Source organism: Mercurialis annua, linkage group LG3, assembly GCF_937616625.2.
Source record: "Mercurialis annua linkage group LG3, ddMerAnnu1.2, whole genome shotgun sequence".
Classification (NCBI taxonomy): Eukaryota; Viridiplantae; Streptophyta; class Magnoliopsida; order Malpighiales; family Euphorbiaceae; genus Mercurialis; species Mercurialis annua.
Genome location: NC_065572.1, coordinates 6,366,032 through 6,482,482, shown reverse-complemented (window position 1 = coordinate 6,482,482; position 116,451 = coordinate 6,366,032). Strand labels below are relative to the sequence as shown.

General features: G+C 32.8%; 10 protein-coding genes and 2 long non-coding RNA genes across 20 annotated transcripts; 4 read left to right on the top strand and 8 right to left on the bottom strand.

Annotated features, from left to right (window-relative positions):
- Nucleotides 1-9,768: 9,768 nt before the first annotated feature.
- On the bottom strand, nt 9,769-11,299 carry LOC126671136 (transcription factor MYB60). Its single transcript, XM_050364854.2, has 3 exons — nt 11,066-11,299; nt 10,840-10,969; nt 9,769-10,755 (listed from the first exon to the last, which is right to left on the bottom strand). The coding sequence occupies exons 1-3, from the start codon at nt 11,196-11,198 to the stop codon at nt 10,077-10,079; spliced, it is 942 nt and encodes a 313-aa protein (XP_050220811.1). The 5' UTR covers nt 11,199-11,299; the 3' UTR covers nt 9,769-10,076.
- Nucleotides 11,300-19,339: 8,040 nt separating this feature from the next.
- Nucleotides 19,340-21,752, bottom strand: LOC126675555 (F-box protein SKIP24). Of its 2 annotated transcripts, none has more exons than XM_050370210.2 (5): nt 21,412-21,752; nt 21,149-21,322; nt 20,688-20,850; nt 20,446-20,583; nt 19,340-19,717 (listed from the first exon to the last, which is right to left on the bottom strand). In XM_050370210.2, exons 1-4 carry the CDS (start codon nt 21,660-21,662, stop codon nt 20,461-20,463), a joined length of 711 nt encoding a protein of 236 aa, XP_050226167.1. In that variant the 5' UTR covers nt 21,663-21,752; the 3' UTR covers nt 19,340-19,717; nt 20,446-20,460. The 2 variants fall into 2 exon arrangements, with proteins under 2 accessions (XP_050226167.1, XP_050226166.1); XM_050370209.2 differs by having other exon boundaries at nt 20,446-20,587; nt 21,412-21,746.
- A 650-nt stretch (nt 21,753-22,402) lies between these two features.
- LOC126674789 (presenilin-like protein At1g08700) lies at nt 22,403-24,613 on the bottom strand. The gene is made up of 2 exons (XM_050369301.2): nt 24,070-24,613; nt 22,403-23,582 (listed from the first exon to the last, which is right to left on the bottom strand). The coding sequence occupies exons 1-2, from the start codon at nt 24,410-24,412 to the stop codon at nt 22,558-22,560; spliced, it is 1,368 nt and encodes a 455-aa protein (XP_050225258.1). The 5' UTR covers nt 24,413-24,613; the 3' UTR covers nt 22,403-22,557.
- A 2,121-nt stretch (nt 24,614-26,734) lies between these two features.
- Nucleotides 26,735-32,472, bottom strand: LOC126673430 (uncharacterized). 3 transcript variants are annotated; one of them, XR_007639305.2, is made up of 3 exons: nt 29,811-32,472; nt 28,089-28,265; nt 26,735-27,116 (listed from the first exon to the last, which is right to left on the bottom strand). XR_007639305.2 is itself a non-coding variant. In XM_050367575.1 (2 exons), the coding sequence occupies exons 1-2, from the start codon at nt 28,140-28,142 to the stop codon at nt 26,736-26,738; spliced, it is 435 nt and encodes a 144-aa protein (XP_050223532.1). In that variant the 5' UTR covers nt 28,143-29,804; the 3' UTR covers nt 26,735. The 3 variants fall into 3 exon arrangements, 1 of the variants encoding a protein (XP_050223532.1); XR_008790314.1 differs by lacking the exon at nt 29,811-32,472 and having other exon boundaries at nt 26,735-27,373; nt 28,089-29,804; XM_050367575.1 differs by lacking the exon at nt 29,811-32,472 and having other exon boundaries at nt 28,089-29,804.
- Nucleotides 32,473-34,446: 1,974 nt separating this feature from the next.
- LOC126675237 (uncharacterized) lies at nt 34,447-40,889 on the bottom strand. Its single transcript, XR_007639707.2, has 2 exons — nt 40,495-40,889; nt 34,447-40,409 (listed from the first exon to the last, which is right to left on the bottom strand). It is a non-coding gene; the product is annotated as an uncharacterized LOC126675237 (long non-coding RNA).
- Nucleotides 40,890-43,765: 2,876 nt separating this feature from the next.
- On the bottom strand, nt 43,766-49,103 carry LOC126673525 (probable ADP-ribosylation factor GTPase-activating protein AGD14). Of its 2 annotated transcripts, none has more exons than XM_050367697.2 (13): nt 48,639-49,103; nt 48,398-48,459; nt 48,226-48,313; nt 48,082-48,143; nt 47,908-48,004; nt 47,124-47,567; nt 45,947-46,654; nt 45,668-45,796; nt 45,466-45,585; nt 45,289-45,375; nt 44,629-44,758; nt 44,447-44,510; nt 43,766-44,115 (listed from the first exon to the last, which is right to left on the bottom strand). In XM_050367697.2, the coding sequence occupies exons 1-13, from the start codon at nt 48,732-48,734 to the stop codon at nt 44,061-44,063; spliced, it is 2,142 nt and encodes a 713-aa protein (XP_050223654.1). In that variant the 5' UTR covers nt 48,735-49,103; the 3' UTR covers nt 43,766-44,060. The 2 variants fall into 2 exon arrangements, with proteins under 2 accessions (XP_050223654.1, XP_050223655.1); XM_050367698.2 differs by having other exon boundaries at nt 44,447-44,492; nt 48,639-49,100.
- A 926-nt stretch (nt 49,104-50,029) lies between these two features.
- On the top strand, nt 50,030-53,551 carry LOC126673620 (uncharacterized). 3 transcript variants are annotated; one of them, XM_056105171.1, is made up of 4 exons: nt 50,030-50,343; nt 52,013-52,555; nt 52,891-53,031; nt 53,155-53,292. In XM_056105171.1, exons 1-3 carry the CDS (start codon nt 50,083-50,085, stop codon nt 52,993-52,995), a joined length of 909 nt encoding a protein of 302 aa, XP_055961146.1. In that variant the 5' UTR covers nt 50,030-50,082; the 3' UTR covers nt 52,996-53,031; nt 53,155-53,292. The 3 variants fall into 3 exon arrangements, with proteins under 3 accessions (XP_055961146.1, XP_050223789.1, XP_050223790.1); XM_050367832.2 differs by lacking the exon at nt 52,891-53,031 and having other exon boundaries at nt 50,032-50,343; nt 53,155-53,551; XM_050367833.2 differs by lacking the exon at nt 52,891-53,031 and having other exon boundaries at nt 50,033-50,343; nt 52,016-52,555; nt 53,155-53,551.
- A 1,592-nt stretch (nt 53,552-55,143) lies between these two features.
- LOC126673622 (uncharacterized) lies at nt 55,144-57,141 on the bottom strand. The gene is made up of 2 exons (XR_007639345.2): nt 56,000-57,141; nt 55,144-55,500 (listed from the first exon to the last, which is right to left on the bottom strand). It is a non-coding gene; the product is annotated as an uncharacterized LOC126673622 (long non-coding RNA).
- Nucleotides 57,142-77,902: 20,761 nt separating this feature from the next.
- On the top strand, nt 77,903-87,094 carry LOC126674319 (protein DETOXIFICATION 21-like). Of its 3 annotated transcripts, none has more exons than XM_050368758.2 (10): nt 77,903-78,067; nt 79,715-79,780; nt 82,080-82,389; nt 82,507-83,048; nt 83,414-83,500; nt 85,374-85,430; nt 85,520-85,758; nt 86,452-86,570; nt 86,744-86,830; nt 86,923-87,094. In XM_050368758.2, the coding sequence occupies exons 3-10, from the start codon at nt 82,129-82,131 to the stop codon at nt 86,992-86,994; spliced, it is 1,464 nt and encodes a 487-aa protein (XP_050224715.1). In that variant the 5' UTR covers nt 77,903-78,067; nt 79,715-79,780; nt 82,080-82,128; the 3' UTR covers nt 86,995-87,094. The 3 variants fall into 3 exon arrangements, with proteins under 3 accessions (XP_050224715.1, XP_050224714.1, XP_050224713.1); XM_050368757.2 differs by having other exon boundaries at nt 79,715-79,806; XM_050368756.1 differs by lacking the exon at nt 79,715-79,780.
- Nucleotides 87,095-99,935: 12,841 nt separating this feature from the next.
- Nucleotides 99,936-102,676, top strand: LOC126671467 (benzyl alcohol O-benzoyltransferase-like). The gene is made up of 2 exons (XM_050365233.2): nt 99,936-100,429; nt 101,634-102,676. The coding sequence occupies exons 1-2, from the start codon at nt 99,983-99,985 to the stop codon at nt 102,525-102,527; spliced, it is 1,341 nt and encodes a 446-aa protein (XP_050221190.1). The 5' UTR covers nt 99,936-99,982; the 3' UTR covers nt 102,528-102,676.
- A 767-nt stretch (nt 102,677-103,443) lies between these two features.
- LOC126674530 (protein DETOXIFICATION 24-like) lies at nt 103,444-109,175 on the top strand. The gene is made up of 8 exons (XM_050368990.2): nt 103,444-103,797; nt 104,218-104,759; nt 105,186-105,272; nt 106,727-106,783; nt 106,923-107,161; nt 107,584-107,702; nt 107,802-107,888; nt 108,858-109,175. The coding sequence occupies exons 1-8, from the start codon at nt 103,552-103,554 to the stop codon at nt 108,945-108,947; spliced, it is 1,467 nt and encodes a 488-aa protein (XP_050224947.1). The 5' UTR covers nt 103,444-103,551; the 3' UTR covers nt 108,948-109,175.
- Nucleotides 109,176-109,283: 108 nt separating this feature from the next.
- LOC126672183 (uncharacterized) lies at nt 109,284-109,826 on the bottom strand. The gene has a single exon (XM_050366129.1). It carries the CDS (start codon nt 109,824-109,826, stop codon nt 109,284-109,286), a length of 543 nt encoding a protein of 180 aa, XP_050222086.1.
- Between the last annotated feature and the right edge of the window lie 6,625 nt (nt 109,827-116,451).

Here is a 116,451-nt window from a genome sequence, read left to right as displayed (position 1 = left end):
TTTATTTATTTGATAAAAGGTCAAAAAAGTTTTTTAAAAATAGTCAATTGAATATAAAAAATTAATATAATGTAAAAAGTTTAATTTTTGTTTTGAACTTTTGCCAAATAGAAAAGATCAATTTTATATTTTAGAGTACAATTGAAATAAAATGAATATAAAATAGAGTAAAATTGACTGATTTTTAACGTTAAAATATGATTGAAAAGATGATGAAAGATCCGAATTTTTTAAAATATTAGGCCAAAAATTATCAGTGATTGACGGCACAGAATATCAGCTACCCACCCGCCCTCTTAGTTCCGCCACTAATTACATGCAAATGCAATGATAGGCTAAATCCTGCAATTTACAGGAAGAAAAACATAAGGAAAATTTCCACCGCAAATAAATTAAAATGAGTGCCACGCCTAAATCTATTACAATTTACAAGTATAGATAGTACATTTAGTTAACCAATAGAAGGCAAGTGGGGTTTTATAAAAACCGAACCAAATAAAAAAACAGAAATAAAAATTAAATTCGGTTTAATATTATAAAAAGTTGATTTAGTTAAATTTTTAATATGAACCAAAATAACCGAACCAAATTAAACAGAAAACCCGACCGAACCGGCTGATTTGTTTTTAAAAAGTTATTTTTTAAAATTTTAGTTTGGTTCGGGTTTAAAAAAAATTAAAATTCCGATTTCATTTGGTTTGGTTGGAACCGAATGAACACCCTTATCGAAAGCTTCGCTTTCTTGATAGTAATAAATTGAATAATTCAAATTCCATTTATACATAAAAATAGTTACAATGAGAAATAATTGGCAAGAGTGTACTCACGACCTCCTTTGATATAAAGAACATTTATAAGTACAAATGTAAACATATTTCGGTTCTAGCTGTTGCCACCTTAATTGGGATCCCTAAAAGAGACTTTTATAAGTCATTTACAAGTACTTGATAAATTATTACTATGCTCTTACCAATACACTTAATTACTTTTTCTAAAATTAATTTATTCACGTTGGTAAAAAAATTAATTTATTCACAAGGGCAGTATATGAGCTTGTGTGTCTTGTTAATCAATTAAACTTCATTAGCACATTTAAATTTGACTAATTTCATTAGAAATTAATATTTCTACATCATATGATATTATTTATTATCATTCCATAAATCTTTTAGTTTTAATATACTTGATAGGAAAATATTATGAGGGAATTAGGTTTTTGGTGGCCGTGGCGTGTAACCAACATACTATTTCAAAATTAAACTGGTCGGTTCAACCAACGATTGGTTTGCTTTGATTTTTTTAATTAGGCTAGCCTCATTGAAACAAAATAATTATAATAATAATAAACAGCAACTGTACCAATTAGACTGTAAAATAATACGATATTTTACTAGTTAAAATATGATCTATTTACTAAATTTTTTAATTCATAAATTTTTTAATTTCATATGTGTCCAACTAGTTAAATTAAAAAAAATATATATAAATGTACATACATACATGCGCGTGTATATATATATATATATATATATATATATATACACACACACACGCATGTATGCATGTATATTTGTATAATTGTTTTTTTTTTATTTAACTAATTGGACTGGTGATTGAATCATGAATCAAAATCCATAGTGTTGGGCTATCTATTCGGTTTTTAAAACATTGCATACATCCATTAGTAATCATAAAATTAAAAGACAGTGAGAGAGAAAGAAAACTGCCCGTCGATGACTGAAAAAATAATAAAATAATTTAGAAAAAGAGGTATATGCCAAAAAGAGACAAAAAGACATAATATGCAAGCAAGCTACATTTCAGCAACATATTAGTTGTATCCTTCAAATTAGCTAGAACATGACATTTAGTGTGTTTTATTATTTTCAAGTCTGTTATTACTTTTGTTGGAGAAAAACAACTATTTTTTATAGCCTATATAAACCGATGACTACTCATTAGCTTGATTAGTTTCGTAATCTATGAAAACTCGATCAATATAGTTTTGTTCTCTATTTCAATTTCTGATAGAGAACGAAACTCAACCGGTGACCAGCGGTCGGGTGCGAGTGGCTATCCAATTGCTAAGTGTGTAAAAGGAATTGGCCTGTAATTAATCCATATGAGACATAGGGTGAGACCTTAACCCATGGCTCATACCCTATACTACACTTGCAAATGCAATGTCACTTGTTGAACCTAAGAAATATTATTGGGGGGGACCAAGAAATAAAAAGAGAAGGAAATAGCTAAGCCATTTTGGTGTATCTTGTGAAAGATTTTGCATGAGATGACCATTTTTTTTCTCACACCGAAAGCTCATTTAAGATCACATGTATTCTACTACTCACTCAAAAAAGGGGCACTCATAGCTACCATTTTTACCTCATTTAGATGCAAGAGTTTCGTGACACTTCCATTTTTTTTTACTTTTATGCCTATTAATTATTCCTCTCACATTTTTTCTCTCTTTAACCTAATTTTCCTTAATTATATCTTTATTTATTGCTTTGCTTCTTCTACTTAGCAATAATCTTTTTCATTTTCATATCTATCGTCTAAGTAAGAGGTTGAGTGGTGCTAAATTTTTTGTTATTAATTTATGCCCTAGCTACATGCTATTCATATTGATTAGGTTATATCTTTTAAGCTTAAGCATTTATTGATTTAATGTGGGAAAATTTAGCATTGAGGTTGTCTACAATCATGTTGATTTTGTTTTTGTTAATCGACTTTAATTGAGATTGAAGCTCGAGAATTCATTTAGAGATCTGGCTTAATAACTTAAAGACGTTAATTGTATTGATCAGGGATTTTGAATGATCATAATGTATGAATTTTATAAAATATATAAGTTTGAACAAAATCTATCATCTGTTATGATAAAAGATTATGAGATTAATGAAAATAATGAGGTCGTGGGTTTAAACCGTATTCATGTATGCAGCCGTTTAAAACTTGGAGTAAGAGCTTTGTCTCCTGTAAGAGATCTACCCGGCTCGAGTGGGAATTAGTCTGAATGTGAAAGGTTTAAAGGTGTCGTTTCATAGTGAAACCAGTTCAGGACACCTCATGGTAAAAAAAAAAGATTATCAGAATTAATGAGAAAAATTGGAAGACCGTCACTCTGAAATTATTTAGTTAAATTCTCACCTTTTAAAAAAAAGGCTTAATGTCTTAAAAATTCCCGACCTTTCATCCCCTTTTTCAGTCCTATCCTGCGTTGAAAATTTATCAATTTTACCATATTTTGCATTTTTTTCATTTCAATTGTATCTTAAAGCATAAAATTGAGCTTTATTTATTTGATAAAAGTTTAAAAAATTTCTTCAAAAATGGTCAATTTAATATATAAAGTTAATTGGCCAAATGTCGTAAAAAGGCCAAACCTTTCATAAAAGTTTCACAAAAGTCCTGACCTTTCAATTTTGTCGATTTTGGGCAAAAACAAATTATTTGGTTTCAATTGTGGCCAACTCTCAATTTGATTTCAATTTGCGTATGTGACGCCTATGTGGCACCTATGTGGCATGCCAAATATTGAAAGGTCAGAACTTTTGTGAAACCAAATAATTCATTTTTGGCCAAAATCGACAAAATTGAAAGGTTAGGACTTTTGTGAAATCAAATAATCAGTTTTTGGCCAAAATCGACAAAATTGAAAGGTCAGAACTTTTATAAAACTTTTGTGAAAGATTTGGCCTTTTTACAACATTTGGCCAAGTTAATTTAATATAAAAAGGGTCAATTTATAGATTTTTTTCAAAATTTTGCCAAATAAAAAAGATCAATTTTATACTACGGGGTACAATTGAAATAAAAAAAATAAAAAATAGGGTAAAATTAATTGATTTTCAACGTTAGAGTAGGACTGAAAAGGGGATGAAAGGTCAGGTTTTTTTAAGACATTAGGCCTACAAAAATTATTATTTTTTGTGTGATAGATTGTATTAAAGTCATATTATTTTAAATTTATCCTTATTAATATATGAATTTTATGTTAATTTTAAATAGTTGCAAAATATATAGTTAGTGTTAAGTATAATTAATATTATGCGCATCATATGATTAGTTTATTAAAGAAATAATAGTAAATTAAATGATGCACTACATTATATATGTCATATTGAAAACTTTCTTCTCAAATTTTAAAACAAAATTCAAAAGTAAACTATATGTCTCTATAAATATAATTGATAGTTAACAAAATTCAAAAGTAAACTATATATGTCACTATAAATATAATCTAATGATAGTTATTAGTTACTGTTTACACTGGCCCAAAAAGAGCTCATATGGGCTAATTCGGGTTTTTGAGCCCAAAAGCCATCAACTATCCTTTTATTCTTATCTTAGTTTAGTAGTTATCTTTTTTAGTCATTATCTTATTTTTAGTCATTATCTTAGTTATTTAGCTTAGTATTTATTTAAATAAGAGATTGTATCATACTAGACTAGGTTTTCTATTTTAGGGTTTGTCCCCTATAAATAGCTAGCTTTAGGTTTGTATTCTCTACAACTCAAATTATCAATCAAACACAAACTTCAAAGCCCTGCGCTTTTCTATCCCCAACCCCCGCGGTTGGTTAATTTAGGAGTAGGAGTAGTTCAAATATTAATCTCGCATGGGTTTCTTAACCTCCAGATTAATGTTTTAATTTAGATAAATCAAACCCTGTTCAACTTTTCGGACCGAACCGGTTAAAGCATCGATCCACACAGTACCCATCTATAAATTCAAAGATTCGAGTTTGGAAATATTTTCACGCGAACATCTTTTGGCGACTCCACTGGGGACGCGTTTATGGTGAGCACAAAAACCGGAACGACGAAGGAAAGTTACAGGTGCACTTGTTAACATAGCCGAGTCCAATCCGAAGTAAGTCGCACATCGTCAGGCGATTCAAACTCAGGCTTGGAGATGATCATGACAAAGGGTGACAAGTCAGGGTTACGGCTGCCTGGGGACCTATGCACCCCCCGCTAGAACAATGACTGTCGAGTTACGGCCGCATGGGGACTTACGCACCCCCCGCTGGGACAAAGACCGTCGACCTCGTAGTCAAGTATCTGAACCAAGTACATGAGGAGGAGACAAATGATTATGTCCGCGACCTACCTCCCACTCGCCCCTCAAGGTCACGCGCCGATTTCATAAGTAATGAGATAGCCCAAAAAATCGGCGGGTACTTGATGGGCGATTAATCAGATGGGTGAGGCCATCAAAACAGTGATGAATGGTCACACGATCATTCAAAGGGAGATAAAGGCGGATCTTGGTAACTTAACAAGTGTTCATGGAATCATTGGCGGAAGTCTTGTCAGGGCGATGTATCGTCAAGACTGCCAATAGAGTGGCTGAGTTGCCCCAAACATCGAATAGATTTGGAGTTCAGGGGGTATCGGCCAAACAAGGGCATCACCTCAACGGGTTCGGCATCCAAAATGGGTCAATGAGTATTTGAATAAACCATATGCCGAATCTTCATATAGGGATGAGTATGTTGGGTACTAGAGGCTTTAATCTGAAGAAGGTTGCGCATCGTCAGGCGATTCAAACTCAGGCTTGGAGGCGATCATGACAAAGGGAGACAAGTCAGGGTTACAGCTGCCTGGGGACCTATGCACCCCCCGCTAGAACAATGACTGTCGAGTTACAGCTGCTTGGGGACTTACGCACCCCCCGCTGGGACAAAGACCGTCGACCTCGTAGTCGAGCATCCAAACCAAGTACATGAGGAAGAAACAAATGACTATATCCGCGACCTACATCCCACTCGCCCCTCAAGGTCACGTGCCGATTTCATAAGTGTGATGAGATAGCCCAAAAATCGGCAGGTACTTGATGGGCGATGAATCAAGTGGGTGAGACCAAATAATGATGGGTGATTACACGGTCATTCAAATGGAGATAAAGGCGAATACTAGTATCTCAATCATTGGTGAAAGTCTTGTCAAGGCAACGTATCATCAAGGATGCCAATACAAGGGCCGAGTTGCCTCAAACATCAAATGGACTCAAGAATCCATGGGATATCAGCTGAGCAAGGGTAACCCAACAAGTTAAACATCCAAAATTGGTTAGTGAATATTTGGATTCGCTCTTATAACGATTTTTCATAGAGGGGCGAGTATAACAGGTACAAGAGGGAGAGTACCAAGTTCTCAATCCCCAAGTCTCCAGGTGCCGAGTTCTTAGCCTTCAAATCCTCAGATGCTGAATACTACACTAATTATTTGGCGTTGGGCGAATCTAAATGTTGAGGGCACGATCAGTCACTATCGACCTTGATGGGTCCTTTCAAGTTGACCACGTCGGCGATCATTCAGAATGAAGTCGATAGAGGGTGAGTATCAGTTGCACCAACAAAGGGCGAGTACCAACTCCTCAAATATTATATCCTCAGGGCGAGTATTGTAGGTGCCAAAGGGTGAGCAACAAGTTCATAGATTTTGAGTACACAAGTGATCCATATAACTTTTGGTGAAGTGGGTGGCACATTGTCAGGTGATCAATATGCCTTTAGGCGAGTCAAGAGCTGGGGCCATGACGAAAGTCTTGTTAGGGTAACATATCGCCGATAGAAGGGCCGAGTTGCCCCAAATACCGAATAGACTCGGAGTCCAAGGGGTATCGGCTAAATGAGGGTAACATCTAAACAAGTTCGGCGTCAAAAGTAAGTCAAAATGCCGGGGGGCATAGCCAATTGTCATTCACTTTGGTGAGTCCTAAATTGATTCTTTGAAATGTGGGCGATCTAGTGGGTGATTACTTTGTATGGCGAGGTGATTGAGCATCTCAATAAAGGAGTTCTTCTACCTTTAGAGGGCGAGTGTTATCAACTCCAGAGGGTAACTTAATAGAGGGAGAGTACCAAGCCCTCGTTCCCTAACAAAATGGGCGAGTCATGAGGTTAAGGTTGTGGCGTTATCCAATTTATTTTTCAATAAAACGGGTGAGAGGGAGATTCTTGTGCCGAACTTCCTAAGATCAAGAAGTGATGGCATCATGGCTATGTAACGTAATTTTTATGTTGGATCTCCTAAGATCAAAAAGTGGTGGCATCATGGCCTCCCAAGATCAAGAAGTAGTGGCATCATGGCAATGTAAGGTGATGGGCGATCATCATCAATTTATTAGAGGGCGAGGTCAAGTGTGAACACTCAACCTTTAAATCCCCAGATGCCGAGTATTACGCAAATCATTCGTCATTGGGTGATTATAGTTGTTGAGATCGCGACCAATTAGCGCATTAAAATTCAGGCGATCTAGTGTGTTCGATCATCCAAAGTGAAAGTAGGTCAATCAAAGGAGCGATTACTTTGCGTGACGAGGTAGTTAAGCATCTCATTTGGGCGATTACACTAATCAGATAATCTTGGGTGAGTCAATATACTAGGGGACATGATCAGCTTCCATCCAAATGCACATGTTGAGGTTGTGGGTGAGATTAAAATATATATTTGAAGCGATTAAAATATTTGAGGGATGACCAAACTGTCAAATGAGATTAATAGCCGATCAAAATGGTACATTTTTTGAAAGTGGCGTGATAATTATGAAATGGTGATGCCCAAATGGGGTCAGCCGATCAATATAGTCCACTTGGCGAAAGGTTCTGGATCGGCAATTGAAATTATGTTGGGGCGATCAAGGAGAAATAACCTGTGAGGCAGTGTCTTGGATGCATATTTGTTGTGGCCGATTATATAGTTGGTCTCATATGATCGGCAAATGACTAATATTATGTTGCGTGGAAATCAAATAATTTACAAGATGTCATATAAAAAATTTGTATTATCAGAGGCTCGCCCAATCAAGTGACACGGAGATTGGAAGAGTAAAAGTCTGCACGTGACCAAGGCAAGGGAGAATTTAAATGGGTGTGTTGGAATTAGTGAGTGCAACATATGATGATTGTTTTAGAAATTTGACACATGGCCGATCATATGCATACAATTTCAACTTCTACTATTAAATCATTACCTGCCATGCAAAGTGAATTTCATAATTCATTAGTTTGGCTAAAATGGACATGCAAAGAATTTTTACATTCGGCATGCACCAGTCTGAAGGGCATTAATTCTGACTTGGTTCACATCGGCATGATGTACTTGGGTTATTTTGGAAATTGATGTTTCTAAAAAGCCAAAGAATTTGCTCATTGATCGCCTGCATTACACCGATCAATTTTGTGTCATAAATTAAGGAGAATTGATCACTCAAAGTAAAAAATCTAATCGCCCAAAATAATGTCAAATATTCTTTTCAATTTTTCGGTCTAAGTGACCAATTACTGAATGATTCATGACATACGATTAAAATACGTCTCTTCACCTTACTTGACATCCAGCTGAAAAGACGTGGGGGGCATTGTTTACACTGGCCCAAAAAGAGCTCATATGGGCTAATTCGGGTTTTTGAGCCCAAAAGCCATCAACTATCCTTTTATTCTTATCTTAGTTTAGTAGTTATCTTTTTTAGTCATTATCTTATTTTTAGTCATTATCTTAGTTATTTAGCTTAGTATTTATTTAAATAAGAGATTGTATCATACTAGACTAGGTTTTCTATTTTAGGGTTTGTCCCCTATAAATAGCTAGCTTTAGGTTTGTATTCTCTACAACTCAAATTATCAATCAAACACAAACTTCAAAGCCCTGCGCTTTTCTATCCCCAACCCCCGCGGTTGGTTAATTTAGGAGTAGGAGTAGTTCAAATATTAATCTCGCATGGGTTTCTTAACCTCCAGATTAATGTTTTAATTTAGATAAATCAAACCCTGTTCAACTTTTCGGACCGAACCGGTTAAAGCATCGATCCACACAGTACCCATCTATAAATTCAAAGATTCGAGTCCGGAATATTTCCAGGCGAACAGTTACATTTAAAATTATCACTTCTACATTAAATTATAATTCTATCACAATGTTTAAAAGTTGTCAATTTCACCCATCGTGTTTTAATATTTTATAAATTATATTACTGTTTAAAAATCTGGTGATCTGTCACGACAATTTATATGCCACGAATACATAATTGATTGTGGCGTTAAGTTGAGTATCAAGCTCAAAATCTAAATTAAGACCACATATCTTTATGAAAAAAAATACAAAATAACAAATTATACTTCAAAATATGAGTACAAAGTATAATCAATTACTTGTGGCATCTAATTTATCGTGCCCTGTCAGTTCTCCGATCACTACACCAGCTATATAAATCGCCAGAATTTTGAAGATTGATATAATTACAAAAAAAATTATAAAAGACAGTGAATGAAATTAACAATTATTAAAAGTTGTGATAGAATTGCAATTTATTGTTAAAATAATAATTTTATATGTAATTAACTCTTATATGTAAATTTGAATCTTTCCTTTTAGGAGCAATTATATAACACGATAAAATTTATTATTTATTTTACAATTTAACCTCCCTTCTACTATAAAAATAAAATAAAAGGAAACTTGGAATGATAAAGAAACTTAGCTATCATTCAATTAAATTCTTATAGCTATGAACTCCAAAGATAAGCATAAGTCAAATGGTGAATATATAAGTGTAAACCCTTCTTTTTCAATAAATTGACATCAATGGACTCTTCTCTTTCCATTTTTCTTTCTATAATTTAATCTTGTCGGTCATGGCACACATCAATTTATACCACTCGGCTTGAAGAACATATGCAAATGAAAAATCATTAATTAGCTGAAAAATTTGGTCATCAGACAAATATTAATTAACCATAAATTAATTAGAAAATATAAAAACAAAAATCTTACTCAATTATTTCAACAAGAACATAATAATTCATAAGTTAATTACACTTGCAAATTAAGAGATCCCAAATTTTCAGAATCTCAGCTAAAATTAATTAAGATTATACCCTAAAAAGCTAGATAATTAATCAGAACACTCTTTTTAGTGCCCATTGATTTATAGCTCAAACTAAAAAAAGTAGTCAGTAACATGAAAATCAGAATATCGGAAACGGTTCTTCAATAACCGCAAAAATATTTAACTCGATCATCATACAGTTCTTCAATAACCGTAAAAATATTTAACTCGATCATCAAAATATCGGAGATAATCCCATTTCTTCTTCAACTTGAGCAGTACCAGCTTCATCCAATAAGAGCCATTTCTCAAGAAATGATAATGGAGGATTGGTTTGAATTTGATCATCACATAATTTCTGCTTCTTATTATTTTCCGTAATATTATTTTTATTCGGAATAATAATATCCTTATTATTTTCTTGATGATCACATGTAGACTTATTATTTTCCCATGCAACATTACTCAAATTCTCAAATGATAATATTGACTCAAATTCTTCGTGAGAAATTAAATCACCACCACCATTTTGATCACCTTTTGGCTTATTATAACACTCAATTACTGAAGTTGTAGCCATTGATGAAGAATTATTTCCACTATTGTTATTAGCTTTTGAAGATGATGATGATGATCTCATCCACCCTTCTAGCAGCCGCGAAATGTTCTCCGTGCTGGAGGCGTAAGGAGCGGCCGTGGCAGAGACTGTGGTGGTGGTGGTGGTGGTGGTGGTGGAGGTGGTGGTGGGATTAGGATACAAATCTAAGCTTGATCTTGATCTTTCAGTGTTGGAGTCTTGTGCAGGATCTAAAGCTGACTGAAATTTCTTGAGTTTTTTCTTGAGATGGGTATTCCAGTAATTCTTTATGTCATTATCTGTTCTTTGTGGTAGATATGAAGCTATTGCTGCCCATCTAATAACAAAAAAAATATAATTCATCACAAATTTTTTTAACAAAAGTTTACCAAAAATATAAATTTAGAGGAAGAATTATTACTTGTTGCCCAATAAAGCTTGCAAATGAATGATCATCCCTTCTTCATGAGGTGTAAAATTACCTCTTTTAATCCCTGGTCTTAGGTAATTAGTCCATCTAAGCCTGCAACTTTTACTGCACCTTAAAAGTCCTTTTTTGCAAACATAAAGTTCATTTTGATCCATAATCAGTACAATTCAAGAAAATTAAAGTACTAAAACTATAAAATTGAAGAAATTATTCATACCAGTATTAGTAGGAACTGATCTCCAATTACCAGGACCATGTTCTTGAATATAAGAGACCAAAATAATGTCTTCTTCAGGGGTCCATGGACCTTTCTTGATTCCAATTTTATCACAGCAAGGAGGTCTTCCCATGGCTGAATTAACTTTCTTGTTTCTCTCTCTAGATCTCACTTGCTTCTCATTCTCTCTCTAAAAATATGGACCTTTTTTCAAATAGTAGTATCATGAGCATGTGAGTGTTTATATATACTTGGTGACTTTTGAAGAGGAGGGAAAATTAGAGCTTTTTTTCCTTTTACATCCCAAAAATTAATGGTAAAATAAATTTTATATTCATAACTATAACCAAATTAATATAAATATTTTTTTTAAATAATTTAATAAACTGATTTGTTAATTTTATAAAACTATTGTCATGATTTACAAAATTGACGATTATAATGTCAAGATTATTTAAAAAAATATTTCTGTCAAATTAATCATAATTATATATCGATAAATAAAATAATTTTAGCAAAATTATTTGGTCTAATGGTACTAAAAAGTCAAACTTGGTTGATTTTCTAAAAATATTAAAATTTTAAAAAATTATAAATTTATCTCAATTTAGCGAATTCGCTAAAAATAATTTATTTTATTTAAATTAAAACGTAAAAAAATGATACCCCTACTCTTGCAAGAACGGACTATTAGGGCCAACTGAAAAGTCTTTTCAATTTTCAAAATCGATATTGATGTTTTTAATATTCATATATCCGAACTATGCGATATTTCAATTCGTAATTCTTTTTTTTTTATCACATATTCAGTTGTCATTATAGGGATATTTAAATCAATTTTGGGAAAATGAATAGAATTTCCAGCGAATTTGTTAAATTTGAATAAATTTATAATTTTTAATAGTTTTGGATAGATTTTCAAAAAGTTAAAAATTTTGACTTTTTTGTATCATTAGACATATATAATATATTAAATAAGGATGTAGTAGAAAACAGTCGATTTGCGACGGATTTTAGCGACGGATTTGAAATCCGTCGCTAAAATCAAAATTTGCGACGGATTCAAAATCCGTCGCTAAATCTTAAAGAAAATTGGCGGGATGAATCCCGCCAATTTGTTTTTCACTTTTAGCGACGGATTTTGTAATCCGTCGCTAAAAGTAATACATTTAGCGACGGAATACCATATCCGTCGCTAAATGCTAACTTTTAGCGACGGATTACTAAATCCGTCGCTAAAAGTATTATTTTTATTAAAAAAATTATAATTAAAAAATATATTTATTAATAAAATTATAATTAAAAAATATATTTATTAAAACAAATATTTATTAATAAAAACAATATTAATTATAAAACAATTTATTAAAAAATTATTTATTGTAATTATTTATTAATAAAATAATTATTTATTATAATTATTTATTTAAAAATATTTAATTATTTATTATAATTATTTATTAATAACAAAATTATTATATTAGAATGTGGGAGTAAAGTGTAATATTAATAACTTGTTGTTTTTATTTAAAATAATTATTAAAAAATAATTTATTTTATTTAAAAATAATTAGTATGAAAAAATAATTATTTTATATAATATGGGAGTAAATTGCGGGAGTATCTTTTTGTTATATTTAAATATAATATACATAGATATAAAACAAGAATTTGAGCTGGATAAGTTGGAGTCACGCGCGGGGGAACTACAAAGTTAAAGAGGAGTGGATGGGAGTAATATGAAGGATGGGTGACTTACTGGGAAGTTGGAAAATTTGCGATATTTGCGGGTCAGTGCGGGTGTGTGTTGTATAGCCAGTGGGTGTGTGACGGTGGTTGACCGTTTAAATAATATTTCATTTTACGATTTTAATTAAAAAATAATTTTTTTTTTATTTTTAAAAATTTGCGACGGATTTAAATCCGTCGCAAAATCCGTCGCAAATTTTTTTAAATCCGTCGCAAAAAAAAAAGTATTCGGTCGCTGCAAAATTGGCGACCAGATATTTAGCGACGGACGTTGTCCGTCGCTAATCCGTCGCTAAACTCGTTTAGCGACGGAATTTAGCCATTTAGCGACGGAAAAATCTGTCGCTAAATGGCTGTTTTTTAGTAGTGATATATATATATATATATATATATATATATATATATATAATACAAATTGTAATTTTTAAAATGTGTCATATCAATAAAGTGAATAACTCTATTGGTGCGGATGAGTATTAGTATTTCAAACTAATGTTATAAAAAAACCAAACCTTTTCGACTTTTGAAAATCTGTCCAAACTTTATAAAAGTTGTATATGTATATTTATCAAAATTTGGAAAATTCGCTAGAAACCTAATCCATTTTTTCAAGTTATGTCTGCGTGATAATGCGCCAAGTTGGCAAATTTATAATTTATATGGACCACATGGCACCTCAATTGGAATTTTTTTTTCGTTTTTTTGTAAATCACATTCAATTTTCACGTAGGCACAATAAAAATAATTTAGATTTTTAACGAATTGATCAAATTAGGATAAATTTATAACTTTTAAATATTTTAGATGGATTCGAGTTTGATAATAAACGGTATTCCCTCTGTTTAGATGGATTCGAGTTTCATTTTTTTCAAGTAAAATTTATGATTCGAGTTTGATAATAAACGGTATTCTCTCTGTTTCAATATGATTGTCTATTTTATCGTGTTTATACAATTAAAAAAACACACAATTAGTATTTAAATTTTTATTATTTATATAATTTCCCACCTAAGAGGTGTAAAAAATTCAAGAATTTAAAAATTTGAATATTTGGATGAACATTAAATCCATGAATTTATAAGAATTTTTTTAATAATAAAAAACAATTTATCATTCTCTAAAAAAAGTCTCAACTAAAAGGGTCGATGTAATGGAGTTTGACTGAAAGGAGAGGGAGGAAGACGAGTTAAAAATACTGTAAGATTTTTATGAGATCAAGCACACCCTACGATCCTATATTGTAAGTGGAAAATCAATTGAGAGATTGAGATCAGAAAACCCAAACTAGGACTCTCTCTAACTAGTGCAAGGAATCCATAAATTTTCAAAAGTATTTTTATCAATACTAAATATTGAATTTTAATGAAATTCATAAATGGTACAAAAATCATGAATTTCGTCCATCTAAAATCTCTCAATTCAAACAACGTGTAAAATTAAGTGTACTCTTTGTGATTGTTCGTCATCCGAACCATTGCTTTTTGTAAGATTGAAATATCTTAATGTGATACATATTTTCCTAATTGTAAATTCAAACCAATTCATCAAATGTTATGCTTGGAAAATTAAAAATTGCATCTAATGCACTTAAATAAGGTTTTAAATATCAAGTCATAATCATGTCCTTATGGTGTGATAATTGGGGACTAATGATAAATATTTATGGACCCCTCTTTCTTACAAATTTCTAAAGGCCATTTATTTGATTGCTCGATTAGGTAAAAATAGCAGAAGCTTAGCAAGTTTGCCCTAAACTCAATCTTCTGCTGCTTTTTCCTTGTTCTTGATCTTACTATTTTTGTTCATTATGGTAAAATGATTATATGCGCTTCTTTTCGGATTACTCCATCCGTCTTAAATTAATAAATAATATTTTCTTTTCTTTTCTTTTATATTATAATAATATTTCTTATTTGAATAATTAATTATCATATATATTCTCATTTATTATAATAAAATTCAATAAAAAAAACCACACAATATAAAAACATGAAAAGTTACTACATTTTTTTTTCGGGGCATTTTTTCCTAAATATAGAATCCATTAATCTATATTTATACTATATATAAAAGCACGGATGGAGGGGGGGTGGGGGGCAGGCAAATTTACTGAATAATCCTTTTCAGTTTACTACTAAATAAAAATTTTATAGCCATTAACTAATTAATAATTTAATTAATCACTATTGTAATTAAAGTCCTAATTAGAATAGATAGCTAAATTATCTACAATTTAGTTTTTAGTATGTAAAAAATAACTAAGTAGTCTCCAAATTAGTAGGAATGTCTATCTTTTAGTTTGATTGAACTACAAAATTAAAATACTGTATTTGGTCAATATAATATTATTTAAATTTCTATCTTATTATTTTTAAAGATATTATTAATAAAATCATATTAATTATTTAATTATGGTTATTATAAAACCAAAAGAAGAATAAATTCAGTATGGAAAAAAATTTAATAACCGAATATATTATATTTACTTTTACAAAAATTCTTAACTAATTTAATATTAATTATAAATAAAAAATTAATATGATTATAATAAATTTACTAATATGTTCATTGACGAGTTACGTTACGAGCCATGTGCATAGCATGTAATGCGAAATTAGTAAAGATAAAATTACAAAAAAAAGTCATATTACAAGAGTAACATATGATGTTTCAATTGTTGATTTAGAAAATACTAACAAACCTAACATACAAGTTAAGTAAATTGAAGGAGCGGCAAATCTAATCATAGATTCCGCATTAAATTTTGACCGAACGAGAAGTAAGGCTTTTGTTGGAAGCGGGACTGGATATGCCCTACACTCCGATAGGCCGGCCATACAAACGACCCGCTTGATCCATTAAAAGTTTGTATTTCCGATCATCCTTGTCAATAGAATTCCTAGAAGTTAGACCGATAGCGCTTTAAATCTTAGATATACAAGAGATTAACTCTAAAGTCCGAATAATTACTAAATTTTTTTTGAATGATCTAAGAAAGAAAATCACAAAAAACCCTACAAACTGTACAGGAAATCTTGTAAGAAAAAAATAGAATCCATACCGGATAAATAGGCTTTATATCAAAGAGATTAAAACTATATATTATTAAATTTTTATGGCGGGAGAAGAGGTGATTTCCAATTAGGATCGGAAACCACCTTCTCCCACCCTTCAAAATATGAAGATAAAGAAGAGTGCTTTTAGAGAGAAGGGAGAACATTTTTTAGAGAGAGGGAGAGAGAGTTACTACTTTATTAAATAATACTATAGTTTTTTATTCAAATATTATCTATTAACCTAGGATGTAAAAGTAAATTATAGGTTCAATTTCGATCTCCACAACCTGTTGGTTCGGTTGGATTTTAAAATATTATCATAAAATTTAGGTCTAATTACTTATAAATCACCCATCTTATAATTTTTTTTTTATTTATAACATGACCTAAAAAAATTTTTAATTGTATTCTATTTTTTATTTTTATGTTTCATCTCTATCCTAATAAGTTGAATTGACCTTTTTTTTTTTTGAAAAAGAGTTTAAATTAACCTTCATTTTTAACCTATATTCTAATAAAACGTTAATGTTAATCATTTATGTATCTTGTTTTTAATATCTTCATCTTTAAATTAATTAAATTATCAAAAATTTTATTTTTGGGGTACAAACGAAACATAAAAATCAAAAATAGGGTATAATTAAAAATTTTCCTAAATTATGGTATAAATGAACAAAAGTTATAAGATGAGTGGTTTTTAAGTAATTAGGCCTAATATCTAACTGAATTAACATGAATCTCCATTGAAAATATCTAACTGAATTAACATGTATCTCCATTGAAAAAAAATAAAAAAATTAAAATAAAAAAATAAATAAAATTATCTAATATTTAATTGATTGGATTCATTAATCTATATAAGAATTTTTCTGTATAGCTTGGCCAGCCAAGCTGAAACGTGGTTATAGACTAGCAAAGCGACGGAGCACCATCAGGAACCTTGACATTGCCAATGTGAAAACTTGAAACTCAAAATAAAAAGTGGGGCCAAATTCCAAAAGGCTCCTTTTATTTTCTAGTGAAGACATAATTCAGACATGATAGCAGTTTGGATTTTTTTTCTTTTGTCTAAACCAGACAAATGATGCTCTCTCACTCATGTTTCAACTATCTTGGAGAAGAGGCTAATAATCACCCATGGCACCTCAACTTTAGGGGTACGGGCGCTAAACCCCCTGAAGTTTAAAAACGGGCGCTAAACCCCCTAAACTTTGTGTCGGCGCTCACTAAACCCCTTTTGGACGAAATATGACCAAAATACCCCCGGCGCCGTTTTTTCAGTCAACTGACATTTTAAAAAAAAAATTCTGACACTGTCATATCATCTGACACGTCAGAATTATACCTTAAAAATTTCAAACACCTAAAATACCCTCAATTTAATTTAGAAAAAGACAAAATAAATAAATCAACCCAATCTAAATTAAAAGATGAACCCAACACCCGATCAGACCATTCCCACCCGACCGGACCACACCCACCCGACCACCCGACCACCCCCGGAAAATTTTCCGGTCATCTTCTCTATTGAAGATGACCGGAAAATTTTTCCGGCCATCTTCCGAATCTGTTCCTCAAGAACAGATCCGTCGCGGATCTGTTCTTGAGGAACAGATCGCCGGATCTGTTCTTGAGGAACAGATCGGCGGATCTGTTCCTCAAGAACAGATCCGGCGCGGATCTGTTCCTCAAGAACAGATCCGGCGCGGATCTGTTCTTGAGGAACAGATCGCCGGATCTGTTCTTGAGGAACAGATCCGCCGATCTGTTCCTCTTGAGGAACAGATCTGCAGATCTGTTCCTCAAGAGGAACAGATCTGCAGATCCGTTTATTTTGGTGACCGGAAAATTTCCCGGTCATCATTCACTCGGAGAAGATGACCGGAAAATTTTCCGGTGGTGGTCGGGCGGCGGCGATGGTTAAATCAGTGATGGGTTGGTTTTGAATGGGTGGTTGGGTTTTGAATGAGTGGTTGGGTTTTTTTTATTTTATCAGATATTATATTTAGGGGTGTTTTGGGCATTTTTATTTTTTTTTGTCTTTTGATGACGTGTCAACTGACACTTGGTGCTGTCAATTTTTTTTTTTCTGTTTTAAAAGACAGCCGCCAAACAAAAGACGGCGCCGGGGGTATTTTCGTCCAAAAGGGGTTTAGTGAGCGCCGACACAAAGTTTAGGGGGTTTAGCGCCCGTTTTTAAACTTCAGGGGGTTTAGCGCCCGTACCCCTAAAGTTGAGGTGCCATGGGTGATTATTAGCCTGGAGAAGACAACAAAAGATTTGTAATTTAACATATGTTCCCATTTTATGGAAAATTTAATTTTCCTGAAGAAGTGATTTTTTTAGCATTATGCTGTGAGCAAATTTAATTTTTAGACACTGAAAGTGGCTGATGATTCATATTGAATATAGTTGTATGTTAATAATTAGAATAGAGAGAAAATAAAATAGACACAATCATATCAAATTATGTAGGACAAATGTACAATTTGGACTTTCATATTAAGCTCGGTTTTTAATTTAGATGTTAATGATTTTTTTTTATGGAACATAATGTTATTAAAAATGACAAAATGGACCCTCTTTTAACATATTTTTTTCTTACCGCTATCTCCGCCTATGTGGACGACATATGACATGCACATGACATTTTACTTAATTAAAACATGAATAATTTATTTCAATCTGAAACTTAATATTATACAAAAATAACAAGTTAGACTCTCTGCCAACGTCACGTGTATGCCACAATCGTCCATGTTAACATGAGTAATGGCAAATTTTTGTTGTTAAAAGAGTAATTTTGTCATTTTTTTTAATAACGTTAAGTTCTACTTTCAAAAAAAGAATTAAAGTCCAAGTTAAAAACCAAGCCAAACTTAAGGATCCAAATTGTACATCAAGCCATGTATTTAAGAAAATTGATCTTCTGAGGTTGGATTTAATTAAATAAATTTATAACATAAGAGAAAAAATGATAGATTTTTAAAATTTAAAAGAGTTATTATTTAATCTAATCTCAAGAGTATGATGGTAATTTTTCTTATGTGTTACTTATGACTCATAAGTAACACATAAGGACTTTTCCTTCTCAGCTGCTGTCTTTAAATCGAACCTAATCTTCTGTGTTCTTATTGGATTTTAGTTGTTTTTCTTTAAAATTATTTTAATTTGGAGGCTAACAATGCCAACCCAACAAATAATTCGATCTGAAAGTCTAAACAATACATTATTGGGGGATCTCAAATATAGTCAGTGTCTTATTCATATGATTTTTTGTAAAATTTTATTTTCATAAGATTGATCCCCAACAATTACTAAAATTTACGCATATTTGATACTCCATCAGACATACCTGTCAGATATTATTTATTATTAGACCCAGTTTTTGATTAATAAAATTTTAGTAATTTTTGAAGCTAGTAAAATTTTCCAATGATGGAAAAAGAACTTCGGAGCAGAAACATAATTTGTGCTCACACAGGATAACATATTTTCCTAATAATTCAACCAGAACTGCATGGACATATTACAAGGCAGGATGTCTACTATAATTGTGAGTAAATTTCTCCTTGATGATTACAGAATTAGTATAATAACATTTGAAAGAAAATTGGGTTTTTCTCTACGATAGCTGATAATTTCTTATCCCACGCATTCTTGACTAACCTGCCCAGGGAACATTTGCTCTGAGTTTGTGAATGACGCGTCAAGACAAGTCCACCAGCGTTTCAGGGAACAAGTCTAGTTGAACGTACCAGAATTAGCGGTTGGGATAGCTAACTAGATTAGTCCAATAAATCTTATCTGATGCCTTCCCGTGATGTTTCACCTTGCATCTCAGGAACTGTACAGAGAGTTAACACAGCAATCAGTACTATCCTTGGAATCAAATCTTGCATTCAATTCTTGTTAAAAGATGGAATTGGTGAATTCATATAACAGTAGCAGTAGTAACAGTATATACATATACATATGATCACATATGCACAAACACACATATATATATATGCCTATGTATTCACCACTATTATCAGCTGTAAAGACGATCAACATCATCTTCTTCTAGCTCACTCTAAATACTTTGATTGAACCCATCATCTAAGATACAAATATTATTCATACTACCATGCCATATAAGGTCATCATATAAAGATCCTGAATCCAATCATACTAATAGGATTTCAATTTATCTATCAGGCTGCCGCACGGAATTACAACAATTAAAAAAAATTGCAAATGTGAGAACAAAGACTGCAAGAAAAACCAATTTTAGTCAGTCCAGTATACTGATCAAATCTTAAATAAGACCCTACTGTTAGCCTTAGCAAAACCACAAGGTATGATGGCTCGAAGCTGGGAATTAAATTCATTACTCAAGTTTCACAGGTCAGAACAAAGACAAACTGATCATGACATTATATAAATTCAAGCGAAACTCAAATTCCGCAACAATAAGATTTAACATGCCTGAGTAGGAAAAAAAATGAAACAAACATGAAATGCTCTATATTATTTTTTCAACAAGTGAATGTATTTATAGAATACAAAAGAACAATTTGTTAGAAACCTTACAGTCAATAGATTTTTTCAACTTCTTTCTCCTTTTGTCATGTTCATGATTTCTACTACTTGTCGCGCCATGATCTTGTAAAGGGTGATATCGCATAGACGCCAATTCTTCCCTTGCCTTCCTAATCCGCTGCTTCTCATCTATCTGATATAAAATTTTGCAAGCATTACAAATAATCATTACAATCAATTTAATTCGAAAAAACTATAAATCTGTTCGGACAAAATCAGATGTCAAAACATACATGGGCCTTAAAGAACCCTGATATTTGTTGCTCGCAAAGCTTAAGCTCCATCTCAAGTGAATGAACTCGAGACTCGACAGAAACAGAACATTGCTCCACCATTTGCTTTTGCTTACCTCTAACCACCTCCGGTTGCCACACATTCAAAGCTACAGAAGCTTGCCTAAGCAAAAACAACCACAGGGTTCCACATTCTTTGAGATATAAATAAAAGGTTCTAAATTTACATCATAATTAAAGAACACCTTTATTTAGTAACAAGGACTCACTCCCCAAGCCGAAGCCTAGTATCGCTATCAAATCATGAAATGTGGCCGCCCGCAAGACCACATACCTAGCAAATCCGGGCTATAATGGCCAGTAGCTCAGTCCTGACCATGGCGCCCATATGGCTGAGGTTTAGACCACTAGACCAAACCCGGTGCGGACCATAATTGAAGAAATTATGCAAATTAATTTACCTGATCTTGTGTAAATTAGACAATTCTTTAGCAGTAACTTTCATTTTTTCACTCTCTTGACATAAACTCTTTTCAATTTCTCTTAATTTCCTTTTCTTCTCATACAATTCACATTCTTTTCTCAGCACTGCTCTCTTGTGCGCCAACACCTTCTTATCTCTCTCTTTCTCAAACCTATAATCAAACTCATCAATTCATAACAAAAAAACAAAAAAAAAATCGAATCCAAAATTAATAAAAAACATTACTTTTCAAAACTTTACTTGATTTGGTAAGTGGATTTTGCGGTGGAAGTGCAATTAATAGAGTTAGGATTAGGGTTAGGGTTTTTTTGTTGTTGCGGTGGCGGGAAGTCGGTGGAGAGAAGGTGGGACCAGAGGGAGTCTTCGCCGGATAATCGGCGGAGACAGCGGCATGAGATTGAGATGCAACATAAATCTTTGTAGCAAAATTTTGAGTTTTTAATTCCGATTTCTAGAATTTGTCTCCACAGTTCATCTGGTAATCCTGACATTTTTTTTCTTCCGTTGATAATTTTCAGTAAAATAATGAACTTTTAATTCTAAAGGCACCCGATCTTTGTTTAGCCGCTTGAGGGTTAATTACAGAAACATTTCTATAATCTATTGTAATGTACGCTTTGAACCTTTTACTTATAGATTTTTTCTAGAATTGCTTTGTTTTCGGCTTATTTTGTTAATTTTACCATCGATAAAAATGCTAATAACTTATCCAACGGTAAAAACTGAACAAAATAAGTTTTATTTAAAAAAAACAAAATAACTGTAGACAACCCTTTATTTTAAGATTGAATTTTAGTCATTTTATGAGTGTTGATGACGAATGATATTCACGTAGTACCGTAATTACAATGTTTTAATATTGAAGCGAAATAGTAATATTTTTTAATAAAAAAAATTATAAGCACAACTTAGCAATTTACTTAAAACTTTTAGCCCAAAATAATTTTCCGTCACTCAAACGATGCCATTTTTAATAATTCTTAATGGAAATGGATGAAAGCCGTCGGATATTAATGTTGGATTGAAAAATGCCAAACTTTTAAAAAATATGATATCGGTTGCAGCATACTTAAATCGCTAAAAATGTGAAATTTGTGCTTTTATTTGCCAATAACCAAAAATAATAGTGTAAAATTTAGGTAAAAGTTTATAAATAAGCACATATATTAACCTAAGGAGTAATTTCTGAACTCTGGAAAGCCACAATCCAGAAGGAACAGTCAAGTTGCACTGAAGTTAATATTGAGGTTGTTGCATTAGCCAATTACAGATCTAATTCACCAAAACATTACAATATCATCTAAATTTTAATTTTGCCTAAAATATTTGTGGTTCTACTTGATGGAGCAAAAGATTTAATTCCCATCTCTTGCAACAAATAGACAGTCAAAACATCATAAGATTTGTTGCTGTTCCGACAATAAAAGGTTCCATCAGTAACCGAGTCAAGAAGTAAAAGATGGTACCTAATGCTATCGAAATAGGGAGTGCAGGTAAAGCTTGGCGGCACACTGATAACAAAATAAGAGTGCAGCCGAGTCCTGAAATAATTGCAAGGTAACATGCGTACACTGTCATAAGATCGTACATTGCAGCTCTACCGACGAGAACGCTGTAGAAAACAAAATCACCTAGGCCGAGCTTAATACCTCTGCTGCCGAGCATGGTGTCTTCAGAAGTTTCCCTCGTTACGTGCTCTCTTTCACTCCCCATTCCCAGTATATCGACAAGTGGCGACCTTTCCTCATCCGCAACAACATCTGAATCCCGATTCCCAACAGCTGTTGAGTACTCGGACAATTCGCTGCTTGATGACTGCCTATCCCTAGTAAAATGGACCAATGGTGACCTTTCTGAATCATCTCTATTTCCTACACCTACATCATTCGCAAAATTCCTAACAGGAACAGCAGTGTACTCAGAGTTCACACGATTTTCACTCTCATTCCGACTCCTATTGGCACTTGATACCGTTTGCATCTCCACTGACCTTGAATCTGAAGCTCCACCCACCAAAAGGTCCAAACTCCTACCTTGACTATTCCCATTCTGTGAAACATTTGGTCGAGCCTCATAAACCAATGCGGGAAGCTCCTCGTCTCGGCTCTGGGCCAACTCCACAAGCAGCTTAAGGGGCCCACCTGGTGCTAAAACCGCCACTAGATCATACACTGCCAATGCCACTAACACACTCCATGTGGTCCACTCCGGTAACTTTGTAAACCAAGCTGCCACAAATATCCCCAATGCCACCATATATCCTTGCCTCAAAAATATGGGTATCCCACTTGAAAACACCGATAGTACACCCACAATCGTAAAGTTAAACAACAAAATAGAGCACGTAATGGAATCAACTGGAATTGAAAAATGCTGAATTAATGACAAGAATATCGAGCCTCCCATCGAACCTAGAAAAGAACACAAAGTTAAACAGCGTAGATGACAAATTAATGGTAAAAGAAACAACAACCTAAAACAATAAAAACTATGACAATGATATAAAAAGCTGGAAAAAAAGTAAGCAAATCTATGCAAATTATTCAAATTAACACAGCCACACTCAAACAACATGTTCCGTTTCGGAAACGTATCAGACACTTGACGTTTCGGACATGAAACTTCATTTTTCACATAGTAATCCTTAAAATAACACTATTTCGCCGTATCCGTGTCCAAGTGTCCCATTCCCCGTGTTCGTGTTCGTGCTACCTAGTCTAACACAATAAAACTTCCAAAATACTGCTAAAATCAGGTACATAAAAAACTTCAATATATTAAAAAAAGTAAAAACTTGGAGCTAATGTCTATATAAAACACAGAATTGAGAAACCCCATTATGAATCATCAAAAACAAAACAAACCCAGAAAAAAAAAATTACTTAGAACACAATGTACCTAAGACAAAGAAGGCAGAGAATCGCATGTAATTCTTCAAGAAGCGGGTACAATTATAGTAATACAAAAGAACAAGAAGAAAAGTGACAACAGCAATGAGAACAACAAACACCAGGGCATTGAGTAACGATCCTTCAAGCTTCTGGGCGGTGGAATCCGATGGGTTTTCGAGGTATACGAGGTTCGCCGCCGTGCGGATCGGCTCGGAGGAAGCAGCGGAAGAGAGAGGGTTAGATGGAGAGAGGGAGTAGACAATTAGAACAACGAGAAGCATACAGATTGAAACGGGTGTCATTACGTCTATGATTTCGACTCCGATTGACTCCAAAATGCTCGACTCCATGGTTTTTGGTTTGGTTGAGGAGTTTTGTCGAGCATTTGGTGGGTGTGAAGTTTATGCCATTTTTGGGAAGCTTGGGGATTGGGGGTTTTGGTGCTGTGGACTTTTACTTTACTCTTTTGTGCAAATTAGAGTTGAATAATTGATTTCTATTAAAGAATTGTTTGAGTTGTTTTTTAATTTTCTAAAAGACATAATCACAGACTCATAGTGATAAAAATAAGAGCTCAAATAACCGACATTTAAGTTAGATTTAGTTTTATATTAAATTATTTTTAACATGTTAAAACTATCATACAAACAAAAAAATTATTTTCATACCATCCATGTAAATAAAATCTTAATAACACAAACCCTTATAATTACAAGGCCAAATGTTTTAAAAAGGCAACCTTTCATAAAAGTTTAACAAAAGTCCTGATCTTTCAATTTTGTCGATTTTGGCCAAAAACAAATTATTTGGTTTCAATTGTGACCAACTCTCAATTTGATTTCAATTTACCTATGTGGCGCCTATGTGACGCCTATGTGGCATGCCAAATATTGAAAGGTCAGGACTTTTGTGAAACCAAATAATCCATTTTTGGCCAAAATCGACAAAATTGAAAGGTCAGCACTTTTGTGAAACCAAATAATCAGTTTTTGGCCAAAATCGACAAAATTAAAAGGTCATGACTTTTGTGAAACTTTTATAAAAGGTTTGGCCTTTTTACAACATTTGGCCTAATTACAATTATATTCTCTCTCCTTAGAATTCTCTCTCCTTTCTCTCTCAACTCACCTTTCACACACTCATATCGTCATTCCGCCTCCGCCTCCGACGTTCCGCCTCTGCCTCTGCCGTCCCGCCTCCGTTGTTCCATCTCCGTCGTTCTGCATTCGTCTCGCCGTCATCTTTCTTTTATCTTTTTTTATTTTAGATCTGAAATTTTTGTTCTTTTTTCCTTATCATTTTCAGATGTGTAATTTGTTTATTTTTTACCGTTTTTTTCACCATTAAACATGTATAAGGAGTATCTTTAAAGAATCTAATACACATTTCATGTTATGTAGAATAATTTTGTGATTTTATGGAATAAAATTCTGTTATTTCTGCATTTTTCTTGTGTTTTATTGTATTTCTGCGTTTTTTTATTCTGCAGAACGATTTATTGATGATGATTGATTGCTGAAATATTATAATGTTACAGTGTTGTTGATTTTATGTTGACTTTGTGTTGTTTTTTTTTTATTTTAACATTGACAAATAAGATAATATTGTCTGTGAAATAAACTAAAAAAATTAAATTAAATTAAATTGAGGCTAGATAATTATACGGTAGCATCGGGGAAGAAGACAAATAATGATGTTGAATTATTGTAATGTTACAGTGTTGATATTGTGTTGATTTTCGGTTGATTTGTTGATTTTAGCAATGAAGAATAAGACAATAATGATGTTGAATTATTGTAACGTTACAGTGTTGTTGATTTTTTGTTGACTTTATGTTGATATTATGTTGATATCAACTGATTTTTCTCTTTATTTTAACATTGATGAGATAAGATTGTCTGTGAAATAAATTAAAAAAAATAAATTAAATTAAATTTAGGCTAGATAATTATACGGTAGCATCGCGGAAGAAGACAAATAATGATGTTGAATTATTGTAATGTTACAGTGTTGATATTGTGTTGACTTCCGGTTGATATTTTGTTGATTTTAGCATTGGTGAATAAGACAATAATGATGTTAAATTATTGTAATGTTACAATATTGATTTTATGTTGATATTGTGTTGACATTTAGTTGATTTTGATATTAACGAAAAAAACACATTATATGTGAAATAAAATATAAAAATTAAAATTAAATTGAAATAATGTTAAAAAATAAAAATTAGTATAATATAAGATCAAAAATTTAAATTAGTTAGTTTATTAAGTGTTGTTGATATTGTGTTGATTTTATGTTGATTTTAAAAGTTTGTTGAAAAAATGGAAATTAGTGAAAAAAAGAATTAAAAATTCAAATTAATTATTTTAGTATATATTGATTTTTTTATCTTAAAACTAGCAAAAACAGTATAAAGATAAAAAAAAATCAAAAGTCAAAAAAATTAAATATTGATTATAGGTTAATATCATGTTGATTTTATGTTGATATCAGGTTGATATCATGTTAATTTTATATTAATTTCAAGTTAATATCATGTTAATTTTGTGTTGATATTAGGTGATATAAATTTTAATTATTCTACATCAAACAAGTTTAAAAATTAATTTTAAAATTTATTTTGCACTCTTTTTATATAATTTAAATGGACAAGAAAACACGCTATAAAATTCAATAATACAAAGAAATAAAATAGATCATATAAGAATATGCACAATTATGAGTAGATCTAACAAAGATTTTACAAGATGTCAACCTACAAGTATATGGTTTTGTGGATAGATCGATCCTAGAACACTTCATGTATGGATGTTGTTGCACCACAAGTGTAGGTGGCACCTTTTTCCTGGGGTTAGGATGGTAGTTTCCACCTTGTGGTTGACAAACAATGGGAGGGGTCGGTGAAGAGCTTATATTGCTCGACTTTTGTCTCCCAAGCTCGGAAATGCAACGGTTTATTTTCTGAGTTAGAAGTATGGATTCGAACTTGCACTCTGCTAAGCATTTTAATATGGACATGAGAGCAATTATTTTGCTATCTATAGCTTTGGCCTGCAAACTCCAAAATGAACAAGAGTAGATGTTAGCAATGATGGCAGTTGTATCTATATAGAGCAACGAAAAACTTAGACACGACTGTGCTTTCTCCAAATCCTTTCTATTTGCGGAGATTCTGTCACCTGTCAATAACTTCTCCATGTATTATTCCAGGATGATTTCCGGTGGGAACTTGTTCATCAACTCAAATGCACAGCTAAATCTAACACTCTTTATGTACCGATTTCTTTCAATAAGACTCTAAATAACCTCTGCCGAAAAAAAAAACTATTAAATCAACTACCTCTGTGTACGATTAATTTCATTCCCCTAGGAGATGCAGATGACACGTCAAAATGAACCTTTTGCAGCAGAAAAGGGACAAAATTAACATATTCATAAAGCAAGTGATACAAGTCGCACATATCGGTATAATACCATATACATAAACATTTTCATAGTCATAGAATGAGAACTGAAGAACCAACAAAAGATTCTTCCAAATTAAAAATTTCTGCAGAAAAGCTTGATAAATTTTGAATCCAAATCATTATACTTAGACAATGGTTTTTGGGATGCACAATCATATGACCTATAAATTTGTCCCATCGCAACCATTTTACATAGCTTTATAAAAGCAGGCAATTGAGTAAATGATTTGTCCACATGTTCTAATAATAGAACATAATTAAGCTACCATCAATAAAGAGATCTAGATTACTACTTCGGAGGTAAAAGAGAAACATATTGCCTAAATTTTTACTTGTTCAGATTGATAAAAGCCGCTGCTAATTGTTTATGCAGAAAAAAAATTATTATCAATCAAAATCAACACTAGTTATTAATTAATTTAACAAACTTGTTCATAAACCCTAATTTGTTCACACGCAATTTAATAAGGGGAATTCACTAAACAAATTTCAAATCAAACACAAATTGACAACAATTATTCAACAATCATGGAAAAAGGAGAAAAATCTTTTCTACCTTCTCAGCCGCTGCCGTTCTTCCTTCTCCGTCGTTGCCGTTCCGCCTCACCATAGTTCAGCTAGTCTTCACTATCATTTTGTTGTCTCCGCCATGACTTAGTCTTCACCATCGTTTTGTTGCCTCCTCCGTCGTTCCGTCTTCATTATCATTTTGCTATCTCCGCCATGACTCAGTCTTCACCGTCGTGGAGAAGAGAGAAGAAATGGTGAGAGGAAATAGACAATAGTAAAAAAGAAAAGAATATAAAAATTAGATGTACAGAAAAAAATTAAAACGGTGCTGAATGTTAAAAATTAAATTGCTCAGTATAAAAGTACTCCCTCCGTCCCACTTAAGAAGGGACATAGCCCTTATGCACATAGATTAAGAAAATAATAACTACTCTTGGCTTTTCTTATTTTACCCCTATTAATTATTGTCTTATAATTTATGTGTAGAGTATTAGCTTTAATTATAGAAAGAGAAAATGAGGGTATAATAGAGAGTTCCTTATAAAATGGCACAAAAATCATGAATTGGCCTTTTTAAGTGGGACAAAAAAAATTGAGATATGTCCCTTCTTAAACGGGACGGAGGGAGTAAATGTTTTGAAAAAATCCGTAAATCGTATAAAAAGCCCTAAAATTAATTGAAATGAATTCCCATCAGTCATATTATGCAATATGTGCATTCCCTTGTTTGTGGTGTAGACTAGAGTGCTGCAAATTTCTAATTATTTTGTTAACTAAGCCGGTGTATTTGCACGGAATTAAATTAATAATCATATTTAAAGACAATATTTAATATTTTATAATCTATGAAATAATAAATAAATACCTTATTCAAAATAAAAATCCAATAAGAATTACCTATTGATAATAAGTTTCAAAAATCACATAAGTATCTTATTTAAATTTGCGAATCACGAGAAGATTTATTTAGTTATTCAAATTGAAAAACTGATGAGAATTATTTATCAGTAATAACTTTAAAAAATTTAAATTGGTATTTTATTTAAGTTGAGAATTAAATATAATTCAAAATATAATTAGTAAAAAAACAAAGAACAAAATAATAAGTCAGCCGTTACAAATTATGAACAAATTATTCATAACAAAGAATAAATAATTAAAATAACCATCTATATATCGATCAGGGTTTTGAAAGTCGTGATGGTGTTACTTTTTCAAGAATTTGCACAGCTGAATATGCAACAGAAGTATAATTCTTCCACAAACGAATTCTTGCATTGATCAAACATGAGCCATGTGGGCAGCGTCACAATCTGTATCATTTTTAAGACCGTCGAGCTTGAACATCGATGTAAATATTTTATATAAAATATGAATTTGTTAAACTTTCAAATTAATTGTATTTTTTTACGGATTAATATTCAATAAAATTAATAAATTATAAGAATTTGAAGTTAATTTATATTAGAACACTTGTTACTTCATTATCAACAGAGTCTCTACTTGGTAGAGAGGGATTAGCTTCACTAAAAACAATATGAATAGATTTTTCAACAACAAATGATGTTTTGTTGAAAACTCTATAAGCTTTGCTATGATTTGAGTAGTCTAGAGAGATACCTTCAGTAGCTTTGGCATCAAATATAGCAAGCTAACTCTTATTGTTATTGTGAATAAAACATTTACACCCAAAAACTTTGAAATAGCTTAGGTTAGGAGTTTTACCGTTCTAAAGCTCATAGGGAGTCCTTTTCAGTTTAGATCTTACCATTGCTCTGTTCTGAATGTAACAGGCTGTGCTTATAGCTTATGCTCAGATGTATTTGGGTAGCTTAGCTTCATTGATCATTGTCCGAGCCATCTTTTGGAGCGTTCTGTTCTTAAACAACTCCATTTTGCTGAGGAGTTCTTGGAGCTGAAACGTTGTGCGTGTGATCTCATTCTCATTGCAAAGCTCCTCAAATAGCTTGTTATCTAATTCTCCTCCATGAATAGATCAAGATGAAGGAGCTCTAGAAGTCTACTTGAGTTTAGTTGCCCTTTGGATTTGAATGATGCCTTTGTTTGCTTCTCTTTTTGGCATGCATCGCAAATGCTATCTTTTTTCAAACTTCAAGCTAAGCAGCCCTTCCACAAGCTGATAAATTGACAGCTTACTGATTAGCTTCATGCTTGCATGGCCTAAACGTTTGTGCCATAGCCAACCGTTTCTCTTCTATTCTTGTCACAAAGTTGATTGATACTGAGCAGGTTGAATTATAGTCCACTGACTAGAGATACATCTTCAATAGGGTGATTAGCTATAATAGTTCCAAAGCTAACTATTCCTTTTCTGCTTAGCTTGAGCTGGTTCGATTTGTCACCCGTTATATGCCTAGAGCAAGCACCATCTACATACTAGTCATCATATGCCTTCTTGCTCCTTAGGCAAACCTGCAAGAATCAATTAGTTTTAGATACCCAAGCTAAGTTGGGTCCTGATGGGTTAGCTTTGGCTGTTAGCCTAACTTTAGCATTCCAAGCATGTTTGCTTTGAGCAACATTTCCTCTAAAAACACAAAATTTGTTTGAAACACCATGCTCAATTTTCAAAAGCTTGATCTGAGAGTTAGCATGTCTAAGCTCTTCGATCAGGTTGCAGGGAGGCTGAGTAGGATCAGTCTCAGTCTGATATGTTGGATTAGCTTCAGCATGGTCAAGTTGATTAATCGAACTATCAGCTTGTGCAGCCTTACATTTACCTTTCAGGTTAAGATATTTTTCACACACTTTTGTGTATTCTTTGAAAAGAGCATTGTATAAATCATGAAGATCAATGTTTAGGTTGATAGGATTTATCTCTAACTATGATTGGTGGAAAAATAGAATGAAAAACTTTGTGCAGGCCTACGACATTGAATGTTGGAGAGTCATCCTAAAAGGTGTATCAACGTCAATGCTTACTGAATTCAATGGAACCCGAAGAGCTAAAACTAAAAAGAATACAACGATGAAGATTGGAAAAATGTTCAGCTTAATGCCAAAGCTATTAACATGATTCATTGCGCTCTTGACGCTTATGAATACAATAGAATCTGAGGCTGCTTAACGGCAAAGAAGCATGGGAGAAATTACAAACCACCTTTGAAGGAACAGATCAGGTTAAAGAATCCAAAATCAACATGCTGAAGAGAGAGTATGAGCTATTTCAGATGCAACCTGATGAATTCATCCAGGAGCAAAGTACTCGGCTTTTAAACATAGTTAATGGAATGAAAAGTCTTGGAGAAAACATAAGAGGAGAAGAACTTGTGAAAAAGGTTTTGAGATCTCTTACTGATAAATGGGAAAGCAAGGTGACTGCCATCTTTGAAGCTAAGAATCTGAAAAACTACTTTTTCGATGAGCTAATGTGCTCCCTTTTCACTCATGAGCTAATGAAAAAGGGAAAAGAACCAGCTTCTGATAAAAGAAAGAAAAACAACTTAGCTTTGAAAACCAGCCTGGTTGAAGACTCAAATAGCTTAGAAGAAGAGATAGCTCTTATGACTCGGAAATTCCAAAGAATGTTTAGAAAAGGTGGAAGGAGATACAAAAGTGACATGAAGAAGGCATTCATTCCTGAAGGAGACTCAATAAGCTAATTGTCCCAAGTTAAAAAAAAGGGTCATGAAAGGGAAGATTTGAAAGAGCTATGAAAGCAACCTGGAGTGGCAGCGAAGCAACCAGCTCAGATAAAGAAGAAATACCAGGCAATGCCATTGTATGTCTAATGGCAAAGATAAAGAAGAAATACCAGGCAATGCCATTGAATGTGATCCCCAAGCTAATAAAAGTATAAAGCTGAGACACCAGATTTTATAGGGGTTCGGCAACCCTGCCTACATCCACTCCTTAGGGATCCCCATCCCTAATTATTTCACTTTTCAATCTCTATTACGGGCTAAAGATAAAGCCTTAAGAATGCAACCCTAGTTTTACCCAGAAGTTAGTCTGTAACTTACAAGCTAATTTGTTTAGCTTCAGCAAGCTATTTCCCTTTGAGAATGAAGACCTAGTTCTATCCGGAAGCTAGTCTAATCCTCACAAGTGTTTACAGATATTTGTTAGTAAAAACTCTCACTAAAAACTAGCCCTAGTTTCTTTGAGATGGAAAACCAACTTATGATGCACAATGGTGGTGGTGATGATTTTCTCTCTTGATGCTCCCACGCTTGATAAATGGTTGATGAAGAGATATATATAGACTCCAAGAATCTTCTAGAATTAGGGATAAGTCATGTGCCTTGATTTTTATCCATAAATGCAAGGTGTGCAAAATGCCAAATGGAGGAGCCTATAAATGTTGAGCTGGCCTTCTGGTTAGTAGCAGCCAGTGTTTTAAAACCCGAACCGGCAGCCGAACCGGTACAGCTTCCGGATTCCGGTTCAACCGTTCGACCGGTTTGACCGCCGGTTTAACCGGTTAAGTATTTTGAAAGTGTAAAAATCGGCAGGGTGTCAGATAGATGTGATAAAAGATGACCTATATAAAAGTAAAGCATGACTTCTCACTTGTCTTTTGTCATGTAGAGAAAAGATAATAATAAAATTAAAATAATAAATATTGTTATGTCACATCAATCAAATTTCAAATCAATTAAGAAAAAATAAAAGGAAACCCATCATCACTTCTTTACCATTCGACATCTTCCATCTTCCTTCTAACTTCTTTCATTTTGATAATTGTTACAATTTAATGGCTCTTTCTCAAAATGAAATAGAATCATGAGATTTTTTAATCTTAACTTTCATCACTTTTATCCTGGGCATTAAGATTTCTTAGTTCTATATTATTTCTATTTCTTTCTCTTTTTCTTAATCAATTATGCTTCATTTCTTTTTTTCTTTGAAAAACAGTTTATCTTATATAAATCTTATATAGATCTTGTATCTGTTCCAAAAAAGCATAATAAAAATATTTGATCCAACTTTTGAATCACTGAAGAGGTATTATAAAAGAGAGTTTTAATTATCTTTTTTAATTTCTGATTTTGCTTTTGTCCTGGTTAAAGAAAGAAGCAAACCCAGTTAACAAAAAGATTAAATATCGTAGTGATAAGAAAGAAGAACAGAAACTGGACGGTTCAACCGGTATAGTCCGGTTTCCGGTTCGTCAATTTATTCCGGTTTTTCCGGTCCAATCCGGTTGGACCGTATTTCCGGTTTAAATAGATTAGTTGGACCGGACTGATGGCCGGTTTCCGGTTGAACCGGTTGAACTGGCCGATCCGGTCCGGTTTTTAAAACACTGGTAGCAGCCTGACAATAATACACTGCTGTTCTTTTTTTTTGTGTACCAGCCTGGCAGTAGTACACGTGCAAGCTGAGTACTCAAGTTGAGCTGGAAATATTAGCTCAATGACCAAAAATCCCTCCATCCATTTTTGCTTGAAAAAATGAGGAACCTTCAAGATGCTTCTAAAACATGGGCCTTGCAACACTTGGGCAAACAAAATTAATGGGCTTTAATTATCATCAAAACTAAGAATTATGATAAAGGCCTTTAGCCAACATACATTATCGTAGGATCATAGGAGTTTGGAACATGAAATTCTAAATTTAAACAATAATTTATACTATTAGATTGTAAGAGTATCTCTAATGGAGTGCTATTTTTATGCTAAATTAGCATGGAAAAATAGTAAAATGCTATAATTAGCATAGCATTCTCCAATGCAAACGGTTAAAAATAAGTGTTATAATTATTTACTATGACAATTATTTTTTAATTTTATTAATTTTTTAATATTTGATAATTATTTTTATTATATATTTTAAATAAAAGTTAATGTAATATTTTTTTGATAAAATGAGTTTTTTTAAATAAAAAAATTGTTAAAAAAATCGATAAATTGTATAAAAATAAATTTTTATATATTATATTGATATATGATCTACATTTGAAAAAATCAATTCATCAAAATTGCAAAATTATAAAGTAATACAAAATTTAAAATGAAGAAAAGTAAAAAAAATGTCCAAATAATAAATGCAAAAAAATAACAGCAATAAAATTGTAATTAATATTAAATCTTTATTAAAGCATCTCCACTCTAATGCTAAAATACCTCACAATGCTATAATTTAGCATTTAATATAAAAAACACATCTCCATTGCACTTCTATTTCATGTGCTAAATTTAGCATATGCTAAACATTGTGCCAAATTTGTTAGAAAGTTTAGCATATGCCAAATTTATTTATATCTAAATTATTTACAGATTTGCCATTAATAATGATAATCACTTATAAAATTATAAATTTAGCATTTAGTTTAGCATTTTGCAATGGAGTGAATTTCAATAATATGTAATATATATAGCATTTTATCTTATTTTGTGCTAAAAATAGCATAAAAAATACAACATGCAATGGAGATGCTCTTAGATGTTGTAATTTAGCATATGCTATAGTCAGTGCTAAATTTAGCACACGATATAGTATATGCTAAATTTAGCACATGCTATAGCACTGCATTAGAGTTGTATTTTAAGATTTAATGCTAAATTTTAATATGGATTTTACTATTCGCCGCCCCTTTTTACTTAACATCGCCCCTACAAAAGATATTTTCGCCCTTCTAGCAAAACCATCACAAAAAAATTCTCTCAACTCATTCGAACAAATACGTAAAAAGTCGATTAAAATAACGGACAACGATTACAATTCGTCGGGTAACGAGTATCGACGTTCGGAAACAAGTTTTTCCGGCTTTTCCGAGGTAAAAAACGTGTTTTTAATTTTTTTTTAATTTCCGAATTCTGGGCCGACGAGCCCAGATAGCATCAGCCCAGAAGAACGGACGCCCTGGGCCGGCGTCCGTTCTTCTGGGCCGATGTCATCTGGGCAAATCGGTCCAGAAGAAGGGGGACGTCCCGTCTTCTAGAAAGACTTCCCAGAGGGAAGTCCCTCTTTCTGGAGGGATGTCCCTCTGGGACGTCCCCCCCATTCCGCCGGCGGCGAACAATATCGTCGCCGGCAATATATTTATTTAACAAAAAAAATGTGTTAAATTTTAGGATTTGTTAAACATAATTATTTATGTTGTGAAGGTTCACTTAGAAGATTTTGGCGGTGACGGAATTGATTACAGCGATCGGTTTAATGCAGGACATGGGTTTGATACTGATGTTGAAGCAATTAGTTGGGCTAAGAATATTGCTATAGGGATTGGGTTTGAGTTGGTCATTTCGTCTCAGAAGAACGAGGGAAGACGAAAGCTTCTGAGATGTGCTCGGGGTGAGCGTTACAGAGGTTCGTTCACAGATTCTGATTCATTCGTACGAAAAAATACGAAGACAAAGGCGTGTCAGTGCAAATTCAAAATTGTTGTCAAATTAGGTAAGACTGTATGATTTGTACTTACGGAGCCTGATATTTCGAGTACACATGCTTTAGCTGTGTATCCTGAGGGATACCGTTAGATGAGTGGGGTGAGTGTTGAGGCGAAAGAGATTGTGCAGGATATGAGTGCGGCACAAGGAAAGCCGTGTTCTATTATGGCAGCTTTGAAAGAAAAAATATCATCTGACAACTCTACAAGAAGGCAAATGTACAACTACAGAGAGAATTTGAGAAAGTCTGGCTTTGGGGATAGAGATGTAGTGGGTCAGTTTTATCACATGGCTCAGAAGAGTGATTATGTGCACTCGACTCTTGCTGAGGAGAATACAGGTGTGACGACCCACCTTTTCATGGCTCATCCCGATTCAGTGAGGCTACTACGTTCGTACTACTGGATAATCGGTATGGACTCCACGTACAAGACGAAAAAGTATTTTTTTAGATTGTTGGAATGACTCCTTCCAACAAGAACTTCATACTTGCATATGCAATTATGAAGGATGAGACTGAGGGGAGCTACAAATGGGTGTTGGAGAAACTGAGGTATTTGATTGTAATCATGTTATTTAATATTTTAAAATTATGATATTCAAATTCCTTATTAAATCATCGGGTAATACTACAGGTGCTTGATTGGGGATCATATTCATCAGAGTGCTATTCTTACTGATCGGGAACTGGAGCTGGTTAGACCAGTGTCAGATATTCTCCCATGGACTTCTCATCTACTATGTACATGGCACATAAATAAGGATGTAGAAGATAGAGTGTACAGAATAAGTGGGGAAAAAAAGAATTTGCTGAAATTTTGGAGAATAGATCGGTTTAAAGCTTTTCCAGAGTTGATACAGTACATTGAGAGTACTTGGTTGGTGCACAGAGAGAAGTCCGTATCTTGTTGGGCGAACTTAGTCCTACATTTTGGAAACACCACCACGTGTAGAGTGGACAGCGCACATGCTCAGCTAAAGCAATGGCTAAATTCTAGCACTGGTGCTCTGGACACCGTCTGGACAAAGGTCGGCAAAGTTATAGTCGTAGCTGACAGATATCTGATATGCATTTTTTTCGATTAATATTACTACTTATACAAATTATATTGTAATTATTAATAATATAAATGTTTTGCATATTTGCAGCAAAACACTTGAGGACTCCCGACGGACTATGGGCGTCCATCGACGCAATTTTCCATCTGATAAGGTCTCCTGCAGAGTGTCTCATTAATGTCTGGATTTAATATCGAAAGAATTAAGTCGTATGCGAGAATTGAGTACTGAAGTTTATGATCGGTGTGGTTGTGTGCAGAGATCAACACATCAGATCCCATGTGCATGTGAGCTGCGAGCAGTGGTAGATTCAGGTACCACGCAACATTTTTATTGCATACTAATATTAAAAATAGTAATATTGTTATTAAAAGATAATTTGTGTTATTTTCAGGTAACCCGACCAGTCTGGATAGTATTCACCCGTTTTGGAAGGCACTTGTTATTCTCGGCGATGGGATGGATACATATGCACAGGCTGATTATGCTGGTTTTCGGTCGGTGGATCATAATATTTTCACGAGATCGCCGAAGAGGTCATGACTAAAGATCCTTCAATGCTGCGTGATATTTCTCGTATTGTTCGCGAGCAACTTTACCCCGAAGACTTAGGCTATAGGGATCCCGAAGTGAAAACCAATGTCAGAGGTCGACCAAAGGGGAGCAAATCAACCAAGCGGGATCTGAGTCGTTTTTTAGTACAAGGACCGTGGACGTGGTCGTCCTAAGTCTTCCCGAGGTCGAGATTACCCCCTTCAAGGCCGTTTCCAGGAAGACTTAGGACGACCACGTCCACGGTCCTTGTACTCCCAACGAGTCGGCTCCCGCTTGGTTGATTTGGTCCTCTATGGTCGACCTCTGATCGCAGTCTTCACTTCTGGTTCTCTATAACCTAAGTCTTCGGGGTGAAGTTGCTCGTAGACAATACGAGAAATATCACACACTATTGAAGGATCCTTAGTCATAACATCCTCAGAGATCCCGTGAAAAAAATTGATGATCCTCTGACCGAAAAGCAGCATAATCAGCCTGTGCAGATATGTCCATCACATCACCGATAACAAGTGCCTTCCAAAAAGGGGGGATACTATCCAAACTGATCGGGTTACCTGAAAATAATACAAGTTAGCTTTAAATAACGATATTAACATATATAATTAGTATACAATAAAAGTGTTGCGTGGTACTTGAATCTATCACTGCTCGCAGCTCACATGCACAGGGGATCCAATGTGTTGATCTCGACACATAACCACACCGATCATAAACTTCAGTACTCAATTCTCGCATACGCTTCAGTTCAGTCGATATTACATCAAGACAGTAATGAGACACTCTGCAGGAGATCTTGTCAAATGAAAAATCGTGTCGATGGACGCCCATAGTCCATCATGAGTCCTCAAGTGTTTTGCTGCCAATATGCAAAACATTTATATTATTAATAATGACAACATAATTTGTATAAGTAGTAATATTAATTGGAAAAAAATGGCATTCCAGATATCTGTCAACTGCGACTGTATAACTTGGTCGACCTTCGTCCAAACTATGTCTAACGCACCAGTGCTAGAGTTAAGCCACTGATTTAGATGAGCATGTTCACTCTCCACTCTATACGTGGTGGTGTTTTCAAAATGTAGGACGTTGTTCGTCCAGCATGATACAAACTTCTCTCTGTGCACTAACCAAGTCCCCTCAATATACTGTATTAACCCTGGAAACGCTTTAAACCGATCTCTCAAGACATCCACAACTATCTTTTATTGTTGCAATGTTGGCGTCGTGATAATTTTCTTCCACGTACTATTCTTGAAAATTTCAGCAAAAACCTTGTTTTTCCCACTTATTCTGTACATTCTATCTTTTACATCCTTGTTTATGTGTCATGTACATAATTGATGAAAAGTTTGTGGGAATATCTCTGAAATTGGTCTAACTAGCCTCAGCTCCTGATCAGTAAGAATAGCACTCTGATGAATATGATCCCCAATCAAGCACCTGTAGTATTACCCGATGATTTAATAAGGAATTTGAATATCATAATTTTACAAATATTAAATAACATGATTATAATCAAATACCCCAGTCTCTCCAACACCCATTTGTAGCTCCCCTCAGTCTCATCCTTCATAATTGCATATGCAAGTATGAAGTTCTTGTTGGAAGGAGTCATTCCAACAATCTAAAAAAAATACTTTTTCGTCTTGTACGTGGAGTCCATACCGATTATCCAGTAGTACGAACGTAGTAGCCTCATTGAATCGGGATGAGCCATGAATAGGTGGGTCGTCACACCTGTATCCTCCTCAGCAAGAGTCGAGTGCACATAATCACTCTTCTGAGCCATGTGATAAAACTGACCCACCACATCTCTACCCTCAAAGCCGGACTTTCTCAAATTCTCTCTGTAATTATACACCTACCTTCATATAGGGTTGTCAGATGGTATTGTTTCTTTCAAAGCTGTCATGATAAAACACGGCTTACCTTGTGCCACATTTATAACTCGCACAATCTCTTTCGCCACATCACTCAATCCACTCATCTGACGGTATCTCTCAAGATACACAGCTAAAGCATAGTTGTGTTTACTCAAACTACCAGGCTTCACAAGTACAAACTATGCAGTTCTACGCAATTTGACTACAATTTTGAAATTGCACTTACACGCCTATGTCTTTGTATTTTTTCGTACGGATGAATCAGAATCCGTGACCGAACCTCTATACCGCTCACCCCGAGCACATCTCAAAAGCTTTTTTTTTCTCCTGTTCTTATGAGACGAAATTACTAACTTAAACTCAATTTGTATAGCAATTCTCTTAGCCCAACTAATTGCTTCAGCATCAGTATTAAACCGATATGGTTTAAAAATTAATCACAATCAATTCTGTCACTGTCAAAATCTTCTAAATAAACCTCCACAACATAAATAATTAAATTTAACAATTAAAATATTTTTACGATTTTTTTTAATAATAAATCTACCGCCGGCGGCGATTTTCTGTTTGCCGCCGGCAGAACTGGGGAGACGTCCTAGTGGGAAAAGAGAGACATTCAAGGAGAACATCTCTCCTCTAAGCCGACGTTCCGAGACGGCGTCGGCCCAGATCAGAAATTAATAAAAACAATGTGTTTTTACCTTCCAAAAACCGGAAAACTTGTTTCGGAACGTCGATACTCGTTACCCAACGAATTGTAATCGTTATCTGTCATTTTAATCGACGTATTTGTATGTATTCGAATGTGATTGAGAGCTTTTTGTTTTGTTTTCAAAGAAGGGTAAAAAAGTATTATGTAGGGGCAGTGTCAAGTAAAAAAGGATGGCGAATAGTAAAACTCTTAATATAAATGTTGGTGGCGATTATAATGTTTTAAATTTATATTATAAATGCATTTTGACAGTTTGTTTAAGTGGAAACCCCATTTAAGTTAAATTAGATATGAACATTTAATTTGTTGATATAATTTTATACAACATACATTTAATTATAAAAATGTCTTTAAAATAAAATGTAGTTAACATAAATTTCTATAATTGTTTGATTTTGTTAAAGTTCCATTTATGTTAAATTAAATTATTAAATTTGCTGAAATTTAATTAGATTGTTTCGGTTAAGTATTTTTAATTAAGCTCAGTTAACACTCAAATTGTTTTTTTATTTTTAAAATTCATATACAGTAGCTTAGATTATTTAAATTTTCATATAAAATTATATTAGCCATTACTTAAATAATTGTATTAAAATCCAATTTTCAAATAATTCTATTTACAATTGTTTTTTTCATTCATAATTCCAATGAACAATTACAACCAGACAATAACACGCAGAAAATAATAAAAAAAAAGATACATAATTTGAAAAACTTAACTCATGATATTTCGCCATTTTCTGACTTTTTTGATCTTTTAGTTTTTGTTGCCGTATCTGGATTCAGTCAATGCTGATTTGCTGTAGTCATTAAGAAAAATCAATTAATTTCTAATTTTAAAAATGTTAAGTTTTAAACAGAAATTATAAAATTTATTGATCGTACATCTTGTGTTGTAATCGCAACGCCTGATGATGGATCTGCCAATTACTGCAAGAAATAAAGAGAAACTGTTAGATAAGTAAAATATAGATGGTATTCACCTGATTTTGCTTCCAATTTTATGTATCTGTTTCAGAGCTTTGTGGTTAGGTTAAACTTCTCTAGAGAAGACTGAGAGAAGGTTGTTCTGTGGATTGCATAATAGAGATTAGTAATAGTAGTGGCCGACAGAGAGAGCAGGTGTTTTGGTAAGATTAGGGTTTCTTCCAATTTTGAAAAGAATGATGAATTACATAGATACATTACATTAAATATTATTAAGGCAGGAGGTATAAAAAAGCCTCGAGTTTTTTTCAAAAGTATAGATCAATCCTTTTATTTTATCTGTGCACAATTAAGTTTCCGTGTTTTTAAAATTGAACAATTAAACTATTATTATTTTAAAAATCAACAAATAAACCCTTTTAGTTTTACTTTTGGGACACTTACCCTCTCAAATTTTTGGTAAATATTTTAAATATTAAAATTATATTTTTGAACTTTTTTCCTATATGATTATGAGAGATATGTCAGCCATTAACGAGTATTTTTAATGATGTTGGATGAAAGGAGTTATTTGTTCTATTTGAAAATAAAAAGGGCTTAATTATACCCTAAAAAAGTAAAATGGCTGATTTATACTTTTGTGAAAACTACGAAGGTTTTTTTATACCTTTTGCCTATTATCAAATATCGCCCCTAAATTGTTAGGTATCGTCCCTCTTTTTACATCCTTGCCCTTTTATTTAAAAACTAAAAAAAATTAAGGGATTTCTTCGGAAAACGTCTCCCCATATTTTTCGAGAAAGTCTCTTAATTTTTGGGAAAAAGTTGAAATTAAACGAAAAACACTTTTGAAACTAAACGATTTTTTTTGAAATTAAATAAAAAAAACATTTTAAAATTGAACGATTCTTTTTAAATTAAAACGAAATAGCCTATAATATGTAGTTAAAAATAATATAAGTGTATTTTTTTATAACAATTAATATAAAAATTAATATATATGTACTTTAAAATAAAATAAGTATAATATAAGTGTATATTTTTGATACAAATTAATATTTGTACTTAAAGATAATATAAGTGTATTTTTTTGATAAAAAATTAATATAAAAATTAGTATAAAAAAATAATACAAGTGTATTCGTGTTTGAATGGGAGTTGACATGATTTGAATGAGTTTTAGAATTAGAAAAAAGTAAAAAGGTATTTAGATAAAAAAAAAGGGACGGTATCTAGTAATCTAGGGGCAGTATTTAGTAGTCCAATAAAAAATTAAAAACCTAATGCCTTAAAAAATTCCTGACTTTTTAGTCCCTTTGCAAGCTTGTCCGAACGTTAAAAACTGGTCTATTTTACCTATTTTGTATTTTTTGTTTCATTTGTACTCTAATTTTTCAATTTTGATAGTTTTTTTTACTTAAAAAATAAAATCATTCAATTAACTAATCTTAAAGATAAAATTAGATTCATTTCCATTCAAATAAGTACAAATAAGTTTTTTATTTTTAAAAACTAACTAAAAATCATAATCAAATTAAAACTAATTTAAATTCTTAATTAATTTAATTTTAAACATATACAATCATCATATGCTAGACATGAATAACGTTTTTGAATTTTTTGAAATAAAAAAAATGTCAATTTGATATTGCAGGATACAATTGAAACATAAAAATGTGAAATAAGATAGAATCGGTGATTTTTCAACGTCGGGGTAGGATTGAAAAGAAGCTAAAAGTTTAGGATTCTTAAAGGCATTAGGCCAAATATAAATAAAAATACGTATACCCGTTAAAAATACAGTTAAACTTATATTCCATTGCCTAATTTATTTGATTTATTTTTATTAAAATAATTTGTGTTAAACTATTTGTTCATTGTGTAATTTTTATTACTTTAAACTTTTAAAATATTAATATACGTGAGATTCCTCCATTTATGAACAAGAATCACAAGATGAGTGATCGGATGCATATGTTTTGAAAAATAAGCGACCGTATCTAGAAACATTCCGATATGTCATTCAAGGAGACCCACCCATATATTCAAAGATGCAAAACTTACCAAAAAGGACACCGTGAAATGCTTTAATTTTTTTTTATGAAAAATTATTGCACACAACAGTTGCGCCATGTCATTCGTGCAACAAACCAATTGTACGTTAGCCATGTGGAAAATTGAATGATAAAAAAAATAAGTAATAATTAAAAAATTCCCTATCACAAATGCTCATTGGCTTGATGTAAAAATGACATGGCGCAACGGTTGCATGGGATAAACACTCTTTTTTTATTACTAGTTTTTTTGGCCACGTGCTACGCACGTTAACGATATCTAAATGACCCGTTATTTAATATTATAATTGTATATTTTTTAATAATATATTATTATTTAAATTTTATTAGACTTATATTTTTTTTATTTGTTTTGTTTAATTATTTTATAAATTTTTATTTTCTTTTATTGGAAATGTTAAAAAATTAGAATTAAGCAATAAATTTAATTTTTTCTATTGTTGTTATTAAAAAATGATAATATGATAAACAAATTTATATTATTTTCAAAGTAAATAAATAAAAAATATCAAAGTTTTAACACAAATATTATAATATGATTATTTAATATTAATAAAACTCGTCATATTCTTTTATATATAGTGATATATTTGTGTAATTCATATTAGGATTAGGAATTTAACACATAATGATAGTTATTGCACAATTCCTTTTAGGATTAGGAATTTAATACATGCAATAATTATTTTTAATATGTTTCCTTTATGAATTAGGAATGTTATCTTTCTATTTGTTAAGCACAAATATTCTTATATGTCACAATTAGGAATATCAACTTGGATAAAATATGTAGAGGGTATTTTTGTCCGTGAATGGAAGTGTTCCCCCGTGAATACACTTTTATATTTGTTATAGATTGTCGCAACTACTTTACAACTGATATTTGTACAATTAATATTTATACGTTATTATTACGGTATTCTGGCATACTATATCATTGTAGACTTTAGCAGTTTCAAACTAGAAATACAAAATGTTTCATTAAGAGCGTACAATCTGTTGTTGAAGAAATAATGTATCCGCCCAAAACAACGCAAGGATTTTGTACTAGTTAAATACTACAATGGAAGAATTGTTAAATGCTGTATAAATTGCAATGGAGAGCGAATAGGTTAATGTAAAGGTGATACCAAGCATAAGACATCAATTTGCAATTAACCAACAATCAAAAACTTGCAAACTTGATGCAACAACATTCAGTATTATAATCAAATGTAATAACATGATTAATATAGAGCTTGATAATCGCACTAAAAATTTGTGGCATCAATAGCTAGCTGCGGATTAGACGTGGCATGGTTTTATTTCACAAAGAATACAAACAGAAATTATAATACAAAGAATAATGAGAATAAGAAGATTAACTTAGGTGAACTGACCAACTCGCTACAATTAACCTAAAATGAACACAAACTCATAAATAATCCAATATTTTTAAAGGTTGATTCATTATGCAAATGGATTTCCTCCAACAGAAGCAACCGGTCCTTGCGTTTGGACATTCCTGTTAATAAAAGCAAATCTTAATGACTTCTACAGGAAATATGGCAATGACACTCAATGTAGCACGAAACAGAAACCGCAAAACAAGAAACGTCCAAATGGATAACAGGGAAATGATACTTTTCTAAAAGAATGTGTTATAAATATAGAGTTTGGAGTTTTAAAAGCGTTTGTGTCCCGAAACAAATGGTAGGACTCGATCCATCATTTCCTATTTTTGTCCTATCAGTTTCTCAAAACAAAACGCAGGACTCGAGAAGTTTTTGTGTAACATAACTGTAAGAAGATAACAAGAATTTTATCACCTTCAATATAACAAGAAGGAAACTTACGTTAATTGAGGGCTTGGGGCTTGTCCTGCCATATATGCCAAGCTACCTACATCATCATCAAGAACTGTAAGATAAGAGATGTAGCAAGAGGTCATCGCTCGACATACTTTGCTTCAAGTCTTCAACAATTACTGGATCTTCAAATGTAAAACAAAGCCAGCAAGAATTAACAGAAACCTCACCTTGTGGTGCAGCTGGGACATAACTTGTTACGGGTTCTTGAGAAAACCATGGTTCACTAACGCCGTCAAGAAAGCTTGATTGCAAGTGGGCATCAGGCAATGCAGCTTGCAAAGAGCTCATATCCAAGAACTGTGATACAGTCATTAAGATGAAATTTTAATAATCTTTAGACGCAAATTGTAGCATGTATGTATATATACAAATAAAAACTTCCATGAGCCTATACACAACATATTCAAGAGATAATCAGACAATAACTGGATAGCGAACCGAGGATCCAAATTAGCTGATAAAACTACCCAACTGTAAAAGCAGAAGTCATAGCAATGGCTGGCAAGAAATCTGAGTGGCTAAAAAAGTACTTTGACAATATAAAAATGATCAAGCTTAAACAGGATTCATGGAATCAACCAAGTCATCATCAAAGGAATTAGAATCTTGAACTCATTGCATCAAACACGTTCCATACTGGTTCAGTTTGTGCACTTCTACGGAGAAAATAAGAGCCTTACAGTTAACTTAACCCCATTCCCGTTTTAATTGCTTCGACCTAAAAGTTCCACAAGGCATTTCCCTCCAAGATGAAGACCTTTTTGAATTTGAGTATGGCATATCGTACAATCAGTTACTTGTAAGCAAATCATATATGCATGACCTACCATATTTCCTGGCTCCAATTCCATGTCATATGGAAGATCAAATGGGTTATTTGATTTGTAATTGCTTGCATGTGAATGAGCTGCTTCCTGTGGAAAGAAAAAGGTTAATTCTACGCTACTCTCTAACTAATACCAAAAGGGATACAGCTAAAGCAAGAAAAGATATAAAGCACAGACCATCCCAGAATTCACTGAAGTATATGATGGCTCCAGGAGAACATCTGACTGTCCATCCAGAACAGGGAACTGTACTTGTCCATAAGAAGCAACTCTTTGAGTCCCATCTCTATTATGATTCTGCAAAACAATACAATTCCTAGTATCAATTGCAAATTGTAGATATCTCGGTATCTTGAAGCTTTATGAAGTGAAGAGTAACCTCTGAAATCTTCAAGCCCAAATTCTGGTCAGCAGCTGACGGCATGTACACTGCTGCTTGCTGTATGCTATTTTGAGTGGTTCCCTCCAAAGGAATGTGTGGAACGGAATTGCCAAAAGCATTCCATGTCTGTCGAGAGGCAAAGATTTACTATTAAAATATAGCAATATCATTTTTTTAAACCACCGAAGCTTAAGTGATGCTGAATTTATTTTATACATATATAGGACCATAAAAAGGATCCCATAAGTTTGAGTCTTACAGTGCTGTATAGCTTACCTGAGCACTTGTGTTATTAGGAGCTTGAACACCGTGAAAACCATTGTTCCAAGGACCAGAGGCTGATGCTGACCCTTGGACACTAGAGTTCTGAAATTGGGGCCATTGCATACTTCCATCTAATGATGAAACTTGGTCAAATTTTGCTGTAGAATACATGCTTGAAGGTATAACTGGAGGTGCAATATTTCCAGTGGCAGTCGCAGATGCTGTAGGCTGGGCATCAAAAGTTGCTGTAAATTGAGTATCAAAAGTAGCCCATCCTTCATTTTTAGGTACTGATGGTTCTGGTGAAGTTTGGTTCATACTATTAACTGATTGCTGCAGAGCAGTATCACCAAAGAGGTCATGAAATGAGTATTGAGAAGTTTGGGTAGTTTGGTATGCATTAGTAGATGAAGTTGGAACTAATGGTGATTCCGCAAAGAAATTCACAGGTGGTGCTGGTGATGCTACAGGCAATTGAAACAAATCAATTGGCGCACCTGAAGAAACATCTGCTTCTGGAACAGCAGGTGTCTTAAAAAGATCCAAACTACCACAACTCCCAGAACCAGATATCTGTTGTAAATAAGGCACTTTATCCTGGTGACTCCCAGTAGCTTGCTCAGGTTTTGAGACAAAATCTGCAAAGCTACTGAAATTAACTGACTTGGCAGATACAGAAGTACTATCCAACGATTTGATGCTTCCAAGAGATGCACTTCTCTGCATAGAGCAAATAGTTTGATAATGATATCAACTCACCAAAAAGGGAGAGAAAGCAAGACATGCTGTTGAAACAAAAAGCACAATAAAACAAACAAGCTTATGTCATTCTCCTTTGCTATTTCCCTAGAAACAAAACAAGGGTACTTTTAGAGGATGTAATTATATTGCCGTCGGTTGTAAAAAGCAAGCCAAAAAATGACAAGAAAAGACAAAATTCCCAATCTGCATCTCTCATAGGTCATGTGCATAAATGTGCTGCACGTATGTGCATATAAAATGTCTTTTCACATACGCTGAACACCATTCTATCAAATGAATAAATAAGAACAAGAGCAGACCTGGGAACACATTCAATGTTGGTTAAGGAAATACTTTAATCAGAATTTGCATATAAAGAAAAAACACAGAGTACATGTTGAATAATAAGTTTACATTTTGTTAAAAAAAAGGTTATGAGAAATATGACCTGTGGATGTGGAATCCCTTCGGCCTCTCCCTTAAAACCTGGTTCTGAAAAGAGATCTAGTCTTTGATGCTCTATATCTTCACTTAAGACTTTCCTATGAGTCTGAATAGGAGGACTACAAGTGCTGCTGTCCTTCTGAAAATTACAAGATTCTAAAGTACCTACATCTCCCCCACTAGACACAGAGTAGTCTGAAACCCTAGAAACTGAGCCCTCATTGGCAAACCTGTCCTCAAACGGTCTTTCACTCAAGCGAGTAGGACTGGATATCAAATTAGACATCTTCCCGACATAAAGGCCTCGATCTGAACCAGGTTTTCGAGTGAGCGCACCAGCTTGTTTTCCATACCGTCGATCTTCATACTGATAGTCATAAGGGGGACTTTGCGAATAAGAATGATAAGAACTGGCACGCCTTGTCTCATCTTCGTGGCTTCTGAGCCTCTGGCAAATGCAATATTAAAAAATGTGTTAAGATTGTAGTCAAGGCTTAAGTGAGAAAAATGAATTAAGGACATAAAAAGGAATGATATGCCGTTTGTGATAAAAAAAATCATCTAAACTTCTGCAACCAAACATTTGAACAAAATTGAAACTATAAAAGCCAAAAAAAAAAAACATGTAAATTAGTAAAAACATAATCACTATGAGAATCTTCAAAAATTCATGTTGAAACAGTGTTCCAAATATACCATCTATTGTTTTCAAAAGAATAAAAAGAATCAAATCTACGGATCAAATTTTAGCAAGATATATTACTAATACTGCAAATATGCAATATTACCTGCAAATCCCTAGGAGGCTTATCATTGCACTTTCCACTAGCGTATTTCTTATCAACATAGACACCCTTTATAAATTCTCGCACTTTGTCAACATTGCTGGAAGTTCAAAAACAAATAAATGAGAATCACTTGTTTGTCATGTTAAACAGAAGCTGCAAGTACACGTCCTAAACCTGTTATCCGGTAACCTCTGCCTTTGTAGGTCCCAATCCTTCAAGTATATTTCCCTTGCACGCTGAAAAGATAAACATGTCACCAATAAACGACAAATGCTACTAACGCATCCAAATCCAATGAATTAGTAGTAACATTAGTACCTGATTACCACCGTTTTGTAGTGCTTCAACTTCTTGAGATGTGAACTTGGACATGGATACGGACTTCACACGGTGAGTGAACTCCCGACTGTATTGAGTGAAAACACATTAAGAGAAAACCCGATGGAAAATCAAGAGTAAATGGAAAAACACAAAAACAAAAACACTTAACTGTATGCCACTGCAAGTAATACAAATGAAAGTCCAGAAATTAGTACAAACATACTGAGGACCCTGCACAAACCAAACCATTAACCAAATTCATTTCAGATCATAACTAATCTTATTAAAATTTAAATCGATCCAAAATAACTAATAATTAGTACTAGTATTAGTAATAAGCACAGTAGTTAATTAAGCTAATAAAATCTCATAACTTGAAAATTTGAGTGATACAAAGAATGAGAAATTACCATGCTATTACAGTTGATACATCGCCGATTAGGAGGCAGCTTCATTAATCCTCTAATTATCTTCTCATTTCTCTCTTCTTCCTTTCTACTTCCCATTTCTCACAGATTCAACTACACAAACTCAAACCCTAACCCTAATAATAATAATTAACGGATTTCAAACTTTTGAAACCTAAATTACTGACGAATCACAAGCAGAGCTTCAGCTCAGCTTGATTTTGAGACCAGGTACAGTCGACTCGCCTCAAGAATCAAATTAATTTGAGGAATTTTAGTGGAATTTGGGGTTTTTTTGAACAAATAAGTGGAAAATTTAATGATTTGAATAATGCGATAAAAAGTAAGGAGCTGTTGTTGTCGTTGTTCAAATGAAAAATGATCGTTTGGGTTTTGTTTTTTAATTTTTATTTTTAACGTCTCATGGCAATCAGGAAAGGTGGCCACTGCTCTTGATTTGAACGGGATTTTGATACTTCCACACTGTTTTTGTGTGGATTTGTTTTGGATCTTTCAGCTCCACTAGTTAGACGCCAGCTCATGTAGTGGCAGTAGCCGAGACTCTCTTTGTAAAAAATCGAACCAGACCGAAAAATCAAAAACAAAGTTTATTGTTTGGTTCGGTTATGGTTCGTTTATTCGATAAAAATGATTTTTATTTGATGGGTAATTTGAAGAAGTTTGAAATTTGGTTAACAATTCGATTATGAAATTGTTAAAATAAAAATAACTAAAAAATCGAAGAAATTAAACTTCTCAAAATTAAGAAAACTATTTTTTATTTTGTATGTAAATTTTGGAGCTTTTTTCTATTTATATTTGACTTTAAATATATATCTGAACCAAATTTGAAAATCAAAATCAAAACGAACTGGTCGAAAAGTTTAGTCAAAATAATTTTAGTGTTTATAAAGAAGTTAAAGTATGGTCGAATTGAACCGAAAACCAATTGCAGTATGCCACTCGGTAATATATAACGTATCGATAGCCACATGAACAAAGTATTGACACGTAATTATCCACACATGATACAAATATGAGGTTACAATCACCATGTAGACAAAATTGCTAATGTGGCACAAGCCACATAAGTGAAAAGCGTGACTCGTAATGTAACATGTGTATGCTTGCACAACGTGGCAACAACGTGTATATGTGTATAATACTGTGATGTATGTGCCATGTATGCAAATCTGATGACGTGGTGAAAGACACGTCTACAATTTTGTTGACGTGGCATATAGTAAATTGACACTAGTCAACAAAAGTCCAAGATCACTCTAGAAATTTCTTCGTCGACCAAAGAAGAAAAATTATGAGCCGTCCGATTGAAAAACTGTAACTCAATCCAACAGTGTACACGTAATAAAAGAATACACTTGCCATTTCATCATCTAATTTCACCCACTCTTCTTTCTTCTTCTTATCTCTCTCTAGCCTTTCTTCTATGGCTACTATCCTCAAAACGCCGCCGTTCAGAGCGCCAATCAGACCTAAACTGATTTCCGCCGCCGGCACCAGCAAGTTATCGCCATTTTATGGCTCTATTAGATATAAAACTAGTGTCCGTAGCTGTATCGCCGCCAACAAATTGCCACAGTTTGCTGCCAAATCTTCGCGGCGGTTCCCAAAATTTGGTCTGTTCGCTGCTCAAGAAGAAACTGAAACTATAGAGACTCAGGAATCCGTTCAGGAACCGGAAATTGAGGTACTTCTTTTTAGTATTTCTTAGTTTAATTGCAATTCAATAGTGAGCTAATTTGTATTTGAACTCGAGTTACTGTAGAGAGATTGAATTTGTATTGGGAATTAATTATAAGGAATCTGTGTTTTATGTTGTAATTAACAACACAACCGTTTTGCCATGTCATTTAATAATAAAAAATAAGTAATACTGATATTCATTGGTTTGTTGTAAATATTACATGGCGCAACGGTTCTGTGAAATAGACTCTCTAATTTATATAGCTGTATCCTGAAATTTTTTAACTTTCTTGGAATACTGCAACATGGTACTAGTAATGTTTGACCCTTAACACAGGAAATTTCTAACAGTTCCTTTTTAATGCTGTGATGGAAAGAAACTATATGATATAGTTTTTATTGGGATGATTTAGAGGTAGCTACCTATTATATGAAAGGATTGACAAGATGGCCGTTTTATAGATCAAGAATTAGGAAGTAGTCCAACATCATATGGAAGTCGTAATTGTTGGCCAGAATTTGAAAACAATGTTTGTTGGAAGGATAGAATTCTGATCCAACATCAACTTGTGATAGAGAAACTTGATATAAGTTTGATAAATTACCTTAACTCTATATCAACATAGTATTAGTGAATCTTGGTATAGAAAAGATTTTGATAAGTTTTAATAGTTATCAAGATTTAAAGAAAAGATATTTTTGGGCATGTACTCCTCTTGAATACAGATTTGCCTCTTTAGTTTTCAGAATTTTTTGAATCACCTCAATCGGATATGTAGAAATTGAATCTCGTTAAGAATTTTAATACGAGTTGGACTAGAATTCTGCTTTTCAGTTTTGTTTTGACCAAATGTTTGATGACTAACAAATTCAGATTTGTGAAGTCCAACCCAATCGGGAAAGTTTAGGATGTTAACTTTATGTCTCAAGAATTTGGATCTCCAAAATTGACCCTTAAAAGTCAGATTCTAAAAACCTGGCTTAGTTTGGATCACATCAAACTATTTATTATATTAGTATACATTGTAGTTTTACCAGTTGCCTTACAAGTTGTACATGGCTGCATCCTGGAAGAATAGCTGACTGTTTTTACTCTGGACTTATGTAAACAGTTAGTCAGAGGTTCTGAAAATAACTAGGTGATTATATTCTATACTTTGCAATGATAATTGACAAAAGCTAATAATAACTCGTGTTTTCTGAAGGATCAGCAATCCATAATATCTTAATAGATAGACAGGAGGTGCATAAAAATTGTTTAGCGTGATCCATTTGGTCATAATAACATGAAAGAATAGTCTGAATGAGATTTTTTCTATGTTATTTTCTATGCATATGTATCTGCCTAGAAGATCTTCGTTAGATCATATTGCTGCAATCTATTGAAGTTTCTTTAGTTACAGGTGTGGTCACTATCTTTCACTTAATGAGTTGTTGGAAATTCTAGATTTCTTACTGTTTGTTTCTTGTAAGTGAATTCTAATTTCTAATGCATTTATAGTGTAATTGCTTTGCTATTTGATCCATTAGATGTGAAAGGAGCGTTCAGATTTCAATTAGAGAATAACATGACTGTTTTATTTAAAAAATAAAACCTTGTAAGCATTCTGATAAAGTGCTCTTTGTAAAAGATGACATCTCGTCTTGGATTTTTTACTGATAGATTTCTTTAGCAGGAGCCCTCAGATGGTGCTGTTGGAGTGGAAGATATTGCTGCTGAGGTGAAAGATAGTGCCAGTGGTGAAGAGGCTGCTGATGCGGAGGAAACAACTACTTCAATCATCTTGACTTCTCTCCGCTCGTACAGAGAGGCTTTGGCCAGTAATGATGAGTCTAGAATTGCTGAGATAGAAGCTTTTCTTAAATCTGTTGAAGAAGAGAAAATTGATCTTGAAAAGAAGGTAACAAGTTTGGCGGACGAATTGTCTGTTGAAAGAGATCGGGTTCTTAGGATTAGCGCGGACTTTGAAAATTTCCGGAAGAGAACAGATAGGGAAAGGCTTTCATTGGTGTCAAATGCCCAAGGAGAAGTTGTGGAGAATTTGTTGTCTGTTTTGGATAATTTTGAGAGAGCCAAATCTCAGATTAAATTGGAGACTGAAAGAGAAGAGAAGATCAGTAACAGCTATCAGAGCATATACAAGCAATTTGTAGAAATTATGGGCTCACTCGGTGTTGTCCCTGTGGAGACTGTCGGAAATCCCTTTGATCCATTGGTGAGTTACCCAACTTCGAACTTCAGTTATGCCGATAATAATAGCTGCATAGAATATAGACATGGTATTACCACTAATGCTGCACCAACACTTTTTAATTCAAGTTTAACCAACATGTTCTCCCCTGAGATTGATGTTTTTATAAAGAAGAATTTGCTCAAGAGATGACAATATGAACTTTGATAAAGGGGCCGGAAAAGTGCAAAACTTATTCATGGCCTAAATTCATCAAACTGATGGAAACAATAGCCTTGTAGAATTCATAAAACTAATTTAATTGGCTTCTTTACTAATTAGCAAAATGACTGGTCCTATTGATCATTGGTTTAATGCAGGCTGGGAAATACCGAGTTGGCTCGAAAACCAATCGAGTACTTGATGATATTTTTCAAAAATTCGATCAAGTTTATTCTGGTTTTATGAAGAGGATACGCTTTTAATTCAAAGCAAGTCTTTGATTGATTCGAGCCAACTCGGTGAGTTACACAAGTAACCGTGCATAATTTGAGATTGTGGTTCTGACATGGAAACATATACTTAAAACATTAGAGGGTTGGATAAGAACTGGTTGGTGAGCTCATTTGTTTTTATTGTAACAGTTGCACGAAGCAATTATGCAAGAGGATTCAACCGAAGTTGAAGAAGGAATTATACTTGAGGAGTTCCGTAAGGGGTTCAAACTCGGAGACAGGCTTCTGCGGCCAGCAATGGTGAAAGTTTCAGCCGGTCCAGGTCCTGCAAAGCCCGAGCAAGCAGAGTCACCTGAAGAAGCTGAGACTGTAGGTGAAACCCGGCAAGAGGAGAGCCCAGAACCGGAATCGGGTTCCTAGAAAAGACGATACTCGACCTGAGTCAAGTTATGTAAAAGCATAAGCTATATTATTGTGATACCCGTAGGACATTCATTAGTTTCTTCAGGAGGATCTGATTGGTGCAAATGAATATTACTAGTTATTCTATGAGAGGAATTTATTGAGCAAAAGTATCATTTCCACATGGACTTGCTTTTCTTCTTGTGCATTGGACAAATGAGAGTAATTTTATCAGAGTAGTCTGTTTTTATGGGAAAGCACAAAAGTATCTTCAAATAATTCATATAGCAGCTCAAATTATTACTCCCTCCGTCCCGAGTAAGAAGTCCCATATTCTATTTTGTGATATCCCATTTAAAAAGTCTCATTACTATTTTTAGAACAATTTTCCATTGAATATCCCATTTTACCCTTATTTTAGTTATCTTAAAAGAGTTTTATGGAAAATTTCACTATTATTAATAGGGGCAAAATATGAAAAAATATGAAAAGATAAGAATAATTAATGTTTTCTTAATCTTTGTGTAAAGTCAAATATGACTTCTAAAGTGGGACGGAGGGAGTACATTGCTACCTAAAATGGCAACTTTTTACATGATATATGCCCCGCTAAATAAGAGACATGTCACAGACTCACATGTGACAATAAAATACTCTTCAATAACAAAAATACCAACAAATTTGTTTTCCTCTTCAATTAAATATTACTCGCCAATAGTATCAAGCCACTTAAAAATCACTCACCAATAGTATCAAGCCACATCATTATTCACTCTAAATTGAATCACAAGATGTAGGAGAGAGATTTTGAGCAAAAATCATGTGATTCTTTTCTTTTTAGCTATCCAAATAAAAATCATAAACCAATAACATCATGTTACATCACAATTCCTTTAGAATTGAATTTCAACATGCTTGGAATGATTTTAGACAAAAGTAAAATGATTCTTTTTTATTTAGCTTAGTTTTTATAAAAGAAAAAAACATGCACATATATAGTACATGCATAAATAATTGATCCAATAACTCAGATATATCTCTACAACTGCTAAGATACATCTTTAAAATAATTTAGATATATCTCTAAAACATCTCATATACATTCTCAAAACATCTCAGAAACAACTGAGATACTTTTTTCGAAATAAAACTTTTTAATTTTTTTTGCAACATGTATTCTTGAAACTATCAGCTACACAAACAAAAAAATAGATGAGAAAAGCCAACAAACTATAAGAGGCTAATACAATCCATAAAATGCATATAAAATACACAAATGATACATCAAAACATCTCAGTTGCAAAATAATAGTAGCGTTTAAATTTGAAAGCTTGAAAATGCACTACAAAAAAAGACATGTAAGGGGACCATAAAAATGGTCTCCTATAACTAAGAAAATGGTCCTCTAATCTTTTGGGGACAATTAAATTGGTCCCCAGTCTTCGTCCCTATTGCCTCCGTCCCCTATTCTTTAGAGGACGAAAAGAGAAAAGTTGTCCCCATTTTGGAGATGATTGTTGTCCCTAACTGGAGGGACGAAAATCATCCCCTTAAACAAGGACCACTTCCGTCCCCATTGAATAAGGACCACTTTCGTCCCTATTTATTAAGGACCACTTCCGTCCCTAATTATTAAGGACCACTAGTCCCTATTTAGTATGGAAATTGTAATTTTTGTAACAAAATTATTATATACAAATATTATTTTTGTTCAGTGACTAATATCATCATTTTATATTATAAGAACTAAAAATTTAATAGATTTTACCACTAAATAATTGAAAAACCAACAATTCATTGATATTTAAAGTTATAACTAGCATCAAAAATTACATACTAAAAATTAATCTTCTAATAGTTATTCCCTAAACAAAAATAATATTTAAAAAACAAAAAAGTAACATTAATTTGATTAGTCGTCTTCATAAAAATGAACGATGCTCTTTTGCTAAATTGCATGTCATCTTGAAAATCAAGCAACTCTTTCGTATCTCTGGCACACATGCTGGAGGTTGCTCATTTGTATCACAAGAATGCACGAGTATACAGACCAAAGGATAAAGGAAGTTTTATTTCTTGATGCTTGATGAACAGAGACACTGTGCATCTCATCAAAAGTCCATACCTACATCCTGTGTATAAGAAGAGTTACACAGCAAAAGTAAGAAACTTAAGACTAGTAGATTATCAAAATCATCCAATAAATGTTAATGTAGTAAGTAAGCACTGCTCTATTAATGTTTTCCCCGCCAAATTCAGAGAAACTCCAATCTTTCGTCTCTTAAATGAAAAGAAAATAAAAGAAGTTCCCTTACAAATTACATCAAAGATAGATATATATTGTGGTACGTGAAATTTGTAACCTGCTTGTTATATGATCCTTGCCAGTCTCTAATCTCTTACATATAAAAACAAATTCCTAACTGGAATCATCAAATGAACATGCTAGGAACAAAGTCAGCAACAACTAGCTGTAAGCATCTTGCACAGCCATTTATAGCTGCAAGATGCAGAGCTGTCCTTCCGCTAAGATAACAAGTAACTTTTTAAAGAAATAGAAATGCAAAGATGTTTTTTAGGTGATTTGAGGATAAGTAAACAAATTATAATTCGGTAGATTTAGAAACTTACATTGTCTATAGAGAGCAGAAAAGTTTGTGCAACTTTTTCTATTGTGTGTTATGCCTCTTTCATATACCAATGTATAAATGCATTTGATGCTGCACATTCAAGGCAAGATGATTATGAGTTATGGCCTCTGGGAAGCCAAAACAATCTCAACATGATATAAAAATTGGTTTTGTAACAATCTAGTCCTTCAATCAATTATCTACACAATATGTGCTTAAAATTTCACAAAATCATAAGGTGAACAAATCCTTTAACTGAATCTCAACTCGAGGCAAACAACTTATTACAATTTACATATACAATAGAGTAAAAATCAAATTGATTTTTTCCAAAGTATAAAATAAGTAGACAATTAATACTTAACGATTTTTTTTCCAAAGCATTTCAATTACAAAAAAGAACACAAGGCACAATTTAAATTCAAGAGGCTCTCACTTTAAAGAGCTACAGAAATGAGAAATTCCAACTCCTCTGAAAAGCAGCAAGTTTCCTTTTTCTTTTTCTTTGTGTTTCCAGAACTTACACAAACGAGTCATGGTACTATGGTAGTAGAAAACCATAATTGTCCATATGGTTTTTTAATCTAGAAGGCAACTATGTATTTTCCACATTTATCCCATTAATTTAATTCATATGTACTCAAATCTACTTCAAAAAAAAACTCAAATCAAAAAATAATCCAAATGGGAAAAAACTTAACAACGATGTTCTCACAGTAAAATTATTCCCCAAATCAAAACAACATTAGGGTTTTTTTAATAATTATAAGTTTTCACTAAATTGAAAATAGATCTTGTGTTTAAACGTATTACAATGTTTAACAAAGCAATATAAACATACGTATCAGGTGAATTTGATGGAGAAGATTGTGAAATTTACTATGCTTTACTAATAAAAAACCTAATTGCCGCTACTTTTCTTCCCTTTCCAACTCATACAAATTAACTACCCTATTTTTTTTAAGTTCTCTTTTTATTAGCTAAATTTTTGGTCCCTAGTAATTTGGATCGGATTCACTATACTAAATAAGAAAAATCGTCCCCAATAGTTTTAAAAAACAAGAATTGGGGACAAGTTTTTTGATAGTCCCTATTTTTATCAAACATTAACTTTTGGGGACAATTTAATTATTATGGTCCCTAACTTTGGTCTCCTTAGCTCACCTTTTTTGTAGTGATGGTATAGCTATGGTTGGTGATTCACAAAATTAATTAGTGGTAGACTCGGACTACCTAAAAATTTCTCTTAAAAGAAGAAATTGTGATAGGGAAGAGAAAGAAAAATGGTTCTTTTCTCATTTTGGTGGGTTTATCTTTGTGCGTGTACTTTTTTTTATGATTGTTACACGTTTCAGTTTAGGGTTAATTGCAAATTAAATCACGAATTTTGTTCTAATTTGCAATTATAATACGAATTTTAAAACTTGATAATGTCAGCAACCAACTTTTTTTTTTTGCAAATTGGTACACCGATTTAAAAAAACACTGACGTGCATATTGTAATGTACCACCACGTGTCGTTGTATAATTGGTATGTGTATCAATTTGCCAAAAAATAAAAGTTGGTTATTACATTGTCAAGTTTCAAAGTCAGTGTTGTAATTGCAAATTAGGATAAAATTTATGATTTAATTTACAATTAACTCTTTATAAGAGGAAGTTAGTGTATAATGTAAAAAAGAAAAAGTAAGAGTGTACTTTTTGAAAACATATACCGATTTTAAAAGTGTTTGTGTAATTCTCTCCGGCTTTTGTTTAGTTAGGTTATATTAATTCGGCTTATTTTAAAATTTAATTGAAATATTTTTATATTTAAAATTGAATCAGACTAAAAAATAAGCCGAATTAATAGAACCTAACTAAACAAAAATCCTTTGCCATTATTAGTTTAGTTAGAAAAATCGTGTGCCACTTATTATTTTCTAACTAAGATATAGAAAGAAAATAATAAATTCCTAAAATTTAAGAAACACTAGTAAATTTATGGCTTAATATATTATTTAATCCCTAAACTTTATCATTTTGTTTCACGCGACCTCTAAACTAATTTTTTGTTCCATTAGACCTCTTAACTATTTTTTTGTTCTATTTGACCCCTAAATTTTACCATTTTGTTCCTTATGACCTCTGAACTAATTTCGTGTTCCATTAAATCTATTTAACTATTTTTTGTTCTATTTAACCCTCAAACCATACTATTTGTTCTATTTAACTCCTTAACTATTCATTTTGCCTATTGCATATTTAAACTTTTAATTTTTACCCGTTTAACCTCTTAAAAAATACAAATATATAATTTTTCAATCATATTATGTTTAGAATAAATGCTTAAAAGCATATAAATTAATTTATATACAATGACATATGATTTTTTTACAAATATTTTTTTTTAATAATATTTCTGTAAATTGTTGACGACAGTATACATTAGAAATAAAAGGGCAGAAATAAATAAAAAATATTTAAAGTTGATCAAATAAATTAAATGTTATTACTTCTTGAACATGAAAATGTTTTTTTACATTTCAACAATGATAAAAGGAGTTTGTATCTTTTGGTTAACGATATTTATAAAATATACTCCCTCCGTCCCGTTTAAGAAGTCCCATATTCTATTTTGGGATGTCCCATTTAAAAAGTCCCATTACTATTTTTAGAGTACTTTTCCATTGAATACCCTATTTTACCCTTATTTTAGTCATCTTAAAAGAGTTCTATGGAAAATTCCACTATCATTAATAGGGGCAAAACATGAAAAAACATGAAAAGACAAGAATAATTAATGTTTTCTTAATCTGTGTGTAAAGTCAAATGGGACTTCTAAAGTGGGACGGAGGGAGTATAAATTTATTATACTTTGATAATATTAAATGAATGTTTAATTGTTTAAAAAATATAAATTTTAGTGTGTTTCGTAAATTTAACTCAAATTTTTAATTTTAGAAATGTTAAGATGCCAACTTTTAATCTTTTATAATTTCAAACTTTTCAAATCAATTATGAATCTTTTAAGTTTGTGTTTAAATTGTAAAACGCTAAAATTTATGATTTTTAAAGTAATTAATCCTTAAATAAATTTTTAAATAATATATAAAATACATCGCTCTTTATTTTAAATGTGAGAAAGATATTCATATTTTTTTTCTAAAATGAATACATTGTGTGAGAGGTTAAATGGGTAAAAAAAGTAGTTTAGATATTCACTGGGAAAAACACTTAGTTAAAGGGTTAAATAAAACAAATAGTTTAGTTTGAGGGGTTAAATAGAACAAAAAAAAATAGTTAAGAGGTTCAATGGAACAAAAAATTAATTTATAGGTCGCATGGAATAAAGTGATAAATTTTAGGGGTTAAATAGAAAAAAAAATTAAGACGTTTAATGAAATAAAAAATAATTTAGAGGTCATATGGAATAAAGTGATAAAATTTAGGGGTTAAATAATATATTAAGCCGTAAATTTAATATTATATCAAGAGATAATAATAATTTCTATTTAAATTAATGTCACGATCCATCATATCCGAGCGGAATTCAATTATTATTATTATGCCCTACTCCATGATAAAAATAAGGGTTAATTTCATCAATATTCACGAACTTTACATGAAATTTAATTTTAATCACGACTTTTAAAAATTGCTATAAAAAATCATGAACTTTCCTTTTTTTCAAATTTATTACTCTATGATGTACATTTACCTTTCATTTTTTTTTAAATTCGCCGGATTTCGATGGCTACGTCAGTAAAAATACACTGGAAATTAACTTGGTGATAAATTTTAAAAAATAAAAATTCATAATTTTATATGATAAATTTTAAAAATTATGATTAAAATAAAATTTTATATATAAATCATGATTTGTTTATAAAATTAATTCTAAAAATAATAGTTATAATGAAAAGAGTTCTTTTTGTAGAAAATTTAGGTTAATAAGTTGAATTGCGGAATGGCATAAATAAAGCAAAAGGTATAAACAAACGCGAAAAGACAAAACTAGAGTATACATTATAGGCTCGCAGCTTTATATCTTGTTCTAATTTTTTCTTGTTCTAATTTATAATGAGTGCAAACCGCAAATTACTTAGAATTTGATTTTTTCACCTTTATGTTTTTCTTGTCGAAAATGATTAATGGTTGACTTGAAAAAACGATTATAACAATTTCGAGTCTAACCACATTGATTGTGTTAGATCTTTTTCAAAAGATATACTCCCCCCTCCTACTTAAGAAGCAATATATTTCTTATACATAAAAATAAAAAAAATAAAGCGTTAACGCGCCGTTTAAACTTATGACACGGGGTCATCTAATTTAATTTATATCTTTTTTAGCAACTAATCCCAAAATTCTTCATTTTTGGATTGAATAACCCATAATTATATTTTTAAAACGCGTAAAATACAAATCAGAGGTGAGGGATGCAAAAAAATAATTAGATATTTTTCTAATTGTTGTGATATAATTATTTTAAATTCATTTTTTGAAATAAAAATATAAATTATGGGATTATTTGACGTAAAAATAAAGAGTTTTGGGGTTAGTTGCTAAAAAAAGTATAAATTGGATTAGATGATCCCGTGTCACAAGTTCAGGGGGCGCGTTAACCCTTTGTTCATTAAAAAAATAATTATTCTTGGTTTTTCTATTTTATCCTATTAATTATTGTCTAATAGTTTGTATGTAGAGTGCTAACTTTAATTATAAAAAGAGAAAATGGAGTATGAGAGAATTCCTTATAAAATGGCATAAAAATTATGATTTGGCCTTTTTATGTGGGACAAAAAAATTGAGATATATCCTTCTTAAACGGGACAGAGGGAGTAATATATATTTTTTTATCTCTTTATAACAACCTAACTTGTAACCAATAAATTAGTAATATTGCTGTCGCATTTGAAAAATTATTTTCGTCCATAATATTTGTCATGTTAGATTATTAAAAAAGTATTAATTACTATTTTTTTATATTTTTTATTTGACAGAAATAGAGATATATAAAAAAGCAATAAGATGTACGACAATTTAAACAAAAACTAAACTTATAAGACCTATAAGGTAATTTAACTATTTTAGCCCATTTATGAGCTTCATATTTAAGGACTCGAGGAATGTAATTGAACTTGGTTGAAGAGAAGGTTTGTCTAAGATACAAATATCTTCACATATATCCTGCCAAAAAACATTGTCGCAAAATTCTGCATTAATAGTAGAGGATACAAGGAGAGCATTACCTTTAAAAATAACCTTTGTCCAACCATTTGAATGAGAACAATTCATCGCTTCCTGAAGAGCTAGTAATTCAATAATACCTGGATCTCAAATGAATCAAAAAATGGCAGAAAATTTTGAAAAAGTAAGCATATTTCCATATTTAGCTATAACTCCAATGAATCATGTTTTAGAAGCTTTATCTATTATTACATCATATCTGAGTAGGATCCAATTAGAAGGGATGGAAGAATTATCATAATGAGGTATCCTTGGAAGATTATTCCTCACCAAGGTCTCCGATAGTATTTCCTGACATTTCTAAAATTCAGAGCAAGCATTTATACTTTGAGATATAACCTCCGAAACTGGTAGAATCTGATTCTTGAAAATAAGATTACTACGAGATTTTCAAATATACGAGAGGGTGAAATAGAAAAGGTTAATGCAAGCTCCAGAATTCATACTGCTCTGGAAACTAACAACACGCTTCCATATTAATGTAAAAGAATGATGAGTATCCCAAGTAGACCAAAAATTAAGAGGGGATGCAAACCATATTTGTTTAGCTCTCGAAAAATGGAAGAGAAGATGAGTAATGAATTCTTCTTTATCATAATACATGCATACACAATGAATATGTAATCGATAGTTCAGATTAGATACTGAGGGTAGTCCATCATGAATGCATTTTCAGATAAAAATCTTAATTTTATGAGGGAGTTGAAGCTGCCAAAAAAATTGCCAATTCTTTTTTAACATGGCTGGAATAATAGATTGGTAATCTCTAAATTGCTGATAGAAAGCAACATAATATTCAGATTTGACCGTATATTCATTTAAAGGGGTGAATTTCTAAGCTAGTTTATCTAGGTCTTCCCAATAGGATAAAGGGATGTATAAAATTTTCTGTATATCTATTGGATTAAAAAACTGAACTAGTAATCTATCTTTCCAGAAATGAGTTTGTTGATCAATGAAATCAGCTAATTTTAGAGAAAAAGTGAGGATTTATAGCAGTTGGAGTAAAAGGATAAGAACCTGGTATTCAAGGATTAAATAAATAGTTCATATTTTACCCTGAAGAAATATTCCATCGAATTCCTTGCAGAAAAATTTATCTCCCCTAAAGGATATTATGCCATCCCCAAAAAGGTCGATGACCAGTAGCAACCTTAAGAAGAGATGATATGTGGAAGTATTTTCCTTTGTAAATTTGATATAAAAGTGAGTTGGGGTTTTGCAAAATTCGCCACAATTATTTAGCCAACAAAGCTTGATTTAAAGCTTCAAGATTTTTTTATATTTGCCCCCCATTAATTTATTGAAAGGATACAATAAATAAATAAAAATAACAGTCATAATTGTAAACAAGTTTCAATATAGGATTCTTAGTAAAAGTGTTTACAAATTAAGAAATATTAATTGTTTTTTTAGTGTGACTAGCGTTTTGCGTTTTTGTGAAAACCGTAACAAGTGTGTGAATGCGGGCGTGCCAGGAAGCGGATTCCAATTTGTGAAGTTAACTTCTTAAAACGAGCGATTGAGGTTTGGTTAACCTTATAACAAGTACTTCAATCAAGTAATGCTAAAATGAAGAAATCCAATTGTAAATGTGTTTACTAATTGAATACAAAGTACAAGTGCTTGAGTAAAAAATGCAGAAATTCAATCGTAAAGTTCTTTACTGATTGAAGAAAAATGAATTGCTAAGTGCTGAGTGTTTTTGCCTTTGGTCTGGTTTTTGTTGGATTTGATCGGGGGTTGCAAATTGTCCGCTCTTCTCTTATTTATATCTTTATCTTTTGAAAACTGTTGCTTCATCTTTCAACTGCACACGTTCTTCCCCACCTTTAGGAACTATCAATCGTGTTTTTGTTGCTGCTACACGTGCTTTTTAACTTCTTTTCTTAATTCTGAAAATAAAATCTTGGGCTTATGGGCCATTTAAAACATAATTTATTGGCCATCTCAAATTTGGGCTTAACCTTCTGAAAAATGTACTTAACCCTCTGAATCTCCTGAGGAATAACTTGTCAACCTCTTGACTCAACCTCTAGAATCAACCTCTGACATAGATTGAGTCAACCTTTGAAATTAACTTCTGGAAATTAATTTCTAGAGTCAACCTTTGCAATTAAACTTCTGGAGTAGTCAACTGATAGGAGTAAATTACTCCTATAATATAGAGTGTTTTTGATGCATTTTAGTGTCTCTTATTATGCACTTTGAGGTATTTTTATATCTTATTTGTGTGCTTAAGCGTTTCAGGATTATGGAGCGTTAGGATGCATTTTTGGCGTAAAAAGAAGGAGATTCAAAGAAAGGAAGCGAAGAGCAAAGCCGGAAGCAAAAGAATCGAAGAAATCTGGAGGCCAGAAGCATTGCACGGATCGTGCATCACCTTGCACGGATCGTGCAATCTCCAGATTTGTGAGCAGAAGCTTTTGAAGACTCTTGCACGATTCGTGCAAGCTTGGATAAGTTGAGTTGCACGGATCGTGCAATGGCTTATTCGAGGGATTCAGAAAATTGAAGAAAAGGACTAAGGCTTTTGCATATTTCCTCTTTTGGCCCAACACTCATTTGTAGGATGTTTTTATTTCCTTTTTGAGACTACTATATGTACTACCTTTTGATTCAAATTAGGGTATGCAACATTCATTACTTTTATTCCTTTTTGTGTTGCCTCCTAAAAATAGCTTAGAATCTCTTTAGAGTTGTGTGCTCCATCTTTTCCACCATTGTTGGTGAAGTTGAAGCTTTTAATGTTTGATTGAACAAGATCTCTTATTAATTAATGCAAGTTTATTTATTGTGGAATCTTCATTATCTTGTATGAGTTATTGTTCTTCCATTTTACTTAAGGTAACCTTTCTCTACTTTTTAATGGTTAGTTGTTTGATTAGTGCTTGTATTGAGAACTTAGCCATGAGTGGCTAAGCCCCTTGTTAGGGGGTTGGTATGATAGCCTAGGGTTGTACGATTGGTTGGTTCTTGATGTTGTTTACTCATGTTTTACTCCTATTGCTTATTGCTTGTTTAGGATTAGCTACCCTAAGCATGTCTAGAGTTTGATTAATGCACCGAGAGGTGGTTGATTAGATTGACTAGTAGGATTGAAAACCTAGGTTTTAGAGCGCCACGAGAGTGGGTTTGAACTTAGGTGGCCCTAGAGTTGATTGATTAATCGCTAGTTAATCGTTTGGTTATGCCTTGTAACACGAGAGTGAGCTTGGTATTGATTAGGTGATTAGGTAGCGGTTTTGTTGTTCCTTGAGGCTCGAGAGAGCGGGAATAACGCTTTAGACTTCACTCGGCCCTTGAAATACTTCCGATTTGACCAACCATGAATGCATGACCTAGGTGTGAGTGCCAATCCCTTGACGTTTCCTTTTATTGATTCTAAATCGTTGATAATTAGTGCTTTTTGAGTTATTGCATTTTAGCGTTTAGTTGACTCTTAGTTGTTAGAATTGTTACCTAAAACCAATCTTTATTTGTGCTTTCCGAATTGAATTTCATAAGCGATTTCACTCACTTTAAACCTTTAGTCCTCGTGGGATCGACATCCGACTTCCGGATTTACTACGAGTTGGGTTTTTTTCTCAACAAGTTTTTGGCGCCGTTGCCGGGGACTAGGTTGCGTTTAATTGATTGAAAGTATTTTGAAATTCGGTCGAGTTAGCGTTAATTTCTGTTTTTACTTTTATTGTTCGTTCTTGCGTTTTCGTGATTTACGCTCGGTTCTCTTGTCGTTGTTTGTGTAGGAATTTACCCTTTGTGTATGCATAATACACGGCGTGCTAATTTCCCGCTAGAACCTTTTCAAGAGGATCTCGGTAGTTACGAAAGAGGAGTGAGAAGAAGAGCCCGGATTCCTTTAGCTATGGAGGGTGACGGACATGGTTATGAGGTAGAGGAAGGATTCAATCCTCTAGTGGACGAAGGGGAACAACAATACCCACCCCCTCCTCCACTTGAGAATGTGAATCAACAAAGGCAACAAGAGCGACCAAGGGAGGTTCGCCCTCGAGTGCAACCGCAAGTGCAAAATCAACCGAGGCAAACTTTGGGCGAGTTCTTCTTGCCGGATGTGGATAATGCCACGTTTGGATGTTTTGCTATGCCGGTTCAAGCAGCAACTTTCGAGATCAAGCCGAGTACTATCCAACTCTTGGAGAACCGTTGTGCTTTCTTTGGGTTGAAGCATGAGGACCCAAATGCCCATATAGCCAAGTTCTTGGGGGTCCTTAACACGTTCAAGCTTCATGGGATAACCGCGGACCAAATCAAGCTCCGGATGTTCCCTTTTTCTTTGAGGGATAAAGCTAGTTTGTGGCTTCAATCTCTACCCAATGAATCGATCCATACTTGGCGGGAGTTGGCTCAAGCTTTCCTTAACAAGTACTTTCCGCATGGCAAGACAACAAAGTTAACCAAAGACATTCTTGAGTTTGTGCAATTCGACGGGGAGTCGCTCTATGAAGCTTGGGAGCGTTTTAAGGATTTACAAAGGAGTGTTCCCCATCATAAGCTTAACAAGGAGCACGTGATTCAAATTTTCTATGATGCCACGAATGTCACCACTAGAGCCACTATTGATGCGGCTTCGGGGGGATCTTTGATGCAAAAGACGTATGAAGAGGCTCTTGAGTTGGTAGAAAAGTTGGCCATGGTTAGTAGCACATGGGGGCCCACGGAAAGAAGGGCACCGGCTAGTCAAAAGTCGGTAATGACGCTTGACCAAGTTAGAGAGATGGAGGCTATCAAGGAAAAAAATGTTTCACTTCAAGCGCAAGTGGATGCCTTAAGGAAACAAGTTGCTCCAAGAAATGCTCCGGTAGCCTATGTCCAAGTGGGATGCGAGTTTTGTGGGGATTTCAACCATTCGGGAGGCGAATGCCTAGTTACGGGGCAAAGTATGAGTGAGCAAGTGAACTATGTCGGGGGTCAAAGGCAAGTAAATGATCCTTATTCCAACACCTACAATCCCGGGTGGAGGAATCATCCAAACTTCGGGTGGAGAAATCAAGAGGGGCAAGGCAATGCTCAAGGGTCTAATCAAGCGGGTTCAAGCTTTCAAAGCAATAATAGGCCTCCACAACAACAAGGTCACTATCAAGGAAACCCAAACCATGGGAACAATTACGGTGGAAGACCACAACATCCTCCCGGTTTTCAACAACCACGGAATACGGATGAGGGAAATGTGCTTGCCAAGGTGCTTGAGAAATTAGAGAAAATGGAGCAAAGGGAGAAGAACCAAGCTTCCACTATTCACCATTTGGAAACTCAAATTTCTCAAATGGCTATCTCACTTCAAGGTAGAACTCAAGGAGGGTTGCCATCCACGACGGAAAATAATCCTAGAGAACATGTTAAGGCGGTAGAGCTCCGAAGTGGGAGAAACCTTGAGAAAGCAAATGGGAAGAAGCATGTTGTGGAGGAAGATGAACCCCAAATTGTGATTGATATAGCAAGCTCAAGCCAAGAATTACCAAGAGAGCGTGAGGAGGTGGCTATTGAGGTTGAAGAGCCTTATGTGAGACCGCCACCACCACCACCGTTTGTACCACCGGTTCCGTTCCCAAGCCGTTTAAGGAAAGCTCAAGGGAACGAAAAGTTTCATAAGTTCCTTGAGATTTTCAAGAAATTGCAAATTAACCTTAGCTTGGCGGATGCACTCCGAGAGATGCCGCAATATGCCAAATTCTTGAAGGATATCATTACCAACAAACGGAGTTGGGATAGTGGTGCAACGGTTCCCATTCCGGAAGTTTGTAGCTCAATCATTTTGAATGATCTACCGGCTAAGTTGAAGGACCCAGGGAGTTTTTCTATACCTTGCACTATTGGCACTATGAGTTCTATAAATTGCTTATGTGATCTTGGTGCTAGCATTAATCTTATGCCTCTAACTCTTTTCAGGGAATTGTGTGGAGATCAAACCGTGAAAAGCACCTCGATGGTACTCCAACTAGCGGATCATTCGTTGAAGAGGCCGTTTGGGATTGTTGAGGATGTGCTTGTCAAGGTAGATAAATTCATCTTTCCGGTTGATTTTGTTATCTTGGACTATGCGGTGGATAAGGTGTGCCCAATGATCTTGGGGCGACCCTTCATGAACACCGGAAGGGCTTTAATTGATGTGCATGGTGGTAAATTGACTTTGCGAATCGATGAGGAAACAGTTGAGTTTGATATGAAGAAAGCCATGCGGGGTACCATCGAGGAGGAAGAGTGCATGAGGATTGATGTAGTTGATGAACTTGTGAAGGAACAACTAGAAGCAAACTTGAAAGCATCGAACCGGGGGCTAGAGTTGAAAGTTCAAGAATTGGGGGAGTGCAAGCTGTTGCACGATTCGTGCAACACCCACAAACTTGGTTGCACGATTCGTGCAAGGGAAAGAGGAGTTCCAGCAGCTTTTGAAGAGACTTGCACGATTCGTGCAACACATTTAAGTCACAATGCACGGATCGTGCAAGGCATAGTTAAGGCAGATTTTGAAATTTTCGAAGTGAAGCAAGTTGTATTCCAATCCGATGATTCCGAAGACGAGTGCAATGATGAAGACGGGCCCACATCGGAGACTTTGATTAAGAATGAGGGAGTTACACCTCCTTCCTCCCAAGTACCACCTCAAGTCGAAATGAAACCCCTACCTATGCATCTCCGTTACGCTTTTGTCGGAGAAGGTGAATCTCTACCTATCATCATCTCAAACAAGCTCTCTAAGGAACAAGAGAAGAGGGTTGTGCAAGTAGTGAAGGAGCATGTGTTAGCCATGGGATGGCAAATCTCCGACATTCGAGGCATAAGTCCTCAAGTGGTGATGCACAAGATCAACCTCGAGGATGGAGCCAAGAAGGTTACACAAAGGCAAAGAAGATTGAACCCGAACATGAAGGAAGTTGTGCATAAGGAAATAGTAAAGCTTCTAGACGCCGGGATTATTTATCCAATTTCCGATAGTGGTTGGGTTAGTCCGGTTCAATGTGTGCCTAAGAAGGGAGGAATGACGGTAGTGGAGAACGAGAAAGGGGAACAAATCTCTACACGAACGGTTACCGGGTGGAGAGTTTGTATTGACTATCGAAGGTTGAACGCGGAGACCCGGAAGGACCACTACCCGCTACCATTCATTGATCAAATGCTTGAAAGGGTGGCGGGTCACAAGTACTATTGCTTTCTCGATGGATATTCCGGCTACAACCAAATCTTGATCTTTCCGGATGACCAAGAGAAAACAACGTTCACATGTCCCTATGGTACCTTTGCGTACCGACGAATGCCCTTCGGTTTATGCAACGCACCCGCCACATTTCAAAGATGCATGACCTCGATATTCAATGATATGGTGGAAGATATAATGGAGGTATTCATGGACGATTTTTCCGTTTTTGGTGACTCGTTTGATGGTTGTTTGGCGAATCTTGAGCGTGTTCTAGCACGGTGTGAGGAGACCAACTTGGTGCTTAATTGGGAGAAATGCCATTTCATGGTAGAAGAGGGAATTGTGCTCGGGCATAGAATCTCGGAAGCGGGTATTGAGGTAGATAGGGCAAAAACGGAGGTTATAGAGAAGTTGGTGGCTCCGGTGACGGTTAAAGGAGTCCGGGCATTCTTGGGCCATGCGGGATTTTATCGCCGGTTCATTAAAGACTTCTCATCTATTGCGAGGCCTCTCACAAGTTTGTTAGTAAAAGACGCTCCTTTTGATTTCACCAAGGAGTGTCATGAAGCGTTTGAGAAATTGAAAGAAGCTCTTGTGACCGCGCCTATCATCTCGTCTCCGGATTGGAACTTGCCGTTTGAGCTTATGTGTGATGCAAGCGATCAAGCTTTGGGGTGTGTATTGGGTCAACGGAAAGATAAGAAGGTGCACGTGATCTACTATGCTAGCCGGACGATGGCCGGAGCACAACTCAATTACACTACCACCGAAAAAGAAATGTTGGCGGTAGTGTTTGCCTTGGATAAATTTCGGCAATACTTGCTCGGATCAAAGTCCATTATATATACCGACCATGCCGCTTTGAGATATCTTTTTACGAAGCAAGACGCCAAGCCAAGACTTATTCGGTGGATACTTTTGATGCAAGAATTCGACATAGAGATCCGGGATAAAAAGGGCACGGAGAACGTGGTAGCGGACCATTTATCAAGATTTGAAAATCCGGAGCCGATTCCTATTGGTATTGAGATTAATGAGCGGTTCCCGGATGAAACACTTATGATGATTCGGGAAGTGGAAACGCCATGGTATGCCGATTTCGCCAACTATCTCTCATCGGAAATCATGCCTCCGGATTTGACATCGCATCAACGGAAAAAGTTTTTATCCGATGTAAAGAGGTATTTATGGGATGAACCTTTCTTGTTTAAAGTTTGTGGAGACGGGATGATACGGCGGTGTGTGGCTTTGGGAGAAATGATGCCTATTCTATCATCTTGTCACGAAGCCGGTCATTATGGATCGGCAAGAACCGCCGCTAGAGTGCTTGAGAGCGGGTTCTTTTGGCCTACGTTGTTTCGGGATGCCAAAGAGTTTGTTGACCATTGTGACCGATGTCAACGAGTGGGTAACATATCCAAACGTGATGAGATGCCTTTGACTTCGATTCAAGAAGTGGAGATATTTGATGTATGGGGAATCGACTTTATGGGGCCCTTCCCGGTCTCATTCAAGAAGGAATACATCTTGGTGTGTGTCGATTATGTTTCAAAATGGGTGGAAGCGGAGGCTTTGCCTACAAACGACGCCAAGGTGGTATTGGATTTCCTAAAGAGGTTAGTGAACCGTTTCGGGACGCCTAGAGTGATTATTAGTGACGGTGGCTCACATTTTTGCAATCGGCAATTTGGAGCTCTTATGAGAAAGTATAATGTGCACCATCGAGTTGCTACTCCTTATCACCCCCAAACTAGCGGCCAAGTTGAGGTTTCGAACCGTGAGTTGAAAAGAATCCTCGAGAAGACGGTGAATGGATCCCGGAAAGATTGGTCATTGAAATTGGATGATGCATTGTGGGCTTATAGAACGGCCTACAAAACTCCACTTGGGATGTCTCCATTTCGTATTGTCTATGGAAAGGCGTGTCATCTTCCCTTAGAACTTGAGCATCGAGCGTATTGGGCTATAAAGAAGTTGAACTTCGATTTTAAGGCGGCGGGGGAGAAGCGGTTGCTTCAATTAAATGAGTTGGATGAATTTCGTTTCATGGCATATGAGAACACAAAGCTTTATAAAGAAAAAACGAAGAGATGGCATGATTCTCACATCTCCCCCAAGGTTTTAGAGGTTGGATCATTTGTTCTTCTTTACAACTCACGTTTGAGGTTGTTTCCGGGAAAATTGAAATCTCGATGGAGCGGCCCATTCAAAATCCGGAGTGTGGCGAATCACGGTGCGGTTGAATTGGAAAATTCTAAGGGTGAGACTTTCAAGGTTAATGGACACCGGTGTAAACCGTATCTTGGGCCTTTGACTAACCGGGTAGAAGATGAAGTCTCTTTCACCACTCCTACTTGAGTCAACCGCGGGATAGTCGAGCTTTCGACTCTAAACAAGCGCGCTTGGGAGGCAATCCCAAGAGGTTCGTCTTAATTTTAATTTGTGTTTAGTTCATAGTTGTTTAGTGTTTAGGTTGTTTGTTTATTTCTCGTATTTTATTTTGTTTGGTTCAAGATAACGCCGGTGTGTTTCGGTTGTGATGTGTAGGAGAATGTCGGAAAAAGAAAGAAAAATTTCAAATTCTCTCCTTTCTTCATTGCACGAATCGTGCAAGTCCCTTAAGTACACTTGCACGATCCGTGCAAAACCAGAAAAAGGGGGCAGTGGCTTTTCCAGCTTGTTGCACGAATCGTGCAACACAAATTCCTACCTTTGCTCGATTCGTGCAACTCAATTAAAGGGGGAGGAATTGAAATTTTCCTATTGGTCCATTCTTAAAGCACTTGGATTGTTGTGTGGCTTGATCTTGGCCTTTCATAAGAAGCACAAAACACATAGATTGATGAGTTGGCATCATCTTACACCATTCAAATTCAAATTTGGTTTCTTATCCTTAAAAAGCCATCCAACACTTCATCTTCTCCATCACTCTTTTCCTTTTCTAGCAAATCTTCCATAGCCAAACCTTCTTTCTCTTTCATCAAGCAAAAACTCCCACAAGCTTTAACCACCACTTAAGCCACCCAAATTCAAAACCGAATTCATTTCCGACTACCCTTTTCCCTTCTCATCATGTCTCGAGCCACAAGATCCAAAGCCAAAGCAAACAACCCCACTCTTGAAGATGATCAAACACTACGTACATTTCGTTCCTCCCGAAAGACAACCGCCTCCGGTTCAAGAACCATCGGAGTTAACACTCCGGGTGCTCTCACTCGTCAATACGAAACACCATTTGAGATACGGACGGTAGAAGAGGGCGAACTCTACAAGAAGCTCAAGAAAAGGGGAATTGCCGAGCACTATGCACTTCATTGGGAATCCTTGGAGAAGCTCGGTATCAAGGCCGGGTTAGAAAATTGTCTAGATATGGTGGAGTTAAGGATGATGGCGGGTTCGACACACGATTTTTGTGAAGCTCTCACTTATGAGTTTTTCACTACGCTCAAGGTAGTGCCCGGTTCCGAAACGGACATCACTTACCGGTTGGTAGGCAAGGAAGCGGTATTCACATTAGAAGACTTGTGCAATGAGTATGATCTACCGAATGTGGGGATTAAGTACATGCCGTCTTATGAGAATTATGATGACAATGCGGTTTGGAATGCGGCAGCGGGAAAGGCAGTTTTTGATACACACCGCTCTAAGGTGAATGAAATTCGAGATATTGTGTTGATAGTGTTGCTCAAGTGGTATAGTCATGTGTATTGTGGAAGGAATGAGTCCAACAAGCTAACGCGAGGAGAATTGCTCATCATCAATCTCATCGCAAATCCCCTAGCGGATAATGTGGAGGTGAACACGGCTTTTCGGTTCATGAAGATGTTGCAAGAAATCCCCCGCAAGACGAAGATGATAGGATATGGTTGGTTTGTGTTGCAATTGGCTCGGAAGGTTCCGGATTTTGATGAAAGTCGCTACAAGATTGAAGCTCCAAAATTGATAGATGAGGATCACCTCACCACGGGCGGATTTGTGAGAAAGGGGAAAATTCTCACCAAATACCTTCAAAATGAGTGGGAGAGAGCACACCCCGGTGAGACATTTCCATACTCCGGGTATCAACCAAGAGATGAGGCCGCCCCAAGAAAACAAAAGGAAAATGTGAGGAGAAAAGGAAGTGAGGCGGCCGGAACAAGCGCCGAAGGAGAAGCGGTACCGGAGGGCGTGCAATGGGAGCCTCCCGCTCCTAATATGGATGCAAGGAACGAGTTTGAAGCCACCCAACTCCGATTCATGGAGGATCAACGCAAGATGTGGGCGCGCATGGAATATCGCCAAAAGAGGCTTCATGATCGACAAAGGCGTCACGAGGAAAAACTACGTGACTATTTCAATGCCCAAGGAGGACCGGCCTATCCATCCCCAACTCCATCCCCCGAGCCACCGGAATTCGATTGAACCGAGATTTGCATTTCTCTAACTCAACTCATACAATTTTGTGTTTCTTTATTTCTCGCTTAGGGACTAAGCTTAGAAATAGTGTGAGGAGGGTTGGTGAATTGTATTTCGTTTTGTTAGGTTTCATTTTAGTAATTGCTTTATGTTCTTCCATTTTGTTTTAGAGTCTAGTTGTGTTAGGTTGTTTTGAGTCGCCTCCACTAAACTCTTGTGCCAAGCGTGTGAAATGATCTTTGTGAAAAAGTTAGTGTTTTGGCAATGCTTTGAATTGTATCAACATTCACTATCTCTTGTGCTTTAATGTCGTTATGCATTTTTTCTAGCTTAGACAATTGTGTTCAATGCTTTCTTAATGAAATGAAAATTGCTATGACATGTTGCAAAGGGATAGCGGTAAAATTGACCTTTAGTTGTTGATTATCGAATTCAAGTGATTAGCCTAATACGGATGCATGATGTGTGACAACGTTTGAAAAATTTGTGTTGACGCAATTTTGGGCATAAGTGGCATGAGAACATAGGAATTGAGCATTAGGCATATCACCACATATTTTTTTGATTTTTTCTTGATTTCGAGAATTTTCGAGCCTAATTGTTGTTGTGAGTGTAAATTGTCCGGAATTCCTAGAATTTGCTCGGTGTCCATTCAAAATTACATTGTTGAGTGGTTGATGATTAGATGAGTATGGCGTTAGGTGTAACCAATTCTAGAGACCACTTTAAAAAGCTAACCCTTTACCTCTAGATAGCCAATTTGAGCCTAGACCTTTGTTGAATATTTCCATAATCACATCATATTCCGTTCTTCAATTTCCCCTTTTAAATCACCCGAACTTGACTTGAGAACTAGCGTGAGGAGGAGAGGGTAATAGCTTGATGAAAATGAAGATATTTGAACTTGAGTTCCAAAGGCAAAAATCTACACCTAAGAAAGAAAAATAAAAAAATCAAAACAAAGAAAGAATAAAAAAGTTTAAAAAAAAAAAAAAAAGAGAAAAGAGAAAAGAGAAAAAGTAAGAAAAAGAAATAAAGGTGTTAGAACAATAAGAGAAGTTCAATTATGCTAAAATCCCAAGCTAACCTAAAAGCTCGATGTTAATGTAGTAACTAGTTTCAAGTCAAGTTGTAGCCTAAAATATCAACTTCACCTACCCCGACCTTGGCCACGTTACAACCCGTACAAAGACCATAGGATAATCATCGGTCACCGAGCTAAGTAGTGGAGTTTAGGACTATGAGCAAACCTATGGGAATTCCGTATTTGTGTGCTTCAATTCTTTGCTTTAAACACTTGTGTGTTAGAGTGACACCTTGAGAGGATTTTAGTGCCTTTGCTCAATGCTTATGTTTGATTTTGCCATAACTTGCCCAGTGTTCTTGTTTGACCAAGTATTCGCATGTCCCGTAGATGATGGTAATAACTTGAGTATTCGAGATTGACCTTAGACTAATGCAATTGTTTTCTCTTTGTCTTCGCAATATGTCATTACAACTTGCATGGCTCATTTGTGTGCATTGTTCATCATTGTGATGTTAGACGTTTGCATTTGTGCATTTTTGATACTAGAGTATGATTATTGATGCGTGTTCAATCTTGCCAAATTACTAGTCTTTGAGTTTTGTGCAATGCATTTCTTGCTTGGGGACAAGCAAAGATTTAGTGTGAGGAGGTTTGATAGGAGTAAATTACTCCTATAATATAGAGTGTTTTTGATGCATTTTAGTGTCTCTTATTATGCACTTTGAGGTATTTTTATATCTTATTTGTGTGCTTAAGCGTTTCAGGATTATGGAGCGTTAGGATGCATTTTTGGCGTAAAAAGAAGGAGATTCAAAGAAAGGAAGCGAAGAGCAAAGCCGGAAGCAAAAGAATCGAAGAAATCTGGAGGCCAGAAGCATTGCACGGATCGTGCATCACCTTGCACGGATCGTGCAATCTCCAGATTTGTGAGCAGAAGCTTTTGAAGACTCTTGCACGATTCGTGCAAGCTTGGATAAGTTGAGTTGCACGGATCGTGCAATGGCTTATTCGAGGGATTCAGAAAATTGAAGAAAAGGACTAAGGCTTTTGCATATTTCCTCTTTTGGCCCAACACTCATTTGTAGGATGTTTTTATTTCCTTTTTGAGACTACTATATGTACTACCTTTTGATTCAAATTAGGGTATGCAACATTCATTACTTTTATTCCTTTTTGTGTTGCCTCCTAAAAATAGCTTAGAATCTCTTTAGAGTTGTGTGCTCCATCTTTTCCACCATTGTTGGTGAAGTTGAAGCTTTTAATGTTTGATTGAACAAGATCTCTTATTAATTAATGCAAGTTTATTTATTGTGGAATCTTCATTATCTTGTATGAGTTATTGTTCTTCCATTTTACTTAAGGTAACCTTTCTCTACTTTTTAATGGTTAGTTGTTTGATTAGTGCTTGTATTGAGAACTTAGCCATGAGTGGCTAAGCCCCTTGTTAGGGGGTTGGTATGATAGCCTAGGGTTGTACGATTGGTTGGTTCTTGATGTTGTTTACTCATGTTTTACTCCTATTGCTTATTGCTTGTTTAGGATTAGCTACCCTAAGCATGTCTAGAGTTTGATTAATGCACCGAGAGGTGGTTGATTAGATTGACTAGTAGGATTGAAAACCTAGGTTTTAGAGCGCCACGAGAGTGGGTTTGAACTTAGGTGGCCCTAGAGTTGATTGATTAATCGCTAGTTAATCGTTTGGTTATGCCTTGTAACACGAGAGTGAGCTTGGTATTGATTAGGTGATTAGGTAGCGGTTTTGTTGTTCCTTGAGGCTCGAGAGAGCGGGAATAACGCTTTAGACTTCACTCGGCCCTTGAAATACTTCCGATTTGACCAACCATGAATGCATGACCTAGGTGTGAGTGCCAATCCCTTGACGTTTCCTTTTATTGATTCTAAATCGTTGATAATTAGTGCTTTTTGAGTTATTGCATTTTAGCGTTTAGTTGACTCTTAGTTGTTAGAATTGTTACCTAAAACCAATCTTTATTTGTGCTTTCCGAATTGAATTTCATAAGCGATTTCACTCACTTTAAACCTTTAGTCCTCGTGGGATCGACATCCGACTTCCGGATTTACTACGAGTTGGGTTTTTTTCTCAACATCAACCTCTGAAAATTAACTTCTGTGGAATTAACTTCTGGAGTAGTCATGTATGCAGTCGTAGATGAGTTGGTAAGGCGTATATGAGTTGGTAAGGCGCTCTTCTAGCTTAAGTGAGGTCGCGGGTTCGAACCGTACTCATGTATGCAGCCGTTTAAAACTTGGGGCCAGAGTTTGCCTCCCGTAAGGGACCTACACGGCTCGAGTGGGGATTAGTCTGAATGTGGAAGGTTTAAAGGTGTCGTCTCATAGTTGAGACCCGTTCAGGAAACCTCATGGACTCTGTACCAAAAAAAAAAACTTCTAGAGCAGTCGACCTCTGGAAATCAACCTTTGAAGTCAAACTAGTCAACCTCTGAAAATCAACCTTTGAAAATCAACCTCTGACGTCAAACTAGTCAACCTCTGAAAATCAACCTTTGAAAATCAACCTCTGACGTCAAACTAGTCAACCTCTGAAAATTACCTTAGGCCAATTATTCACAGTACCTTTTATATCTTTTGAAAAAGATTAGGGGCTTTATGGCCTTTTAGCCATATTTTTAATTTTGGTGTAAACACTTAGTTATTGTATCAAAACCAAATGCGACAAATATTATGGACCGGAGGGAGTAACTAATTAGTAAAAGTAAATAGATAATTAATAAAAAGATAAAAGAATATTTCTTGATGCTTTGTATAATTTGAAATTAACCTAAATATTGTAAAGTTTGCAGTTTAATTCATAAAAATTACAAATTTACTTCAATTTATAAAAATGTTTGCACTTAGGTACATAAAATTGATATTTGATCCCTAAACATTAAAAATACCAAAATTAACTTTTTAATATCATTGATTGCAAAAATTTAAAAACGTCCAATTAAATTTAAATCAAATTACTTTTAGGGATTCTTCATTCTAAGTTGTACGATTTATGTTGCTATCATTATTAGTCATTGGTGCATTCAAAAAAATCTGCATTAAATTTGTAGTGCTTATAAAATTTATGTTAAATTTTTAATCGAAAATTTATATTATAATATAATAAAACATATGTTTTTTTCCACAAGCGCTCCCCATCCCTAAATTATTAAAAAAAAAGCTATAAAACTAATGTATGTGTGTGGTTTTATGCATTTAACGCATAGAAAAACATTTATCGATAGACCAAACTAGCTCTATTAAAGCTCTTTAAGGAAATGTCATACATGAAAGCAACTATTTAATTATAATATAAACTTTTTTTTTTTAAGTTCATGGACAATTGAAGTCGATCTTCCATTCCATATTTCCATGTACGTGTATTTGTATCTGTCGGTTGGTTATTTATAAGAAACATATGGTGCCACGTTTACCAAAAAGAAATAATTTAAGAGGTTCAGAGGTTAGGTTAAACTATGTAGATGGATATGAATTCGCCACTTATCATCACCACTTGAGCTATGCAAAGACAAAACTATTAATTGATGGTTAATCCGTAAAAGGGTCCTTACATTTTTAAATTTTTGCAATTTTCATCCTTTTCCAGATTTCTATTTTTATTTAGTCTATATGTTTAGTTTGTTTTAATTTTTTAGATTATTTTTGGATGTAACGGAGTATGTAATACTCAATAAGAAACACGCGTGAGACCTTATAACATGTTCATCTAACTTGACATTTTGATAAAATGAGCAACATCGGTAAAACAACACCTGCCTATTCTTTTATAAAAATAAATACTCCTACGCTGACCTATTGAGCTACACATTTTAAAAGTTCAAGATTTTTTTTTAATTTTTTCGTAGAAAATGTTAATCATGTGACAAAAAATTCTATTAGAGCGAGACGCGCATAATTTTCCATCTATAAAATGAAGTATTAAATAAAAACAAATAGCATGTAAACTTATTAAATAATAAATTTTAAGAAAAAATCAGATAAATAAAAATTTAAAAGTAGAAGGGCCTTTTTATGTATTAAGCCTCAATCAATGTGATAACAACAGAGAGGCCCATCCATCTGGTTCAGAATTCACATTTCTTTTTTCTCGATCTTGTTAAAACAACAGACAATTTTTTATTTGTTCTTGCAAAAACATTCTTGTTCTTGCAAAAACATTCCTGTTCTTCAAGATTCATAAATTTAACACATAAAATCAATCTACTTCCCTGCAAGAAATCTCTTCTGTAAGTGCTCTATTCTTCTCTTTTTCTTACCATGCATATATATAATATATTTTTTCATCGTTTTTTCATAATATCATCATTTATATACTATAACTTATTTTTTTTGAATAAGAACATATCATCGTAAATTTGAAAATAGGGTCAATATACATTTAACAAAAAAAGCTTAATAATCCAAAAAGATGGGATTAAATCGTCTATTTCTAAGATACCTTTACCGGAAAATATGAAACAAGTAACAAAAAGTTGTATTTTACCGGACATTTTGGTTGCCATGTGAATGGTTCTTGTTTTTTTTTAAGTTTTAGAAGATTAGATACCATATTATTCTTTGCGGAAATTTTTGTTTAGATTCGGTCCATAGTAAATTAGTTATCCCATGAAAAAAACTACAATTTTAAAATTTTTGCAGTTTTTACGCAAGGATTTCATAAAGGATTTGGTTTAGGTCTAAAACTCCCTTATTTTAATTTTAAAGTATATGTCAAATATCAAAAATATAAAATACTGAAGTAGTGTTAGGTGGCGTTTGATAAAACTGAAAATTAAGTGCTGAAGATTAAGTGCTGAATATAATAATTTTGAATTTTTTAACTGCTGAAGTAAATAAGTCAGTTTGATAACTATAAATATTATTTTAATGGTTAAAGGTACAATTAAAACGAAAAAAATACAAAATAGAATAAAATTGACTAGTTTTTAATATCACAGTAAGATTGAAAGGAGCTAAAAGGTCATATTATTTTACGACTTTAGGTTTTTTTTTTTTTTTTTTAAAGCTACGACTTTAGGTTTTTATTATACAGTATGAGCAAATTTTTTCGAAACTGATTTATTGTTATTATTTTAATGATGTGTTATGATATGATAGATTTAATTTATAAATTACGTGGTGGTGGTAGACATCAAACATGCTTTTTTTTACCATTAACTTTTTTTCTTCATTAGTAGTGCTTGGTTTGGTTCTATCTTTTCAAGCTACATGAATACTTGTCAAAATGTCAAACTCTTTATTTCTGGCGACACAAATTGTCCCTTCTATAGTTGCGAGTTGTTTTCACCAATAATGAACAAAATTCCAAGTCTCAATTTGTAAGGTCTTACGTCATATTTTATTTCTTCAAAACTACTAGTAATATTTAAGGTTTATAATTTATGTGGTCTATTTTTCTTTTTCGGTGGAACTGGATTTTTCTAATTTATGTGGTTCAATCTACTACATCGTTACTCGCTATTAGATAGGGTTTCAAATTTATATTATTTCAGATTTGAAGTATAGAAAAACTTATACCCAAATTTTACAGCTAAAATATAAAAGGTTTATTATTAAATTATACTTTTTACAATTTATTTTAGACTAAATCATTTAAATACCTTTTTCTTAACTTTTTTTTATCTATAGCCTCCAAAATTGTCATATTAGCATATTTTTATATTTTTTCATAAAAATTAATAATTAATTTTGTCAAATTTTAAAATTTATATTATAATTACAAATCAAATTAAATTTTGTAATTAAATTGCATTCAATCCTTAAAAGTTATTTTAAAATTCAAGTATTTGTATAGCACATTATGATTTGACAAGAATATGCTTTTTTGTATGGACCAAACTATTTGGTGAATGGGACTATTCGAGAAAATTCAGAGATTACATTAATTTGTTAGAATTGAGAGATTACATTATTGGTCAGTTGTGCAACAAAAGCCAGAGGTTTGATTTTTTTTCGCCAAATTTAGGTAATTGTATATTATTATATAACCTTATCAACTTGGGCTGATGTGCCATGAAAGAAAATGCCAATGAATTTGTCAAAAAAAAAAGTATTTTTATGACAAAAATAAATATAATAAGACCAAACGACAAAGATATTACAGACACAATATTACTTTGATTTGGTACTTGTTCGGTAACATGTGTCGTGTCGTCTTCATTGCATGCTAATTTGAGTATGAGAATATGTTTAAACCAAGCATAAAAAAATGTGCCGTGATGGAATTCTGTTCCGATAATTTTGCGAAGTCTTTGTTTACTTTTGTGATTAATTTAATGCATGATTGGAGACAAATTTACAGATGTTAAAAAGTTATTTTCTCAGTCCAGTTCTTTTGTTTTTCTTTAATCTACCTTTTACGAGGATTAAGCAGATAACTTTTTTAGAGTATTTATTAAAAATATTATATTTTTAAATAGTTTTGCACAAAATACTCTGATTTTAAAAATTTACTTTTCTATTCTAAAAATTTATAAAAATACTGCATCTTTTTAAATTATTTAAAACTGTTTTACTAACAACTTTAAAAATATGCGTTTAGAAACTGTCTGAAATATTTTGAAACTTTTTAAAAAATAGTTTCTAAAATTTTTTTTAAAAAAAAAATTGTTTGAAACTCATTCAATGTGTTTTCTAAAAATCATTTGAAGCTGTGGAGTAAAAAAATAAATATTCAAATTTTTGAGGCACCATTAAAAACTTTAAGTTGTGATTAATGTTGCAAATATTTTATTTTTTTAAGAATTTTTGTAAAAACCACTTTTTTTAATTCTAACCTTATTAGTAATAGTAGTTTTGTAAACCGTGCTTAAAATTATAGTCAGTAATTTTAAGATGTCATACAAAGAATTATACTCCTTCCGTCCCGTAAAGATAGAAAAAGTACCCATTTTACAAGAATTAAAAAAATAGTTATTTATAAGTAATTTGTGATAATTTGTCTAAATTACCCTTTGTAATCAATTAGTTATGAATATTTTCCAAAGCCACTCTACCAATTATAGCACTTACAACTCATTTATTTATCTTTTCAAAATATGCATTTAATGTTTTATGATAAACATGTAGGGGTATTTTGATAATTTTTAACTTAACTAACTCTACTTTTTCTATTTTTATGGGACAAAAAAAGGTGGTACTTTTTCTATCTTTATGGGACGGAGGGAGTAAAATTTAATTTCAAAACTACAACTTGAAAACTCCTATTGCAGCGCGTGCTAATTTTTTTTCTCTTACACTTTTATTTTCTGTTCCAAATTTTGTTACCGCATATTTTTCGAAAATAATTTCAAACAGTTTTTAAAACACAATTCTTTCTAAAATGATTTATAATTTAAAAATAAAATTAAACATAATAATTTGAGACTACGGATAAAAATATCAAAATAAGAGAATGAAAAAAAAAATTAAAATCAGATTATTTTTACAAATAAAATTAAAAATAGGCATTATTTACAAATTTTTTTTAAATTTTTTTAAAGAGAAGAAGAGCCATATAAAATGGCACTAAAGTCTGAAATAGACTTCTAGAATAGGATATATCCTTTTTCTTAAAATGTGACGTATGCAGTTCCATTTTAATTCTATCAAAATTTATGTAATATTATTAAATTCTTTTGTTATTATATAGACTGATCTATCATATAAATAATATTAAAACGTTGAATTGTGTCTTATTTTAATTAATTAAATCACCTTTTATTTTCTTTTCAAATATAGATTAAATTATTAGATAAAACTGTTGTTATTTTTTTTAGGCAAAAGGTACAAAAAAACCCTCGTAGTTTTTATAAAAATACAAATCAGCCCTTTTACTTTTTTGGGGTATAATTAAGCCCTCTTTATTTTCAAATAGAACAAATAACCCCTTTCATCCAACATCATTAGAAACACTCGTTAATGGCTGACATGTCTCTCATAATCATATAGGAAAAAAGTTCAAAAATAATTTTAATATTTAAAATATTTACCAAAAATTTAAGGGGGTGAGTGTCCCAAAAGTAAACTAAAAGGATTTATTTGTTCAATGTTAAAATAATAAGGGTTTAATTGTTCAATTTTAAAAATACGGGGGCTTAATTGTGCTCAGATAAAGTAAAAGGGCTGATCTGTACTTTTGAAAAAAACTCGAGGGCTTTTTTGTACCTTATGCCTTTTTTTTATTAATTTTATCATAATGGTGGATATTGGAATTTATTTTATCTAATTTTACTGATATGTATCCTTTCTTTTATATAGTTGGAACTAGACTGCTAGAGCATAAGGGACTGGTAAATAGGAAACATCAATGGAGGGAGAGATCAAAGAAAAGCTCCTGAATAATCATCAAAATCAAGATCAAGAAACTGAGGAAGTGCAATTCAAAGATAAACTATGGACAGAAACAAAAAAGATGTGGATCGTTGCAGGTCCTGCAATTTTCACTAGATTTTCCACTTTCGGAATTAATGTTATCAGTCAAGCGTTTATCGGCCACATTGGCTCTACCGAATTGGCCGCTTATTCCCTCGTCTTCACCGTCCTCCTCCGTTTTGGTAACGGAATTTTGGTACATCTCGGTTATAGAACTCGAAAATTCTGTATTTACAATCTATTTTTCTCCTTTCTGTATTTTCTATTTCAGCATTTCTGTTTCCGTGATTCTGATATACTTCTATGCACGCAGCTTGGCATGGCGAGCGCATTGGAGACTCTATGTGGTCAATCGTTTGGCGCTAAGCAATACCACATGCTCGGAGTATATCTCCAAAGATCCTGGATTGTTTTAACAATCTGCACGCTTTTTCTTCTCCCTTTATTCATTTTTACCGCTCCGATTTTACGAGCTTTAGGCCAAGATTCAGACATTGCCGAAGTTTCCGGAAAAATTTCTCTGTGGCTAATTCCTGTTGTGTTCTCCTTCATTTTATCATTCACTTGTCAGATGTTTTTACAAGCACAGAGCAAGAACATGATTATTGCTTACTTGGCAGCGTTTTCGCTTACTATACACGTCACTCTTTCGTGGCTACTTACTGTTAAATACCAATTTGGAATCCCAGGAGCTATGACGTCGACGATTTTGGCTTATTGGATTCCAAATTTGGGTCAGCTTATGTTTGTTACTTGCGGCGGCTGTCGGGATACATGGAAGGGTTTTTCGTTCTTGGCGTTCAAGGACCTGCTTCCTATTATTAAGCTTTCTCTGTCATCTGGTGCGATGCTTTGGTAAGAAACTCGGTTAAATATTTTTACAGTTACCGAATTAATGATTGCGATATTATAAATTATATAACAAAAAAAGCCACTCGTGTATTTTACGCCAAATTTTACCGATGCACACACCAAATTACTAATGTGGTGGACGAGGCAAAGTTGTATATTCTATATATAATTTGATAACCGTTATATAATTTTATAAAGTTCAGTGATTGTTTAATAAAAAAATTATAGTTATGTAATTATTTTATATTATTTTAATATTCGATAACTGCAAAAATATGTAACATGTAAAAAAATGGTTCAAAAATTCAAGAAATTGTATATTCTGTTCATGCGAAAATTAAAAAGTGGAGCTGTTTTGTTGTTGACAGTCTTGAGCTATGGTACAACACCGTTCTGGTTCTTTTAACAGGAAAAATGGCTGAAGCTGAGGTCGCTATTGATGCTCTTGCTATTTGGTAATTCTTGTATTCCACTTTTCTTTTAACTTATTGCTTTTTTGTTATTGTTACTGCAAGTCTGGAACTAATCATTGGATCATGTATATATCCATCCGACTTGTGGTCCGGCCCTCAGACTTGTATATCATGTTTCGAACCGGTTCAAAACCGGCTAGTTTCTGTTTAGGTTTCGGTTATAATTTGGCCGGTTTAAAAATTATATTAAATTTAAATTGATTATTAAGATAGACATATTTAGTAAGCTAATACATATTGCCTTCAAATTAGTAAATTAGTTTGCAAATTAACAAATATTGTCAAATTAGTAAAGTTATGAATTAGAAAATCTTGTATTTATTATCAAATTAGTAAATTAGCTAGTAAATATTACTTTTATTGCCAAAATATTAAATTAGTTGACAAAATAGTAAATATTTCCTATAAATTAGTAAATATTAATTTCTTTGTTATCAATGAATGCTATAAATTAGCAAATTAGTAAATTGCTTCTTTTAATATTAATAACTATAAATAAATACTAATTTAGTAGAATTGTCAAATTGTTGTTGGTATTAAATTATTAATATAAAGTTTTACAAATAGGGAAATATTAAATTGCTGTCAAATTAGATAAATCGTTTTCTGTGTCTAATTGGTTTAAACTAAACAGTTTACTAATTGATTAAATAAATAATAATAGTAATGTTAGAAAACTATTTTAATTGACTAACAACTATACATAAATGAGTCAACAATGAATGAGTTTGTATATTTCTGGTAAAAAATCTTTGAACGAGTTTGGGTGAGGTTGAGGTGGCCACGAGTCGGGTTGAACCACAAACTAGCATAGAACTGAAGGGAGGCCGGATTTGGACCTGTTCAAAACTTTTTTGGAACTGGTATCGTTTGTTTTTATTTCAAACTGGCGGTTATAATTTTGAACCGTATGTTTTTTTTATAATATATACTCTAAATTATTTATTTATTTTTGGTATATTTTAATTAGTATTTCTTTTAAATACTAACCGTTAACTTTATTTTATCTTTACAGCAATATAATATATGACTATATCATATAAATAATTAATTATTAAAATTTATCGTAAATTAAATGGCCTTTTTTTTATTTTAAGAATGATCTACCACTTACATTAAATTTAATTTTAAATATTGATATTTCTTCTTATTCTTTTTTATACTTTTTAAACCGGCCAAAACCATAATCACTAACCGCCGTGGCCACCTCTAGGGTGAGGTATGGTATATTTAGTTTTAAAAAAATCTGATTTGAAACCAAACTCGACGGTTCTAGTTCTAAAGTTAGGAACCAAACTTGAACTTATCCTTTACGATCTCAGGCCAGTTGTCGTCCCGTTCTGGGTTGGGTTTGATCAGACTTGTTTTGATTCAGTTAACTGACCAAACACGCCCATGATCAGCTATAGGCCCAGTGACAGAATCAAAAATTTATTCAAGTAGGGCAATTTTTTTGGTCGAACTATACGCAGTTCGGCTATTTTTTAAGACCAAACAATATGTTTATTGGCTTTTTAATATTTTAGACTAAACGACATATTTTTTTAGAGCGAAAAAAAACTACTTGATTTTTTTAGAATTTTTAGACCATATAATATATCGTTGAATTTTTTTAAAAACAGAAAAGTAATTATTCGATCTTTTTTAAAATTATTATTTTAGCACTCATCAGCCTCTTAACATTTCGGAATCTGAATGGGGCGACCGCCTCACTTCGCCCCACCTCGCGGGCTTAAATTTTTTATTTTTTAGTTATATGTTTATCTAGATCCTAAAAACTCTGATACGAGTTCGTATAAATATAATACTTTTTTCGTCCCAAATTAATATGCTGTAATCTTGATAATCCTAACAGCCTAAGCATCAATGGATGGGAAATGATGATCTCACTCGGGTTTTATGCTGCTGCAAGGTACATATTTTTTCTTTCCAATTGTAAAGATACAGAGAATTAATATCTGATATAATTTTTGTTCGATTCATTATTTTTGTGCATTCCAGCGTTCGGGTGGCGAATGAGCTCGGCCGAGGAAGTTCAAAAGCTGCAAAATTTTCAATTATGACAACTGTCCTTACATCATTCACTATCGGCTTTTCTCTGTTCGTGGTGTTTCTGTTTCTTAAAGGACAACTTGCTTATGTTTTTACTGAAAATGGTAAGGTGGTTGATGCAGTAGCAGATCTTTCACCTCTCTTGGCTTTTTCTATACTTTTGAACAGCATACAGCCAGTGCTCTCAGGTAACTTCCTACTACTCTTAGCTGCATCTAAGATTTATAAAAATCGAACTAAACTAAACTTAACCGACAAATTCAGTTTGATTTGGTTCGTTTTGATTCGAATTGAATGCACAACCAAACTTGTTCGTGTTTCTGCTCGGCAGCCCAACTCCCTTTGCCTTGCGTCGACCTTGGACAATTAAATTTGTCTCAATTTTGGGCCAAGCCGGAACACAAACCCATAAGAAGCTCATTTTTATTGTTGAAATTGAGCTTCCATTGTCATATAATTTCTCATACAAGTTTGAGAAGCCCGACCATGATCCATATAAATGCAATAGACGCACTAGGCTTTAATTGTAAATATGAGATCAGAACCGAGTTAGAACTCAGCTTGGTCTTGCACTAATAGTATTCAAGTCGGAGTGGCCCGATCAAAGTCTAGCCCGAGCTTAACATGTCTAATTATAATAGAATATTTTACAAAAATATTTACAAAAATACACTATAATCTTTCCTTCTTTTTTTTGCAAATATACGGTCTTTTAGTAGATTATTGGTAGATGGCGTATATTTATAAAAAAAGTTAAAAAAAGATAATGGCAAAAAGTTATAGCGTAATGTTTACAAAAATTTCAAAAAAGCATACGAGATATAATTTCCTCATCATGATATTGCAATCTAAATGTGATGTGGATTGGATTGTTTTTATAGGAGTTGCTGTTGGAGCAGGATGGCAAAGCGTTGTAGCATATGTTAACATAGCTTGCTACTACCTAATTGGAATTCCTGTAGGAGTTGTGCTTGGTTATGTGTTTGGTATGCAAGTCAAAGTAAGTTAATATGTTATGCAACCATTAAATTTATTTTTCTTCATATCTGGTCGATCCGAGAGTAACCTACTTGATATTTTGACTTCGTAACATTTACGGAAATTTAAAATTTGATTTATTTATCTATATCATAGCATATATTTTTGAGATCTGAAATGTTATTTGGTTTGCAGGGGGTTTGGATTGGTATGTTATTTGGAACATTTACACAAACCATTGCTCTAATTATAATTACTTACAAAACTGACTGGGACAAACAGGTATTTTCTCATTTCCTCCTAATTAAATTATATTTTATTTTTAATATTACTTAATGCAAAAACCTTATCAAAATTTGCATTCAATATTCCAGGTAAATGTAGCTCGTAATCGGATTAACAAGTGGTATGTTAGAGAGTCTGAAAAGAATACACAAGTTGCTTAATTCTCTGCATTTTGATTAATTAATTCACTGTATTTTGATTAATTAATTCACCGTTTTTGATGTTGTTTGTGAAAAATAATTGCAAGCTCGAATCTTTAAATTTAAATTTGTAGGTAGATTACGTTTAATTTGATGTTTTAATTGGTTGTGTGTAAATTCGATTTAAAAATCATAAAGTGTAACTCACAAGTCATCAGGGGTAATTTAGGAATCACGTTCAAGTACAAGTCAATTTGTCAGGGAACCTAAATTTCAGGCGGGATTCATTCGAAAGTAGGTACTAATCCGGAAATTTAGGTTCAAGCAGGATCAATATCAAAACTATACGTATTAATTCGGAGGTTAAAAAATTCAAGCATAATTAATGTCCAAATCTACTCATAAATTAAATTTGGAAAATGCTTTATAACCCACCTTTTTAACCAAACTCTTTTAACCCACTTTACGTGTTAAGGTTTCATTCGTCCAATTCTCATCCAAAAGTGTATATCTCAAAAAAATAAAACTTAATCAATGCACTCTTTGATTGCCACGTCAGGCGGTACAAAAAGATGAGTTACAAGTGTTGGGTTATATAGCATTACTCGTTAAGTTTAATTCGAAGATTAAGATTAATTATCCTAAACTTTGCTTTTTTGTTTGTTTAATAATTGACGTGTTGACTTATTAAATGAAAAAATAACTATTTATATAAACAAACCCTTAAAATAGAAAAATCTATTTTAATAAAACTAAAATTCTTAATAAATAGAATAAAAAAAACAAAAAATCTAATCTACTTGGCTATACGGCCACACATTCAAATAAATTCATAGAAAGATTAGGATAATACTCTATTTTTTAAAATAATTTGATTTCCTAACTCAATAAGAAAAAAATAGAGAAAATAACTCATCATTTTAATGCTTTTATTTTTTTAATCTAAAGCATGTTTATATTATAATTATACATACTTTTCTTTAATTTTTTACTCTAATTATATTTTTCTTACTCGTATCAACAGCTGTCATATTTTTATATGTCTCTCTTTTTCTCTCTCTCTCTCCTCTCTCTTCTCTCTTCTTCTTCTTTTTCTTCTTCTTCTTTTTCTCTGTTTTCTTTTTATTCGTCAATTTTCTTCTTCTTCTTTATTTATTTTTTTCTTCTCCATTTTCTTTCTTTCTTTTTCGTTCCTTCATCGCTCCGCCGCTATTTCTCCATCGCTCCACCGTCGCTGTATTGTTCTTTCATATTTTATTTTAGCAAACTTTTCTTGAATTCATGGTGATTATTGCGATTTTTATAACATTCAGATCTAAATAAATTACTCTTGATTTGTTTTTCAATTTTAGATCTAAAAATCTGCATGAATAACGATGTTATGATGAAAAAAATGATTTTCTGCACAAAAACAATTTTCTGCAAAAAAACAGCATCTGATTATCATATGATTATCATAACACTGCAGAAAAAAATGATTTTTTATAAAAAAAAAGTCTTTGATTATCATATGAGTATCACTGTATTATCATGTTGTTATTATAACGCTGTATAAAGAAAGATTTTCTACAAAAAAATTGATTATCATGTTGTTATCATTGTATTATCATCTCGTTATCATAATATAATCATATGATACTGAGATGATAATGTATTATTGTACTTAAATAATAATGTTATGACAACGATATAGTAATAAAATTATGATAACAGTATGATAATATGATACCTATATGAAAAACATTACATAAAAATTATGATAACGAGATAATAATGTGAGGAAAATAGTATGATAATGAAGTATAATAAGGTCATATTATCATACTATTATCTTCATCTTATCATTTTATTATCATAGTTTTTTGGTAATTGTTTTTTTTCATACATGTATCATATAATCATACTATAATCGTCACATTATCATCTCGTTATCATATTTTTTTGTAATTATTTTTTTCATACAGGTATCATATTATCATCTCATTATCATAATTTTTCTGTAATTTTTTTACATACAGGTATCATATTATCATACTATTATCATAATTTTATTATTTTATTATCATCTGATTATCATATTGGTGTCATGAATCTTTTTGTAATTCTATTTTCACGTACGTTATCATCCAATTATCATAATCTTATCATAATTCATTATCATCTAATTATCATACTCCAGTGTTATGATAACGACATGATAATCAGACACTATTTTATCATACATTATTATAGATATTATCATATATGTACCATAAATATTATCATCTCGTTATCATATGATAAAACATTATCATATGACACTATTTCTGTAAAAAAAATTCCATATAAGTATCATACTATCATACTGTTATAAGCTTATCACTTATATTATCATAGAAACATTATCATACTATTATCATTATCGTACATTTATATTAACATAACCTTATCATAATCATATAATTAATGTTATGCGACATGATAATAACATGATAATCAGACGCTGTTTTTTAATAAAAAATTGATTTTTTTTCTGCAGTTTTATGATACTTGCATGATAATGCAGTGATGATACTCATATGATAATCAGAAGCAGTTTTTTTTTCCAGAAAATCATTTTTTGTGTATAAAAATGTTTTTAATGCAGATTTTTAGATCTAAAATTGAGAAAATTCAAGAGTAATTTATTTGGATCTGAAAGTTAAACAAATCGTATTAATCACCACGAGTCGAGGAAAAAAAATGCTAAAATTGAATATGAAAAACGGATGAACAGCGGCGGAATGATGGCGGAGCGACGACAGAATGATGAATTAACGATGAAGAAGAAATAAAAATGAAAAAAAAAATAAAGAAGAAGAAGAAAATGAAGAAAAGGAATGGTGGAAAAAAAAAAGAACATAGAAGGAGAACAAAAAAATGGAGAAGAAAGAGAAAATGAGAGAGAAAAAAAGAAAATAAATGACAGTTGTCAAATATGGTTAGAGTAAAATAATAATAAAAGATAGGTATAATTATAATATAAATAGGTGTTAGAGTAAAAAGAATAAAAACATTAAAATGGTGAGGTATTTTTTCTATCTTTTTCTTGTTGAGGTAGGAAATTATATTATTTTCAAAAATAGAATATTTTTCCTAATTTTTTTCTAAACTCATCCCAGCTCATAACCTTGTCTAGTAATATTTTGGGCTAATGTATACAATGTTGGGCTTTTTACACAAACAACCTACTTTGCCCACTTTATAACTTTTATACGGGTGCAGATTTGGGTTTTCTAAACTACTATGTGCGGACTGAATTATAACTTTTATACGGACTCTATATATTAAACCCTAACAGCATATAAATCATAATTTCATTTATTTTCTCTCTCCTCATCATTCAATTATCTCTTCCTCTCAGTTCTTCCTCTCTCTTTTTTACCGTTCGCCGTCTTCCGCTGAGCCGTCCTCTGTTCCTCCGCTCCTCCATCATCGTTCTCATCATCATCTCCGTTGTCATCTTCGTCAACGACATCATCTCCTCGGCTCATTGTCGTCATCTATTTGATTTCAGATCTATAATTTATTAAGTGTTCTTCTTCTTCTTCTTTTTTATTTTCAGATTTACAATTTTTTTACTGTTTTTTCGCCATTAAACATGTATAGAGATTATATTTTAAGAATATAATGCTAATTTCATGTTATGTAATATAAATTTATGGTTATATGGAATAAATTTTTGTTATTTCTGCATTTTTTTGTGTTTGGTTGTATTTCTGTGTTTTTTTATTCTGCAGTTCGATTTATTGATGATGGTTGATTGCTGAAATATTATAATATTACAGTGTTGTTGATTTTATTTTGATTTTGTGTTGATAATCAGTTGGTATTTTCTTAATTTTAACATTGAAAAAATTTATTCCAAAAAAAAACATGAACAAATTAGATAATTTTGTGCGTGAAATAACTAAAAAAAAAAAAATTTAAATGAGACTAGATAAGGATATGTTAGCATTATCATGTTGACATGTTGTTGATTTCTTGTTTATATTTTATCGATTGTCACAATTTTTCAAAAAATTATATTTTATTTTATTCCTTATGTTGATTCGTTGTTGATTTATTGTTGACATTATGTTCATATATATTTCAACTTTTTTTGATTTTCACTTTTATGTTGACATGTTGTTGATATACTGTTGATAACATGTTGATTTTTCAGTTATTGAAAGAAAAACAAACTTAGACTTAAATTGATGTATTAATGAACTATTGATATGTTTTTGATAATATGTTGATTGTTTTTGACTTAAATCAATCAATGTTCTCATTTTACAAACATCTTGACTAAATTAGCATTAATTGTTGATTCGTTGTTGATTTATTGTTGACATTATGTTGATAAGTATTTCAACTTTTTTTGATTTTCAATTTTATGTTGACATGTTGTTGATATACTGTTGATAACATGTTGATTTTTCAATCATTAAAAGAAAAGTAAAGTTAGTCTTAAATTGCTGTATTAATGAGCTGTTGACATGTTTTTGATAATATGTTGATTATTTTTGGTTTAAATCAATCGATGTACTTATTTTACAAACATCTTGACTAAATTAGCATTAATTGTTGATATCATGTTGACATTATGTTGATAACTTGGTAATATGATAGTAGTAATTATACTAAAGAACAACAAAGGTACAAAATGTTTAAAATAAATGAATCAGATAAAGATATTAGCAGAGTAAGTAATCAAAACAATATGAAAAAATAACAACAATAATTCAAATGAAAAAATAAAATTATTCTTACATATGAAAATACAAATATATTAAATATACACCAACACAACAGTTCACAAATTAAAAAAATCTATTTTAAAATATTTTTTTCCCTCAATTTGCAGCTACACAGTTTCTTCAAAATCACTTGTATAATTGTTTTGCGTTCCATCTCTCATACCTAACTAAATTTCGACAAAGACGGTTATGATACAGTTTCATTTCATCCAACGAAAGTTTATTTCGCAGACAATATTATCTTATTTGTCAATGTTAAAATAAAAAGAATCAGTAGATATCAACATAATATCAACATAAAGTCAACATAAAATCAACAACACTGTAACATTACAATAATTCAGCAATCAATCATCATCAATAAATCGTTATGCAGAATAAAAAAAACGCAGAAATACAACAAAACACAAAAAAATGCAGAAATAACAGAATTTTATTACTCCCTCCGTCCCGTTTAAGAAGGGACATATCTCAATTTTTTTTGTCCCACATAAGAAGGCCAAATCATGAATTTTGTGCCATTTTACAAGGAATTCTCTCTTATACCCCTATTTTCTCTTTCTATAATTAAAGCTAATACTCTTCACACAAACTACAAGACAATAATCAATAGGGGTAAAATAAGAAAAACCAAGAGTGATTAATATTTTCTTAATCTATGTGTAAAAGAGGTATGTCCCTTCTTAAGTGGGACGGAGGGAGTATATAAAATCACAAAATTATTCTATATAACATGCAATAAGTATTAGATTCTTTAAAAATACTCTTTATACATGTTTAATGGTGAATCAACAGTAAAAGATAAACAAACTACAGATATGAAAATAAAAAAAGAACAAAAAATTTCAGATCTAAAATTAAAAAGATAAAAGAAAGATGGCGCGACGAGACAAAGGCGGAACGGTGGAGGCGGAACGGCGAAGGCAGAACGGCGGAACGGAGGAGGCGGAACGGCGGAAGCGAAGGAGCAGAAATCGTGAAAATTTTCTTTCACAACTCAAAAGAAATCGTGGAAAAGAAGAATGATTGAGAGAAATAAGAAAAATCGTATAAAAAAAAGGAATTTGAAGTACAATTTATCAAAGTAAAAAAATGAGGTAGGTAAAGTAAAGAGGGCTAAGCACACAAATCACTCAAAAAGTCCATTAGTTTTCATAAATACATCACAAATTAAATATATGCAGATATCTCTCAATAAAAAATAGAACTTTTCATAAATAACTCAAAATTAAAATAGGACAAGTTTACCCCTTATATCCTCTTCATTTCCCTTAAACTTGTGTTCCGCTGCTTCTTCTTGTACCTCTGCGAAATAACGTAAAGATTTTAAAAAGTAGAAAATCTATGAAAATATCGCCGGCGACACCGTTTTCCCACTGACGGCGTGCGCTGTAAACGGAGATATCCACCATCTCATTCAAGAGGCGGCGGCAATCTTTTGGAAACGGCAGCGGCAGCGGCAATCTTCTGGAAACGGCAGCGACGATCTCCTAGAAGCGGCAGCGGCGATCTCCCTTCCTCTGCTCCACTGTCCTCTCTTTTGCTGCTCCGATGACCTCACTCCTCCTCTCTTCTGCTCTGTTGTCCTCTGTTCCGCCGTTCCGCCAAACCTTTGTTCCTATTATCATTTACTTTTTTATACAAATATGAATAAAAGACTGACTAGAACACTCTCATATATACTCGAACAATCCTTGAGTTGTAACAAATTGACATCTGCATTTGTAGCACTCCTCGGATTAATACATGGACATCAGATTGGATTGAGTTTTATGGACAGCATAGATTGGGTTATCAACTGAAGTTGGCATAATATCAGTATGGGGATCCAACCATTTACCAAAGAGGTTGGATCTTGTGTTTTTTCTAGTTTAATTTATTGATCTACAAATTCATATCTCAATTCTAAATGCAGGTATGCAAGAATAAAATCCCACCTTTGCTGGAAACAACAAAGACAAGTTCCTGACACAGTGTTTTGACCTCAATCCCGATACAAACAGCTTTTTTTTTGTCCATAATGATAGATGTAATTTGTTGTAAAAGTTAATTTAATGTTATATATGGTGGATATCAAGTTTACACATTGAGTTAGACATCAAATTAGTATATAAAATTAAATATTACTGCATCTATAGACTAAATAAATAAAAAAAAAATTAATTGAGAGTTCTAGTACGTAAATTATCCACCATTTTGTGTATTATAAAATTTAAAAAGATAATTTTGATTAGACAAAATTAATTTTAGATTCATAATCACATTATTAAAAATCTTGTCTAAGTTAGTTTACTTTAAATCGATTTCAATTTATCAATATTTATAATTACTAAAAATGAAAAAATGATTTAAACCAAAGATCGATAACAAATTAGAACAAATAATAAATAATTAAGTAAGTAAGTAATTGTATTAAATATAATATAAACAATTACAAATATCTAACTAAATATTTATATTTAGTTGACTTTCAGTTGATATTTGGTCAATTACAGTTGGCATCCGGTTGATCTTTAGTTGACATTTGTTTGATTTTCAGTTGACATTCAGTTGTCGTTGACTTTTGGTTGATTTTCAGTTGATATTTTGTTGATTTTCGGTTGACATGGGATTAATCTTTAAAACTTGGCCGAATTACAAAATAAAAGTTTCAACATATTAAATAGAACTCATTAAAACAGTTGAAATCGACGCTTGTCAACCTTAAAAAGGAGGACAACCATAAGAATAGTTTTGAACATGAGGTTATCCATGGTTACAAAAACGCATTTTAAAATAATAAATGTGTATCTAAAATCTAAAATCTAAAGTTAACAATGAGTTGATTTATGGTCACATAAACCCTATTAAATTATATTTTATACGGTTGACAATGAGTTGACATTTGGTTGATTTTTGGTTGACATTTGAATGATATTTAAAATCTAACCAAATTACAAAACAAGAGATTCAATAGGTTAAACAGAATTTATTTAAACATCGACACTTGTTAACCTCAAGAAGGGGGCAATGGAATAACAATTTTGAACTATGTTGCATAAGAAAATGGAATGAATTAGATGATATTTGGTTGACTTTCAGTTGATTTTCAGTTGATATTCTGTTGATTTTTGGTTGACACGCGATTAATCTTTAAAACTTGGCCGAATTACAAAATAAAAGTTTCAACATATTAAATAGAACTCATTAAAACAGTTGAAATCGACGCTTGTCAACCTTAAAAAAGAGGACAACGGTAAAAATAGTTTTGAACAATGAGGTTATTCATGGTTATAAAAATGCATTTTAAATTAATAAATATATATTTAAAATCTCAAGTTAATAATAAGTTGATTTATGGTCACATAAACACTATTTATTTATGTTTTACAGTTGAAAATGAGTTGACATTTGGTTGATTTGTGGTTGACATGAATGATATTTAAAATCTGACCAAATTACAAAACAAGAGCTTCAACATGTTAACAAAATTCATTTAAACATCGATACTTCTCAACCTCAAAAAAAAAAAGGGGGGGGGGGGGGGCAATGGTAATAACAATTTTGAACTATGTTGCATAAAATAATGAAATAAATTAGTTAATATGTGATTGATATTTGGTTGATTTGAAGTTTACTAATTTATAAATATTAAGTTGATTTTAATTTTATTTACGGTTGATAATAATTTTTATATCTCTAAATCTTTTGTAATGTACATCATTATTAAGAAGTTAAATAAGCTTTTGAAGATCAATGTAAAAGAAAGCTATCTACTAGTGTGAAAATACCACAATGTCTAATGGAGTGAATGGTTATTAGATTAGCTAAAATGATTGCATATAATGGATAAATTCTCACGATAACGTCAAACAAAATTTGTAGATGTAAGGCATACCTGGGTTGTTCATTTGAAACACCAATAAATAGCAACATCACATGACTCACAAACACTATCTAACTAAATATTTAACTAAATTTTGTCAGTACAATCAACATCGTGATTGACCAAACAATCTGATTTTATATCATAAACAGTTTACATAACAAAACTAAATAGAATGATAAACAATTTACAAATTTAAAACTGATCACAAAAGCATTAAAAGCATGCATCTGTTGAACCAAGTCCAGACACTGCAGCTGTAAAATTGTTGTTAATGCTAAGAGAAAGGTCATGCCATCTAGAAGAATTTGTTCTGTTTCCACAGCTTGGAGAAATAAATCAACTTCTTGAAACAAATAATTACCACATTGTATATACTCACTAATATCAATGCAACCAATGTCAACATACATGGATATTGCTGAACTCACAACAAACCTGTCATTTGCATATTCATTTCCCAGTTTGAGAAGCATCCTGTAAAGATCATTTGCGGCCTCATAATCACCGACGCTTGAGATGGCAGGAAAGACATTGACAAAACTAACAGAACTTGGTTTAATTCCCCATTTCATCATTACCCTAAACTGCTTAATTGCTGCTACATATCTTTTTGTCTTGACATACCAAGAAATCATAATATTCCAAGCAACAACATCTCACTTACGCATTGCCTTAGCAACTTTATGTACTACATAATACTTAGAAACATCAATGCAGCTCAAATAACCCATGTTACACAGGCAAGTAGAATACACATTCAAAAAGGAATATACACAATTCTATTGGAGTCTGATCCATCTCTATAAACACAAACAAAGAATCTTCAAGCCAAAGGTAATAACGAAGATCAAAGAATCTTCAACTCTCGCCGGAGCTGGAGACGAACAGATGTCTGCTCATCTGCAGACAAACCCAGCTGGGTTTGTCTAGAATGAACAGCCTGAATTCACAGTTCTTTTCTCCGGCGAGGCGATGCAAGATGGCGGTGAGATGGAGGCCGTGCGAGGTGGAAGTGGAGCTCAGAGCCGTGTTCGTCCCTACGTCAACCCAGTCGTCCATAGTTTCCTAAATTGGATTGCTTCTTAATTTTGCCACTTTTGCAAATTACCTGAAGTCTACCGCCCGGCGGCGCCGCTTCTTTGGCCACTTTCTTGCCGCCGGACTCCGCCAGACTTCCATGGAGCTGCTGCCTAACCAGTTGTCGAGACTCGGGACAATTTTGCATCGAAGATTAACAAATCCAATCGAAGGTCATGACAACAAGGGGTAAAATAGGAGTAAAATTATTTTGAGGTATAAATGAAAAGTTTTAAAATCAATTCAGAGATTTTTGCACATATTTTTTTATTGGGTCACTAATGTATAGTTTTAGGGAAAATGAGATATATGGTGTAATTTCCTCAAGTAAAGATTTGGATTGGGCCGTATAAAAGAAAATAGTGGCTGATTTCCTGTATTTTATATAAAAAGCCCTACAATGTTCCCTACGTTTTTTTAGTTGGATGTAAGTAAGGTAAAGAGCCGCAATTTTACCGTATGTTTTGAATCTCCTACGAAGCAACAATCACACCTAATTAATAATTGGTCGTTTAGTTCGAAAACTAAATCCACTTATTGCAAGTCCGACATCCATGACATTTTTGAACTTTTTAAGAAAATATTTGGACAAATATCCATGACAAGTTCGGCATCCATTAATAACTCCATTGCAAGAATAATTGTCGAATTTTTAAGGGAATTTACACTGTATACTCTATATACAGTCGACCCTCTGATAATTAATACACATGGTGGATCAAAAATTTATTAATTATTAGAATTATTAATTATTAGAATTATTAATTTATTGAATTTATATAAAACAATTATAAAAGATATTTTAAAACATCTACATTAATAGACCTACTATTAATATTATATTATAAAAAAACTAACTAAATACACTTTACAATCACTCAATTTAAAAGAAACAATTTTATATTCAATTTAAGAAATATCAATTGATATCAAACTAAAAAATAATTATTAAGAAGTTGTATTCATAAAGTAAAATAATTTTTAATACTTTTATATTAGAGATACTTTACTTACTTTAATTTGTTTATCTAATAACTTCTTTAAAAAATTCTCAAAAGAATAAGAAAGTCATAATTTGATGGTATTTTAACTTCCACTTTATGAATTAAAGGTTATTATTGCCTCAAATAAATCATCAATTGTTATATATTTCTTTAAAAAATTCTCTCTAATAATTAATATTCATGTAAAATATATTTTAAATTTTATTAATTATTAAATAATAGAATTATTAATTATCCGACGTGGAACGAAGTTGGTTCTCTCAATTTTCTATTAATTATTAGAATTATTAATTTATAGAATATTAACTATTAGAGGGTCGACTGTACACAAAATATTTACAAAATTACAACACTTATTTTATCTTTACATTTTAACTTTTTGCACATTCCAAACTTTAAAACTCATTTTTTTCAAACCAATTGTCCACGAAGCTGTCTATATTGATTTCTTGCCGAACCAACTCTATTTAACCCAACATTTGAACAATCACAAGAAAAATGCCAAACCAATTCATGCCTAATTTATTAATTGCCGAACTTGACTTACTATAAAACTGCTCCTTGCCAAATTGATTGATTGCCGAACTTGTCTCACCATATTGGCATCCACTTCTCAAATTGCATCAAATACTAACATGCAGATGCCAAACTTGCCGTACCCAAGCACATGCTGAACTCAGGGGTATTTTGGATCTTTCAATTTTTTTTAAATTTTTTTATAACATGTCAGATGACGTGGCGCCGCCAGCCGCCAATTTTTTTTATAAGGGTAGTTTCGTCCATAAGGGTCGTGGGTGGAATCGCCATAAAGTCTGGGAAATTTAGGAAAGCTTTTGAAAGTATATGGAGTTTAGGGAAGTTTAGGGTAAAAGTCGAGGGGGATGGGTGATTATTAGTCTGTTAGAGAGATCATTAGCCATTTGAATGCGTTCAACATTAGATTGAGGACTGTAAAATTAAGATCCACTTCCGTATTAACAAAGGTGTTAATCTTCAAGTTATCACCACCTGCAATATCAGTAAATTCAAAAGATATAGCAATTGTAAGTAGGGGTGAGCAAGAACCGAACCGAAATGAAAACCGAATCAAACTTCGTTGTTAGTTCGATTTTTTAGTGAAAACGGTCTGATTCTGTTTTTACTTTACGTAAAGTTTGGTGTTCGGTGTCCGGTTTGGTTTGGATGTTTTGAAAACCGAACTGACCGAAAAACCGAATTAACCTAACTTTAATATAATATATATATTTTTTTAAAATAATATACATATATAGTTATATTTATATGTTTTTTTATCTTTATATCTTAATTATTATTAGTATATGAGTTATTAATTGATATTTAAACATTTATGGAAGTTTATTAGACTGTAATTATTTAATATTTGAATTAATTTTAAAATAAAAAAATAAAAGAAAAACTAGTCAAATTCGATTTTAACCGAACCGAACCGTACCGAACCGAAATTTTTGGTTTGGTTTGGTTTTTTACATCCAAATTAAAAGTTTGGTTCGGTTCGGTTTGGATATTATCCCAACCGAAAATTGAAAAACCGAAAAAATTCCAACCGAACCGACCGATGCTCACCCCTAATTGTAAGGGCTATCCTAAAAAAAAAGTGACAGCTGATATCAGCCATATGAAGAGTAGAAATATCTAATTCCGGATCCTCTAAAGAGACATCGGAATGAGTTTGATTCTGATACAATAGATTAACCCCTTGGATCTGATACAAATCTTCGATAGAAATCACAATATCAGCCATAATATTATTTAAGTCACTAATAATAGGATCAGCCACAATATCAACATATATATATATATATATATATATATATATATATATATATATATATTTCTCAATATTATAAACATTTTTTTCATTGTCAAAAACTGTCGGTAAAACAGCCCTGTAAGTCGAAAAATTCTTATATAAACCAATTTCGCCGTGTAGGATTGTGAACTTTCCATTAGACATAATAATAATATATCCATTCAAAATCAACTTGCATTAATTTAAAAATGGACATATTATTATTATTATTATTAGAAGTTATCTTATTTTAACAGAAATATACTGATATAGAAAAAGAAATTATATCAATATATTTTTAAAATTATATATGTTATAAATGTATTTTAAATAGAAAATCATAAAAAAGTTGAAAACATTTTTTAGGAAAATAAAATCAAAAAAATGAAAGATATTTGTCGTTTCTTATGATTCTCTCTACCTATAAAAAGATGCTACATAATTGTGTAAATAGATAAAAAAATATCCAACACCTAAATATACTTGTGCCATGAAAACACCTGCAAGTTCCATTGTGTTCAATGTTAGCAGGCGTGAACCTGAGCTCATAGCCCCGTCCAAGCCAACCCCTCATAAATTGAAGCCATTGTCGGACATTGACGACCAAGGATCAGTCCGTTGTTACGTTCCTATCATCCAAATCTATCGTCATCGCTCCTCCATGCAAGGAAAGGACCCCGCCAAGGTGATCCGCGAGGCAATTGGTAAAGCGCTAGTGTTTTACTATCCGCTTGCCGGTAGACTTAGAGAAGGACCCAACCGAAAACTTAGTGTGGAATGCACGGGTGAAGGAGTATTGTTTACTGAGGCTGATGCTGATTTTGATCTTCAGCACTCCGGTAATGTACTTCAACCTCCATTTCACTTCTTAGACGAGTTCCTTTTTGATGTACCGGGTTCTAATGGAGTCTTAAATTGCCCTTTGCTGCTTATTCAGGTACTTCTTTCTCTTCCTTAATTTGCAGCTGTTTGTTGGTTTTCATCTAATAATTTAAACAAAAGAAGACAATTAATGATAACATTTTTAGTTGGTATTTCATCTAATGATTTAAATTTTTGAGTGAAGTGTAATTTAAACTAGTGAAAGTTCTAAAATTAGAGGCAAAATGATTTTCATATCTATAATTTTGTTTATTTATTTAAATATCTCCCTAAAATATAAATTGGACATATTAATCCGTCGATTTTACAAATAAGGACAAATATATCCAAACTCCAATTTATAACTATTTTAAAATTTACTTTTATAAATTTTGTATTCTAGAGATAATTATTTATTGCAGTTGATTTTTAATTTCAATTTAGAAAGGGTTATTTGGATTCAAAATAAGAATTATATTCTCTAAAATAGATTTAAATTGAAAATTAAATATATTTATTTCAATTCGTAAAATTGACGGACATAAATCTCTAAAATATATATTTGATAAAATGGTCAAATTTATGAATATAAAAAAAATAGTTTGTCAAAATTAGATTATAAACAACTCATTTAAGTAATTTAAATATTTTCTTTTATTATATCAACTCTAATGGGTATTTGCGTTGCGTGGATTATATGTTAGAAATAATAATAATAAAATAGTAGTCAAAATCTCACCTTACCATCTGATACTTAGAGCATCTGTAAGGGGTTTTTTTTATAATTGTAAAATTCTTTAATTTAAAATGTTCGACGATAAATTAAAAGTTTAATAGACACAGCTTATTATTTAAATTTACAGTAGAGAGTGAAAATGGGTTTCCATATTTTTATGATCAAATTCAATTCTTAAAGGATAAAATGTTAAATTTTGAAAATAAATTAGTAATTTTTTCTTTTAAAATATAATATTATTTATTTTTTAATATAGAAACTAATTAAGTAAATAAAGTGAAAAATGAAAATTAACTTTGACAAAAAAGAAAAATGAAAATTAATTTGTAATTTTAATAATTGTCTATAAAAATAAAATAAAATAAAATAAAAAGAATTAATAAAGAGTCTATGGAACTCAAATTAAAAATATTTATTTTTATTAGAAAGTTGTTTTTCATTTTATAAAACAAAATTTAAAAATAAAATACACATCCAAAGATGTTCTCAAATGGATTATTTGACCCTATAGATTATGATATTTATGGCTGCGCCAAACTAACAGGTGACACGCCTCAAGTGCAGTGGTTTCGTTTTTGCTCTCAGATACAATCACACAATGATCGATGGTCCTGGCATAGTTCAATTCTTGAGATCAATCGGAGAACTAGCCAACGGAAAATGTTACCCTTCGATCCTCCCAATATGGGAAAGACAAATTCTTAACGCGAGGAGTCCACCGATGACTACGTGCATACATAGAGAATATGATGATTTTACGGCAACAGTTCCATTTCCACCCGATGACTTAGTTCTCCAAGCATTCTTTTTCGGTCCCGCGGAAATCGCCACTGTCCGAAGTTACGCCCCTTCCCATCTCCGACATTGCACTACAGTGGAAATACTAATAGCATGTCTTTGGAAATGTCGAACTATTGCACTTCAACCGAACCCAACGTTAGAAATGCGAATGATGTTTTCCCATAATCTCCGCAACAAATTTAGTCCGGATATACTACCAAAAGGTTACTACGGAAATGGATTTGTATTTTCAACCGCAGTTTCGACTGCTGGAGAACTCGTAACAAATTCTACAGGCTATGCGTTAGAATTAATTAGAAAGGCTAAATCAGAGATAACTAGAGAGTACGTGCAATCAACAGCCGATACGCTAGTCATCAAGGGCCGGCCTTCTATTCCAGAGGAAGGGACATACATAATGTCTGATGTGAGACATTTAGGTTTGGAAGGTGTGGATTTTGGATGGGGCAAAGCTGTATATGGTGGTCTTACCAAACCAACTCCTAACATGGCAAGCTTTTGCGCAGCGTTTGAGAATGAGAAAGGGGAAAAGGGAGTTGTAGTGCCAGTGTGGTTGCCATTCCAGGCCATGGGCAGATTTGTGAAGCAGTTAGAAATTCTATTGCATGCTGCTAAACCAGCAAACTCTGCTTTATGAACTGCCTAGAGTGGAAATAAAGGTCAAATTAAATATATATGGACCTTCAGTTCAATAGTCTTGTTGTCTGCGGTCGACATTTGATACTGTCTTTGCATTATTAAACTTAATAAACTACTATATACCGTCGCTTTGTTGATTTTTGTAAATATTTTAAGAATTGAATACTTGAATAAATTTAGAGCAAATTATTCTGAAGTCCTAAATATATTATAAGTCACACTTTCGTCTTTTTTATTTGAAAATCAAACGGTACGGTTTTTTCACTTTTATTTATATTAACAGTTTCGTCCCTCCATTCATTTTTATTGTTAATCAAATAAGACAAAGGACTTAGACTAAAAAAATTGAAATTCAATTTAGCTCATAAGCTTATTTTGACACAAATATAAATTATAAATTTATAAAATTCAATGGCTTAATAAATTCAACTTATTTAATTTATAAAATTTAATGGCTTAATAAAACAAAACTTCGTGTGGAATAAATAAGTAACCTCTTGTTATTGAATTGTCAAAATGTAACAAACGAAACGTTGGTTACCGACGTGTTAAAAGATTTATAATTCAATAACCGCAAAATATTTTAGCCTTTTTTCCTTTATATTTATCACATATCTAATGACGGCTAGATAATGTACCCAACTAAGACTATGCGTAGAAGTAGAAGTTAAGTGGTGACAGGCACAGCTAGCTCATGTTCCATTTCCTTTCTTTGAACAAAATCCATATCTTCTGATTTGATTCTACTAATATTTAAACATTTTCTGAACTAGAGAATTGGAAGAAGTAAAAGATATGCAAATTAATTAAGTAAAAACTCTATCCGAATGAAAACAACGTGAGATTTCAGAGAGCAAATCTGAAATCTAATTTAACAATTCTGTCAGCAATGCGCAACACGATTAGAATCAACATTATAATATAATTATTAAATCATCTTCATTGCATAATTAATTATTAGTTTCATTAGAGTGATATAAAATGTTTACCATTGATCTAAGGAGAATTCCTTGTGCAGAACAATGGAAATATCTAAAGAGAGTCATAATTCTGTATCCGAAAACGTTGAAATTGATAATTTCAAAAGCCGGATTTGGACAGAGTCGAAACAGATATGGAGAATTGCATTCCCCGGAATCGTGGTCGGAGTCACTTCTTTTGGGATGATGGTAGTCACCCAATTGTTCATCGGACATATTGGCGATGTACATCTTGCTGCTTATGCTCTTGTGCAGACCGTTTTAATCCAACTCGCCGATGGGATTCTGGTAAATTTCGTGTCCGTAACTGTATCCGTGTAAAAGAAACCGTTTCTTTCTGATTGCGGGTTTGTTAATTTAAATGAATATAGTTGCATTTCGTTTACCTAAAAGTTAACTTATGGTCCGCTTAGTTCAAATAAATTGTATAAAATAATTTGTATTCGAATATGATTGTTTTTTGTTTCTCATAAATTTGTCATAAAACGTTATGTGGAAAATTCTGTCACAAATTATGAAGAATTTATAATGGATTTTTGAGAATCTGTGACGGAATTTTATGACAGTTTTCATCACAAATTTGTCATAAAACTTTGTGAAGAACATTTGCCACAAATTTAGCAGTAACAAATTAGCAGTTATCTTATATTCTACGGTAGAATTGAACCAAAAAGAGAGTAATAAAATTTGTACTTTTCGCCACGATAGGTTGGCATGTCAAGCGCAACGGAAACGTTATGTGGACAAGCATATGGGGCAGGACAGTACCACATGATGGGAATTTATTTGCAAAGATCATGGCTTGTTGAAGTTGCTCTCGGAACAATAATACTTCCTCTTTTTTTCTGCACTGCACAAATTCTGAAACTAATCGGTCAGGATTCAGACATAGCAAACGTAGCTGGAAGAATCGCGTTATGGTTCATCCCGATCGTCTACAGTTTCATATTTATCCTGACAATGCAAAAATACTTACAAGCCCAAATGAAAAACCAGATTGTTGGTTGGATTTCTGCTGTCACATTTGCAGTTCATGTGCCTTTGTCTTGGGTTCTTGTGTCCAAATTAAAATTGGGTGTTTCTGCTGCAATGGGTGCACTAAATATATCTAATTGGTTAACAGCTTTAGGACTGTTTGCCTATGTTTTTGGGGGTGGGTGTCCTCAAACATGGAAGGGGTTTACAATTGCTGCATTTAAGGACATTTTGCCTATTGTCAAGCTCTCAATCTCCTCTGGCATAATGATATGGTAAAATTTTTTCTTAGCTGATTTTTCTTTATTGTTTTTTAAATTAGCCACAAATAAAATTAAGATTTAATCATCTAAAAATATTCCATCTTTTCAATTTTTCCCATTCATAGTCCAAACTTTCGAAATAATTAATTTTGTCCATTTAGTAATTTTCAATTTCAAATATAGTCAGTTGTCAAATTAGAGTGAGAAAAAGTTCAATTATACAATTCATATTACTTCGTATAGCTTTATACATATTTGAACATCTATCCACTCCAATTTAAATATACAATTGAAATTGAAAATAAAAAAATATATTAAAATTGACGATTTTAAAAGTTCGGTCCATAAAAGTTCGAAAAGATAAATTATTTTCTAATAATTAAGCCTAAAATTAATATATGGATTTTGATTGGTTATCTATTTATCTATGTTTGATAGCTTAGAGTTGTGGTACATGTCTACTCTTGTACTGTTAGCCGGATATATGAAGAATGCTACGGTTGCAATTTCAGCCTTTTCCATTTGGTAGGTATTTTTGATTCTTCAAATTTAAATTTCTGTCAGGTTCATTACCTTTGCATAGACATGATCATGGGCCTGAGCATCCGCCCAGCCCGCTCAGGCCTGTCTCTTATGCCGGGCAGTGATAATTATTTTGGGAAAAGTTGAAAAATACTTGATTTTGTTAAAATAATCTCAAAAATACTTATGTTCGTTTTTATTTGCGGACAATACTTACAAAAGAAAATAAATTACACCTAGCACTTGATTTAATACAAACATTAAACCTAACACTTAAAATCTTATTTCTCTAAACCCTAAACCCTAAATCATACTAAACCCTAAACCCTAAATCATGCTAAAGCCTAAACTCTAAACCCTAAATTCCAAACTCTAAACCCTAAAACATGCTAAACCCTAAACCCTAAATTCTAAATCTTAAACCCTAAACCCTAAATCATGCTAAACTCTAAACCCTAAATCATGATAAACCCTATATCCTAAATCTTAAATCCTAAATCATGCTAAACCCTAACCCTAAAATCATAAACCCTAAACCCCTAAAATTTTAAAATCTAATTTCTAAGTTTTAAAAAAATGGAGTTAAATGTTGGATGAATAAAAAAATGAAGTTAAATGTTGGACGAAATAAAAAAGTTGGGTTAAGTGTTGGATGAAATAAAAAGGTGAAATCAAGTGCTGGATGAAATAAAAAGGTGGAATCAAGTGCTAGATGAAATAAAAAGGTGGGATCAAGTGTTGACAGAAAAAAAAAAGATGCTCAAGTATTTTTGGAATTATTTTTGATAATCAAGTGCTGAGTCTAATTTCCTCAATTATTTTTGTTTTAAGTCCGGTCCAAACTCAAATCAGCAATAAATTTATTTTTTTATTGATGTGTTTAGTTTTTCATAGTTATTTAATTTTAGTGTAAGTCTGAAAAGGGACTAGTCCAAACCCGCATAAGTACAAGGACCAACTTAAATAGTAGATATGAGGTCCGAACCGAGCTCATAGCTGAACTTGCATTCAAAAAGACAAATCCAATTAGGTCTCTTCGAGTCGTATAAATCCGGTCCACGAACTGGTCTAGCATTGCATTACTTATAAAGAAAAACAGCACATCTTTTCCTTAATTTGGGAAGTGATACAATTAGGATTCGAGCAGTAGTGCCTCTGAGTAGCGAAATTGAAAGAGTAAATATCGTTTGAACTGTTGAATCGCGTACGATTTTAATTTGCAGTATTACTCTAAACTAATAAATTGATTACCCAAAAATAGACATTCAAGTTCTGTTGATATAGAGAATACATAAATTGGGAGGAAAAATAAAGTTAGAACTCTTAATTTATTATTTTATCAAAACTGAGCTATTATATAATAACTAAAATTATATTTGTAGAGTAATATTTACTAGTATCATAAATTTATTCAGTTATCATACCCGTCAATTTTCTAATTCAATTTCTTGTTGCAGCCTCAACATTAGTGGATGGCAAATTATGATCTGCTTTGGATTCCTTGGAGCTGCATGGTATTGATATATAATCTTCTTTTTTTTCATTCAGCCCCTTTTTAATCAAAAATTGTTTATTATAAGGTCAAAAATCTACATTCTTAGCCTAGACTTATGTTATGTAATATATTTATTAATTTATATGAAATTCGACCAGCGTTCGAGTATCAAATGAACTGGGAGCTGGAAATGCGAAAGCTGCAAAATTCTCAATTAAAATCATCCTATGTACTTCAATGAGCATTGGAGTGATATCCTCTATTTTATGCCTAATCTTCAGCAGAAAAATTTCTTACCTCTTCACTGATAGTGAAGAAGTTGCTGATAGCGTATCGGACCTCTCTCAGCTGCTTGCTATATCACTATTATTCAACAGCATTCAACCCGTACTCACCGGCAAGTATATAACGGATATTTAAATTTTCAGAATCACAAATTTTTTATTCAATTTTATTTTGGTAATAGAATTATAGTTTATTTCAATTGAAACACTGAACTTCAAAATAAAAATCGGGAGTTTTTTTAGTAATTTCAAACTAAATTAGTTTATATTGTAAACGGATACCACAGGATAGAGTAAAAAGAATTTCTTATACCAAAATGAAATTTAATGCCTGAATATTTAATGCTGTTATTGATTTAAAAGAAGATGTTGTGTGGCAAAATTCAGCTACCACATATTAGTTCACGTTGCTTACAATTTAAAATTTAGTGTCTATACTAAAACAAATTGAAATTCTCTAACCAAAATGAATTAATTTACAAATTTAGTGACTCCAAAAATTTAATAACCATTAATATACCAATTGGATCTGCAGGAGTAGCTGTGGGTGCTGGTTTACAAAGTAAAGTTGCATATGTGAACTTGGCTTGCTATTATGGGATTGGCATACCCGTAGGAGCCCTGCTTGGCTATGTAGCTCATCTTAAAATCAAGGTAAGTTGATTTTTGATACCGCGACTAATAAAATCGTTATAGAAATATATATTTTTTAGATTAATTTTTATTATTATACTGATGTTTGATTATTTACAGGGTTTATGGATTGGAATGCTTATAGGAGTAGCATCGCAAACTCTTGTATTATCGTTTCTGATATGGACAACTGATTGGGACGTTCAGGTTTGAATACATATATTAACGATAAAAAATATATATACTATGCAGCACGTAAACATTAACAAAAATATTAAAATAAGAAATGTTAAAATGAAAAACATTTAAATAATATTTTTTCATAAAAATAGAATATTGATATAGAGTTTCAAAACTTTAACTTTTCTTTAAAGGATAATGTTAAAAAAAGTCAAAAGTTATACATGTTTTTCAATTTAATCACGAACTTTAAAACGTCTCAATTATACGCATAAAGTTTCATTTTGTTCTCAATTTATACACGAGGTAATTAAGATGATGACGTGACTGTAAAAAATGATGTCCACCTCAACAAAATCATCCCAACAAATGAGTGCCACGTCGGCATATGTATTAAATTGAGAAAAAAAGAAAGTTCTTGCATACAATTGAGACATTTTAAAATTTGTAATTAAATTGAGAAAATAAGTATAGTTTATGAATTTATTTAGGCTTAATGGCGAAAAAAGTCAAACTTTTACGACTTGTTACAATTTAAACCAAGCTTATTAAATTTTATAATAATAGCAAAATTGTATTTTTTTTTTGTAATAATAGTCAAACTTGCATTTTTTTTATTGCAAGTTTGGCCACCAATTTGCCTATTATTACAAAAAAAAACAATTTAGCTATTATTATACAAAATACAAGATTTGATTTAACTTGCAGCAAGTCGTAAATGTTTGACTTTATTTCGCCATTAGGCTATTTATTTAATACTAGTTTCGCATTACGTGCTATGCACGTGGCTCGTAACGTAACTCGTCAATGAATATATTAATAAATTTATTATAATTATATCAATTTTTATTTATAATTAATATTAAATTAGTTAAATTTTTTGTAAAAGTAAATATAATATTCTTTCAAAGTTGGAATATAGAATTTGTAATTTACATGTCTTAAGCATTTAATTTTTTTTTTCTTTTTTTTCTTCTTCTTCTTCTTATTTTATAGGTAAATAAAGCATCAAAACGTCTTCATCGTTTGTTTGTGAATCCATCAAAAGAAACCCGCGAGGATAAGAGCTCCAATACTAATGCATGATCACAATTTCACTCAATTTTGTTTTATTCCAAGAGAGCCTTCAAGAAATTTGGAGATCTTTACAGAATTGAAAATAACGACCAAATCAGAAGTGTTGTTTAAGCTAGATAATACCTTTATTAGATTAATAAATGCAATTCTTCAGTGTGTCGTGTAAGTGAATAAATCGTGAAGAATAATGTCCAAATTAGGATTTCAATTCTGGATGGTCGAAATTTTCGAGTTCAACTATTTAGGCCCCCTTTGGAATGAATGAATTCCTTAAAAAAAGTTGGAATTCATTTATAATTTCAATTTTTTATGTTTTTTTTTTTTGAGATTCAAGATTGTACTTTATTAATGAACTAAAAGGGTTACAAGCTCATTAACCGGAAAAGGAACATTTCCGTCAGAAACGCAACTTCTACCAAAAAAAATACCCCATTTGGCTAAACTATGAGCCACATGGTTACAATCATGTTTAACAAACTGGAACCGAACATCCATTCCCACACTATCGGCTAAACAGTCATCAATCAATAACTGCAAATAGTCATCAGCTGCACAAGGGTTCCGAAGACGATTTGCTACATTAAGCACATCCATTTCGCAGATCAAACCAGCAACACGTAAATCCTTTGCAATTTGCAGCCCAAAATGGACAGCTCTAGCCTCCGCCTGTTCTGCATTAATACAACCGTGCAGAAACGACACCCCCCATCTGACTACTTCACCTGTCGAGTTCCTACAAACTGCACTCAAGACCGATAAATTCTTCGCCACCGAAACTGCAGCATCAGAGTTAATCTTCAAATAGGGCGAAGGAGGAGGACTCCAGTGATGGACAGTTGCCATGCCCGAAGATTCCTTTGTCTGCGAACTAGAAACTGTTTCCAGCATGGAGTGAATACAATTAAAGAGATAAGGGCTGGGCATCCGATGATTTTTGAAAACAATATTATTGCTGTTACTTTCATTTCAATTTTTTATGTTTGAAATGAATGAATGGACAAACACAATTCTTAAAATTAAAATCAGAGAATTAATGTTAGTTATAATTTGTGGATTTATAAATCCAAGCAAAATAGATAGAATTTACAAATGAACAACACATGACAAAAAGGACAATCCCTTTTTAACAATAATACCCTCAACTTTTTAAAGATTTTCTCTTTTCTTTTGACATTATTTGCTGTTACTTTCATTTCAATTTTTTTTCTCATTTTATTTATTTCCATTTTCATTCAATTTTCTTTCTCATTTTATTTCTTTCCATTTTAATTTCAATTTTTCTTCTTATTTTTTTTAATTGTCTCTACTCCATATTACACAACCAATCATTATAATACCTACTACAACAAATCTCAAACTAAAAAATTTAGTTTTATCAACTTATCTTTATTTTTTTTAATTAACTATTTCAATTAGTTTATTAATATTTTTCCATATTTTTATAATTAGTTAAATAAACTAGTGAGTAATTTTTTTATTTTTTCTTGTTATATATTATGTATTTGATTTTAATTATATGTGTGTAATTTTTTCTAACAAAATATATGCTATATTTTGGATTTGTAAAACTTGAAGAACAAGTTATGCATGCATTTTGATCTTTGTTTAAGTTAGTAGCTTATCTTAACTTGGTGATTCATATTGTTATATTTTGAATTATAAAATTTATAAAAATTGGTACTTCGGAAATTTTTTGAATAAAAAAAAACAGAAGATCTCTTCAGTTAAAGCGTGCCCACGGTATTTTCCAGAAATACTAACTTTGTGGTTTATGTTGTTATGTTTTATTTTTTTGAAATTTAAAAAATAAATTATATATTTTAATAATTATTTAAGTTAACAATTTATGCTAGTAATTTAGTATTTTATGTTATACTTGTTATTATTAAAAATACATTACTTTATATATATATATTAATTTTTAATATTATTAATTTTAATTGTTTTTATGTAATATAGTATATACTAAAATTATATTATAGGGCAAATATAGTTAGTTATTTTTAGCATATAATAAATTTTAGTAGAATTTTAGTTAATTTTTAATGTTTAGTGAAATGGTTATAAGGTTAATTTAGGGATAGATTAAAAAGAATTGAATTCTAGAATTCATTTCAAACATAAATATGCAGAATTCATTTTAATTCTATAGTTTACAGTTTTTCATTCCAAACAGCGGAATTCATTTGCAAATGAATTCCAGTGGAATTCATTTATAAATGAATTCCAGTGAGTAAAAAGAATTGTTCCAAAGGGGGCCTTAGAAAAATCAAAGAACGATGGTTTAAGTGCGATTTCACAAAACACAACTAGCACATATAAGAACAAATCGCCCCTATTTATGTATTTTGTAGCAGTGCAGCATTATTAGTCCTTCAATTTTTTTTTTGACAAGGAAGGTCAGCCGACCCTCCTTGATCCCCCCACCCGGATCCACCATAACATGTCTACAATTCAGTCATTTATAGTCGGTCTTGATCATATATATATATATATATATATATATATATATATATATATATATATATATATATATATGTGTGTGTGTGTGTGTGTGTGCGCGCGCGCGTGTATAGTGTGGAATTAAACTTTAGTTACATATTTTAATCTTTAAAATTTAGTTATCATACGTTTACCCTGAATTAATTTTACACTTCATAAATTTTAGCCAAGAGAGAACCAATTTTAAAATCCTAGAAAAAAAGTGAAAGAATGGCTAGTAAATACCAAAAGATGAGTATTCAGTCAGTTTGGTCGAAATCGAACTGTCAATTCAAACCAAATTATCCAATCGGTCGAATAGTCAAAATCGAATCGATCAAATAGGAAAAGGAAAAAAAAATCAAAATCAAACCAACCAAATAGGTCGGTCATTCCGTCGGTTCGGTTAATACCAAATAAAATAAAATAAAAAAATTTAAATTTTAAAAAATCTAAAATTTTGATTTATTCGGTCGGTTTGGTTAGTTTAAATAATTTAAATTCAAATCGAACCAATAACAAAAAATCATTTTTTAAAATCAAAACCGAGACCGAACTTAAATTTATAACCGAACCGACTAAAAGTTATCGGTTTGATCAGTTAATTCAGCTGGTCGTTTTTTTTCCTGACCCCTAACTCTCTCCATGAAAACCGCAAACCCAAATTAGTACGTCTTAAGGCGTCTCTGGTCATTAGACGATGGCCGAGCTGCAGCAGTATAACCCAAAGCCAAGTCCTAAATTAGAAAACCTAATTATCTAGATGATGAATGATTGAATGATATTATTCTTAATGTTATCTTACATCTTTTGTAAAGTTCATCACTAACTTTTTATCTTATAACATGGAATAAGATATATGCTTATCTTCATCTAAACATTGAGTGCAATATGCCAGAAGAAAATAAAATACATTTTCTTATATTTATCATACAACAAAGGTTCATTTCGCCTGAAAGACGAATAATCAAATGAGTTTTATTTGTAGTTTAAAAAAAAAAGTCTATCAATTTGTTAATTTTTGGCCAACTACACCCTAATCTAACATTGATTTGATAATTAGTCTAGATAGTCAAAGGTGAAAACTAACTCAAAATTGATAAATTAATAGATTTTTGTATACTAATTTTTTTAATTTTTTTTGTCTGAATTAAGTTGAAGAGTCAAATGGACTTTTATTGACTTATCATATGTCTCAAGGCAAAATGTGTTAAGCTACCCACAATTATATATGTATCATTTGCTAAATATATTATAATTTTTAAGGCTAATGGTAAAAAAAACCCAAACTTTTACGACTTGTTGCAATTATATCCAAACCTTTTAATTTTTGCAATAATATCCAAATTGTATTTTTTTATTGCAATAATATCCAAATTGCATTTTTTATAGCAATAATAGTCAAATTGATGGCTAAACTTGTTGTTTTCAATTAAGATATTAGGTTATTATTATTTTTTGATGTATATAATATAGTAAAGTCCCAAAAATGGCAAAAACTCAAAAAAATTCACATAAAAAGTGCAATTTGGATATTATTGTAACAAAATATTTAATTTGGATATTATTGCAAAAACTAAAGGTTTGGATAAAATTGCAACAAGTCGGAAAGGTTTGAGTTTTTTTGCCATTAAGCCTAATTTTTATTGCCAGTTTGATCTTCTTTGCTCTTCGGATGATATGGAACTCAATTTGTGAAGCTGACTTCTTCAGAAGTGGTACTATGTATATTTCAATGGCCGATCTATGTATTCTTAAGTTTTTTGATATTTTTGGAATTCTGCTGCTGCTCCAAAAATCATTTCAATTAGTTGGCACTTTCCATTAAGATATTGGATAAAGGTAAATAAAGATGCCTCGACGCTAGGCTCTCACGGGGCAGCTGGAGGGGGGAGTTTTAGAACAGTAGCTGGTTTTACAAGAGGTTCTTTCGCTTCTTCTTTGAGTACAGATTGTGCTTATGTGGCTGAGCTGGTAGCGGCGACAAAAACAGTCGATATTGCTTGGAGTGTATTCCTCACTAGAAATAAAGCATACGTACTTTTTTGAATCCTTCAGAGATTACATAAAATGGGCTTTCTAATGACCCCGAATGACCAATCTTGGCATGAATTGCTAAAAATTCAATAAGTCCAACATTGATTCCTTCGGATGTGTCAATTGGGCAAATGCGCCCGTAGTGAAAAGGTTAACTCTTTGGCTTGAATATGATTCTATATATGTTTTCAATTTTTTTCCTTCAAGATCAAAACGAGTTCCATAAAAGTTTATGTAGAGTTGGTTAAAATATATCATCAGATTTTGGGTATGTCTTTTAGAATTTCTCACGTATACAAAGAATGAAATCAAGTGGCAGATTTGATTATAAAAAAAGAAGGTTTCTTCTAATTCATTTTTTTTTTGAGATTCAGCTCCTTCTTTTTGTTATTACTTAATTCAAAGAGATTCTAATAGGCAAACATCTCATAGATTCTGTTAGTCCCTCATTTTTCTTTATTTGCCATTTGATTTGTATTGTTGAGTTATGGCTCATATTTTTTCTATTTGGATTAGGATATATTGTTCCTATTTAGATTATGATACTTAATCCTTTTTTTAATATTATTTTCCTTTTAGGATTTATAGTCTAGTTTCTTATTGGATTAGGACTTAAATTGTGTCTTAATGGTTCACTATAAATAGAGGTGATGACCCTATTGTAAGCTCACAACAAACATATAGAATAAATTCTCTCTCTGCCGTGAAGTAGATCGCATTGATCGAACCACGTAAAAATCTTGTGTGATTCTTTTCTCTTCTCTTATTTATTTTCTGCTGCGTTAACAAGTGTTATCGGAGCCTAGATTTCAAATCTGAGATTCTAGGTATTTTGTTGATTGAAGATGTCGCTTCATAAATTCGATATTGAGAAATTCAATGGTTCGAATGACTTTACTTTGTGGAAAGTCAAGAAGAAGGCTGTTTTGGTTCAACAAGGATGCGTAGCAGCGTTAGGAGGAGAAAGCAATTTACCGGAAGGTTTGTCTGTGGGAGAGAAGGCAGATATTATGTCAAAGGCACATAGTACGATTCTATTGAGTCTTTCTGATGAGGTGTTGAGAGAGGTTATCGGTGAAGGAACTGCTGATGCTTTATGGGAGCGTTGGAGAGCAAGTTTCAGAAGAAATCTCTTACAAACCGGTTGTATCAGAAACAACGTTTGTATACATTGAGGATGACGGAAAATACTCAGGTAAGAGATCATGTTAATAACTTCAATCGAATTGTTATAGATTTACAAGGTGTTGGTGTTTCGATTTAAGAAGAGGATCAAGCCCTCATTCTTTTATGTTCTTTGCCCAGTTCATATGAAAACTTTGTTGATACAATGTTATATGGTAGAGATTCGATTTCTGTTAGTGATGTAAAGGATGCTTTGCAATCCAAATAACTAAAGAAAAAGGTCTCTAACTCTAATGAGGAGGAATCAGTTTCTGGTCTTGTGGTGAGTCGGGGCAGGAGTCATGAGAGAGATGGTGGGAAAGGAAACAGGTCGCGTTCCAAATCGAAGTCTAATGGACGACGATGCTATCACTGCAAGGAGAAGGGGCACTTTAGAAGAGATTGTCTGAAGCTGAAAAAGGGTGGCGAAAACAAGGAATCAAGCGGTAATGCTAATGCAGCTGTGGTACAGGAGAGTTCTGATGAGGAAGAAAGCGGTGATGTTTTGACTGTGAGTACATCAAGTTCTGATAGTACCTGTGTCCTAGATACTGGTGCATCTTATCATATGTATTCTAGAAAGGAATTGTTTAATTCTTTCAAGGAGTGGAATGGCACTGTAAAGGTGGCGAATGATAAGGAGCTTGCTGTCAAGGGTAGTGGTTTTGTTCAGATCAAGATGTATGATGGTATGGTTAGAACATTTGATGCTTGGTTTATTCCTGAACTGCGGAAGAACTTGATTTCTGTGGGTACATTTGACAAGCAAGGGTACAACCACTCAGGTGGAGATGGACAGATCAGAATTTCTAAAGGTGCATTGACTGTGATGAAGGGTGTGCTACAACACGGCATTTATATTCTCACAGGGAGTGCAGTAGTGGGAACAGTGGCGGTTGCTCGATCCTTGGAGGTACATGATGGTAAAACCGAGTTGTGGCATCGGAGGTTTGGTCATATGAGTGAGAGGGGACTATCCATATTGAGTAAACAAGGGTTGTTAGAAGGAGTGGAAACGGGGAAGCTGAAGTTCTGTGAAACTTGTATTCTTGGCAAGCAACGCAGGGTGAAATTCACTTCTGGAAGGCACACTTCTAAAGGCATCCTGGATTATATTCACTCGGATTTATGGGGTCCTGCTCGGGTTGAATCCCACAGGGGACTCAAATATTTTGTGACCTTTATCGATGACTACTCGAGAAAGGTGTGGTTGTATTTTCTGAAATCAAAGGATGAAGTGTTTGGGCGGTTCAAGGAGTGGAAGACCATGGTTGAAAAACATACTGATAGACAGGTCAAGACACTCAGGACGGACAACGGGTTAGAGTTTTGCAATGCACCATTCGATGACTTCTGTAGAAAGGAAGGTATAGTGAGGCATCACACTATACGGTACACACCACAACAGAATGGGGTTGCAGAGCGGATGAACCAAACACTACTACAACGTGCTCGGTGCATGCGGTTAAATGCGGGTCTTCCAAAGCGTTTCTGGGCTGAAGCAGTTAACACTGTTTGTTATCTGGTGAATAGATCGCCATCTACTGCAATTGATTTGAAGACACCTCAAGAGGTATGGTATGGTAAACCCTCTGATTATTCTGGCTTGCGTGTTTTCGGTTGTGTTGCCTATGCTCATGTTAATGATGGTAAACTTGAGGCGAGGGCAATGAAATGCATATTTCTAGGGTATGCGACTGGAGTTAAAGGGTACAGACTGTGGTGCACAGAGATGGATAGAACTCCAAAACTGATTATTAGTAGAGACGTAACCTTTGTTGAATCTACTATGTTTGGCCAGAAAGAGGAACTTGGTGATCTTGCAGGAAAA

Bases quoted from the DNA above. Each gene is read 5' to 3' on its own strand.
- LOC126674789 (XM_050369301.2), bottom strand. From the start codon at position 24,412: ATGGAGTCGAGCATTTTGGAGTCAATCGGAGTCGAAATCATAGACGTA. The intron at 23,583-24,069 runs GTACATTGTGTT...GTTCTTTTCTAG, and splicing joins CTCTGCCTTCTTTGTCTTAG to GTTCGATGGGAGGCTCGATA.
- LOC126673620 (XM_050367832.2), top strand. From the start codon at position 50,083: ATGGCTACTATCCTCAAAACGCCGCCGTTCAGAGCGCCAATCAGACCT. The intron at 50,344-52,012 runs GTACTTCTTTTT...AGATTTCTTTAG, and splicing joins TTCAGGAACCGGAAATTGAG to CAGGAGCCCTCAGATGGTGC. The intron at 52,556-53,154 runs GTGAGTTACCCA...TTATTGTAACAG, and splicing joins GAAATCCCTTTGATCCATTG to TTGCACGAAGCAATTATGCA.
- LOC126671136 (XM_050364854.2), bottom strand. From the start codon at position 11,198: ATGGGAAGACCTCCTTGCTGTGATAAAATTGGAATCAAGAAAGGTCCA. The intron at 10,970-11,065 runs GTATGAATAATT...TTTGCAAAAAAG, and splicing joins ATCAGTTCCTACTAATACTG to GACTTTTAAGGTGCAGTAAA. The intron at 10,756-10,839 runs GTAATAATTCTT...TTTTGTTATTAG, and splicing joins CAAGCTTTATTGGGCAACAA to ATGGGCAGCAATAGCTTCAT.
- LOC126673525 (XM_050367697.2), bottom strand. From the start codon at position 48,734: ATGGGAAGTAGAAAGGAAGAAGAGAGAAATGAGAAGATAATTAGAGGA. The intron at 45,797-45,946 runs GTAAGCTATACA...GCCTCTCGACAG, and splicing joins CTAATAACACAAGTGCTCAG to ACATGGAATGCTTTTGGCAA. The intron at 44,116-44,446 runs GTAAGTTTCCTT...TTTTATTAACAG, and splicing joins GCCCCAAGCCCTCAATTAAC to GAATGTCCAAACGCAAGGAC.
- LOC126672183 (XM_050366129.1), bottom strand. From the start codon at position 109,826: ATGCTGGAAACAGTTTCTAGTTCGCAGACAAAGGAATCTTCGGGCATG.
- LOC126673430 (XM_050367575.1), bottom strand. From the start codon at position 28,142: ATGGTGAGGCGGAACGGCAACGACGGAGAAGGAAGAACGGCAGCGGCT. The intron at 27,117-28,088 runs GTAGAAAAGATT...TGGAGTTTGCAG, and splicing joins GAACGGCAGCGGCTGAGAAG to GCCAAAGCTATAGATAGCAA.
- LOC126674319 (XM_050368756.1), top strand. From the start codon at position 82,129: ATGGAGGGAGAGATCAAAGAAAAGCTCCTGAATAATCATCAAAATCAA. The intron at 85,759-86,451 runs GTAACTTCCTAC...TTGTTTTTATAG, and splicing joins CATACAGCCAGTGCTCTCAG to GAGTTGCTGTTGGAGCAGGA. The intron at 86,831-86,922 runs GTATTTTCTCAT...TCAATATTCCAG, and splicing joins AAACTGACTGGGACAAACAG to GTAAATGTAGCTCGTAATCG.
- LOC126674530 (XM_050368990.2), top strand. From the start codon at position 103,552: ATGGAAATATCTAAAGAGAGTCATAATTCTGTATCCGAAAACGTTGAA. The intron at 103,798-104,217 runs GTAAATTTCGTG...TCGCCACGATAG, and splicing joins AACTCGCCGATGGGATTCTG to GTTGGCATGTCAAGCGCAAC. The intron at 104,760-105,185 runs GTAAAATTTTTT...TATGTTTGATAG, and splicing joins TCCTCTGGCATAATGATATG to CTTAGAGTTGTGGTACATGT.
- LOC126671467 (XM_050365233.2), top strand. From the start codon at position 99,983: ATGAAAACACCTGCAAGTTCCATTGTGTTCAATGTTAGCAGGCGTGAA. The intron at 100,430-101,633 runs GTACTTCTTTCT...CCAAACTAACAG, and splicing joins GCCCTTTGCTGCTTATTCAG to GTGACACGCCTCAAGTGCAG.
- LOC126675555 (XM_050370209.2), bottom strand. From the start codon at position 21,662: ATGTCAGGATTACCAGATGAACTGTGGAGACAAATTCTAGAAATCGGA. The intron at 21,323-21,411 runs GTAAAGTTTTGA...GTTTGATTATAG, and splicing joins AAATCCACTTACCAAATCAA to GTTTGAGAAAGAGAGAGATA. The intron at 20,588-20,687 runs GTATGTTTTGAC...ATTTTATATCAG, and splicing joins CAGGGTTCTTTAAGGCCCAT to ATAGATGAGAAGCAGCGGAT.